The 120305-nt window shown below is 34.7% G+C and overlaps 5 protein-coding genes across 12 annotated transcripts; 3 read left to right on the top strand and 2 right to left on the bottom strand.

Annotated features, from left to right (window-relative positions):
- The first annotated feature begins 3952 nt into the window (after positions 1-3952).
- On the top strand, positions 3953-16053 carry LOC117343515 (probable serine carboxypeptidase CPVL). Its single transcript, XM_033905894.1, has 12 exons — positions 3953-4032; positions 6452-6655; positions 7213-7331; positions 7823-7937; positions 8085-8223; positions 9041-9107; positions 9716-9838; positions 11074-11205; positions 11557-11655; positions 11906-12079; positions 12737-12919; positions 13763-16053. The coding sequence occupies exons 2-12, from the start codon at positions 6475-6477 to the stop codon at positions 13862-13864; spliced, it is 1434 nt and encodes a 477-aa protein (XP_033761785.1). The 5' UTR covers positions 3953-4032; positions 6452-6474; the 3' UTR covers positions 13865-16053.
- A 3342-nt stretch (positions 16054-19395) lies between these two features.
- On the top strand, positions 19396-34169 carry LOC117343514 (polypeptide N-acetylgalactosaminyltransferase 5-like). The gene is made up of 11 exons (XM_033905892.1): positions 19396-20531; positions 22748-22901; positions 24453-24619; positions 25115-25279; positions 25862-26078; positions 26836-26953; positions 28738-28923; positions 30232-30360; positions 31226-31330; positions 32695-32820; positions 33264-34169. Exons 1-11 carry the CDS (start codon positions 20006-20008, stop codon positions 33408-33410), a joined length of 2040 nt encoding a protein of 679 aa, XP_033761783.1. The 5' UTR covers positions 19396-20005; the 3' UTR covers positions 33411-34169.
- Positions 34170-35482: 1313 nt separating this feature from the next.
- Positions 35483-41679, bottom strand: LOC117343513 (dnaJ homolog subfamily C member 28-like). The gene is given in 5 exon segments (XM_033905891.1): positions 35483-36441; positions 36443-36494; positions 37167-37367; positions 38157-38469; positions 41226-41679. Coding segments are annotated over 4 exon segments (828 nt in total). The 5' UTR covers positions 38423-38469; positions 41226-41679; the 3' UTR covers positions 35483-36132.
- A 4167-nt stretch (positions 41680-45846) lies between these two features.
- LOC117343512 lies at positions 45847-60553 on the top strand. 2 transcript variants are annotated; one of them, XM_033905890.1, is made up of 4 exons: positions 45847-45937; positions 49652-49788; positions 55818-56103; positions 57870-60553. In XM_033905890.1, exons 2-4 carry the CDS (start codon positions 49675-49677, stop codon positions 59081-59083), a joined length of 1614 nt encoding a protein of 537 aa, XP_033761781.1. In that variant the 5' UTR covers positions 45847-45937; positions 49652-49674; the 3' UTR covers positions 59084-60553. The 2 variants fall into 2 exon arrangements, with proteins under 2 accessions (XP_033761781.1, XP_033761780.1); XM_033905889.1 differs by lacking the exon at positions 45847-45937 and adding an exon at positions 46541-46878.
- Positions 60554-73883: 13330 nt separating this feature from the next.
- Positions 73884-110499, bottom strand: LOC117343510 (protein PLANT CADMIUM RESISTANCE 3-like). 7 transcript variants are annotated; one of them, XM_033905888.1, is made up of 5 exons: positions 110449-110499; positions 102490-102531; positions 98769-99009; positions 83218-83286; positions 73884-74370 (listed from the first exon to the last, which is right to left on the bottom strand). In XM_033905888.1, exons 3-5 carry the CDS (start codon positions 98982-98984, stop codon positions 74320-74322), a joined length of 336 nt encoding a protein of 111 aa, XP_033761779.1. In that variant the 5' UTR covers positions 98985-99009; positions 102490-102531; positions 110449-110499; the 3' UTR covers positions 73884-74319. The 7 variants fall into 7 exon arrangements, with proteins under 7 accessions (XP_033761779.1, XP_033761776.1, XP_033761777.1 ...); XM_033905885.1 differs by lacking the exons at positions 98769-99009; positions 102490-102531; positions 110449-110499 and adding exons at positions 94102-94306; positions 95817-95867; XM_033905886.1 differs by lacking the exons at positions 98769-99009; positions 102490-102531; positions 110449-110499 and adding an exon at positions 95612-95891.
- Positions 110500-120305: the final 9806 nt, after the last annotated feature.

The raw sequence follows: 120305 nt of genomic DNA, 5'->3' as shown, positions 1-120305 counted from the left end.
GGTTTTCAAATACAGAAGTGACATACCTTTCTTTAACTGTATATTCTTGAGATTTTATCTTTTAGGTTCTTTTGGACATCTTCTTTCAATATCTGTTGTTGATGATTTATGGCTCGCCGGGTTGGATTTCATGACGTTATTGACTTTCGGTATGCTAGTATAGTATGTAGATGGCTAGCCGGGTAGGATTTCATGCCGTTATTGACATTCGGTATGCTAGTATAGTATGTAAATGGCTAGCCGGGTTGGATTTCATGACGTTATTTGTCATTATTTTGTCATTATTTGTCATTTTGTCATGTTTTGTCATGATTTTGTCATGTTTTGTAATTATTTTGTTATTTTGTCATGTTTTATTATGTTTTGTCATGTTTTATTATGTTTTGTCATGTTTTTGTCATGATTTGTCATTTTGTCATGCTTTTGTCATGTTTTGTCATGTTTTGTCATCATTTTGTCATGTTTTGTCATGATTTTGTCATGTTTTGTCATGATTTTGTCATGTTTTGTCATTTTTGTCATGATTTTGTCCTGTTTTGTCATGATTTTGTCATTTTTGTCCTGTTTTGTCATGATTTGTCCTGTTTTGTCATGATCATGTCATGTTTTGTTATGATTTTGTTATGTTGTCATGTTTTGTCATGTTTTTGTCATGTTTTGTCATTTTTGTCATGTTTTGTCATGATGTTGTCATGATTCTTCTGAGAGGCCTGACATTCTTCAATTACAGTTGTCTTGGAGATTCTATGATGTATACCAAAAAAAAACATGGCAGCCATTACAATAGAATTCTGATTGAAATACAAGAATTCACATCAAATGACCCTAATGTTTTTTTTGTTTTTGTTTTTTGTTTTTAATTATATTCATTAACATACTATAATTACATTTTATTAGTACATTTCTAGATATCACTGGGTATGAGCAATTTTCTAATACAACAACAAGTCAAGTACAAGGTCCTTTACAAAATCATCTACAATGTAAGTATTGGCATGCCATTCTGATTGAAGATATTCGGTGATGTCAAAAGTAAGATGCACATCTACACATGGTCCTCTATATGTGTGTGACGTTTCATTGAAATCGGCCCTTCGGTTTAGGAGGAGTTGTCCGGACAAACTTAAAGTTTTGGTTCTTATCGGAAAAACTATTCGACTTCTAGAAACAGCTTGAAGACTGTTGAGAAATACGAAGAAATGAATGAAAGCGTGATGACAGATGCTACAATGCATTAAATTACAAATATTTTTATTGAGATATTGGGAGGAGATATGTATGCAGAGGGTGTAGATTTTGTTTTATAATTGAATTTTTCTGGGATGTGAAATTTATAACGGTGTTAAACCCCTGGAGGAAAACAATTGAGGCAGTAAGACAAATGTTTAAGGCGCAAAATCCTATCTCACCATTGGACAAACGTTTCAGTTGCGTATATTTATTTGTGAAATCCACCACTTCCAAGAGGATGAGAGAGAGCTCTTAAAACAGGCCACGGCAATCCAGCACCATGTATATATATAGGTGGATATATTGCATGTTCAGCAATAACTAATCTATCGTTGTGCGGTGTTGATTTCATCGTTGGATGTTTTCACTGTTAAAAACAACGAGCCTTTGACGGTCTCGCATATAATATAAATTTCGTATATGATATATATTACTTATAGTTACTTATATGGCTTGGTCGATGCCTCTATAATATTTATTTATGTGTTATTTATCTGTTTTCTATGTCAATGTCATGAAATTGCGAACAAATTGGGGGACGGAGTTATGAGGCCGAAATAATCATATATAATTTTTAAGGTTGATACAGACACATCAGAGCTGTATATCAGTTTAAAAGACATGTCGAATGGTTGAGATTATATAATTATATGATATAAAGTATATATCGCTGTACTGTCTGTCTACAAATCAGTGGTCCCTATAAAGCTACATGAATGCAATATGAATAAATATGTAAAAATCGTATGTGTATATAAATAAAGTAGGCAGTGACACTATTTACCGTTTCTATAGTACTAGTATTTCATGCTTGTATTTATAATGAAACATATTGTATACTGTATTACTTTATTATGCATTTATGATAAATGTATATGAATATTATTTATACTTAATAAATATGTCAGTGTTCATATAGATTTTATCCTGGGGCTTTTATCGAGGATTTGTATGAAGAATTTCTTTTTAAAAATTTTGAAAATATAGTGGTCAATGTAATGAATGTTTAAGTACATGTGTATAAACACTGTGATTATCATTTAATATGAATGACATCATTTAAGTAAATGTATTGCATTCTGCTATTATCTAATGATATACCATCAGAGACCTATATACTAAATATAAGTTTCTGATACCATGTAATGTGTTCTTCTATATAAAAATATATATACATAAATTGTTGATTGGTATGATTGTCCATCGCTATCTGTACTATTGTATTATTGTATATGTCTACTCTCCAATGTGTCTTGTTACACAAGGAAATAAAAGAATCTGAATCTGAGAATACCGGGAGCTGGCAATGGTGTAATAATTTAACTTTTAAGAATCTTATTTTTATATACATGTTACAAAATAGCTCTTTTACATGTTTTTTAATTCCAACATCCTCATTATGCAAATTCCACATGAACTGATTTAATACAAAATTATGATTAAAAATATACTGTTTTTTAGCAAATATATCTACGTTGCAAATAACATAATTTCACTTTAGGTAAAGTTGGTAATTGGAGACTTCACCTGTGACCCAATTTGACTTTGTCACGACTCTTCTAATTAACCCCTTGGGGCCAATTAGTGTCAATGACCAAAGCTAACATATACATTGGTGAGTCTGTATATTGGACAAAACACAAGACTTACATGCAGCAAACGTCAAATTGACGAGCGGCATGCAAAAATCAATCGTCAAATTATTTTTTTCGGCGTCAATGCACTGATTTAAGATATAGAAATAATTGTAAAATTATAAAATTAATGACCAGAGACCACTCTAAACTAGGATCCATAGCAATAGAAAGTGCAAATTGAACAACAATATCATTTATATCACCATCGATTCAAATTCATCAATTTCATAATTACTGCAAGCAGAGACCTATATATACTATAGTATATAGGTCTCTGCTGCAAGAAAAAACCCACAAAAAAACAGATTCGCCGTTTGTAGTTCATTGTCAATGAATGGCACAACATAGCTTCATTTCAAGTTTTGACTGTTTTATTTTCTAAATTTATACCATTGGTATTAGAAGGCTGCATTTTCAACATTAATCGGCGCTGCTGTGGGTATACATTACTATTGTAACGTGTCCCTGTGGTTGAATACATTTCACCTAGGTTCATTCCGGCCACCACTTTTGCACCGAATTTGTAATGAATATCAATAAAAATTATATCAGTTTAAAGCATATAAAATTATCTTGTCTAGAGTATGTCTCGAACAGAAATCGGTTCGGTAATAAAAGAGTTATGGGCCAATAAAGATGGAAATTTACATGCAACTTTGACGATTTCGCTATTTTTTCACACCACCTCAATTCATTCCGGCCACCACTCTTGCGATTAATATCGAACATGTATTCAAACAGTTTATACCATGTGAAAGGGTAATACATTCTTCGTTTGTTGATGGTTCCCAAACAAAAATCTGTTCAGTATTATTTGAGATATGGGTATTTATTATAACGAAAACAGTTGTAAATATCGACATTTTTATTCCATATGGGTTCATTCCGGCCACCACTTTCACTTCCAATTTTTGATACTGTTAAATATAACTTATACCATTTTAAAGTGGATAAATCAACCCTTTTACTGCTGGTGTCCGAACAAAAATCCATTCAGTAATAACGGAGATATGACCTAATAAATACAAAATATTATGAAAAATCTCTTCACGCCTGAGTGCATTCCGGTTTTTTTTCCTCACCCGCTGTAATTAGTATCATACCTATATAGTCACATGTAAGTCATGTGGTTTAGTTTCGCCTCCGTTGCTGTTGTCGTTGAATGGTATGTATGCAGTCTACTAACAATGAAAAGTGTATCATCTCGGTTCGATAGATTCTTAATATAATACATAGAAAGTGGCATTTACATGGGCACTCGGACGTTCGTGCCCAGAAGTACGTTCATGTCACAGGTACTTGGGGTCAGGAACTAAAGTAATGGAATTGTCTAATTTTAATTTGTAACATCATTCAATGTCTATTTATGCACCGATACAACATTGGAATCGATTATAAAGCGCTTTTTAAATGTACGATTAGGCTGTGATAAATACTAAATACTTGATTCAGATCTAGAGGGAATGGTCAAAATGTAGGACCTGACTTCTCTTTGGTACTGATCTGGTCGGTTTCACAGGGACTTCACACAAATTCCCAATCCACTATCCATAAATCATGATTACGTAAAAGTAGAGAGAATAAGATCCCCTAGCTCAAACTAGAGGGAATTTCCCTTTAGCCTAGTGAAAGGATATTTGCAATGAGAGCGAAAGGTGGCTAGTTCGAAGCCTATGCATGCAGGGTTAACGTTACTCCACAGGTGCCTGACTCGTTTTATAAAATAATAACATATAGAGTACATATAAATCTCATTTATATGTACTCTATATGTTATTATTTTATAAAACGAGTCAGGCACCTGTGGTTACTCCAATGATATTAGAGGTTAACACGATAGGAAACATTTGACAGGCTGTCATGTAATATCCATCAATGTAATCAGGTGGATTAAGACCTTATATGTATAGGAGTAGAGCAGGGTATTTTTCATTTTTCCTTCCTATTACATATATAAGGACAGTATAGGTTTGGAATTCATGCAAGGGCTCTATGGACTATTTAAATCACAGTTCATTCAAAGGTGCATGCAAAATTGCTTGATGGTCAAAGTAGATCTACCAAACGGCGGCAAAAGTACAATAGCAAAAAAGAAAGAGAAAAACCCAATGAGCATGTCCTGTGTTGTCTGTCAGTGGTCAAACCTGTTTCGCACCTATGTGGCAGGTTTTAATTGTACATAGTGATACAGTAGTCTTCTAGCTTCGCGCTGGGGGGGAATTTCCCTCTCAGTCGGTAGAGCCGCGGACCAGTAAGCCGAGGGTGGCTGGTTCGATCCCTGGTGGAGGCACACTACTCTCTTCCTTTTACACCTAATGTACATACGTCACACGAACATACTCTCCAGACACTCACGAATAACACCTACAAGACTACATTACACACAACGTAGGATACGCACAACGCAATAATCACAGAACGAGTACCGTACACAGACACAAACATCAAAACACAATGTGGAAAACGATCAACATACATAGCACAACAAGTAATATAAAAATAACCAGGTGTAACATGGTGTCATTATCAATCTTTGACTAATGAGCGTGCTGAACACCTGTTTCTACCACAATACCCTGTGTTATTCAACTCTCAGACCATCAGTTAATCATTACAGCTGTTGATTAACAATCTGTTTATACCACACATGGTATAAACTCTGTACGCATTTCGATTGGCTAACACGGTGAACTTTGACCCAAGCTGCAATTGTTATTGACGTCATCAATAATCTAATGACGTCACATCACCGGGTCCCGGACGTCACCGGTACACTTTATTTGCATACGCGAAATATTATACTTGGCCACGTTTCCCTTTGATTCAAGCCGATATTATTGTGGTAGAAACAGGTCACACGACTCGAAATTGTTGGATATGGAATTTATTTCATGCTCGTAAGTTATTTTGTAAAAGTTGCAAAAAACACTCGCTAAAGCTTGTGTCTTTTGTAACTTTTAAAAAATAACTTACTCGTGTGAAATAAATTCCATATCCACCAACCACTCGTTGTGTAACCTCTATTTATTTCATGATCTACTGCTTGGGCCATCTGCATGCTGTATCCACCCATTAATTGCTATATGAGCAATTTCTTGAGACATTTCAGATCTTTTTAAAATTATTTGAAGAGCATTTATGTTCTCCATGGATCTTATATTTGTTTGTTCATGTTCTATTTTGAAACTGAATTAACAGCAACAAGACAACAAGACATCTTCATTTTTGACAGTTGTTTCAGTTTTTACCTCAGAAAGTAATAGATCTTTATCAAATATTAAATTTCAAATGATCCCAAATTGTGCATATATGTATCTTCCATCTTTATACTGATAAAGAAAAAAACGGCCACTGACAGCTACATATGTCTTAGATTTTGACGTTTGGAGTTTGTTATCACAATCTGAATTTATTTATCAGTAATTATAAGCACTCCATGGATATTAATCAGATAATACAATTTGTCTTTGTAGATTCCTCCTCATCCAATATTCCAAAATATTTTGGAATTTTACACATTTGAATTTTTAACTAAAAACTTAAAATATCTAAAAAAAAAATAAATTCTGATTTGTTTTTTCCAGAAATTCTAATTACCTTTATAAATATGGCTGTTATACTGAAGTCCAGCATGGTGATTTTGTTGATCAGTTTGGTCAGTAAATCACATCAGTCAGGACTTCGAGGTATGTTTCCCCAACGTTATCCACACATGGAAAGGAATGCAGTCGATCCTGGAGAACCGTTATTTCTAACTCCGTACTTGGAACGCGGAGAAACAAACACAGGTAAGGATCATCATCAGGTACAGGGAGATATTGACACATTTATGTAATAATGTAATAATATATATAATGTATATTATATATCAGATAATATTATATATTATATAAACGTATCTTATATGGACCATGTGTATATATCAATAAGAGTATTGGTCAGGTTGACATAAAACTAATTACTCTGAACTCTATAAACATACTCGGTCAGTGATCTCGCTACCTTCTTCTGTTACATATATATCGGTGTATTTTCTGAACCTGAGGAACTTTACTTTGCACAATTACCCTCTATAAAAAAAAAGATAAATTCTTGAAATTTAAAAATGAATATTAATGAAATTGTTCTGCAACTATATGCTATCAAAAAGAGAAATAAATCTTGAAATTTGAGAATAACCTTTTCTGCAACTATGTTCTATGAGAGGGGGTTTTAACACATCATCAAATACATATGTATGTACATTGTAACTAACGAGACTGGTCATTGTGATGGTCAGTATGTAGTCCTGCTACACTGGTCTTTGGTGGTAGACCAGATATATGTATCTTTGCTCTTGTTGCAGCTCAGAAGTTGAGCCTGGTCGGTCCACTCGAGGGCACCACTCTTAAGAGTTACTCTGGATTCATCACAGTTAATAAAACAACGAAGAGTAACATGTTCTTCTGGTTCTTCCCTGCTCAGGCAAGTTTTGTAAATCTTAAATCCCAGTCTACTGTAATTGATATTCATACATGTATTCTGTAAATTAGAAGCACCTCCTGAATATGCCCCCTTGGTGATATTGATGTGGTCAAACAGAATATATTGTGAATGATATTGTTATTAAGGAGGACCCCTAGCGGTGCTATAGTTATACAGTGTATAATTTTGCTATTAAGGAGGACCCCTAGCGGTGCTATAGTTATACAGTGTATAATTTTGCTATTAAGGAGGACACTCTGAATGCCCCTGTGTTGCTATGGTTATACAGTATACATTGTGTATGATATTGTTATTAAGGAGGACCCCTAGCGGTGCTATAGTTATACAGTGTATAATTTTGCTATTAAGGAGGATCCCCTGAATGGCCCTGTGTTGCTATAGTTATACAGTATATACTATTGTTATTTAGGAGGACCCCCTGAATGCCCCTGTGTTGCTATAGTTATACAGTATATAATATTGTTATTTAGGAGGACCCCCTGAATGCCCCTGTGTTGCTATGGTTACAAGGAGGTCCTGGGGGATCATCATTGTTTGGACTGTTTGTGGAGAATGGACCACTTACGGTTGATAAATCATTGAACTGTAAGTATATGTAAAGACAGAAGCATAAATTACTGTAAATCACTCCTATTTCAAGTGAGATTTTTTCTTCAGATATCTAATATGTGATGTTACTTTTTTCTGTTTTATTATAATTGCTTGAACTTTTAATTATCTTTTGTCTTCAAGTGACGGAGAAAAAAATAACATGGAACAGGAAATATTCCATGTTGTATGTGGACAATCCAGTGGGAACCGGCTTCAGTTTCACAGGAGCTGACGCTGGGTATGCCAGAAATGAGGTAGATGTGGCCAATGACTTATACAGGTAAGTATTGTCTTAAGAGGATACGACTTATACAGGTAAGTATTGTCTTAAGGGGATACAACACGGTCAGGAAATAATGAACTGATTGTCATTAAAATTGACATGAGTGATATTATTGCCGCCATATGCTTTGTTGCCAAAAAATTACTATGCCTTTCCATGTGAATTTTCTTGATATCCTTGATTTTTGGAAGAAAAATGCCAGAAGTTTCTGTAAATATTTAGTGGTTACAATCACAATCCAATTTTAGTTGAGATATTTTAGCTACAAGTAAGATTTTTATTTTTATGGCATTATTATTTTACCAAGATATGGAAAGGTTTTGATAATGTTTTTCAAACAAACTGTCTTATCATTTATGAAATCATATAACACTTCTTGCAGTGATAGATTGCTATAAATATTAGATTATTGAAGAATAAAACATTACTGTAACATGAGAAAAAAATTACTACACATTATCGTTATACATGAAGTGGAGTTATCTCCCCTTTAAATTTCATCACGTTTTTCTGTCATTTTCCTGCTGCACAGACCAACGTGGATCCTGACTACATTAGCATATATATACATGTATATATATACATGTATGTATCAGTGTTCACAAGGGGGATAACTCCTACAAATCTGTACTCAAATGTAGGTCTGACATTCGATTGGAAATCTTTTTCATAGGAGGTAGCAGTTTATGTGTGTTTCATAACCCATTACTGATTGAAATGTAGCCGACAAACTCGTTGAAGGAAATGTTTAATTTTTAGATAGGTGAGGTATTGACATCACTATTTAATAGTTGACATTTACTTTGTTTTCCAGTTTCTTGCAGCAATTTTTCCAGATTTACTATCAGTTCCAGAAGAATGACTTCTATGCTACTGGAGAGGTAGGTTTACATGTTTCTTTTAATTTTATCAGTAAAAACCGTCACCCCTGATTACGTTATTGCATTTCTCCCTTCCTATAAAGAACACTAAATGTATCTATCTATACAGACCACCTGTCTATATAGACCACATGTCTATAAAGATCACCTGTCTATAAAGGTTACCTGTATATACAGACCACATGTCTATATAGATTACCTGTCTATATAGACCACATGTCTATAAAGATCACCTGTCTATAAAGGTTACCTGTATATACAGACCACCTGTCTCTAAAGATCACCTGTCTATAAAGGTTACCTGTATATACAGACCACATGTCTATAAACTACCTGTCAATACATACCATGTATCTATTCAGGTGGCATGCCTATAAAGGTTACCTGTCTATAAGAAATTCCTATCTATATAAACAAACTGTCTTTATAGACCACATATCATTATAGACCATAATGACATGTTGTCTTATCTATTGTGACTGCTTTTAGGTTGATTATTAGAAATGATTACAGAGTGTAAAAAACAAAGTTTAAGAATTTAAGAATTCAAACTTCACAAACATTTTTGTGTTGTTATTCTTATGATATTGTTATTTATCTATTTTCAGTCTTATGCTGGTAAATATGTTCCTGCTATTTCCTATAAAATCCACATGGAAAATCCAACAGCAAAGCTCAAGATAAACTTCAAGGGAATGGCCATTGGCGACGGTCTGTGTGATCCAGAATCGGTAAATAGATATTGGCCACATTATGACAGAAGTTTTTATATTATGTTATGTGATTAGGAAAAGAATAAACTTACCCTGTCCTGTTAACACTGACTAAAAATATACAATCTCTCAGGTAGCTACATTATCGTACATGTACATTAATTATTTTGTAGTTATTAAAGCAAGCAGAATGTTAAACATTATGATTTGTTTATATACAGGTTTTCTCCTCGTGGTTTATAAATTTTTCAAATTCTGATTTGGTGGCAGATTTCTGAAAATACTGTTTGAGAACCAAAGAATGTACATACTGTATAGATAGTTTTTTCTCCCACCTTTCACTGATTTGTCTCCCGTTTTGAGTGTACAAGATTTCTCAGTCTTTTTTAACGCGTGCAATCTGTCATACCCTAGGGTGTGACAGATTGCACGTGCTCACTTTCTTCACCGGAAGTACTACCGGAACTACTTTTTTTGTTTACATTACGTCGTCTGCTACGTCAATAAACAAAATGTGTACACAATAATACAGGTCTACAAAGCGATCTCGGAGATGTTTCAAACAGGTGACACTGTTACGGTTGGTGGAAATGGTAGGAAGGGCAAAATTGTTGGCACTTTTCGTCCTATTTTTTATATTCATACGCCCATGTTTCTAGTTTACAAACAGACGGAGATCGCCGATGGGAAAACACATAAAGAAAAGAGGTGGGAGAAAAATATTCATTCCCTACCTTGAGGGTGTAACAAAGAAATCTCAACCTTCAGGGGATATTCTTGAATGTCCAAACCCTCGGCAAGCCTCGGGTTGGACATTCAAGAATCTCCTCCTCAGGTTGAGATTTCTCTGTCACACCCTCAAGGTAGGGAAAGATTCTATTAATCAATTTGAAGCTAAAAGAGAACAGTTTAATGATAATATATTTTACTAAAAGATAAAGTATGAAGACTTCAGTTATTTACTGCAAGTTAAGAGTGAAAGATGGTCAGGTGACACAGTGGTAACTCCCTCGCACCAAAGCAATGTACTGGCCTTGGGTTCAATTCTTCGAATGAACATAAAGAGGTATGGGAGGGTTTACCTAGCTGTTTGATCACATTGATTTTCTCTAGGTAATCTGTCTAATTTCCTCCCACAGTAAGCCCCCACATGTACACTTCTATCTGGGCAAACATAAGCTGGTGTAACACGTTTTGCAATTGTTGGTAAAATAAATAATGTTTAAGTAAAAACCAGATTTTCACCGTGACAGATGATGAATCAATACGCTGGGTTCATGTACAGTATTGGAATGCTGGATGAGAAACAGAGGGACTATTTTGCTGCAGAAACCGAGAAGGCTGTTCAGTTCATCAAAAACAAGCAGTTTAGTGATGCATTTAAGGTAATTAAATTTTTTTCATCTCAAATATTTAAGCAACTTCTTCAATAAAGAAAATACTTCCAGAGTTGATGATAGAAACATGTATCAATATCTTTTTAAATTATTAAGGATCATAGTCAGTATAAGGAGGAACAGTCTGTTAAATCTCATCATTACTTATTGTGGAATTATTGTGGAATTATAATTTAAAAGTACTGTATATTATAACAAGAAAAACTGGAATCTGCCCAAAATAATTTTTTGAAAATCAAAATTTTTTTTTTAAATATTTCTTATGAATTTTTGATTTTTTGTTTTTAAGAAATATTCACCATGTTTACAAATTAAGGTAATGATTCTATAACATTACAGATATTTGATGTACTGTTGAACGGGGACCTCACACCATACAAACCATACTTCTACAACGTAACCTTGACAACCAACTACTATAACTTCATGCTGACTCAGGTATTTCATCACTTTGTTTAAACTAAGTGGACTATAGCAAGTCAATAAAATATGTTAAGATTGACATCTTGTTGATCCTACGAAAAATGGGCGTTTTAATCATACTTAGTTATGGTGACTTTAAACGAATGTCATTGAAGTGTGTTTTAATGCTTTTTGATGACATCACTGGCCTGTTCGGCCATAACTGAGAAAGATAAGCTCTGCTAAATCCAGCAACTATACATACAGTGGTGTTATTTTATTGTAGGCGCCAGACGATTTTAACTATTATGGAAATTATCTGGCTAAACCTGAGGTTCGTCGAGCCATTCACGTAGGAAACTTAACCTACAATGATGGAAGAGCTGTGGAGATGCATCTAATGAACGATGTAATGGACACTGTCAAACCCTGGATAGAGACTCTCCTGGACAACTACAAGGTGTGTATGGAACCTTTCCCATTATTGTTACCTTTAAAGGAGACAAAAACCATATTTCACCATCACAATTTTTTTGTGAATCTAAGTTATTTATTTATTAAAAAATCACTTGTTTAAAATAGTTTATGTTTGAAACTCAGAAAACCTCAAAAAAACAACAAAATTCGAACATAATATTCAAAAAGTCTGAGAAAAGCTAGCATGAGTTATTTTTCTTGAACCAGAAAGGTTGTGACATCATTTGAGTGGTTGGTCACCTTTAAGTGTTCGTAGATTTGTCTTACACCTGAAGTTCTGTCTTACACCTTGATAGATATTGGATGCTGATATTTTGCATGAAAGATCTTTTGGGGTAAAACTTAAATATTTTGCTGTCTGATTTTATTTATTTTTATCAAATTTTGACCCGTTTTAGATTTAATGTTTCTCAGTTTAAGTTTCTTGTTGAAGAAGTATTGAAGAGCATGTCATGTAATCATTGATAATGATAAGATGCTGACATTACTTGATAGGTAAAATAGAAATGATGTATAATTTGATAGGAATTTTTTCAAACATTTTGTCATTTTTTTTACACTGGCTAAATTTTTGCAGATAGCTCCAATTTGATTAAATCAGACAAGGTTAGTACCTGTAGCTGTCACATGTCTTTTTAAGGTGATGATCTATAACGGTCAGCTGGACATCATCATCGCCGTTCCTCTGACCGAAGCCTTCCTACTTAGCACCAACTGGTCAGGACTGAAGAAGTATACGGAGGCTGAGCGATTGATCTGGAAAGTCAACCCCACAGATGTGGAGGTGGCGGGATATGTCAGGAATGTGGGAAATTTCTACCAGGTAGGTATAGGGGATTGTGGGAAATATCAATAAGGTAGGTACAGGGGATTATGGGAAATATCAACCAGGCAGGTATAGGGGATTGTGGGAAATATCAACCAGGTATAGGGGATTGTGGGAAATATCAACCAGGTAGGTATATGGGATTGTGGGAAATATAAACCAGGTAGGTATAGGGGATTGTGGGAAATATCAACCAGGTAGGTATAGGGAATTGTGGGAAATATTAACCAGGTAGCTAGGTATAGGGGATTATGGGAAACCAGCTAAGTATGTGGCTGAAAGGAATTGTGGGAAGATTCAACCAGCTAGTTATATGGCTGAAAGGTATTTTGGTAAAATTGTTTAATAAATATTTCTTAACTTAAATTTTCTAATAGAAAGCATGTCAGAATTTAAGAAAAGTTCTTATTTAAGATATTTTCATTAATTCCAACAATGCTTTTCTATGGAAAACTATAATTTAAGGAAGTTCCTTATATTACTGAACTTTGATGAAACCGGGGCCAGGTAGGTAAGGTAAGTATAGGGGATTGTGGTAAACTCCAGGTACATGTATAGGACTGAAAAGGATTGTGGTAAACTTTAGCGTGGTTATTATTAGGTAATCTGACGGGAAGGGTAAGGATAACCTATCCATCGTGTTTTGTCTGTAGACATGCATCATGCACCTGTGTAAACTTTAGAAAAATGTACTTTTAAATCAATATGAGTGCTCCTTCTTAATGCCAGCTTGTCAATACTGTTAATTATTCTTTATATAGACTTTAGATAGACAGCTTAACCAAAGTCAGAAAAAAATTCACCTGTGTATATAATACCTGTATTGTTGTCTGTTCGCAGGTGATTGTCCGGGGGGCAGGTCACATCCTGCCGTATGATCAGCCAGAGCGAGGCTATGACATGATCCAGAGGTTTATAGAGAACAAACCCTTTCATAATTAGTGTGTTGACTGTTATAATAGGTATTCTGGCTGAACACATGATATCATCTTTTGTCAGGAACAGCTGTAATTCAAGTCTCTGTGATATTTATGTGAACATTTAAACCTGTTTAATTACGACTTCTTTAGGTGTATCATGCTCCCTTAAGTGATAAAAAAAAACTATTTTTTATCTTAAATAATTTCCATTACACATTCCCTGAAGATTTTTTTCATCAGTCCAAAAGTACTTTTTTGTTTAAAAAAAAACCCCAACATACAAATCTTTCAAAATTGGTAGATAAGAAATCTAGATATTAAGTAAATAGATATTTCCTGGTGTTGTGGAAGGTAATAGGCACCAGGGGACCTTTATAGACCCATCTATGACATGTAGAACATGCTAGAATGGTCAATTAAACAGGTTACTCTGTAATATAAATTATAATTATGATTTACTGATGACACTGTGAGGGAGAGTGATTATAGATAGTATAATGAAAGGGAATGAGTGAATGATTAAACTAAATGTCCTCAATATTCTTCTCGCTGTTTTGTACGGCAGTGTACTTGTGCATGAGTTTGTTTAATAATTAGTACACATTGACCAATATCAGTTTCATTTTTTTTCTTTCTGTGAAATAATTCTAAATTGATACTAATTACAAATGTTATCATAGGATTGCTTATTCATGCTATGAAAATTAGCAAAAATATGAAGAGGTTACATTGGTTGACAAAAGTTCAAATCCTTTCCACGCGGATCATTTTAGGCTTTGTGTTTATATAATAATTGCATAATAATTAACATACCGGTAATTTAATAAGTAAGTTAGATGCTAGATAATATTAGACATATTCTAATTTTCCTCAATTTACATTGGCTAAATCATCGTGACATGGGGATTAGTATTTTAAGATATTAACCTGATGTTTCTAATTTTAGAAACACTGACTCGATATTGCATTGATGACATCATAATCATTGTGACATCACAATTCCTGTAAAGTTCTAATTATCAAGATAACTTTAATAAAATTCCACCCTTTTGCAAACAAATTGCATATCTAACATAAAAATCAAGGAACTTTGATTTGGTTAATATAGTGTAATACTGACCTGGTAAAATCTAAAGTATTGACCTCCGACTTGCCCTCAGTCAATATTTACCAGGTCTGTGTGGCCAATGTTCTATTCTTTTGTTGGAACCATGACAGTTGCCTTATTTGGATACATGTACAACTCACTTTCTTTGGTTAACAAAAATAACAGAAACAACAATTTGAGAACTTCATAGAGGAAAATGTGACTTTGGGCATTATATTTGGTTTCATTTTTGGCTGAATTGAGTAATACAGATATTTAAAGGTAAAACTTCCAGAAAAGTGCTACACATGTAGATGTTGTTAATTAAGTGTGAAAGTACATTGTATATTGAGTGACTCCTTTTGGTTTGCATGAATCATTCCATTTAATATCTTCATTTCCACGTAAAGTATTGATATTATATTGACAAGTGCTATCACCTTTTATATTGCTTGGTTAGCTATAGGCATTTCATCAATCCTTGAGATAGCCTTAAGTTTGTATTATTCATACAAGAGCATTTTTACACAATATTAATTTTCAATTTGTAGCCACAGAATCTTTGCCCAATTTCCCAAGCCATAGTCCATTAACATGTACATATATATATGTAATATGTATATGTATCAGTACCATTATGGCTTGTGTAGATGTGAAATTCTGAAAATATTTGAAAAAAAAAAGAGATTTTTTTTTATTTACTTTATTATTTAGAAATACCTACATTACCGGATGTATTTGTAATTTGAAAAAAAAACCAAACATAACATGCATGTATATGTACGTCCCTGGAAGAGACAGTGCCATTTTAAAGTTACAGATATTGTGTATTGCAATATAAACCTATAATTAGCTTGACAGGGGCTATTGAGCTTGAGAACTTGAACAGATATTTCCTTTTGTTAATTCAGAGGGTGCATTTGGTAGCGGGAGACGCAATATTTCATACCCAGTAAATTAAGTTTAACTTAGATACGGTACCTGGCGATATGATATGAGGAAATGATGGTTGATATTAAACTCAAGTGTATATATATATACCTCCAATAACAAGAACTATTTATGATAAATCAACTTTTTTTGTTACTGTGTTTTACACCAATAAATATAATGTATAATTTTGACAAATGTGTTTTGTTCATTATTTCATTCTTGGGCTTCGCCGCTGTCTTATGGCTGTAAATCTTTTGAACACATGCTACACAAACCCTCGCACATGTATTACGTAATGGTACCGATATTCCCCCGTCCCCAAGTTCTTAATTATACCCAATATAAATACTGGAAGCGCGATTTAAGTTAAACAAGATGCATGACTTTTTTGTTGTTTTTTTTGTTTAGTTCCTTTTTACTGTCTCGAGAAGAGCTAAATTAGCAATCCTGACTTTATAGTGCTATCTCACTGAAGCATACACCCCAGCCTTTTACATTATACTGACAACGAACCAGTCACCAGGTCACATTACATACTAACCGGAGCAGCCCCCATGAGAAATGCCACTTACTTATGGTCACGAAAGCTTCTGTTAATTATTTGGGATGGCGCCCGATGTTCTGGAAAGCTCTGGGGACCTTCTCTGGTAATTGACAAAGGTAACTCAAAATTTCTCTTGCATTTGAAAAATTATCTGAGGAATATCCCCTGTTAATTAGGTGATGTATCGTCGAGCACTGACGAACATCTCGGGGTGCCTCGGGGAAGGATTGTTGAGGGTATATTTGGTCACGTCATCACTCTCCCACTGGCAGTTGAATGCTGGACAGGACTCCTTCTGGATGGAAGGTTACATCTCATTGTGGCAGAGCTACAAAGACAACAGGAGTAATCTGTGTTGTTGTTACGCGGAAGAGAATTACAAATGAGACGTCACTGGGTGAAACAATGGATACAGAGGAGAGGTTTTTTTTTTATGGAGATCATGACAATGTGATGGTGCATGGAGTAACTTGAATGCAGTGAGAATCAATGAGAGGCTTCGATGGTTTGATGAGAATACTTCCAGCAATGGTCCTTGGCCTTGCTGACCGTCTCGGTCCAAAATTGACAAGGCAACTAGAAATTTCAAAAAGTCGCATTTCCCAGGATTGAAGTTGGCTGTGAGATTCATTCATTCATTCATATCTTTATTTCCTCCATAAATGAAGAGTTACATGAACAAAGGGGGGTTTACAAGGCAATCATTGAAGAGTACCGGGGAGAATTCGAAGTTATTGTAATGCCCAACACATCAGAAGGCTGGAGGAAGGTGGCATCGAAGATGACTTTCATCATGACCTTGGGGCGTTAGAGCAGTCCCATGAGAAATGTCTGAAATGCGCACGAATGGAAAATCCATCCAATTCGAACGATGGGAAGAATCGCCACTGAAATTTCAGCGGATATTCAGGGAAGCAATCCCGAGATCGGTAATGTGTCACCGAAAGGTCGCCGAACATTCGTCAAAGATTCATTCATCCCGAAGGTCCCTTTATACTCTGTTGAGACACTCACAGATGCTACGGGGATTCCCATGGAAAATAGTTCATGGGAACTCTGGGGAAGCATCCCTGGAGTTTTTCTGGTGCTCTTGGAAGTTGTCTTTTCAACAAGAAGTCGGGGGAATTTTCACAGGTTTTCTGAGGCCTCCCAACGCTCACGAACATTCCCCCGGATAACCTGTTCCCGATACCTCCCGATGCTCGTAAATTGCCATCGGGAGTACATCCCCAATGGGGGGAAAATGCCCATTGGGACTGAGTCACACACAATTAACTTATAAGAAACCAATCGTCCCATTTCCAAAATGCTGAGTACTAATCATCATTAGCATCTATCATAAACTCGGGTATGTCTCGACCAGGGGACAGAACCAAAAGCCTTCCGCACTTTGGCGAACGCTCAACTAAAGGCCAAACGTGATTGAGGCAGTAATTTACAATACCGAGAACCTTTTTTTTTGTCCTGCTAAAGTTAAAGATTATAAAACAATATTAACCTTTTACATATGCATCTACACAATCTGGTCCATACCTTGAGCTCTGTTTGCTACCAACTTGTAAAATATAAAATAACAAACAATATAAATGGCTGTAAAATCTTGGCATACCACTTGATGAAAAGGGCAGCCGTTTATTATTAATTTAACTTTAACATATAATATTTCATATATTTTAGAACTGAAACATAATTTTTAGCAAAGGTGAGCGAGAACTACGCCATACTGGCCCTATTTAAAAGGGCCAGGTGAATGTGTGAGTTTGTGCTAATTAGTGATTTGGGAGTGAATACTTAGAAAACATTTTATGTTAAAAAAAAGAACTATGTCTGGAATAATTTACAACGGTAAATATTCAAGCTGGTATGAGTTTTAACTAAATATGTTACTGATGCTACAGGAAATGGAAAGAAACGTATGCAACTATCAACGGTATTCCCAATATGATCAAGTCATCAAGTCCAGGCGACTTGACTACTGCTTCCAGCAGTACAAACTACAACTAACTTATTAAACTATATAGAGTGACGGAAAACTAGACGTTCGGTTAAAATGATTTCGCCCGAAGACAAACACAAAGGTTAGTTTAAATTTTGATTTGTTAGCCACGTTTGAGCAAATGACGAACACACTATTGGACCCCCGGGGTAGAGTTGAGAGTACGAAGTGTTTGCACACAACTTGATGGGATCCCGGACACCACAGTAAGTACAACATAGTTTATGTCGACCTGCAAATTTAGAATTATCTGATGTAATGAATATTTCTTTACAATCACATTTATTTGGCTCGGGTCCAAAGTACAGTTTCCAACATCTAGATTATAGCCTTACTCTTACCGTTTGACGTTCCTTATCATGTAAGGATAAAACAGCTTATTTTCATATTCAGCAGCCATGTTTGTGAGTATGTGGTAATATTCAAATGGAATTTCACCTTTGCCTCAATTTCGTCTAGGTCAGTAACTTTTTCTAGTTCACATAATTGCATGCACACTTCAACAGAAGTTTATGACTGCTATAAGTCAATGGTTATATATATCAACAGCACTATATCAACAACGCTATATTAACAACATCATATGAACAACACCATATAAACAACACTATATCAACAACACCATATAAACAACACTATATTGACACTGCATAAACAACACTATATTAACAGCACTATATTAACATCATATGAACAACACCATATAAACAACACTATATCAACAACACCATATAAACAACACTATATTGACACTGCATTAAAAAAAACTATATTAACACCATATGAACAATACTATATTGACAACACTATATTAACAATGTTATATTAACAACTATATTTTAACAACACCATATAAACAACACTACATTAACAATACTGTATTAATAACACTATATTAACACTACTAAATTGACAATATTTTATGAACAACACTATATTAACATCGCTATATTTTGCATAATCATCAATTGTGTGTTATTTTACAGAAAGAAAAAAAAAGATAATACAAATTGAAAGAATACTACAAAATCTCGGGTATTAGCAAAGATCTCGTTACACAATGGATACTTAGACACACGTCGCTACAAATATTGGATACATAGACACACGTCACTACAGATATTGGATACCCAGACACACGTCACTACAAATATTGGATACCTAGACATACCTCACTACAAATATTGGATACCCAGACACCCGTCACTACAAATATTGTATACATAGACACACGTCACTACAAATATTGTATACCTAGACACCCGTCACTACAATATTGGATACCCAGACACACGTCACTACAAATATTGGATACCTAGACACACGTCACTACAAATATTGGATACCCAGACACACGTCACTACAAATATTGGATACCCAGACACACGTCACTACAAATATTGGATACCTACACGACACAAGTCTCTATAAATAAAAGATGCATACATATCTTTTATCTGCAATTCGTGTAATGTGAAATTAGATGAAAAGAACAAATTGTTTGTGGACTTTCAATATCGGGATATAACCACTGTTGCTTTGGCTTTCTTCTACGATATTCTGCAACGGGTAGAGTATACGTAATTGTTCAATATTTAGTAAAATGTTTATATTTAGGTTGAAGTTCGTGATGACAGCACTATTGATTTCGGCCTTGGTTGAAATAGTTTACCTGGTGATAAAGTTTAACATTCTCATGTCAGAGCAGGAAACAGGTTTCGCTCGTGCCAATGAGAACGTTGAAGAATTACAGAAAGAAAAGGAAAAACTGTTAAAAGAGCAGGAAAAATTCATAGAGGAACAAAAACAACAACTTCTGAACCTACAAAAACAGCAACAGCAACAACAGGATGAGCTTAAACAACAAAAGGAGGAGTATGATAGAAAGATTAAGGAGGAACAGGAAAAACAACGTAAACAAGATGACGAGAAAGGTTTAGGAGGATTACCAAATAAACTCGTTCAGCATGCCGGCGTGCAGGACATGATTCCGGATATACAGAATATGATGCCTAACATGAACGATTTAATCGGCGATATGGCGAAAGATGTAAACTTAAAAGGCATTTTCAACAACCAAGATGGAAACGATCACGTGATACACAAACGGGATCTTATGTCAGGAATGGGTAAGTATACTTATTATACATTGTATATCTGGATAGATATCACTATTGTATATCTGGATAGACAACATTATAATATATTTGGATAGATATCACTATTTTATATCTGGATAGTTATCACTATTGTATATCTGAATAAATATCGATATTGTATATCTGGATAGATATTGCTATTGTATTTTTAAATAGATATTGCTATTGTATATATGGATAGATATCGCTTTGTATATCTGGGAAGATATTGATATTGTATATCTGGATATCCATCACTATTGTATATCTGGATAGATATCGCTATTGTCTATCTGCTACCATCTATCTTCAATTCTTACAGAAATATTTCTATCATTTTTCAAAAATAGTAATTATTTTCCCTGTTTTGATTTTCTTTTTTTGCCATGCAGAACGTATGTTTTCGACAAGAAATTGATAGAACGTAGAGTAATTGATATAAGTTGATAGAACGTAGAGTCTTTTCATCTCTCCTCTTTCCGAATTTCCCCATTTTTCATTTATTCAAGTATTACATTGCTCACTTACGTATTCTCCCACTTGCTGCCGTTTACTCAATGTGTCATAAAAGGAAACGGATTAATATAAGTCTTATACTTGTTTCCGAATCCTATTCACATTATGATTGTATGATTGTCAGTGGCGTAGGAAGCGGGGGGGCAGGGGGGGCAATTGCCCCCCCCCCCCCCCACTTTTTTCAGGGGGGGGGGGGGGGGGGGGCAAACATATCTTTTTGCCCCCCCACTTTTTGACATCCAAAATCTAAAAAAGGGGATAAAACGCGAATTTATATATTCATTTCGATAAATATCTGTATATTTCCGAACCGATAATGTTTTCTTGAAGGCAACGATAAAAACTTTATCTTGTACATCCGGAACATTCCGACTTTTATACTAGTATATCAATCCTCAGACCTGTGTGTCGGTCGTCTGCAATAGCCAGCTGGTAAGTCAATATTTATATCTTAATACGTAATTTTGCTTAACTTCATCACATAGATTCAATAAGTTGATGATAATTTGTGAAGTTAATTGAGTTCATAATGAGAAAAAGACAGAAACACAACATGAAGAAGAATGCGCGGTTTTAACGTGAATAGAGTGATATTAATTACCGACAGGTACGAGGAAATACAAAAAAAAAAATCGGCTCGCGCCTACGGCGCTCGCTTTATCACTAAATTACTGCCCCCCCTTTCGATTGCAGATCTACAGGGGGGCTTCGCCACCCTGGGACCCGCTGGGCGGCCCCCAGACCTCTCGCAAAAAGGAAAAAAAAAATCGGCTCGCGACTACGGCGCTCGCTTGATCACTTAATTACTGGACCCCCCTTTCGAAAACTCCTGGTTCCGCGCCTGATCCCGAATTATTGGAAATGTGCTATATTCATTTTCCGCGGAGGGCTTAGACCCCCTTGAACCCCATATCAGGGCGCTGCCCTGGACCAGCTGGGCGGCCCCTCGGACCCCGCAAGAAAAATCGTCTCGCTCCTACGGCGCTTGCATTATTACTAAATAACTGGACCCCCCCCGCCCTTTCGAAAATCCTGGTGATTCATGTTTTGCTATATTTAATATATATATTCTGATTTGCGTAAATAACTTATTTTGTACTACATAAATTATCAAAATTATCATGGGATGTTGAAATGATAATTATTGGCTAATTTTGCGGAGATGGCATACGATTTGTTTAGTGCGTAAAATTTAAGGTTAAAACAAATTTTGCCCCCTCACTTTTTGACGACTTCCTACGCCACTGATTGTGTATTGTATATGTATGAATTGAATGAATAAAATAAAGTTTATATTAGTTTATATTAGAACGTAGAGTAATTGATATAAGTTGATAGAACGTAGAGTAATTGATATAAGTCGAGATAACGTAGAGTAATTGATATAAGTTGCGATAACTTATTAAGCATTTGTTGTTAAATCTTTAAAGCATGTATCTTTCGTCAAACGTATAATTTCTAACAGAATGTGCTAAAGTAGAATTAGTTCGCAGTTACGAATCATATAAATGGATTCAATGATTCTGTTTCATTTGTGAATTATATAAGTGTATGTAATCCATGTTTCATTTGTGAATTATATAAAATGTATATATTCCATGCTTTTGTTTGTGAATTATAAAAATGTATGTATTGTGAAATACATTAATGTATAATGTAATTACATAAATGTATGTATTCCCTGTTTCCAGGTGAAGGTGGTCGGGCAGTTCACATAGATAAATCGTCCTTGTCGTTTGGTGAACGAAGTGCCTACGATAAAGGCTGGAAGGACAACGCTTTCAATGAATACCTTAGTGATAAGATCTCCTTACACAGGTCCCTGCCCGACCCCCGCGACCACATGTAAGTACATCATTTCGCCATCGGCTCTTCGCCGTTAATATACACTGTTTAGACAAACAGAGATAAGTGTTGTGACTTATAATAATGGACAACATTAGCCCCAAGTATATGGCCACATACGTATTCAAAGAAAATAAAATATTGTTTATACTTGTGCATCGGGTTTATTTTGTTAAAAGGCAGCGGTCACTTTGATCAGAGACCTATATACTAATTAATATAGGTCTCTGCTTTGATAGATATCATTGTGGTTTAAATTTGTGAAGAGTGGTTTTAATAGTGTTCGCCGATGTCCAGTTTGGGATGGACATAGAGGTAAATAAATAGATATATTTCATCATCGGAGAAACAACTGTATACATTTTGTGTTCCAACACGTCACTTTCTGTACTGTTGTTGAGTTCTACAATACAATATTATTATGCTGATCGAGTAGAACTACAGCGAACGTTGTATTGATTTATTGACATTTTAGGCTTTGTTTGTCTCTTTTTAGAGCGAATATTAATGTATAAACTTTGTGTACATAATGAGTATTTCATGTGACATTTGTTTTTGCCTCAAATCAAGCAATAACAAGACACTCGAATGTACGTTACTGTAAACATATTTTTTAAGTTATACAATGGACACGCCCTATCTTCCACACTGCGATTTAAGGATGCTTGCACTATTTGTCAAACCAATCCACAAGTCGACTTGTCATTTATCTGATATCTTTTAACTAAAAAATATAGATATCTTTTCTTTTTGCATTTTTGCTAGTAAAAGAAATTGATCAAACTGATAAAACATATAAATACCGGTAAAGATTTTCCAGTGAAAGTATAAGTTTTTCATTTCTGACCAATCAGAGCGAACCTTTGCATTTACCAATCGAAGCGAGATAGATAAATGGGTTATTTTGCTGTAGACAAGTGTTTGACAAAACACTCACTTGACACTACTTTTCGCGCAGATTCTCCGATAACAGCAGGAAATACACTTTTTGACACTATTAATTTTTTCGATTTTTCGGCATTAGCCGTTTAATATTCTTTTGGCCCCGGATATAACGCGGCAGGTGGCGTTACTGGTCCAGATGAAGCATGTGATTGGTCAATGTAGCGGTAAATGCAAAATACAGATATAAAGTTAATATCGAAACAAAGTTAAGATTTAATGCACCTTGAATAAGTTCATGTATCTTTTCAAATAACACATTAATAACATCATATTCCTGATTCAAATGCAGTCTTATTATCACAAAAAGTGATTCAAACTGATACAATTTTGTTATCCGTGCTGAAACTGCGCATTTATTAATTAGTTCGTTAATTTATTTCACCAGCAGTTTTACATTATAACAACCAGAATTAAAACTATGCCGTTTATTTTTTTAGACGATTTAGGTATTTACAAAACAAGGATGCGGACACTTTAATTTTTGTTTTTAAAGAAGAATATTAGTTAAATGAATTTTTTTTTAAATATTACGCTTGATAATATTTCACAACTCTGATTGTTACAGTTATAGTCGATTTAACTTAATAACATATTCTTCCTCTTTAGGTGTAAAGTGCTTGAATATGCTGACAACCTACCGGAAGCCAGCGTAATAATCACATTCCATAACGAGGCTTGGAGTGTATTACTCCGAAGTGTACACAGTATACTAGACAGATCTCCAGAACATCTCATCAAAGAAATTATCCTTGCTGACGATTTCTCTGACCGAGGTAAATAACATCATCTACTGAATCAGCTATGAGTCTCGTGTTTCTTTGTAAAACAGTTACATGTTCGCAAGAATTCGGCTATCTAGAGCAGCATATTTTAAAGTTAACAACATGTATTTAAAGAATGTTTTGGGTTAAATTTTGAATTATTTGTTGAAGTTATTTATCTATACACGTACATATATAGTATAACACTTTTCCTTGATTGATGTACTGCGGTGACTGAGTTGAACTTTATTACGTCATGCATCGGCGATCAGAAAACTGGCCTCAGATCCAACAACATTCCTTAATTTCTTATGCTATCTTTTCCTTGGAAAAGCATTGCAGTTTCTTTTACAAAGTTCCCCCCTTAATTCCAATAAGTCTTTCATATAGAACATTTAAACTGAGGAATTTTCTTAATTTAAGGAACAATGATAAGTATCTGGTGAACAAACAACTGTTAATCATTCGAATTCCTTCATTTAAATAAGCATGTGTGACGTATTTTAGAACATTTACATGGACGCTTGGAGGAATATATGAAGGACCTACCTAAAGTTAAAATCGTACGAAACAAGCAGCGTGAGGGTCTGATTCGAACGCGACTTCTTGGATACAGTGTAGCAACTGGTACTGTGCTTATCTTTCTTGACTCGCACATCGAATGCGCCCCAGGTATGTGACCCTATGCAACTATTCCTTGATCTCATATGAGCATGCCCTACAGGAGATTAGATATATCATTAAATAGCTTCTATTAAAACTGTTGTATTTGTATTCAATTTTAATTTATTCTTGTAGCGCAAGTCAGTAGCAACAGCAAAATTAACATTAAACTGTCACCGAAAGTAGTAAAACGTTATCCATAGTGGTAAAACTTCATCAATAGTGGAAAAACGTCCCCTTTTGTAGTAAAATGTCCCCTATAGTAGTAAAAGTCACCTATAGTGGTAAAACTTCATCCATAGTGGTAAAACTTCATCCATATTGGTAAATGATCACTTGTAGTAGTAAAACTTTCCCTTTAGTAGTAAAACGTCACCCATAGTGGTAAGTGGTAAAACGTCACCCACAGTAATAAAACGTCATCCATAGTGGTTAGTAGTAAAACGTCAAAAATAGTAGTAAAACGTCACCCATAATGGTAAAACGTCCCCTGTAGTAATGTAACGTCACATGTAATATCAAAATGTCATTCATAGTGATAAAACGTCACCCATAGTGGTACAACGATTTACTACGACATACTTATTACAGGTTGGTTGGAGCCTCTTCTGGATAGGATCAAAGACAACCCAACAACAACTGTAACACCTTGCATCGATACTATTGACGATGATACTTTTCAGTTCAAATATTCGCCAGCCGATGCCACACAAGTTGGCGGATTTGATTGGTCATTGACGTTCACGTGGCATTCCATTCCGGAAAGAGAACGCGAAAGGAGAAATAATAAAGCTTACGTTCCAGTCAGGTAATGAAAACGAAACTAAAATTCTAACACAAATCGATAAAGCTTGCAAAATTCGGTCGAAAAAGGTGGATTGGCATTCAGACCACGTGTTCGGGAAGAGTAAGCGTCTTATAGTTCATCGATGATACGCGCTGTGCAAATCTAGGTCAAATCTGGGTTGAGTGAGAATATTACACAGGCAAAATGTCTTGAAGTCAATTTGACCTGAACAAATATTGACCTGAAATTGACCTAACGTTCACCTGAAATTGACTTGAAAATTACCTGAAATTGGGGTCATTTTCACATGAAGAAATTTTCCTGAAAAAAGACCCGAAAAAATGTTCATGTCTATTTTCATGTCAATTTCAGATCAATTTCATGTCAAGAAATTGATCTGAGTTTGACCTGAAATTGACCTGAATTATTTTTTATGTGTTCAATTCAGATCAATTTCTGGTCAAATTCAGGTCAATTTTAGGTCAAATTTAGGTCAAATTCTTGACATGAATTGACTAATCTGCTCCTTGATCTGAAAATATTGGCCCGAAATTGAGATGAATTTGACATGAATTGACCCGAAGACATTTTGCCTGTGTAGCATTAGAGAACATAAAATCAAGACCAGGGACAAGATTGTTATCACATATGAATCGATCTTATCTATAATTATATTAAGTATGTGAATATGTACTATACAAAGAATTCTTTGAAAGTGGTCTTTAAAACCTTAAATTGGTAATGTCATGGAAATATAAGTTGAATAATTTTATTGCAGGAGTCCAACAATGGCAGGAGGTCTTTTTGCAATAAACAAAGAGTTCTTCACGCACATAGGGACATACGACGCTGGGATGGACATTTGGGGAGGAGAGAACCTGGAAATATCTTTCAGGGTAGGTTTTAAAAACGGTTACATTGAACTCACGAATACGTCAGAATTTGTTGTGTAAACATGATTATGAGTTTATCAACACAACATCTCTAAAAATCTCTACAAGTGAGATATCAGAAGGGAATCCATAAGTTTCTATTTAAAATCCAATGAGAACTGGCAAACTGTTATATTTTACTAATACATGTACAAATAAGACTCGAGTTTAACCAATGAAGATAATGAAAGCAAAACAAATGGATACAACAACCTATCAAAACCTTTCATTTTCAGGTAAAATGAATTAAACAATGTGGACTAACGTTTTCGTTTTGTTTTGTTGTTTTTTGTTTTGTTTTTTGTTTGTTTTTTGTTTTTGTTTGTTTTTGTCTGCTTTGTTCAAAATTATTAATATGCATTATACATAATAACGCAATTTCAATCTTGTGACAGGATGCAGTTACTGTTGTGCTCTCGTAAAAGTGGTAGGCTGTACTTGAAAATGATAAAATCAAGTTCAAACTGTAAATAGCCACATGTTTATCTTGTGAGAAAAAGAAGACATTTTGAGGTTCTTTGCTTCCACTGATAAAGAAAATGGTCGTTTTAGAGAAAACATGTTATTTCTTTACTTGCCTAATAGCATAACAAACAAAATAATATAATGTATTGTTTTCAAGTACATATTGTTTATCTTGGGGGGGGGGGGGGGGGGGGGATCTCGAAAATATCGTCGGTTGGAGGGACAATAACGGGTCAACGTGACCGTGTGGTCTTTTATCTTAGTTTAAAGATCATTATTGAAATTGTTAAAATGTTTCAGTCAATATTATCCAACTATTTTATTTCTTTGGTAAGCTCCTACAAAGGTTTGACAAAATATCAGTACTTATAATAAGTATATTTCTAAACAACATTATCGGTACTAGTACTAATCATCCATGTTGATATTGAAACAATATCATCGTTGATATTATTACTAGATCTTTACACTATTGTGAATTAACTCTAATCAACTGTTAAATTAACTCTTCATATACAATTGTTGGAAACATGAGTAAATTAAACTCTTTATACATCCTGTATTCGTGATCAATTTGAGAACGTGGTACTTACAGAAGATATACTTTATCGACATAGCAATGATATCCCAACTCGCTGTGTATTTTGGTTTTCAACCATAGTTCAAATTTGGTTGAAAAAACAACAATAACCAAGTGTACTGACCTAACAACAAAATCAATGATTTAAAATCAACATCAATTAAACGAGGGTAAAATATAAACAAAGACATATTTGTATGGCCACTCCCGAAGTAGAAAAAGGAGAGTAAGACCAGATGTTGATGGAGAATAAGTTTCTGAGTTTCTGACGACACCTTCCACGCAATCTAGGTCAAATCTGGGTTAAATCAGAATCTCGAATGAGAGGTAGGGTGATGACAAACACATATCAATAAGCATCCAACACGCCTGACTTCATTTAACATAAGGAAATAGAATATTTCCAAATGAGAGCATGGTGTCGACCATAATACACTGTACTTCCTCATGGTCATCACCAACCTACATCTCTCGAAACCTTGTGTTGTTAATTTCTGAATCAGTAATCGACATATGTCAGGGAAAGCATGATAATCGGAATAGGTCCTTCGATATTGAATCCACTTCTGTTTGGGGTATCTAACCCTAATCATGGATTCTGGTACCAACTTCTAAACTGAAAAACTTAAAAACGCGTACTTAATTATGTTCTTTTATAAACGTCAATATTTGTACTAAAGTTTTCTTTTTACACAACTTTCAGATTTGGATGTGTGGCGGAACTCTTGAAACTATTCCTTGTTCCCATGTTGGACATATTTTTAGAAAGAAATCCCCTTACACCTGGCCTGGAAACACTAATATATTGAAGAAGAATAATGTTAGGATGGCTGAGGTTTGGCTGGATGATTTTAAAATGTATTACTACGACAGGATTGGTAATGATTTGGTACGTACAATGACACGGGTAAAAAAACAATGCTGTACATATGTAGTTATTGATTCACACCAGTATATTGATGAGGGTCAATTTTAGAGATCGGCATTGTGCATTATTCTAGAGTATTTACATTCAGCTCCTCGGTCTCCAAGTGACTTTCATTTCAAATTAGTTTTTGCACGGTGCTGTCGGATTGGCTTACCTATTTCACCGAACCAATCAGACAGCTTCTTGCAAAAACTAGTTTGGAAACAAAGTCACTTCCTTCTCACAAAACAGACGATCTCTGCTTCAGACATGTATGGAGATGTTTTTTACCAGCAAAACACACATGCCTTATGTTAAGGACGTTACCTAAAGGTTAGTTGAGAATGTTAAAGTGATAAATGTAACTTCAAAATTTGCAAAATATCGAATTTTCTCTATTTTTTTTTACAAGGGTATTCGAACGGTTTATCTCAAACGGAGGCTGAATACCTTTCTGTATATAGTACATATCGAGGATAATTTTAATTCTAGTGTTAATTACTAGGTACAAGTGCCTATGGATGGGATGTGAATCAACTAAAGAAATGAATTTGATTTACAGATGCCATTCATTCAATTGAACATACAGGGAAACGGCCGAAAATTAAGCACATAATTTTTATCAAAAAAGTCAGAGTTAACATAGGTTAATCTATTTATGTCACCAAGATTGCACTGATATTGACAATAAACAGTCAACAAATTTTTGATTATTGCTTATTGGCTTTTAATTTCGGCTGCATGATGAACTGGCTCTTGGGAGTGGTCCCTTCCTTTATGGACACCAGCCTCATGTGGCATCATCTTTTAAAAAAAACATAAAGCGTACAAATGTAAATATCCTTAGTGGCTTTGGAGGTTAAATAAATAAAAAAAAAAGTGACTTTTTTTTCTTTTTCACAGTTTGGTCGTCGGGTCATTTTGATTGAAAGCATTCTATTATTTCCGTATGATATACAATGTATGTATATGTCATACTTATAGCATAAAAGAAAAAGTAATATGTCCTTGCGAAGGTAAATGTATATAGAAAAAAAACAACGAATAAACAAGACTTTGCCGCTAGGCCTTTCTGCCCTTTGAGGCTTCTTCAGGCCTGAAGAAGCCCGAGAGGGCAGAAAGGCCTAGCGGCAAAGTCTTGTTTTTTTTTGTCATACTTATATATATTTATGTGTATTAAAATACTCAAACAGGGAAGTGTTGGATTTATTCTTTGAACGTTTACAGAATATGGTGAATTTAGATATATGGGATTTGTAATAAACCAGGACAATGATTTATCAATTACAGGGTTACTATGGAGACATATCTGAACGGAAACAGTTACGCGAAAGCCTGCAATGTCACGATTTTAAATGGTTTCTTCAGAACGTCTACCCAGAGCTTTTTATTCCTGGGGACTCTACAGCATCGGGGCAAGTAAGTACTAAATGAGAAAGTAATGTATCTACAGTGAGTCCTTCGTTCTCGAGGAATCTCAAGTCGCCCAGAGGTTTAGCCTACCCCGAATTTGTTCTAGGGGATCCCCTACCCAAGGGTAAAATAAATTATAAAGTGTTAAATGTCTACAATAGACTCTTTATTTCCGGGGATTCCCTACCCCAGGGTTAAATGAGTTCTAAAACCATAACTGTCTACCATGTCTTTTTGTATTTATGGGGATCCCCTAGTTCAGGGTTAAATAAGATCTATAATCATAACTGTCTACCATATACTCTTTATTTCCGGGAATACCCTTGCCCAGGGTTAAAAAATTCTCAAGTGATAACTGTCTAGCAGGGACTTTTATTTTCGGGAACACCTAGTCAAGGGTTAAATATGTCGTAAAGTGATAACTCTCTACCGTGGACTTCGTGTTTCCTGAACTTGGTGATAAAGGAGTTCTGAAATAGTATTTGGCAATTCTGACCTCTTTATTCGTAATCCCTAATGCAGCAATCATCTCCCCGAGATATTGGATAAGCAAAGTTTTAAAACAATAACTTTCTTGACCATCTCGAGTACTTCAAAATCAAAATCAGAACTCATAGTTAAGAGAGAATATGTTGTCTCGGTATAGTTGATTATTGAGTACTTGGCGTAAATGATTTTTTCCTAGAAACACTTTCAACATTCAGTCTATAAATGTATATGAAAAATTCTCTGTAACCTTTGAATTATGGATGGTAGGACGTCCCCGGCAATAATTTGAATCGCTGGTGTAACATCATTGAAGCCCAGGTCAGACCAGTGATTTTTATATTTCAATTTCTACTAAAATGTGTTTTATGTTATTAATCTGCAGATAAAGAACGTAGAAAAACCGATATGTATAGACGGCCAAGCAAGCTATGGATCAAGCCCAAACCGCATCATTCCTTATCAATGTCACGGCATGGGAGGTAATCAGGTTGGTACATGTATAAACACTTCCTATTTTCCAACAATGTATAAACAAGTTTTTTACCACAATACCCTGTGTTATTCAACTCTCAGACCATCAGTTAATCATTACAGCTGTTGATTAACAATCTGTTTATACCACACGTGGTGTAAACTCTGTACGCATTTTGATTGGCTAACACGGTGAACTTTGACCCAAGCTGCAATTGTTATTGACGTCATCAATAAGCTAATGACGTCACATCACCGGGTCCCGGACGTCACCGGTACACTTTATTTGCATACGCGAAATTATACTTGGCCACATTTCCCTTTGATTCAAGCCGATATCATTGTGGTAGAAACAGGTCACACGACTCGAAATTGTTGGATATGAAATTTATTTCACACGAGTAAGTTATTTTTTAAAAGTTGCAAAAAACACTCGCTAAAGCTCGTGTCTTTTGTAACTTTTAAAAAATAACTTACTCGTGTGAAATAAATTCCATATCCAACAACCACTCGTTGTGTAACCTCTATATATCAACCTATATAACAAGTGTTATTGATGGCCCGGATAGGAGCGCACGAGTGGTATTGCTCTTGGAGGAAACCAAAGTTCCCGGAGACAATCTACATACAGTTGTTTTATGTAAGGATGTTTGTTACATAACCAACGTGTATCGAAAATCCTTACGTAAACCATACTTTCCAACCCGAAATAAATGTTTAGAAACCACCTACAGTTGGATGTCATGCCATGCGTGGAAATTAATCATCAGATAATATCACATTAAAAAATGACTTTATAACAAAAATCACCGGTTATATTTATGAGTAAATATGAAGATCGGGAACTGCCTTAATTTTTATATTATGCGGTATACCGTATCTACCACTAGATTTTATATGAAATTGTGGTCTTGTACGTTTCGAACAATCCTTGAAAGCTTTTCTTTGTTATTTTATAGGTTGGATTCTGACCCAAGTTCGTTTTTACTTTATTTTTTATGTTGAATTTTGACCAAAATGTATGAGATTTCCGTGTATTTATTTTCTTTCTGCTATTATCTATATTGGTTTCTGAAAGACATATTTCGTCTCCGCTATTCTTGATGTTACTGCATTATGTTGGTTTCTGACCAAAAGGAGTGAGATATGTCGCTTCCATATTTTCTTTTTGTTATTTTAATGTTAGATTCTTACCAAATTTCATTTCCATTTTTCCTTTGTGTTATTTTTTTGTATTGGATTATGACCAAAATGTATGAGATTTGCGTGTCTATATTTTCTTCGAGCTTTTATCTATATTGGCTTCTGAATGACATATTTTGTATCTTTATTTCTTTGTTTCAATTATATTTCATGCTATTTGTTTATTTTCTTTTTCAGTATTGGATGATGTCTAAACAGAATGAGATATTACGTGACAGTGGTTGTTTTGACTTCAATGACGAAGGGTTATTAGTTTATTCATGCCACGGACAAGGGGGACCACAATCCTGGTTATATAGAGATGTAAGTGTCATTACTGTCCTTACAATGACGTCAGTAATGTTTCTATCCATAGTGACGTCAACCACTCCCTGATAATCACGTTTAGCTATATATTAATGTATATTGACGATATATGAGGACAAATCGTTGGTAAAAAGTTCCTCGAAGACTTATGAAGCAATGCTATATATAGAATAAATGGCCATTGTCTAACGTAACTTCAAGCTATATTCTATTAAGAGTAGAGAACGACAAGAACGGACACCAAAACAAAGGAAAACAAAGACAAATATTATGCAGAATATATTAGAAATAATTTTAGAATAATTCAGAATATAAGCATTGTTTATGCTACTCCCTGTGTAATCGCGACACAGTTCTTATAACACTCATTTTTCACATTTTAATGATGGTCGTGAAATTATGTCAATGTTTGATAATGACGTTCATTTTTCTGTAAACAGGACAATACTCTCTATAATCCTGGGAGAGACCGGTGTATCACGTTGTCATATGACTCTACACACATCACTATGGAGACGTGTACGGGAGGAAAGAACCAACAATGGTTATGGAACAGAAACCCACCAAAAGGACCTACTCGATACTAACATACAGAGTCATGTTTTGTTGAATCCAAAGAACACAGTCGTGATTGACCTCACTAACCTACAGATGATTAACCTAAACGTCAGACGAGTGTTAACGTAAAGAATCCACTCGAGACTAATTTACACTCGTGATTAACTAAAACGACCTATTTGAGACTAACATACATTGCCAATGCTGAACAAACAGGACTCGCGCCATTATAACCTACAGGTCAATTTGTGATGAACCTAAATGAACTAGTGGCGATGAATTGTTGAATATAAAGGACACGTGCTCTACGGTTACCATATATGTCTGATCCAATTTGTGGTTTCAAGATACATTTACACAATTGTCTGGAGTAACAGTAACGAGGTTTTGTGTCTACTGGTGATCCAGTCGGTTAAAGTGTCCGTCTAGCCTTCAGTTGTCCCCGTGCAAACCCTTCTATGACTGTTATTTCTGTTACAATATACTCTTTTTCCAAAAACTAGTTGTGTCTTTTACAAGAAAATACCCCAGTACATTGCTGCTACTATTAGAAATAGGAAATAAGAGTGTAACGTGTCTTGACCCGGTGACTGCTGAAGGCTGTACATAGATACAAAGGACGTCTTGTGTTTGGAGTGTCCACAGTTTAGTTTAGCAAATGCTTTTCCGTCACAAATTTATCTAGCACATTGTGTGATATCAGTTATACCAACTTAATATTATGTTATTATGTTTAATTGTCTAAATGTATTCATCTCAAATAAATACGATATATGCACATCTGTCTACACACAAAAATGTAGCTTAGAATTTCAACATATATGTGTAGCATGATATATCATATGGCGGCTATCTTTCGGATCCGAAGAAGACGTCATCGTTCGGCAGCTCATCGACGTATGTTGAGGTGACTTTACAACTTCAGGTTAGAGACGAGTATGGAACAGTGGCAATCCAATTAAAATCTACATTTTGTTTGGTTTGTTTTACGTCCTATTAACAGCCAGGGTCATTTAAGGACGTGCCAGCTTTTGGAAGTTTGAGGAAAGCCGGAGTACCCGGAGAAAAACCACCGGCCTACGGTCAGTACCTGGCAACTGCCCCACGTAGGTTCCGAACTCGCAACCCAGTGGTGGAGGGCTAGTGATAAAGTGTCGGTACACCTTAACCACTCGGCCACCGCGGCCCCCTAAGTTACATGAACATCTAACAACATCCCATAAGGGGTCACGTCAGGGTGACCTTTTGGATTAGCCAATCAAATGACTTCTTCCAGAATCTTGGAAGTGAATTTTATATGTCCGAATTAGCATGACTAGATTGCATAGCTTGTATAATCTGTCAATTTGTTTCAAGTCATTTCGTTCCGGAAAGCATATAGCTATATACTGTGCCGAAATGGTTTGCTTCAGATGCATGCTGTGACGAAATGTTTTGCTTCGATGACATCGACAAATTGATACACACATCTCAGAGGTCACCCTGACGTGACCCCTTATGGGATGCTGTTAGATATTCATGTAACGTAGTGAGAATGGCCATCTAGATTTTAATTAGATTGGAGCAGTGGTGACACTGGAAGTCTAAAGTCACCGGCCTCTTGAAAGTTGACGCTGGCCTCGTGTACATGGAATATCAGTGAGGAATGTTGCTGGCTTGGTCCTCCATGGTATCGCATTGCATATCTGCAGGTTGTTTTGATGCAGTCTTTGTATTTTTTCCTTGATCAATCCCCTTGTCATTGACCTTTGCGTTTGATGTTCCTCCGTGCGAAAAAAAACTCGCCCCGACCATCCAAACTGGATCTTGATGTGGTTGGATTCGATGCTGGTGGAGTTTGCACGATCGAGGTGGTTCTGCCAAACATGGAGTGAAAGGCGCGCATGTGGAAGTTCGCGCGCTTCTTGAGGTGCCTTCTGTAAATTGCCCATGGTTCTAATCCATAAAGAAAAGAGGGAAACACCACAGCGTTAACGTTGTGTACTTTCTGCCTGCTGGACTTGCTTCGTTGATGCGAGAGTCAATTTCTTTGTCAAGTGAGCCATCTTGAATCATATGACAGTCATTTTCTTAGCTAACACTAGAACTCTTTAACAAAATCAACAATGTAATAAATATAATTTAATAATAATTTATAGCATAACAATATGACGTTATACTATTATAACTACAATGTATATACTGAAAACATAACAGTAGCCATGTGACCATACATTGTGATAACAAATATCTCTTTAGGCTCATCAGGCTGATATGCCATACAGAATTTTGTACTAATGATCACCTTAAGAAAATGTGTGTAGGCGATCACGATTTTAATGCATTTCTTGACCCAATAAATAGATAAATGGATCAAGACGAAAGTAAAAGAGCAGGCTTGGTCATAATGGTATGTTCCGGTAATATCATCGATAAATTCAGCCTCTTATAAAAATAAATTGTCGGCGATGAAAGCGAAGTTTTCCTACTACAATGGCACATAATGTACCCGCTAGCCATGTTGTTGGGGATACTCGAACAAACCCACAACGTCAGTCTAATTGGTAGTTCGCTTAGCGTTGTGACGATATTCAAACTTACTACTTCTTTGGCAATACACCTCAATTTCTAGCCCGAGTTTCCTCTAGCCCTGACACCATGTCTGGTGTAGGGGCTCTACACCAGACATGGTGTCATGGCCAGAGGAAACTCGGGCTACTTAATTTCATGATTCGCCTATCGAAGACATAATGCCCGTCAATAACTTGTATATTAACTAGCGGTATTGTTCTTCTTAAATACCCCCAGCACGTCTGCCCACACTCCAGCCAAACCGTCGGTTTGTCTGAAATAGTCAATTGCTTCACTATCTTTGAAGTCGGCGGGAATATAGCTTTGGTAATTGTCTAACACTTTTTTCTTTTCATTTTCTATTGAAAATGCAACCTTTTGCATCCGAATCAGAGGCACTTCCAAGTTGTGTTTATGAATCTTTTCGTTCAGTTTTAGAATAATGTTTTCAAACTTTTCTTTATGCACCTGAAGTCTGGCCTGATCCTCAGGGCGTAAGGGAAGCGTTTTTCAATCTACTTCTCTCCAGAGCTAGTTTAAATCTTGCATCTGTAATGCCCGTCCTGAAAGAGAATCAAAGACATTTGTTTTACTATCTTGTTGTATTGTCACAAAATAATCAAATAATGATGAATAATTTAGTATATAATGATGAATAATTTAGTATATAAATACTATTTAAATTATTCTAAATACCTCGTCCCGTCCCCTAATGTAAATCACAATTACTTCTCAATTAGTTTTGATATCTAATATTCCTGAGTCATAATAATGTTGTGTCGAGAATGACTTGGAATAAATTGCTATTTATCTCGGAACAGACTTTATATTGTCTCCTCTGATAAAGATGACCACACACTTCCGGTCAAGGCAAACATGTCTGTCTTTCTCCGGATAGAAAACAATCACGCGAGGGACATTAGCGCGTGATAAAGAAGTTATCCGAGAGTGAGAGCCAAACTTGAACAAAAACATCGTTTACTATTTTAGAAATAGGTAAAAATATACTTATGAAAATAACTGAAAATTAGTATCTAGAGCTTATATCACTTGATTCTCAGGAGATAATTAGTACATTTAATGTAAGTGTTTCATAACTTATATCAGTTGAAATAAAAATATTTAGGATCTCTATAATAATCTACATAGCTATGATCAGTATACCTTTCTCATAAAAAGATATATGAAAACATATTGAACGTATATCAAAATTAAATATAAAAATTATACATCACCTAATCTCCTTTCCAAGTAAAATCCAAGATGGCTTATATCCTTCACTAATCAGTATCCTATTGATTTTCGCTAGACCAGTTTCCATGAAAGGATTTTCGTATTCCTCTTTAAATGGTTTACCGAATCCTGGAAGGTTATCAAAGTCCCCCTTTCGCATAGAATCAAGCACATGACTTTCCACTATCTGTTCAATATCGCGCCTGAAATAAAAGAGGTACACATTGTCGTTTGTGATTTTACGAAATTATGTCATGAAAGAAAAACAAGAACAAAAATTAAAAACAAACAAAAACCTTATTTCATTATAAAACACATTACAAATCAAACAATATGACTTAGCAACGAAGCGAGTGTAAGTGTAATTTTGTGAATCGAAACCGAAACATAACGTGCCACATCCTTGCACTTTACCTGTATATATAAATTCCAAACTTATTCAAATCAGTTGATAACATACTAGAAGGTATCATTCAGCGAAATTTATTTGAGCGATACAGCCTATAGTGTATAACAATTAAATGGGTTGTAAAGTTCTTTTTATGTAAAACAAAACGTCACTACACGCAAACTATATAGAGTACTTTATTCTTACTTATTCTGGCGTATTCCCAAATTTAAACAGGTTGTCGCAAAGATGATTTGACGCACACAAATTATTTTCGATGGAAAAAGTAAATTGAAAGTGCAACTAACGCAATCGTAACTTAGCGCAATGCTTCCAAAACAAAAACCGCTGATATAAGATTACCGCTAAAATAGGTACATTTACAGTAATGTGATATGAGTTGTAGACGTTTTGTATTACATTAGATTAATACATTAACGCATTATAACTTGAAAGTACATAAGATATGTACACTGTGTATGTATAAAATGCAATGTAACTTTAGCACAGTAAATGACCTTTTATTATACATGTTCATTAGCTATTTCCCTGGTACTGATATGATACCATTTCCACGGAAATGACAGATAAAAATGTTACTCACGGGCTAACCATCTCTTTTGATCTTCTCCGGTGGTGCACGACTGTGCTCTCTGTTCTGTTATGGACACTAAGCTCGTTGCGGATTTCCTTTTCCAATTCTCGCATATCTTTGTCCTTACTTGGCCTCGGTATCGGTTCTACAGATGTCTTTAACTTCCGGTTGCCATCGTTACTAAACTGTTGTCCGTAAACCTGACTCACGAACGGACGTCCTACCGTCCGAGTGCTCGAGAGTCGGAGAGTCCGCGCACACCAAGAAGTCAACATAATTGTCGAATTTCACTTACCAAGACTCTCGTTTGTTTTGGTTGATTCTATATATGGAAAACAAAAAAATAACTGATCAATTATATCAATTTACTCTATATTATTTCAAAGGAAAACTTAATTTGTATCAGAAGATTTATAAGTAGAATCGCTACGAGGAGAAATAAATAATCTGACTTGGTACGACTATCCACCTCACGATCCACACAACACAGATTACTAGTAGTATACACTCACGATCAACACAACATAGATTACTAGTATTATACACTCACGATCCACACAACACAGATTACTAGTATTATACACTCACGATCCACACAACACAGATTACTAGTATTATACACCTCACGATCCACACAACACAGATTACTAGTATTATACACCTCACGATCCACACAACACAGATTACTAGTATTATACACCTCACGATCCACACAACACAGATTACTAGTATTATACACTCACGATCCACACAACACAGATTACTAGTATTATACACTCACGATCCACACAACACAGATTACTAGTATTATACACTCACGATCCACACAACACAGATTACTAGTATTATACACTCACGATCCACACAACACAGATTACTAGTATTATACACCTCACGATCCACACAACACAGATTACTAGTATTATACACCTCACGATCCACACAACACAGATTACTAGTATTATACACTCACGATCCACACAACACAGATTACTAGTATTATACACTCACGATCCACACAACACAGATTACTAGTATTATACACCTCACGATCCACACAACACAGATTACTAGTATTATACATTAAAGTCCTTTGTATATCCTTTATCTTCAGAATTGCATGAATATAATTTCAATACGTCGATATGATTTTGGTAAAATTTTATCTCTTATGATGTCTTTTGGAAATTTTTTTCTTTGATCCTCAAGAAACCCATGCGTCAAATCATAGAAAATATTAATTCAGATATCAGATTTTGTTTTGTATAAAACCCTACAAATCTGATGCAATATTATGGAAGTAACTTTTTGATCCTGACTAGACAAAATGTAGTATAATGATTGACAACCGCGCTATTTGCATTTCAAGGTAAAAATAGAATTAATGTTTACGGTATTGATATAGTCAAATCCGACCAAACAAATGTTCTTATTCTGTGCTATAGACACTTGTGAGCATAACAGCATGGTTATATTGTGAACTATATGTTACCTACATTAACTAATTATATTCTCGTGAAACATGCATTTTTCGCGTTTTCAAAATTTACAAACAGCTTAACAAATTTCATGTTAAGCCAGGATAATACTAAATTTATGATAAAGTTACTTCTGTTAAATTACGACAGAGTAGAGATTTATAAAACATCACCAGCTTAAACTATTATTTTGATGACCCTTCAGATAAGATTTTACTCAGGAGTCAGGATACACACAATACATCTCATTTACTCGTTTCAGAAAAGGCACTAAATATTTATATATAAGGAAATACGCCCTCGTACATACCTGTATGTATAACCATTTTACCATACATGTATGTGTAACTATTCCTGTACGTGTAACTATACTTGTATGTGTAACTATACCTGTATGTGTAACTATACCTGTATGTGTAACTATACCTGTATGTGTAACTATACCTGTATGTGTAACTATACCTGTATGTGTAACTATAGCTGTACGTGTAACTATACCTGTACGTGTAACTATACCTGTATGTGTAACTATACCTGTATGTGTAACCATACCTGTACGTGTAACTATACCTGTACGTGTAACTATACCTGTACGTGTAACTATACCTGTACGTGTAACTATACCTGTATGTGTAGCTATACCTGTATGTGTAACTATACCTGTATGTGTAACTATACCTGTACGTGTAACTATACCTGTATGTGTAACTATACCTGTATGTGTAACTATACCTGTACGTGTAACTATACCTGTATGTGTAACTATACCTGTACGTGTAACTATACCTGTACGTGTAACTATACCTGTACGTGTAACTATACCTGTATGTGTAACTATACCTGTATGTGTAACTATAGCTGTATGTGTAACTATACCTGTATGTGCAACTATACCTGTATGTGTAACTATACCTGTATGTGTAACTATACCTGTATGTGCAACTATACCTGTATGTGTAACTATACCTGTACGTGTAACTATACCTGTATGTGTAACTATACCTGTATGTGTAACTATAGCTGTACGTGTAACTATACCTGTACGTGTAACTATACCTGTACGTGTAACTATACCTGTATGTGTAACTATAGCTGTATGTGTAACTATACCTGTATGTGCAACTATACCTGTATGTGTAACTATAGCTGTACGTGTAACTATACCTGTATGTGTAACTATACCTGTACGTGTAACTATACCTGTATGTGCAACTATACCTGTATGTGCAACTATACCTGTATGTGTAACTATAGCTGTACGTGTAACTATACCTGTACGTGTAACTATACCTGTATGTGTAACTATACCTGTATGTGTAACTATACCTGTACGTGTAACTATACCTGTATGTGTAACTATACTTGTATGTGTAACTATACTTGTATGTGTAACTATACCTGTACGTGTAACTATACCTGTATGTGTAACTATACTTGTATGTGTAACTATACTTGTACGTGTAACTATACCTGTATGTGTAACTATACCTGTATGTGTAACCTGTATGTGTGACCTGTATCCATGTTCTTTGTCTACTAGAATGTTGAATAAATCCTTGTACCATAACATCCATACATTGTAGGTACACACTGTACTTACCGCTATAGCCAGTCACCGTTACATCTATGAGGATCCTCTATGACAGCTTTATAAATACTAAGATGGTCCATATGATGATGCAAGTCTATTTTCTGTTTCATTCATCTGACCTGTATCCGTGAAATAGTTTAACAGTTGATAAAGTCCCTTAACTGTACATCATCGAATCGAATTACACAATACCTCCGATCGATAGTAAAACTTGACGTCATATCCTTGTAAAACGTCCCATATTTTAACCTTTACGTGTAGAAGCGAGTATTTTTAGCTCGCCGGGACGAAGTCCAGGGGAGCTGTTGCTATAATCTTGGCGTCAGCGTCATCCATATATCATAGCTACTCCCAAACAACCCAAAATTCTAGTTGCACACGTGTATTAAAGGCAATTCAAGATGCTCATTCACGCTCTCCCAACATTAAAATGACCACTGGCCTGGACGCTTGACCGGGGGAGTCCTTGAGAAATCAGTGTATAAAAATAACTCGCCGCATTTATATTTATAGCGAAATGTGTCTCGAAGCCGAGAACGAGGCTATAACAACGTGCACTGCACATAAACTACACACATGGCCGTTGTTTACATTTCGAGCAAACGTGAACTTTGCCTAATAATGCTTTCATTTAAACATATTAACAGAATATTCGCGTAATACCCAGGTAACTGAACAAAATAAACAAACATAGTTTACATTTAAATACTTCATTTTAAAATGTAGCAATATGCATACAACAAAACATCGATAACATTTTAGATCGGTGAAGTTGACAATGTTCAAAAGCTAATCAGCAATCCAATAGACGTCCGGAAAAATCGGAATTCGAGTCTATTCCCTTTTTTTCTCTCGTTAAGTTCCAACGAATCGTTTCCTTTCCTAAGGAAATACATGTACTCGGGTTTTGCTGATTCCACTCACTTTTGTATCTTTTTTTTTTTTTTTTTTGCAGTTATAATGAAACTGTTGTGTCAATACTAATGAGGATACAGCTTAGGTATTTCACATGAGTGTTTCTTATTGGAAGAGCTTTATATTGGTACTATATCCATGCACCTGTTGACATTGAAACGTCTGCATCTGGTTTGTATTTATAGAAAAAATAGCCCGGATGCAGACACCTGTGGTTAACCGTATGAGATTTGACTTTCATATTTGACATCTATGTTTCTTGCAACCTTTCATTTTTTACTACATTTGTGGACTTGCCTACCTTGCCCGTGACCGTTGAACTAATTTAGAAAATAAACTAATTCCGAATTCAACCAATTCGGCGAGCTATGTTGTCTTTTGACAACTAATGTTTCATTAAAATATAACCGTTGCTTTTTATATACATTGTATATAGACAACGTGTTAGTCTATAATGCTATCGGCATTATTTAATTTCCAAATATTTCGTAATATATATTAAATATATTATTATATTATAGTATAATGCGTAATGACAATATTATAATATAAGCGTATCAGTTCATTCGAGATGTTTACAAAAAATAACTGGAAAAGTCCTGCGGTATACTCCAACAAAGACCAATGAGGCGTCCATGATAAACTTGGTATGTATAGTTTTAAAATGACCAAACCCAAATAATTATTTCAGATACCGAGAAGTCTCGAGTTCAAAATACTTACAAAATATAAGGTTTTCCTCGAAAGGTACGTCCTAAAATGATCATAGAAAAACACAAGTGATGGTAAAACCTTTGAAATGAATTTAGGAATTAAAACTGCTTCACAAAGTCTTTTCGTCCTTTTAGGATTTCTTAGTGATGTTGCAGAAGGGAAGGACAGACGCGACAGATATTCCTTAATTGATTTAAATGATATTAACGTGTTTTCGGTCTCAGTAATTGATTGATTGATTGATTGATTGATACACTGTAACTAAACTGCGATTAATCAATTTGGATGTTGAGGCATAAAATAAATACTTTTTTTACATCATGTTCGGAACAATTAAAAACACTGAAAATGCTAAATTAGTATTATCTACGGAAGAGCATTAGGGCCATGAAGCAAAAAAAATACATTCATTTTTTCGTGTTAATAACTCGAAATTTCGACTTAGTAACTCGAAATTTCGAGATAATAACTCGAAATTTCGACTTAATAACTCGAAATTTCAACTTAATAACTCGAAATTTCGAGATAATAACTCGAAATTTCGACTTAATAACTCGAAATTTCGAGATAATAACTCGAAATTTCGAGATAATAATTTTAGTTATGGAGATTGGTAATGCACTAGATTTAGTGAAAAAACATGTTTCTCTTAATGTCACTACTGTAAATATCATGTTTTTGTCTGACAAATAGGACATGATATTAAGAGGAATGCACTGTATGTTTATGTATATATAGTTGAAAAATATAAATTCAACATGACAACTGTTGTGTTTTGTTAACGTTTTCAGGCCTAACGGCCATCTTCAGGCGATTCATTTATTCAACGTCTAGGTTACCACATTATGACGTGTATATGCAGGTACATGTGAGACCATCTTTCAACTTTTATGAAGTTTTAAGCAGAATTGTTAAATTCATTTAATCAAAGTCTTCGATAGCATCTGTACTTGTAATTCCGTGATTTGTCTAAGACTGAAAACATAGATGAAAGGCCCCTCCTTATAGTCATTATTACCTCCACTATCAATTTACTATAAGCCTTCTTAGTTCTTGGGCCCTTTTAAGTGGCCTCCCACATACATATATACACACAAGAATGGGAAATCAACTTCATCTTCTCTATCAGTTTAGGTCAGGATGATTCATAGCCAATTCGTCTTAATAACCAAAAGTAAAATTAGTTTGCTTTCTTGAGATCCCCCTTTAAGTGAACATGATAGATTGTGTTGAATATACTTATGATTAAATCTAGTGCATTACCAATCTCCATAACTAAAATTATTATCTCGAAATTTCGAGTTCTTAAGTCGAAATTTCGAGTTATTATCTCGAAATTTCGAGTTAGTAAGTCGAAATTTCGAGTTATTATTTCGAAATTTCGAGTTATTATTTCGAAATTTCGAGTTATTAAGTCGAAATTTCGAGTTATTATCTCGAAATTTCGAGTTATTAAGTCGAAATTTCGAGTTATTATCTCGAAATTTCGAGTTATTAAGTCGAAATTTCGAGTTTTCGAGTTATTAAGTCGAAATTTCGAGTTATTATTTCGAAATTTCGAGTTATTAAGTCGAAATTTCGAGTTATTATCTCGAAATTTCGAGTTATTAAGTCGAAATTTCGAGTTATTATCTCGAAATTTCGAGTTATTAAGTCGAAATTTCGAGTTTTCGAGTTATTAAGTCGAAATTTCGAGTTATTATCTCGAAATTTCGAGTTATTATCTCGAAATTTCGAGTTATTAAGTCGAAATTTCGAGTTATTATCTCGAAATTTCGAGTTATTAAGTCGAAATTTCGAGTTATTAACACGAAAAAATGAATTTTTTTTTTGCTTCATGGCCCTAATGCTCTTCCGTAATTATCATTATTTTTTCTTAATTTTAATATTTTCCTGATTAATTTGCATATATGTTAGAGAGCGGCGATTTACCTGATAATGGAACATTTGAAATGGCTTGCATACTGGGTAATGTCATCTTAATTACACAGCATAACACATTATAGGAATGTGGAATGTGTTTTGTAAATACAGGATGAAAAAATGTACAGTTTCATACTTATTCACAGCGAAAATAAAAATTCGAAAAATAATTGCACCGTTTCAGAATTCACATAATGATTGTAAGATCCTTGACAATGATCTCATTTCCAAAAAATATTAGTAGTAGGGGGTTTGTGTACTTCACTTAACATAATTCAACACTAACTGGCCGATTTTGATCTGATTCTGCTGGGAGTTTCCACACTATCTATTATAACCCCGATAAGAGAGGACAAATATCTATATGGTCTTTCCTAACACATCTTATACAGCTGGCCAAAATGAATGACTATCATATCATATTAGTCCGAGATACATAAAATCTTTATTTTTAATATATTCTATCTTCAAAAAATCTGAAGGATGAATAATATTTTTTGAATAATAAATTCAAACGTGATTTAGCTACATGTAACTTGATGATTATGTATTTTGTGTCTGTATGGGACATTAACGACGTGATATTTGGCCTCAGACACGAACAAGGTAGACAATCTACGAAACCAATTATTTTTTAAATCATGTTTTTATTTAATTAAAGCGACAGTTGCTATGAAAATTTCTGCTGGAAAAATTATTATCAGGCGTAATATTTGTTGCTTGCTACGAAGGTACATACTTCAGTTTTGATCTTAAAGATTATCATGAAATTTCCTGCAAATTATGTGTAAAATCATGATATATTTGTTGTGACTTATGACAAAGACAAATTAAGGTGAATTTCGTTATTTTGCATATTGTAGTAACGCATATCGTGTCTATTTACGAGGATGACTATATGTTTTTCTGTACGCCGTAAATATTATTTACACAATGATGAGAATATTTTATATTTTTAATTCACTCATGTTGTTTCATATCACATAACGGAATACTTAAACAGGTTTTAATAAGCAGGCTGAAACCCGATTTAAATTCGACGGGATACATTTGAATGAACATTATATAACTACAACGTGTAAGGGGAAAACACCGGCAGTTCTTCCTATATACCGAACTACTGCTCTCCAACACTCAGGCTATCAACAACAAAGGCGACAAAAGAAGATGTAAGTGACATCTATGTCGTGGTTTGCACAATTCTGAATGCCATGTGACATCGTGAATAACCACACGGCATGTCAGTAGTTATTCTGTAGTTGACTGATTATCCTGTTAAAACAAGAGGGGCACGACCTTCGAACCTGTTTGTTCTTGCTGATTTAGCAAAGTCAGGAGGACAATTCTTGGCAGTCTTCTTCCAGGTGGATTTGGTATTCTCCTTGCCTATGAGAGTTTAAATGAAGAGACACGTGATGTATTTTGAGTAAGAGCTCATGAGGATAGGGCCTTTGCTTCTCCTTGGCTCTATTTACTTGCTCTTCTTTTTAGGAGATTAAAGTGCGTGATTTTAGGGTGGCCAGACTACTTTTACAGACTTTATTTGAGGTTCTGATAAAATTTTCTCTCGGTTCGTTGGTTGTTGCCCAGAACGTAACAGCTCCTCCTTCCTCCTGTAGTCAGTAGACTTTTGCGTTTCCGCGTCCCACGTTGTTTTACCACGGGCAGGGTTTCCAACATTAGGGTTTGTATTTTGGTTCACCTTTATTTGGCCCTTGAGTTTCGGTCTATTCTGCTGTTCGCACTGGGATTCGGAGTTTCTTCGGCAAGACTAACTCGCATTATAAAGTTATGATAATGTTTTACTGAAATAAATGAAATGAAATTAAGGTTTTCCTTGTAAATCCAAATTTCATGATGTTATATTTACCATAACCTTAGTGAGTCCCATCCTTTTTCATTCCTCCCCTTGACTGATTTTACCCTGTGTGTTACTTCTTTGTTGTTATATTGAAGAGGAAGTACTCTGGGCATTTTTGCACTTCAAAGAATTAGTCGGGTCTCACAAGGAGTGTGTGTGGCTGTGTGAGTGTGTGTGTGTGACATTTCTATCTTGTATTTTATTATACAAATACATGGGTTACTGGTGGATTAATGCATAACGGTTATGGTGAGTATTGCATCATGAGAATTCGTTTAACAAGAAAAACCTCAAATGTATGCCAGTTTATCGGGGTTTAGAACTAGATGTATATTGTTGCTGTATTTTTTTTTTAAGAAATGTAATTTTGATATTAAAAATTTCTTCACGACATCATCTGACACCATCATTATATATACATGTATAATATTGCCTATTGCATCAATCACATTTTTTTTCTTTATAAATATCTCATTCCTACATAAACAGTTTCTATATAAGCACTTTCGTGATTTACATGTGGATACAACACATGGTCGAAGGAAATTGTCCATTATAGCTTCACTCGTGCATAACAGCGGTATGTATTATTGAAGAATGCACTGTACCATGTTATGTCTGAAATATTATGTAATGTGCAAAGAAAAGGTTGTGTCACATTTTTCCCCGTATCTTTTAAAGTCTGAAGATTTTAAGAGTGATGATAAAGCAGAAATATTTTCAAATATTTTGAGTTTGCATAAAGGAAAAAAATACTGAGTTAATAAATTTTCATTAATTGATATTTAGTTATGGGGAAAGACACGAGACATTTATAAAGTATATAAACATCTACAATATTGTACATGTGTGCAAATGAATAAGTATATGAGTACCAGGTACAGTATTTTAGTGTACCTAAGTTCTTTGTAAGTATTTTAGTGTATCTAAATATACTAGGTACAGTATATGAGTACTAGGTACAGTATTTGAGTGTATATAAATACTAGGTACAGTATTGGAGTACTAGGTACAGTATTTGAGTGTATATCAATACTAGGTACAGTATTGGAGTGTATATGAGTTCTAGGTACAATATATGTGTGTATATGAGTACTAGGTACGGTATTTGAGTGTATATGAGTTCTAGGTTCAGTATATGTGTGTATATGAGTACTAGGTACGGTATATGAGTACAAGGTACATTATTTGAGTGTATATAGTACTAGGTACATTATTTGAGGGTATATAAATACTAGGTACAGTATTGGAGTACTAGGTACAGTATATGTGTGTATATAAGCACTAGGTACGGTATTTGAGTGTATATAAGCACTAGGTACAATATGTGAGTATATTTGGGTATAAGGTACATTATTTGAGTGTATATGAGTACTTTGTTCAATATTTGAGTGTATATGAGTACTAGGTACGGTATATTAGTGTATATGAGTACTAAGTTAAGTATTGGAGTGTATATGAGTACTAGGTACAGTATTGGAGTGTATATGAGTACTACAAAAAAATAAATGTAGGTACAGTATTTGAGTGTATATCAGTAAGAATTGGAGTGTATATCAGTAATATGTACAGTATTTGAGTGTATATGAGTACTAGGTACGGTATTTGAGTGTATATGAAAACTAGGTACATTATTGGAGGTAATATGAGTACTATGTACGGTATCTGAGTACTAGGTGCAATATTTGAATATATATCAGTACTAGGTACAGTATTCGAGTACTAGGTATAGTATTTGAGTGTATCTGAGCACTATATACAATATTTGAGTGTATATTAGTACTAGTTACGGTATGATAGTGTATATGAGTACTAGTTACGGTATTTGAGTACTAGGTACAGTATTGGAGTGTATATCAGTACTATGTATAGTATTGGAGTACTAGGTACAGTATTGGAGTGTATATGAGTACTAGGTACAGTATTTGAGTGTATATCAGTACTAAGTAAAGTATTTGAGTGTAGTTGAGTACTAAGTACAGTATTGGAGTACAAGGTATAGTATTTGAGTATATATGAGCACTATGTACAATATTTGAGTGTATAGTAGTACTAGGTACGGTATTTGAATGTATAAGAGCAATATGTACGATATTTAAGTGTATATGAGTACTAGGTACGGTATTTGAGTACTAGGTATATTATTGGAGTGTATATGAGTTCTAAGTACAAAATTGGAGTGTGTATCAGCACTTGGTACAGTATCTGAGTGTATATGAGTACTAAGTACAGTATATGAGTACAGTATTTGAGTACATATCATTATAATGTACAACATTTGAGTGTATATGAGTACTAGGTACGGTATTTGAGTGTAAATGAGTACTAGGTACAGTATTTGAGTGTATTTGAGTATAAGGTACATTATTTGAGTGTATATGAGAACTATGTACAATATTTGAGTGTATATGAGTACTAGGTACGGTACATTAGTGTATATGAGTACTTGGTACAGTATTGGAGTGTATATGAGTACTAGGTACAGTATTTGAGTGTATATGAGAACTAGGTACAGTATTGGAGGGTATATGAGTACTATGTACGGTATCTGAGTACTAGGTGCAATATTTGAGTATATATCAGTACTAGGTACAAGATTTGAGTGTATATGAGTACTAGGTACAGTATTTGAGTACTAGGTGCAATATTGGAATACCAGGTTTAACGTATGAGTACTAGGTACAGTATTTAAGTACTAGGTACAGTATTTGAGTACTGGGTACAATATGCACTAGACATATACATGTATATATGTGTACCAGTACTGCACATACATTTGCATTAGACATTGTATGCATTTGAATATATGGGTGTGTTATGTTTGAATATTAGACGTGTGTGGGTATATCACGCACGAGTATGTTCACGTGTGTGGCGTATGATCTAAGAGAGGTCGAGGGTTATCTAGCCTGGCCTTTTGTTAGGCAGTGTCGATATACAGGACAAATCCAGCGTGCTGGTACCGAGCTACTTATATAACGGTGTATATATACATACAAATGTATTGGCGTCCTTTATACAGAGAAACAGCTGATCAACAGCAATATGGGTGAGACAGACAGTCGATGTAGCCACATGTACAGGAGAATCATGCAGCATCAATGGTACCGGCAAAATGTCCTCAAATCAATGGCTGTCTACGGTATTTTTGCTGTGATTGTAAGTATTGTGTGTGCCAATTCAACCATTATATATCAGCGCATTAGAAGGTCAGATTCACGTTGTATAACTAATGGCCGGAAGTTGTCGGTTAAAGCTAACATAAACTTAGCAGGTGCTAATTCGAAAATTAACAGTTAAATGTCTTAAAGATTTGTAATATGTAAAATAAATTGCAAACAATGAAGCAGGCTGAAACCTGTAATATGACAATGCAAACGGTCTAGTCTGTCTCGGTAGACAGTAACGTGCATAGGCACAATACACGCGTGTGTTCACCCTGTACTGTTTTTGTTGTACATGTATGTGTATGTGTTGTTCCAGCATTATTATTATAGGGAAGTAAACTCCAATGGTTAAGATACGGAACGTGACCACCACTTTTGTCCCATGCTCTTACATTTAAAAGTGGCCTTTTCCTTACTAGTCTGTTGCATAATAAATATTCCTTACTAGTCTGTTGCATAATAAATATAAACATTTGTATATGTTTACTGCAATATCTTACTTGTTATTCATTTGCTGTCCTTATTTTTATTGATGTTTAGACTTTTTGGATAATTTGTTGGATTTTAAGATTTGAATGATGATAGGTACTCATAATGTATTCATTGAAATGGGTTCTTCACGGTGGGAGTACTACGTTACTAAGAGAATAACAATATGGCGGTTAGTCTATCTTACTTTAAAAAACTGCGACTTCCCATTTATCGATATGGTCAAAAGTACTTTTGATGTATCCAAGATTCTTTGACTGGCAAAGGATTACACTCGCCAAAAATATCGGCTTGCGCGGCGCTCGCATTACCACTACCATTCTCCTTTACTAGTAACTTTGACGGTGTTTTTCGACAGGACAATCACATAAATTGTAGCAATAATCCACACAAAAATACCATCAATAACATTTATCGTTTTTCAACCAAAATTGTTGAAGTATTAGTAAATAAAGGAATCGTGTTTAAATGAACGTTTTTGACATTATTCCATCTCCATATTCCGTCCAAGCTTAAATTGTCGGATGAATAAAAAGGACGAACGAAAACACAATCAAAGTTACGAATATACGAGAATGGTCTTTGAGTGCTTGAAACAACGACATATTCTGAGATTAATCCGTTTCCAAGACAAACAATTTTGGATACATCAAATGTATTTTCGACCATATCGATAAATGGAAAGTCGCGGAATAAAAGTAAAAAGTAAGAGAACTTACCGAGAAGCGAGAGACCCATCCGCCATCTTCTTTTTACCACTGTGTATCTCGTCATTGATGTTAACATTGTCAGACCTCATCACTATTAACATCGAATTGTCCAAAGAAATTAACTGAAGAGTTTAAGGCTAGTACATGAAAATATTCTAACAATGTTTGAAGATAACACGGCGAAAAAAAATAGCCAGGGGCCTTTAGCTAGCTGAAGTAACCTTAAATAAGAGTCACCCTTAAATAAAAAATTAAATTAAACTGAAAGCCGATGGTTAATATCGGGGGTAAAGTAATATTAACAGTCTAGATTGACATTGGCCACTGACTTGAAAATGCTTGAAATGCAGTTCTTTATTATCTAGGTCATGTCCAGGAAAGGTAACTGTATGAGAGATAAAGAAGGCACAAGAAAGGTTAAAGAACATGGTAAAATAAAGTTGGCCTTCATATGACAGATAATTCCGCCAGGGATCATGACGGTCATTATAAAACTTCCAATTGCACTTATGTAGGAGATCTATGTTGTGTGTGGATAAGACAGATGGAATCTGTCGACATTTGTTCATTCAAGGAAAAAAAAAATTCTTTTAACGGAAATATCCAATTAAAATTGTGAGAAGATTCCTGGACGTTTTTCCAAGCGACAAAAGGATTATTTGGCTGGAATGTCAGATCAAGCTAACAAATTGGGAAATTGGATGGACATCTTTTTAAACAAAGTTTTTCATTGCATCGAGTACAGTAACCGAAATTGAAATTTTCAAACTGTCTTTTATCACATATACTCATTGTAAGGCTTAAGAAAAATATATTGTTTGAACCTTCTTTACTGTATCTCATCACCTTAGATTGCAAAATTTGAAGAATGTTTGTCCACAGATCACGAGGCACACTAAAGACCATACATAGTGTCATCACACTGCAATACCACACCTGTATACGGTACATTGGCACCCTATCCGGTCACATTACATTTACAGCAGCATGCTAACGTGTCCTTAAATGCCTTCCTAGCATTAAATAGCAAATGTGTAGACTTAAAAAGTTTGTGCCGGTCTTTGTACAGATCCCAATAAATACTGGGGCCAAACTTGAGGCATTACAGATTGAAGAAGTTAGAAAGTAGTTTGAAAATGAACACTGTCGATCCAGATGTTGCAGTTGGAGCAGCAGATTCTTTTTGTTTGCATTCGTTCCCCAATCCAGAGGACACAAAACAAAGAAAACAAAAGACATGATTTTGCATGATTGTATAGGAAAACATGAGGTATACTTTCACATTGATATGAAGAAGAAGAAGAACCACGATACACTAAATTTTTAACGTTATGTTTTAGAACAATATATAATGATTATGGTATAGAAGTAGTTGAGGACGGACATTTAAAAAAATGTCGGTGATTTTCTGCAGGATTTTAATAGCTTAAATTATTATATGATGGATTCAGGGGCATCTTAAAGGGTTTTAGACACAAAAAGGTTAAAGTTGTCTATAGGTTGGTTTTCTGAAAAGCCAGTCAAATTACTCTCACACTCCTGGCGTTGTGTATATACACGCTGAGATATAGGGCATGGTATGGGTCCATCTGGACAACTGACCTATATGCAAAATTTCATTCTGATAACGAGGTCGGTCAGCCTCCTACGTCACAGGTTCACTGCTGCCGAGATGATAGTATAACTAACGTTATAAACACCCAAATGTGTGTCGCATTAAATCACTATTTACACACTATCTACCAAAGGTTTTTCATTAAACAACTGTATTCAATTCAACTTTATTCCATAATTAAGTTTTACAACTTATTGAATAAAATAGAATATAACATTAATGGACAAAGGCGTCCACTCTTACATGATTTATAATTCAATAAGCTAATTTGTCAGATTTGTTACAGGGAAACAGAGAAATAATCATTAAAAATGAATATATTCTAATTAAAATCTTATAAAAAAAATCTTTCCTTTAGTTTATTTGCTAGTGATAAATATTTTCCTAAATTGTTAAGTTCTTTTATATTTTCTACTTTGAGTAACTGAATACGTTTAAACATACTAGAGTATTTAAAATGATACGTTTTAATCAAATCAATACGAATGTCTGCGTAACATTTTCACCACATCAAATACCTTTCCTTCATAACCTTCATAAAACATTCTTTAAGGAAATTGTCAAAAAGGACGTTGTTTGAATACATTACTGTAAAATTGATCAAAACAGTGACTGATTTCTTCAAACATTTACCCAAGACTGACAGTTCAAAGTTCCTGATTTAAATAAAGAATCCAAGGATCTTTAGCTTCCAACATGTCATCATAACATGCTTTGGATAAAAAATTATCTGGACGCTTTAATTTCAACCAATATGTAAAAAATTCTTGATTTAATATGTACAAAGGAAATCCTCAAAGTTCAATGTACAAAAAACCTGTGTATCGTCTTAGATAAAAAAAATCAGTTCTGTGATTACGTACTATCTAATTAAATTGTATCAGGATGAGACAACTGTATTTCAAACTACTGCATTTTTATCAACTCTTTATCTTGCAAAATTAAGAAATGGATATTTTTATGCCAAAAATAAAATAGTTATTAAGGCTAGGAAAATTAATCACCGTAAAAAAGACTGCACAAGTGAGATCATTTTGTCACCTCACTGCATAGTAGACCAGAGATGTATATATCACATATGTGATATTTACATCTCTGAGTAGACCTATATAGTGTATATTCCATTGTTTGAGTTTTTAAAATAAAAAAAAAATTAAAAAGATGACATGTGATATTAGTAAATCACCAAGGTTATGATATTGTCCGCTGGTCTACTTTTTTGATTATACAATTACAGACATGAGGTGTGGAAAGAAAATCTAAACATGTAAGATGATAAAATCAGGACATTCACTGTCATTGCTTTCAATGTTTACAAAATAATATGGGGCTCTTTGAAGTTTCCCTCTATAAATGCATATGACAATGCAGATTCTAGCCTAGTGATACTGGTGAGGTGAACCAGATGACGCGTCGGACCACGTGACCACCTAGCTCATTAAATTTTTTCAGCCAGCAGCAATATCCCCCTACTGGCCTAAATAGATAAACAGCTTTGTAAGGCGAGGTGAAACCTGTGTCAGCCAACATTTATGGGGTCGGGCTAACAGAAAATGGAAAAATACCCTATGTGCCAAAAACCCTTTAACAGCAAATCCAGTTAAAACAGTGATATTGTACATGCGTATAAATTCATACTATGGTGCAATTTAACAGAAGTAACATGATGAACGTTTAGTATGTATCATGGCAAACCGTGGGACTTGCTGTTGACATGTAATATGTTAAGCTGTTTATAAATTTCAACAAAACATACGAAAAATGCATGTTTCAGGGGACATAATTAGCTCATTGTATCGCATATATTACATAAACTTGCCATGTCGTTTTGCTCACAAGTGTCTCAAGCACAAAAGAGGAGCATTGGTTTGACCAGATTTGACGTTATTACATGTATAAACACTGGTTTTTTTTACATTGAAATGCAAATGGTGGCGGTGAATGATATCACACAAATATGACATATAAGGAGGTATTTCAAATACCAGAAATTATCTTATTATACACTTTAAAGAATTCTAGAAAAGGCCACAGACTCCCCAGTTTAACAATTTGACTTTAAAAGGTCCTTCTTACTATGATCAGATGTCTTAAAAGTATGATATAGGAGTATTTTTATTGATTAAAATGCCTTCTTTTAAGCCATATTTGTGTAATATTATTCACAATCGCCATTTGCATTTCAAGGTCAAAAGAAAATAAGCGTTTATACGTACATAAAGCAAAATCCGGTCAAACAAATGTTCCTACCCTGTGATATTGATACTTGTGAGCATAACAGCTTGGTTATTTTTCAAGTTTGGTCATTTGCGTGACTTAGAATTATTCCATGCTACATCTTTCCACGAAGTTACTCTATAGAAGAAACTAATAGCATCTACAGTTAATTATTGGTAATTGTAAGAAGCCACATGTCCTAACAAACACTTTGGTATATTACATGACTATTTTTGTGAAAATGTTTAGAGATTTATTCGTGTTTGAAATTCAATATTATTCCGCAATATAGATGACTCTTAAGCTGATTAATTATTTAAATTGATTGTAGACAAGAACACCCTCTTATGAATATAACCTTTGAATACGAATTTGGTAGGAGACAGCTGTCAGTATTATTCAACTTGGAGAGAATAAATTGTTTGGCGTTCAGCTAACCGTTACATATTACTACAATTAAGAGTCGTAGAGTGTTACTTACAATTAACTACCATTTAGTTTTAAAAAAGTATTCATTAAGGATACTACATGTCAATACACGAAACAGCTGTTACAACCTTTCATCAGTTTATGGACGCAATATAAATTTCGTGCTAATGAACAGAATGATAACAAGAAATATCTTTAAAAAAGATAAACGGCATAGTTTAAATGATGGTGGTTATAATGTAAAACTGCTGGGGAAATAAATAAACCTTTCAGCACGATAATAAAATTATATCCGCTTGAATCATTTTTGGTGACAAGACTGCATTTGAATCAGGAATATAATTTTTATTAATGTGTCTCTTGACAAGACACACCCACTTATTCAGTTTGCATTCAAGCTTAACTTTGTTTCGTTTTTAACTGCACATATGCATTTTGCATGTACCGCTACATTGACCAACCATTTACCTCATCTTGACCAGTAACGCCACCTGTCGCGTCATATCCGGGGCCAAAAGAATATTAAACGGCTATGCCGAAAAATCGTTTTTCTTTTTCCAGGGAGGTATCAAAGGTCAGATAGGCCCAGCATTCCTCGACCTTCAGAGTATATCAGGAGTTGGTTTGGACGAAGGGTCATGGATTGTTACAAGTCTATACATAGGCTACACACTTGGAGCACTGGCCAACGGCTTTCTTTATCATCGATGTAATAGTGACCTCCTGTTCGCGGTCAGTGCACTGTGTTTGGCGGCCATTGTAGTCGCTATCCCGTGGTGTACTGTGTACAGCCTTATGGTCGCCTGCCATGCCAGTATGGGCCTAGTTGTTGGACTTATAGATGCAGGTATATAGTGTTTATGTATATTAGGTAGCACATGTTTTTCATTTTTATGATCTTGTTGATACAGGTATTATAAAGTTTCATTTAAAACTAATTTACATGAATCTCACAGCTGCCAAGCGCATGACGTTGATGATACAGTTATTGAAAAGCTTTTTTTCATTTAAAACGAATTTATTTAAGACAATTCGCTGCCGAGCTGGTTGTTAGAAGGTATCTTGCAAAGGCAAGGCGTTTTAGTTACTCTTAAAATATCATCTGAAGTCTGTGCTTTCATTTTCATTTTAACATCTGTTTTAAAATGCTCGCACTTTATCATTGTATATATACCGTTGTGTAATAACAATAATGTCTAGTTTCAACTCCTCGGTACACATATGGGATATCACATCATACAACTTTAACATTGCAGTTTAAAAATGCATTATTTTTGTTTTTTTTACGTACAGATGTATAATAAACAATTTTAATTCACACTACGGCTGTGTGATATCATGAATTTGTTATTGCAGTCTATAGTATTTCATGTTACAGTTTTTTTTAATTATCTATGTCACCTATTGCGATCGCCTTTTATCCGGCGTCGTGCGTCATGCGTCGTCCATCGTCTGTCGTAAACAATTTACATTTTCAACTTCTTCTCAATTACCAGCATGCCCAGAGACCTGATATTTGGTGTGTAGCATGCTAGGATGAAGGGCTACCAAGTTGGTTCAAGTGGATGACCTTGACATTCATTAAAGGTCTCAGGGGTCAAATATGCTTAAATGTTTTAATGACTTCTTCTTGAAAACCAAAAGGCCCAGAGACCCAATATTAGGTCTGTAGCATGCTAGGATGAAGATATACCAAGTTTTGATCAAATGGATGACCTTGACCTTCATTCAAGGTCGCTGGGGTCAAGCATGCTAAAATATATCAAAACTCAGGTGACTATTAAGGCCCATGGACTTCTTGTTTTATTATATATTTGTATTTTACTTTTATATTTTGGCTCACTCAATGTTTGACGCATGTCTGAACCCATGACTGTACCCCATATCTATGTTTCACGTAACTGTTTTATGATACCATAAACACTTACATGTTTGGCTCACGTCGGAATTTAAACGTTCCTGTTACAATATATACGGTATGCAGTTGAGTTTCATTATACAGTGGTAGAATATGCATTTGTTTTTCATGCTTTTGTTGTGCACCAATACATATTTATCACATAACTGACCCGTTCTGCCATGTCATACGGCCATGTCATAAATATCGTGTAATAGCACTATTGTGACGTCATGATAAATATGTGTGGATAGACGGAAACGTCTCATCCGAGCCGGTCTTATATAGAAAGTTGTTTCTTTATATTATCTTATATATATAATAGTTATTTGATGGATAGAATCTTACAATCGTGGCTATGTCCTATGAAATGTATTAATCGCCTAAAGGCTCGTGGCATATCAAATTATTGAACTCAATAATATTATTGAAATTTTATATGACAGAGCCACGAGTTTAAGATCATTTATTTATATTCCGCGTTAGGGATTTATAATGAAGTTTAGTCGATCATGAATGAGTGACATGGAAAATATATTTGTGTATAGATATAATTTTCTATGTGCTCCTTTGCCCATCAATATTGGATATCTATCACGGCCTAATTTGAGTTCCTCTGCAGCCTCCCAGGTATCTTATTTTAGGCCGGTCGAAAACTAGAAGGAGAAATTAACTATTATGATATTTGATGACTGAATTCTTCTATTTGTTTGTAGCTGGCAATGCAGAAATTATTCGCCTGTGGAAAACGAAAAGTAAAACTGTCCTGGTGGGTCTTCATGTAATATTTAACGTCGGCGGGGTAATTTCGCCATTAATCATTGCTCCGTTTCTCATGAGGAAAGCTGGGGTGACGGAGGAAAGGGCAATCGACATGCCAGATCTAACACCCATATCAGCAAGTGAAAGAGTGAACATATCTTTACAACTTTCAACCAACTATATTGAACAGAATTCAACCGACGATATAACACAGATTCACGGACATCAGGTTTCCAGGATACATGTGGCTTATCTTATCTCCTCCACATTCTGTGTTATTCACGCTCTGTGGTTTGTTTGTTTATACTTCGCTGAAAAGAAAAATAGAGGTGAACGTTTACAAATGAATAACAAATTTTCGAAAAGACCACAAAATTCAAATGAAGAGGAGCAGGAACATTTAAATAAACAAGTACTTTCAAAAGAGCAGAAACCTATAGAGTGTATAAATGAGCAGCAACTGGACCATTCATATGAACAACGCTTTTCAAATGAAGTGGACGATTCTGAATTGACAGGTGAAAATCAATCTCAGAATACCAGCGGCAAGTGTAATCGACATATTCCAAGGCACCTGCAGATTCTTGGACTCGTTGTTATGGTAACAATGGGCAGTATAAGTAATGCCATCGATTTTTCTTTTTCCACTTACTTATCTTCGTTCTGTGTGGAGTACCTCCACTGGAGTAAGGCCAGCGGTTCTATGATTACATCATTACTCTTTATTATGGTAGTTATGGGAGGAACGTTGAGTATGTTTTTAACAAAATGTGTTAACAGCATTGTCTATATAGGTATACAGATCATTCTTATACTAGTTTCTCTGTTACTTCTTATAACGAGCATCACTCTTCGTTTCAGCATAGGAGTTTGGCTATCAGCTCCTTTGTTTGGATTTGCCAAGTCGGCAATTTTTCCTTTAGTCATATCATGGACTAATAAGTCATTCATTCGTGTATCTGGTCGTGTTTCATCCGTGTTCTTTGTTGGAGCCATGGGAGGATGTTCTATAAATCTATATCTCCTGGCAGCCGTTATGGAAAGTATGGGTAAAATCTGGTTATGTTATATCCTTACTCTGGAAAGTGGTCTGTTAATTATGTTCTTCATAACCGCTGTATTACTCTCACTGTATGTCAAACGTAGGAACCGAAAACATTTAGGATGAAAAACAAGTTGAGCAGAAATAAGATATAAAGGGAATTCATGTATTATGATATACATATCATTTAAGGCAGGTCATTATTGAATGTTAAATTTGAAGCATGTTCATCGCAAAATCAAAGCATGTTTATCGCCAAATCAATGACATCAATCGTTATTTACATTTCATTTCCATAAATTCTGATAAAATTCACTTTTGCAGCAAGTAGTACGTCTCATTTATTTTCATGCATTTCCTACCCGTTATTGACCCTGCAAGTCATTCCCGAAATTTATTATTCAAAGTGTACGATTTGTCCATCTAAAATACCGTTAGCGGTATCTGGATAACTCAATAGTTATTGAGGAGTAAGAACTCCTAAAATAGTCAGGCTAATAACGATGATAAGCTTTACTCCAATCAAGAACTTATGTGGCACATGTGTGTATACTTACGATTTTTTTTAGTCTTTAAATTTATACTTTGATTTGACAAGCTTCGTGTTTGCCAGCCAAACTCTTACACTTGGTTTGCGATACCCTTGTCCACGGAAAAGGTCCATGTAAGATTTCATCAAGACAATCACTCTAATCATGGAGCTTCATGGTAAAACGTCTATATATGCTGGTTACGTATTGTTATTAAAGCTTCACAAATTGCCGAAGAATATGTAGTATTCTTGATTGGAAGTGTCCTAGGAGATGTCAGATCGACATGGTCAATGAATGTTTTGTTTCTAAAGATAACACTTCATTGATATATGTTGATGTGAAATTGAAGGACTTTACAAGATCTGTTGTACCTGTTCTAATAAGAATTATCCTTGTAAGAAACAAATTTCTAGTCGGTCAAGAGAGAAACAGAGTTTTATTCTTATGGGAATGCCAACTGTTTGCTGGCAGATCTTGCCACCAAACTTCAAAGATGTTATCAACCAGAAATTCAGTCATTCTGACAAAATCTTACTAGGGATAATCATCTTGGCCTTATATATGTCGTGTGATTTTCGAAATACGCTCCAGTATTGCTCATAACGATGTGTGTACTTGTATCGCCATAGGAACAGTAGACTAACCAGACTTTTATACCGTTTTATAGACTTGTAATACCAGGGTTTTAGTTTAAAGGGGGTATTGTCACTAAACTAATGTGACAAATAAATAATGAATATTTTATACTGGCTGTGTCATTTCCTTAATATCATAGATTATTTGAGTATGTAATTTAGCACCTCGACCCTCTTACTAACCATTGTGTATTATTCCATTGAATACAGCCTACACATATGATATTATATACATTATGTAACAGCAGTGCTATGATTCAGTTAAATGACACGTGCTCCCCGTGTTGTTTATTTCAATCAATTTGCAAACACATTTACACGTAGCCATAATATAGGCCCCATAATTCGTTTGAATTGTCTGGTATTGACGTACTTATCCCATTTGGAATGATGAGCTTGTGATAATAAAAAACACGCATTTTGTTGGCTTTTATTATATATTGATTTCCTTCGAGGTTTTAGAGGATTACGAGACGAAGGCTAATGAGTCTGTAAACAATTGTGTTATCCGCTGAGTCGTTGACACCATTTTACATGAGATTGGAAAGCAAGCTTAGATGTCGTGATAATTTAATCTTGCTTACAACCAGCCTTTCCATTTGCCTAAACAAATTATACAAAAAGTATATATATATATATATATATAAGATACCCACTATATTTGTGTAACTGTTCAATGTTCTATGTCTATATGTGATCGTATGCAATTTACCTGTGTCTTGATAAAGGGGCAGACTGCCTCGAAAATTCGACAATTTACTTGTCTGTACTGTCGTTATTACTACTTGACAATTATATATAAGATATATATATACAAAGTGAACACGCGGCCTAATTATTTCCAAGAGAAAGGAGTCCATCAATAAAATTATATTGTCACACGGATTGTGTACTGTAGATTAAATTATAAGGATTAGTAATTTAATATTTTTTACCAATAACACAAAAAGCCGAAGGGTACTCTCGTCATAAACCGCTATATTTCACTCCATTTTTGTGTTACATCTTTAACAAGATAAATCACGATTTTCCGGCATAACCGTATAATTTTCTTTTGTTCACGGATATGACGCGACAGGTGGCGTTACTGGTCAAGATGAAGTATGTGATTGGTCAATGTAGCGGTAAATATAAATTGCAGACATGCAGTTAAAGACGAAACAAAATTTAAGATTTAATGAAAGCTGAATAAGTGGATGTATCTTCAAATGCAGTCTTACTATCACCAAAAATGATTCAAACTGATATAATTTTGTTATCCGTGATGAAACTGTGCATTTATTAATTAGTTCGTTAATTTATTTCACCAGCAGTTTTACATTATAACCACCAGCATTAAAACTATGCCGTTTATCTTTTTTTAAAGATATTTCTTGTTTTAATGTTTTTTATTCGAGTAGTCTCCCTTCCAAAGGATCACTGATGTTCCACTGACGGATATAATCTTCAATAAAGAAGGCATCATAGCTTCGTCAAGATACCACTAAGATATGAAAGATGTTATTAACCGCCCTATGGTTTGTTCTGATACCCATTAGGACATCATAAATCGCCATAGTAACATATAAATACGAAATGCTCGAACAACATAGCAAAGCATGCAACAAACAACAACAACAACAACAATGTTCAATATCCGTAACTATATCAATAACTAAGATTGTTATTTAAGCCTCTTTTTCTGCTTTTACCTAAAATCATACATATATTTCACTGAATAGAATCCTTTAACATAATACTTGTACTTATCTAATGTAATGTTCAATATCCGTAACTATATCAATAACTAAGATTGTTATTTAAGCCTCTTTTTTCTTCTTTTACCTAAAATTATACATATATTTCACTGAATAGAATCCTTTAACATAATACTTGTACTTATCTAATCGGAATTGATATTTATGACTATAAATCAAAGGTATGTTTATGTTAAGATTAGATATCCTATCACGTGTTTTCTTTAAAACGCCATTTTTAATTCAACGCTATGCAGCCCGCTTTTAACAACACTGGGGTATATGTATGAATGATAAATATCGTTTAAGTGTTGTGACGTTTACGACTTTCATCTCCGAGACGCAACAAAGTAAAAGAGATTTATACCTTTAGGCTACAAATGTTTGGAATATTTTAGAAGTAGTAGTCCGCATTTCTTTCTATTCTGATATGAATGAAAATATGATACGTTCATATTCTTTGTAGTCATATTCTATTATAAGGCAAAAAGACTGAAAACAAGAATTTAACTAGTTTTATTTTGCAATACAATCCAGATGGATCAATCCGTTGATCCATTTGAGTCAATTTAGCGGCATGTATCATTCAGCCATCACTGTTCAAATAACGTTGTACAAACAAAACGCGAATTTATACTCTTATGCCCTGTCCAAACTTCGCTAATTAGGCACTATATGGCGGATTACTATAATTGTATTTACACCAAAGTGTTTATTAGCTAGAATGATTAAACGAAATAAACAGCTCAGAATGATAAATTCAATATCGTCAGCAACACCCATATATAAGATGACATTTATATGGACGCAGTAGGGGCCGCGATGGCCGAATGGTTAAGGTGTCCCGACACTTTAACACTATAGCCCTCCACCTCTGGGTTGCGAGTTCGAAACCTACGTGGGGCAGTTACCAGGTACTGACCGTAGGCCGGTGGTTTTTCTCCGGGTACTCCGGCTTCCTCCACCTCCAAAACCTGGCACGTCCTTAAATGACCTTGGCTGTTAGTAGGACGTTAAACAATACAAACCAAACCGAACCAAACATGGACGCAATTCGCTATAATAGTCGTAAATCATTGTAAATACAATATCGTCTACAACATCCATATGTAAGATGGCATTTATATGGACGCAGTAGGGGCCGCGGTGGCCGAGTGGTTAAGGTGTCCCGACACTTTAACACTATAGCCCTCCACCTCTGGGTTGCGAGTTCGAAACCTACGTGGGGCAGTTACCAGGTACTGACCGTAGGCCGGTGGTTTTTCTCCGGGTACTCCGGCTTCCTCCACCTCCAAAACCTGGCACGTCCTTAAATGACCTTGGCTGTTAGTAGGACGTTAAACAATACAAACCAAACCGAACCAAACATGGACGCAATTCGCTATAATAGTCGTAAATCATTGTAAATACAATATCGTCTACAACATCCATATGTAAGATGGCATTTATATGGACGTAATTCGCTATAACAGTCGTAAATCATTGTAAATACAATATCGTCTACAACATCCATATGTAAGATGGCATTTACATGGACGTAATTCGCTATAACAGTCGTTAATCATTGTAAATTGAATCATGACGTCCGTGTCTTCATAAAAGAATACTGAGATTTATTTATTTAATAAACATCTCAAACAAATAATACGGAGAAATTTCCAGTTTGCCGTTGAGTGTCATACTTCAACATGATTTATTATGTATATCAGTAGAAAGGTCAGGAAAAGTATGGCAGGTCGTACCTGTAGTTAAAAGCTATTGGCTCTCTTTAAATAGGTACATCGCAAAACACATGTTCTGTTATGGAGACGCTAAGAAAACATTGCACTAGGAGTGTAAAATTGGGTCAGGTCTATATAGGTTAAACCGTTCGATATCTGGCATTTTTTCAAAAAAAATGAGTTGACTTTGAAACATAGTTTGGTTGTGAAATAAGACGATATATTGGATAAAACAACGCCATAGTCTATTGACAACATCAGATAGTTGGAAAAACCAATGTTATAATCCACTCACCTTTTAAAACTTTATTCGTGACTGATTGTACATATCTAAATAAACAGAAGGTATGAACAATGTTTATTATTCTTTTTTTATTCAGATCATATTAAAATTAACCAGGTTATGAAAATATATTATATATATATTATTTACATTTTTCTGAAATATTCAATATCAGAGGGACGTACAAAAAGTTTTCTTTTAAATTGAAAACGAACTTTAGTTGTGTTTAGAAAATCAGAAAGAAATTGCAAATTGTTAGAGCTTTTCAAAATTCCTCATTATTTCTAATCCTAGATATGATATAAGATGGATGGAATTATAAGGTTCGCGTTTTGAAGGATTTTTAATGGATTCCAGCCATGTTAACCAAAAAAGGGAAAATTTTCGTCTAGTTTGTAGATCATTATAAGAGTGCTGGAACAGGGTTAAGTATTTACAAAAAAACTCCATTGTATATTTATATAGATAATAGAAAACAAAACACATTATTATATGGCGATTACTGGCTTTTCGCTGCCTGAAGGGCTTTATGCTAAATATATCTCTGAACGTCACGAATTTAACAAGTAAGTGCATACTGATTGGTCAGATTGTCAGACCCGGAAGTAATGTTTTTCATATCATTAACGTAGTTCGATAGTACCTTAAAACGACACGTATGCGTCAACGTAATACCAAAGTCAATCTTACATTGTATATATAGAAATAAAATTAGAATCTGTGATGATGTGATCAGTAATTGAGACGTACTTCTTTATCTAACGTTTCTGTCCTTAAATATTCATCATATAGTCTTTATGAAATGTATTGCAACATGTTGCATACACTTTATTAACATTTTAATATTTAAAAACATATTTTTTAATTATTTCCATAACTCATTTCAACAAGAATACAGAATCACTTATCTACGGTATCTTCTTTTTTTTTAAATCATTTCAAAATGGATAGCTACATTACAATACATTATAATATATATCATGATATAGTACAACATAACAGTATATATTACAACATAACTGTTTATATTACACCATACAGTGTACCACTTCACTATGATCCATAATTTGTACTGTACTAACAGTTTATGCAGTATTTTGTAAAAAAAAAAAAAAAAAAAAAAAATACATTATGCATTTCAACAGTGCAATACAAGAATAATTGTCAAGATAACAGTATGTTTTTTCAACATAAAACGTAACCCCTTTCCTATAATCTATAATGTCTACAGTGCTGATAGTATTTGCAGTATTTTGTTTAAAAACGACAACAGTATGTATTTCAACATACAATGTAAAATATCACTACATTGTAATCCATAACCTATACAGTACCGAGAGTATTTACAGTCTTTTATTTTAAAGTAAATTAAAATATTTTTGACACTACCTTAAATGTTTGAATGACGACATTATGTATTTCAACACAGAATGTAACATAATCAATAGTTTCTACAGTGCTGACAGTATCAGCAGTATCTTGTGAAATAACGACAACATTGCAATCTGTATTTCAATTAATTTCCGATAATCGATATTTCCGATAGTGCCAACACATCTCTATAATGTTTAAGTAAATCATCTACAGTATATAGGGAAATAACAAGTGATAATACTGACTCGTGAAGAAATCAGACATTTAAGCTTATAAACGAAGAACCATATATGTCAAAACAAAAATGAGAGAAACGTCCTTATCATAATGGGGCACACGTATGTACTGCAGTATATTTCACTTATTCCAACCCCTAAGATAGGTTATATTGATAATGTGTTATCTCTTCAACAACAGAGCTCAATTCAAACAGAAGTAAAGTAGGTATAGTGTATATAATGTAAGAGCGATTTACCTGATGATTATCATTTAAGTTATGGCAATTCTGAAATCCAATACTGTTGGAACAATTTCATTTTATGACTCTAGCAGAGACATATTATATACAAGTGATGATATCTTAATCAGTATAGTCTCCTACGAGAATACATTTAACAATTGAATATACACAGGCATAGGACAATATGAAGATTATATAGAAAGAAATAAATATCTTTTAATTATGTTTTTACCAAAACGAAACATTGAAATATAGCCATAACTCTATTTCACTTAATATAGCGCACATGCAATGAACCAAAAAATATAACGACTTTATAACTATTGGATGCATAATCACTGAAATAAGATACCTTTTAAGATGAAAAAGGCAAGTAGAATATCAATGAATTTACAGAAGTTATATATTTCGTCCTCGGGAACCGGCTTGATCCTATACTGTACAGAATTTTGTTTTTTTCATTGGGCTAATGAGTCGAGGTAATCCCTGCAAGTATTATATTGCATAGTTGTGAGACAGTTCATTGGCAGTACTTTGATATTGGAAAGCATATGAAGTTCTGGAAATACCATTTCTCCCAGATTATTAGGTAATATCAAATTTTGCTTTTTTATTGTATAAAACATGTTGTCCTGTATATTCAACGATATTATAATCATCCACTTGCGCTTTATCCCTAATTTGACAGACATTTACATAATTAAAACAAGCAACTTGTTTTTGGACAGCAATTTTGGGTTTCCAAACTGTCACAGTGGGTAAAATATTTATATAGGTAAGTGCTTCTTTATTATATATCTAATCTGATTAGTAGTCTGATTCAAAAGATAAGCTTGATAATTTATCGAAAGTAGTCTTTAAGCCACTTTCTCCGATGTAATATAGATGTTAATATCTACACGCCAGTAAACGACATAGTTATATATGGTGAGGCTTTTGATAGGGCTTTATTCACGTAATAAACAAAACATCATTCAAAACTGTTAACGATTTTACGTTTTATAGAGTCGTGAACTTTGGTTTTCCTCATGCCAGGATCAATCTGTAGTTACATAAGGTCTTGTTCTTATCCGACTGTTACGAATTTTTCTGATACAATAGTGTAGTTTCTAAAAATAAATCTTAACTCTCTGTGAGTGCGTGACCGTCGACATTACTTAAATAGTCTCGGGTCTGAATAGATATGGCATTTTGTTTAAGTTATGGTATATATAGGATCTAACGTAACTTTCTATTCCACATTTAACCTCTGATGAATTTTGGCACCTGTTCAGAATATACAGATGTGTTATGTGCACGTTTGATATTGTTCAGAATAAAAAAAAAATCTCGAAATTGATTGATTGACAACACAATCACATGGGAGTTTGTAATCAATCAAACACCCACTAGGCATTATCTAAAGTAAGTAAGTACCACGATGTATGGCTATTATGACAGTTATACAAGAGCAGTACACTTTTTTTTCGAAACCACTTGATTAGATCAGGGTTAAAGATAGATTTTATACGAAATTGGTCTCACATTCGTTGCCGGAATGCGAGAGGGGACTTCTCTATTTCTGTTTGGTTTCGATCAAAAAGAGTGAAGAAGATTCTTTGGTTAGCACTTCTCCTGCTCTTATTTGGAGAACGTGACATTAAATTAATTTGACCTAGATTCATGACCCATAACAGTGGTATATGATTTTCTACACTTAAGTTATTGCCAAAATTCTTTGGACATTTCAGTACTAAAGAAGCAAATAGTACAGTAAAACGGTAGTGGATTTCCAGAAATATATGATTCTAGTATCACCAGTGGATACCTAATGGAACAAACAGTTTAGCCCTGGTATCGGGTTATGCAATTATTGTGTTTAATATGCTAAATTAAAGCTTATATTAATTGTTCACAAATATAGTTTACACATTCACTCGCGTTGCAATCCACTACGGTTTGAACTCGTGTAGTATTCTGTTTGTGAAAATAGAGTCTGATTCAAAAGATAAGCTTGATAATTTATCGAAAGTAGTCTTTAAGCCACTTTCTCCGATGTAAGATAGAGTTAATATCTACACGCCAGTAAACGACAAAGTTATATATGGTGAGGCTTTTGATAGGGCTTTATTCACGTAATAAACAAAATATCATTCAAAACTGTTAACGATTTTACTTTTCATAGAGTCCTGACTTTGGTTTTCCTCATGCCAGGATCAATCTGTAGTTACTTAAGGTCTAGTTCGTATCCGACTGTTACGAATTTTTCTGATACAATAGTGTAGTTTCTAAAAATAAATCTTAACTCTCTGTGAGTGCGTGACCGTCGACATTACTTAAATAGTCTCGGGTCTGAATAGATATGGCATTTTGTTTAAGTTATGGTATATATAGGATCTAACGTAACTTTCCATTCCACATTTAACCTCTGATGAATTTTGGCACCAGTTCAGAATATACAGATGTGTTATGTGCACGTTTGATATTGTTCAGAATAAAAAAAAATCTCGAAATTGATTGATTGACAACATGGAGAGCTGACGTCACAATTGAATCTATGGGAGTTTGTAATCAATCAAACATCCACTAGGCATTATCTGAAAGTAAGTAAGTACCACGATGTATGGCTATTATGACAGTTATACAAGAGCAGTAAACTTTTTTTTCGAAACCACTTGATTAGATCAGGGTTAAAGATAGATTTTATACGAAATTGGTCTCACATTCGTTGAAAGTTACTATGTGAATAACGTTCTGTGTGTGTGTCTATGTACATACCTCGCTGCCTGGTGTTGCCACAACAATCATGTACCCAAACAAAAAGATGTCACACTCTTTTATTGTAATACAATATTAATAAACATCATCTAAACTGCTAGGTATAGTGTTTATATAGAATGAAAGGTTATTCGGTAAATTCTACATATACACGTCATCCAATAACACGGTTGAGCGACACATTTCCATATTTGGAAAGGACATGCATAGCCTTACATACTTAGCCTCATATCCAATTCATTTGACATATCAAAAATTGATAAATTTTGTTGCAACTAAGCTTTACATTTGAATAATGTATACTGTGTTTAATGCTGATTTACAAGATTATCTATTTATTCTTCATTGTCATTTCCCTTAATTAAATCTCTAATAAGAAAATATAATATGACAGTGTCTTGTATCTGCAATGTTGCCACTATCGATTTCTTTGTTAGCCACATACTAGTAGATTATTTGCAAGAAGCCTAATGTTTTCGTTCAACTCCCTTTGCTGCCAAACCAGTAATTGTCCAATACTGACCTTGGTAACATCATGGCGTAACTAGCATTGATAATTTATAGGCTAAATAGTATGTTTTGATTGCATGTTACTAAGAATTATTGCTGAATTTAACGCAGAAAAATATGAAGGTAATCTTTTATGTAACATGTACGGAATTGTATAGTTGCTGTTTACTTCTAAATTCACACGTTAAGATTAAAAGGATGAAGTGTGAAAGGCACATCTTTCTACAATGCCACGTTCGTCAGCAAAATCCACTGAGTATCGTTTCTCGGTTCATGTTAGAAGTACGTTTTTGTCATTTATATATATAATATTTCTAAGTCACTTCGTTTGGTTTTAAGACTTCAGAGCAAACTATTACAGAAAAAGTTGAAAAGGTCAATTTTAAACATTCCAGCCTCATGTCATCTTCAGAACTAGTTTTCGTCAAGCGATAAACGCGAGTAGAAACCATTTTGAAATTTCAGTCAAAGTTTGAAGACATGGTCCTCTTTAAATCAAATATAAAACCCAACATATGTAAATTATACTATGGACTGATTACGTATATGGCACCTGTGTATATTGCACTATGGACTGATAACGTCTATTGCCCCTGTGAGTATATTGTACTATGGACTGATAACGTCTATGGTCCATCTGTGTATATTGTACTATGGACTGATAACGTCTATGGCCCCTGTGGGTATATTGTACTATGGATTGATAACGTCTATGGTCCATCTGTGTATATTGTACTATGGACTGATAACATCTATGGTCCCTGTGTGTATATTGTACTATGGACTGATAACGTCTATGGTCCATCTGTGTATATTGTACTATGGACTGATTACGTCTATGGTCCATCTGTGTATATTGTACTATGGACTGATTACGTCTATGGTCCATCTGTGTATATTGTACTATGGACTGATTACGTCTATGGCCCCTGTGGGTATATAATACTATGGACTGATAACGTCTATTGCCCCTGTGGGTATTGTACTATGGACAGATTACGTCTATGGTCCATGTATTTTGGTTTTGTTCATTTTCAATTGAATACTAAAGCTTATTATGATGGACTAAGGGGCCGCGTTGGCCGAGTGGTTAAGGTGTCCCGACACTTTATCACTAGCCCTCCACCTCTGGGTTGCGAGTTCAAAACCTACGTGAGGCTGTTTCCTGGTATTGACTATAGGTCGGTGGATTTTCTGCGGCTACTCCAGCTTTTCTCTACTTCTAAAACCTGGATCGTCCTTGAACGACCCTGGCTGTTAATAGGACAACCAAATAAACAAAAATGACAGAATTTTGTATATGATGAAGCATCGCCCTTCAATACAAATTAACAATCAAATTATCGATTATGTATAGGGTGTTAACAATGTGATTATATGATATTACAGTAACTCAATATCGGTCCTGTACATGTGTAATTTACCTACATAGTTCTATAAATATATCATGCCATAATGACCTATTCAAGCGCTCAGTTTGGAAGGCCAGGTTCACTAATTACTAACAACTGACAACAAACTAGCATTAAGAGCATATATATACATTGCCCTGATGCATATAATTCGCAATATTCATTTGAAGCACAACAACTCTCTATCACGCAGATGTACATGCTTTGCAATATTCATTTGAAAAACAACAACTCTCTCCCACGCAGATGACGTTAGCAAGCAAATTAAAATTTAATGATTCCTTTGGTAGAGATACTTTTGTTTGTAAGCTTTGCCTCGGTAACACATACACATATCGATCGAAACGTACCTAAACGTTTTACTGAATCATACTGTCAATGTGAGTAATAGCAATATTTGGCCTAATTGATTACGTAATCATAAGTTTCGTTGTCGGTATTATCATTTTACTGAACTCAGCGGATTCTGGGATGAACTTGTGCTGGTTTCTGTACTACCGGAATGCGAGAGGGGACTTCTCTATTTCTGTTTGGTTTCGATCAAAAAGAGTGAAGAAGATTCTTTGGTTAGCACTTCTCCTGCTCTTATTTGGAGAACGTGACATTAAATTAATTTGACCTAGATTCATGACCCATAACAGTGGTATATGATTTTCTACACTTAAGTTATTGCAAGTTATTGCCAAAATTCTTTGGACTTTTCACTTCTAAAGAAGCAAATAGTACAGTAAAACGGTAGTGGATTTCCAGAAATATATCGTTCTAGTATCACCAGTAGATACCTAATGGAACAAACAGTTTAGCCCTGGTATCGGGTTATGCAATTATTGTGTTTAATATGCTAAATTAAAGCTTATATTAATTGTTCACAAATATATTTTACACATTCACTCGCGTTGCAATCCACTACGGTTTGAACTCGTGTAGTATTCTGTTTGTGAAAATAGAAATATTATTCGATCGCCATATCCATAGTTCATTAAATTTCATTTTTACCTCTTTGACGTCACTAAAATACGTTTAAAAATCCCTTTACTAAGATTTCATTAAATGAAGACATACAAAAATAATCATCGGGATTTTAGCAAATGACGGCTGTGAAGGGATTATATCATATGTGATTAATTAAATGTTATATTTGTAATTTGGAATTGATACTTTGACACATGATTTTTTATGCATTTTTTTTCTCACAAGGCATGTTTATATTCTGCGCCAGGAATTGACCAATCACGTGATTTAAAGCCACGGGTCATGAAGTTTGTACTACATTTGGACTGCAATAAGGACAACGCTGTGTTGATAAATCAGGGGTGTAATTTAATTTTCTATTTCATACGACAATTTGCTATTTATGTTGAATGCATGCCTAAAGCTGTTATAATTCATTATTGTTGCTATACTTCATTACTTTTATGTCTCGCCTATAGCAATGTTAACTGCAAAGTGTTTCCATTTTTCTACTGAAATGTATTATCATAGTTGATATAGCAGATTTAATCGATTTTTATCTATCATAAGCAAATGTGGGTAGCATTAAATGAAAACGAAAACAAGACTATCCTTGTGGTTATTGGCATTGTATATATATATTCACATACTGTACCTTAGTACCTTTCAAAACAAAATGAGAACAATTAATTAAACTACATCGTACCGCTCTTTCGTCCTTCTTTAACTCGTTGGTAATGACAAGGAACTAAATTGACCAAAAGTTAGCCAAAAATATCAAAATTAGCCAAAACAAATGTCAAAATCCGAATTGTGAGGAAATTATTACTTTGTTTTTCAATTGAAAAAAGACATTTACATTACATAGGACTTGATATTTACGCATATGTGTAAATTCAATGATAGGTTGAATAAAAATATAATGTACGTATGATGACACTCCAAAATGACTTGAATGTGCTGATAAGAAGTTTAGCCAGAATATGATAGCAAAACATAACTGTATAAGTGTGTGATTTGTCTTCTAAAGAAAAGGATTAGGACGGAGAGTGATCTTGTCACTGGATATCCCTGAGGTATGCTGGCAGGAAGCCAACTTTTATCTGATAGCGTTATTGATTTCTTACCCTTAGATAATCACTAGAAATCAAACTGATGTTTAACATGTCCAATATTGTTTCTTTTGAGTTATCAAGGGAACACCTTTACAGGGGAAATATACATTTCATTCTATATTCGCTAAGGTCAAATTAAATTTGCTCGACTTTATTCAGGGATATCCATAGTTCTGTCCACTAGCGACACGTACAAAAATTAAAAAAATAAATGAGTTATTTGCATATGTGTATATGTAGGATTTATTCACATATGTGTGTCTGTAGATGATATTCACATATGTGTGTCCGTAGGTGATATTCAAATATGTGTATATGTAGGCGTTATTCACATATGTGTGTCTGTAGGCGTTATTAGCATATGTATATATAGGGGTGATTGGGATGATAGAAGTAGGATGCGTAAACAAGACACCAAGTGTTCACCCTTATAGAGTATTGGGTGCTTTTGTTCCTATTATTTTGTTTGTTTTTGTCGTCGTTTCGTCCGAGTTAGAATTACGTTGTCGTTAACATGTGACACGCTCTTCTATTTTTATGTTGTATCATCATCGTGACTCTAAGCTAGTATTATTTTCTTTGAATTATGGTATATTTTGACCTGGCTATATTGTCGTTATTTGCTATTGTTTTATATATTTATATATTGACACTAATGGTACATGTATATTTACATGTGGCACTTTCGTATATTCCGTTGGTTTGCCACTTAACAGATTCATAACACGATATTAAAATGATGCTTTTGAAATACTACTTCAAAGATGTTTAAGTATATGTGACAATTTTTCTATGCATTTTTCATAATCCCAAGGGATATGATATAAGTGAAGTGCTAAACTGCCCTGTATATGTTGTTAAGATGCAGTAGTTGACATATATTATATACTTTTGTATCTATATCATTTTGTATGCATTGTATGTAACTATTCTTTTTAAAATTGCTCAGCTCTTAACGTTTTCAGAAGATCTTTGCCCTTACATGAAACGCTTGGTTTACAATTGCAATACACATCAGTTCATATACCAAATAGGAGCAAGTATTGTTGGTAATGGACACCGTTAAAGATGTCCCCAAAGCGACCCCCAGCAGTCATAAATCAGGTACATTCAGCTTACATTGCAACTTGTGTTTGTAATTTTCAAATTGCAACTGTAAGTACATTTTACTAAAACTCTTGTGCGTCGCCGGTCATACACGATCACTCAGGTAAAGTTTCGTTGAATTTCGCCTTCAGGTTTTAAAATAAACATGTCAGAAATCTTTTTGGTGGTTTGCTTTGTTTGTTTTTGTTTAACGTCCTATTAACAGCCAGGGTCATTTAAGGACGTGTCAGGTTTTGGTGGAAGAAATAGAAGAAATACGAATGATATTATTAATAAGAAAGATTGAATTTGTCCCTAAGCAAAGCAAAAGTTAATTAATTAAAGTACAAAACTGTAAAGACGAAAATAATATTTATTTGTTCAATTTACACCATAGATATAAAAATGCTGAAATATCATACAAAAAGTATTAAGACCTAGCCGTATGTCTACGGTTAACTGTACAGAACGCGCTATATTTGTAACTTATGTCAATCATTTGACATACTTAGAGAAACTAAATCTGTAAGGCAGGTTGGGTGATTCAGTTTTTGGATATAAATGTTTTTATCCTCGGGTGTTTCCGTTAATTCAAGAATGTTATAGTAGCCATTTGTTGAGATAGTGATTCAAGAAATAGATCAATCATACGCTGGGTATCATCCCACGTCAGCACTAATGGCTTTGATAAATGTTCTTGCAGTGTTAATTTGTTGATTATTTTTACACACAACTTGATTGGTTGAATTGAGTTCTGACGTATGTACATATCACAAGTTCTTGCTTTTTCTATTCTCTTGCCATGGACTCTCCCTGAGTAACCTCTCCAGGTCGGATTTCCTGCAAAAACAATCAATATTATATTTAACATTTTGTCTTTATGTATAAGATTTCTAATTATTCTTTTTTGTTTTCGTTTGTTTGTTGTTGTTGGGTTCTAGCATTTTGTCATTATGTATTCATTTCCTAATCTTACTTTTTGGTTGGTTGGTTTTTGTTTGTTTTTGTTTATTTGGCTTTTTGCTGGTGTTGTTTTTCTTTGTTTTTGTTTTATTTGTTGTTGTTTTTTTCTGTTTGTCTTATGTTTTTGTTGTTTTTGTTTTGTTTTTTTGGGGGGGGGGGGGGGGATTTTTTTCTAGCATTTTGTCAATAGATATTTATTTTTAATGACATTTTTTTTTTTTTTTTTTTAAATTTTTTGGGTTTTTTTTTCTAGAATTGATCGAAGCAATACTATGTCATATAGAGAGATAATAAACAATGCTGTTCGTTTCACATTTTCTTTCGTTTCTTTGCTGCTGTTTTTCATGATAAAGATTTTTGTCTGATTTACCACGAATTATTGTACTAGATAAAAGCATGTATAATCAAGACTTGGTCTATTCGTATCTACATTCATTGTTTAGATTCATTGTTTTATATAATGCATTTAAGTTCAATGATTATGCCATCTATTCCATGTCTTTCTGTATTATTGTCTCCAAAGTAAATGTATTGTAAATGTATTAAAAAATGCCTTTCATTGTTTTTTTTATTTTTTTTATTTTTTTGTTGTTTTTTTTACCGTAATAATCATATTTAGAAATAGGGAGAAATTGATTTTTTTTTCTGATAACTCATTTGTTATCATACCGATAATAATTACCTGCGTATTTTCAACATAAAAAAAACATCATTTCTCAGGTAATAGTCAAGGTTTTTCTATCACAGATAGTTATATAGTCATACCAAATAAAATCCTAAATTAATTAAGGTGATCGTTGGTCCTTTTTTTGTAATTTGATGTTTAATGTTTTAAAGTGAAATTGTTTTCTTGAGCTTTAGAAAGAGTTTTTTAATTGTTCTTCATTTCATCGTATTACCGATTTTGATCATTTATATCCTATAGATTTAAAAGTGGGATATCCGAAATGTTAAGGAATGTTTATTTCATTACTACCAATATTTGCTAGAAAAACCTGAACAGCAAAAGACCATAAAGATGAAAAAATACATTCGAATATGAACTTGAAAGAACAATAAATAGACAATATAAACATTGTAAGATACTTCACCACCGTGATGCTATGCAAGTTGTTTGCGCTTTTGACTAAGAACATCATTTGTTATAGGAAGATAAAAGTATCATATCTAGGCTAATGTGTTGACTGTGCATATGTTATTTGAATGACTTTTATTTGCCTTGTATATCTCAATTTGACAAAATGGATGAGGATTCACGTATAGAGACAGGAGTGCCCGTTCAAGCATTTACGTAAATATTGTATCGCTGACTAAAGTACCATAGGCCGAGCCACTTTAGACTGACGTGAAGAGCAACCTACACGGTTTTCTTTTCTTAACATACTGCAGGTTATTGAATTTTAAATTACTTTAGCCCTGTAGTAAAATATTAAAGACTGGAGCAATCATACCAAAGGAGTGTAAGCTCTAATTTATCACTTTTGATTCAATTTCAAGTTTTATATTGCTTTTAATAACTGCTGTCCATAGTAACCACTGACTCTAGGCACTGTACTTTTGACAATAGTAAACTCTGTCTCTAATTAGTTATTTATAGTAACTGCTGTCAATAGCTACTTTATTTACAACTGTCACCAATTCATGTTGTCTATTTCAACCACTGCCTATAGTTACTGTTGTCTATAGTTACCACTGCCTCTAGTTACTGTTGTCTATAGTTACCACTGCCTCTAGTTACTGTTGTCTATAGTTACCACTGCCTCTAGTTACTGTTGTCTATAGTTACCGCTGCCTCTAGTTACTGTTGTCTATAGTTACCACTGCCTCTAGTTGTCGTTTTCTATGGTAACCCCTAGCTACTGTCACTGTGAGCACCACTGTTTGTGTTCGTGTTTGTGTTGTCTATGTATTCATTGTTTATAGTAACCTTCTATATATTCATGGTATATAGTAACTGTTGCCTATGTATGCACTGTTTATAGTAAATGCTTGTCTATGAATTCATGGTATATAGTAAATGTTGTCTATGAATTCATGGTATATAGTAACTGTTGCTTATAGTTACCACTCCTACAGTTAATGTCTATACCACTTAGTCGAACTGATGGCGCCTTTCAATATTTCTCCAATTGTCATTCTATTCTGTTAAGTCGATGTGAAAAGTGTTTATTATAATTATTACTATCATTAAGCATTGACCTCCGATAATCTATTATAATATGTGTAACCATATTTATTATATTTTACAATTTCAGACCCAAGATACAAAGTATTGATATGCAGATGTTAACCTCACCACTGTCAGGATTTGATATTGAAAATCATTAGAGTGGTATACGTTGTATCGATTGCATGGTCATATAACAGAGAACAATGATGGTGGCACAGTATTGTGCCCAAGTTCAATGTCTGTACTGGGCTTGGTAACGGTGTAAACAAAAAACATGGTATGCATAGTGATGTCGAATTAGGTGAGGCACTTGAAAAAATGTAATCTTGTGTGACCTACTTAAACCCAATAAGCGTAAAGCTGCTTTCACACGAACTAAATAAATAATCAGATACGTTTTGGGGTATGGCTTTATTCAAACCAAAAGTTCGGAATTTGTTTTGTTAGTTGTCTTGGATTTTGTTTCTCAAAACAAATGGATTTTAATTGCCGATAAATGTCGTAAATTACAAATACCTTAAAAGGAAGAAATATATGATTCAATTTAAAGGGTTGTTTGTATAAGACTATTATCACGTACTAAAACTGACAAGATTAAACATGCTTTTGAAGGTGTCGCATTTTGAGTATATGCTTATTCATGTTAAACTATCCTATTTGAAATGGTGCGACGAATCTGGTTTACAGTGCTGTACTGTGGATATGATTAGGGGCAAAGACATATTCAAAATGATTAAGGTTTTGAGTTCTTTAATAATTGTTTTGATAAAATATCCCTTCAATATAATAAAAAACCTTTTTTTATTCCACAATGCTTGTAATAACCAGTTATGGTTATTTTCAGTTTATTTAGTTAATCGGCGCGTAAGTTCTAAAGTATTGTTAGAATCAAATATTTCTTTTATGGGTCAGATTTTAAAGTTAGGTCCTGGGAAACAATGGTATGATCAAATGTGTTCGAGAAACAAGCATGAGCTTGTGGACCACCACACCTAATTTTAATATCAAAATGTTTTGAAATGGATATGTGCCTGAATTGATTACTAACAAATATATGTATTAATTAGTCTTTCATATATAATTTGAAAAATTATCTTGAGAATCCTAAATTGTGTATCGTATGGATCTGTACAATGACCAGTTTTCATAAAATAACACACATGTTAGATATAACGAGTTGGTGTTGGCCTTCTTCACTGCGGATCTCTGTTGACATTTGTTTTGGATACAAGCTAGACGCAACAGCAAAATATTTACTGGTCGTCATGACAAAGTTCCTAATCATGACTGTTCAATACAAAGCATAGTCCGTCTTTCGATAATGGCTCGACCGTCGCAGGTCTATAGCCGTTCACTAGAGTGGTATGTGTATTGTGTATCACGGTACAATCATATGTAAGAATGGTAGCTGACATAAACGTCACTGGTCTCTATATAAGGTGTGTTATTTTAGATAATACATAGTATGCAGTAAGGACTTTTGCAAATCCCCAAAATATCTTATACACATAAAGTTTAAATTCCTGAAACTTAATACTAATATAATAATACTTTTTCACACCGTATAATCCAATTATGGATTGACCTGTAGTTCACCAAGGAATATGCATTAACGGTTGAGCGAACAGCTTTCCAGATATCTAGCAAAAACCTGTTTAGACAAGTCTGTCGTGTCGATGGGCGAATATTAAACCCAAAAGTACTCTAAATAAACGGACAAAAACAAATCTGCTGTGGTACCTGGACATGTTGTGGTCCGCAATAAAACTATTTCTATTCATACCTTTATTTTCTTGCTTCAATAATTTAAGGCGTGTGAAGGAAGGCACTGAATGAAACTATGATTAGACTACGTCTAGAAACAGAACATTGTAAATCTGTTCATGTCGTCCGGTATGAATGTAAAATGTGACTGTTTGACAATCTACCATATTACCTGGCGAAAGGTGTTCATTTTAAGATACTTCCGTTATCAATTGTGAGAATTTCTACTTTCTGCAATGTCCGCCAAAGATTAATAGTGAATGCGATGTTAAAAATAAATATTCTGTTGTGAAACCAAATTACTTAACATTCTCCTGTACACCGATATTTATGTCGACCTTAGGGGACACTGATGACAGTATTGTTCCATTTATGCTCGCCTTATCGAACACTGACCTTGCCATTAAGTGTTATGTGTTGCAGTGAAAATGTGTAATTTATTTTCTTCACTAACCTTTACAAATAATTGAATGATTCTCAACCCTGTCATTTCAGTGATTATTCGCACAATGCCAATAATGTATTGTAAGTGTATATTTGAAATATGGTGATTTTTCCTCTCTGTAAGAATGTATATTGTTCATAATTACTTATCAATAAGACTTGGTATTGTACGTGTATATGTGAAATATTGGGATTTTTTTTCTCTGTAAGAATCTATTTCGTTACCAATAGTTTATCAATAAGACTTGTGCGATATGACGTTAATTTCGTATTCCATAGAGGAACATATCTTTCAGTGCGCAGAAGTATTTAACTCTCTACCCCGCCTATACAAAGAATGAACAAGAGATCGATATGTACTCTCATCATCTTACATAATTACCTATAAATATTAAGTGATGCTGACAAGATATATACATTAATAATAATTCGGACCAATAAGGCAAATAAGCTTTAAACAAACATGGATTAATTCGGACATGATACCTTGACTTTTAATCAATGGCTTGTGGTCATGGAACTGATCGATGTCTTTGACAAACCAGATCTACTTAGCAGAGTACAGTAAGGTCGTTTATATGGTCTATTGGTCAGTCTGGTCAGTAGGCCAATAACCTGTCGTGGTCAATGCTGATAAAAATATTTACTTAAAGCTCTATATTAGGTAGGGTTTGTGTTTGGATTACATATGTCCATTAATAGGTCTGACGTTTACATGTCCATTCGATCACATAACGTTGTAGATTTAGTTGTGTTTATGTTTGATTAAAGTTCCTGTGCAAATATCCTTTCAAAGTAGACAGTTTTGATTATCCGATAAATGTATATACTTATACTAGGTATTAGTATTAGCTTGTTTGATAGTGTGAATATGTCATTTGGTCAGCAGTAATTGACACTAGTCTGTGTAATACTCAATGTGAATTGAATTTTTAAGTGATGTTCTTGATACTACTATAGGAAATATACTGACTAAACCCTACAGTGATTCTACTGACACTACTATAGGTAATATACTGACTAAACCCTACAGTGATTCTACTGACACTACTATAGGTAATATACTGACTAAACCCTACAGTGACTACTGACACTACTATAGGTAATATACTGACTAAACCCTACAGTGTCTCTACTGACACTACTATAGGTAATATACTGACTAAACCCTACAGTGACTACTGACACTACTATAGGTAATATACTGACTAAACCCTACAGTGACTACTGACACTACTATAGGTAATATACTGACTAAACCCTACAGTGTCTCTACTGACACTACTATAGGTAATATACTGACTAAACCCTACAGTGATTCTACTGACACTACTATAGGTAATATACTGACTAAACCCTATAGTAAGTCTACTGACACTAATATAGGTAATATACTAACTAAACCCTACAGTAATTCTACTGACACTGCTATAGGTAATATACTGACTAAACCCTACAGTGACTCTACTGACACTACTATAGGTAATATACTGACTAAACCCTACAGTGACTCTACTGACACTACTATAGGTAATATACTGACTAAACCCTACAGTGACTACTGACACTACTATAGGTAATATACTGACTAAACCCTACAGTGACTACTGACACTACTATAGGTAATATACTGACTAAACCCTACAGTGACTCTACTGACACTACTATAGGTAATATACTGACTAAACCCTACAGTGACTACTGACACTACTATAGGTAATATACTGACTAAACCCTACAGTGACTACTGACACTACTATAGGTAATATACTGACTAAACCCTACAGTGACTACTGACACTACTATAGGTAATATACTGACTAAACCCTACAGTGACTACTGACACTACTATAGGTAATATACTGACTAAACCCTACAGTGACTACTGACACTACTATAGGTAATATACTGACTAAACCCTACAGTGTCTCTACTGACACTACTATAGGTAATATACTGACTAAACCGTACAGTGACTACTGACACTACTATAGGTAATATACTGACTAAACCCTACAGTGACTACTGACACTACTATAGGTAATATACTGACTAAACCCTACAGTGACTACTGACACTACTATAGGTAATATACTGACTAAACCCTACAGTGACTACTGACACTACTATAGGTAATATACTGACTAAACCCTACAGTGACTACTGACACTACTATAGGTAATATACTGACTAAACCCTACAGTGACTCTACTGACACTACTATAGGTAATATACTGACTAAACCCTACAGTGACTCTACTGACACTACTATAGGTAATATACTGACTAAACCCTACAGTGTCTCTACTGACACTACTATATATAATATACTGACTAAACCCTACAGTGATTCTACTGACACTACTATAGGTAATATACTGACTAAACCTTACAGTGACTCTACTGACACTACTATAGGTAATATACTGACTAAACCCTACAGTGACTCTACTGACACTTCTATAGGTAATATACTGACTAAACTCTACAGTGATTCTACTCACACTACTATAGGTAATATACTGACTAAACCCTACAGTGACTACTGACACTACTATAGGTAATATACTGACTAAACCCTACAGTGACTCTACTGACACTTCTATAGGTAATATACTGACTAAACCCTACAGTGACACTACTGACACTATTATAGGTAATATACTGACTAAACCCTACAGTGACTACTGACACTACTATAGGTAATATACTGACTAAACCCTACAGTGTCTCTACTGACACTACTATAGGTAATATACTGACTAAACCCTACAGTGACTACTGACACTACTATAGGTAATATACTGACTAAACCCTACAGTGACTCTACTGACACTTCTATAGGTAATATACTGACTAAACTCTACAGTGATTCTACTCACACTACTATAGGTAATATACTGACTAAACCCTACAGTGACTCTACTGACACTGCTATAGGTAATATACTGACTAAACCCTACAGTGACTACTGACACTACTATAGGTAATATACTGACTAAACCCTACAGTGTCTCTACTGACACTACTATAGGTAATATACTGACTAAACCCTACATTGACTACTGACACTACTATAGGTAATATACTGACTAAACCCTACAGTGACTACTGACACTACTATAGGTAATATACTGACTAAACCCTACAGTGACTCTACTGACACTACTATAGGTAATATACTGACTAAACCCTACAGTGACTACTGACACTACTATAGGTAATATACTGACTAAACCCTACATTGACTACTGACACTACTATAGGTAATATACTGACTAAACCCTACAGTGACTCTACTGACACTTCTATAGGTAATATACTGACTAAACCCTACAGTGACTACTGACACTACTATAGGTAATATACTGACTAAACCCTACAGTGTCTCTACTGACACTACTATATATAATATACTGACTAAACCCTACAGTGACTCTACTGACACTACTATAGGTAATATACTGACTAAACCCTACAGTGACTACTGACACTACTATAGGTAATATACTGACTAAACCCTACATTGACTACTGACACTACTATAGGTAATATACTGACTAAACCCTACAGTGACTCTACTGACACTTCTATAGGTAATATACTGACTAAACCCTACAGTGACTACTGACACTACTATAGGTAATATACTGACTAAACCCTACAGTGACTCTACTGACACTTCTATAGGTAATATACTGACTAAACCCTACAGTGACTACTGACACTACTATAGGTAATATACTGACTAAACTCTACAGTGATTCTACTCACACTACTATAGGTAATATACTGACTAAACCCTACAGTGTCTCTACTGACACTACTATAGGTAATATACTGACTAAACCCTACAGTGACTACTGACACTACTATAGGTAATATACTGACTAAACCCTACAGTGACTACTGACACTACTATAGGTAATATACTGACTAAACCCTACAGTGACTACTGACACTACTATAGGTAATATACTGACTAAACCCTACAGTGTCTCTACTGACACTACTATATATAATATACTGACTTAACCTTACTGTGATTCTACAGACACTAGTATAGGAAATATATTCCTCCCTACAGAGAACAAATGTTTTACTTTTGTTGCTGAGAATGCTACAGTGTTCTTGCTTACAATGTAGAAAATCCATGTGGTATATAAAGAAGAAAAAAAATTGTGCAATGTATTATGATATCAGACGTAAAGCTTTGTAGATATGTTGTGAAGATAGTGTGACTTGTTTACCGGAACGTAAAGTTTACACAAGCGGCATGTTTATGTGTTGTTATTTAGTATAGAGTATCAAAATTGTATGTGTGTGGTTTTTAATATATTACATACCTGGGCGTCTTGTACCAGCGCACAAATTGGACAGAATAAATGAACTAAGCAGTCGGAACCAAAACCACCCTGAAAATAGAGAAAAAGAATAACAATTAGTAATGAACATGTTATTGGATACGTTGTAATGGACGGTATTTCAATTTCGTTAGCCGTCGATCTGACATTGAAATCGGCTCAGAGGGGCCCCCAAATCTAAATGAAGAGCTCGATGACAAGTAACATGTAAGCTACAAATGAATTCAGGATAAGATGTTGTTCATTGTTGTGTGACATTGCTTATATCACGCATAATGCACTTACCAGATGATTATTATTGTTTTTATTGTTTATTTATTTTTTATTTATTTTTTCAAATACTCGAATCTCGCCTTTTTTGGGCAACAGTACGTTTTACAAAATGTTTATGAAACTAAATCGACGCCCGAATGCACAAACATTACAGGAACATCAGTAAATACAGGCATAACCTATCTGCATGATGGAAGTGATGTCTTCATTACACGTAACAAACATACATACTAATTGGTTACATCACATTAATTGTAGCTAACCTTTATTTTATCATTTATTCGAAGAATATCTCTTATTCACTACTTCTTATAAACTTTTCATGCTCATATAGTGTAAAACTTCAAAAGCAATCCTTGTTCATTGTCAATGCTCTTGCAAGTTACTACAAACTTAACGGATGTGAACAAGTGTAAGCTTATTCTAAAGGTTTTGAGAGGAATCTCCTCTCTAGGTGGGGTCACCCTATTAGCTGAAGTGTCATTAAAAGCTTTTCTGTCAACACTGTACACGGGTGATACGTGTACCGTATCTTATACCCGCTACTTGTATTGTGATCATCACCGGAAATATTTCTTTCCAAATTCCCCAACCATGTCTTCTGGTAGCTTAGATCTATTGAAAAAACGCTAGGCAATGAATATGTAAACCTTATTTCAATCCAAGAAATTTCACTAAATATATTAACAATTTTGACAATCATGTTCAATATAAACCGCTTCATGGATACCAATACTATGTTTTCTTTTTTACAAAGGATATGCTATAAAATAGCATTGTATTACAACGTATGTACGGCCACAACCTGTGTTTTAAAGCTGACAATGTAGGGACCGTAGATCCGTTAAAATGTGTGACCTGGCCGGTAAAATTCGATGGTGATCGAAGGCGCTGATTAATCATACGTGGTCTAGGGCTTGAAGGTAATAAAAGAAGGTAGGCGGTGGAAAGATATTTACGGCATGGCAGTTCAGGGGTATTATTATTACAACCGACATCACCACAGGTCCTACTCCAGGTATGACAAGGCTGGGCTTTATTTGCTTAAGGTACCTACGTACGACTAAGTGTGAGGTTGTAAATTAAAACAAATAAAGACAATAAACCATATATATGTTTATAGATATCAGTGCACGTAAAAATATTCTAATGAACAGTCTGAAGACGATGGCACAAGCACCTTACTGGTCTGAAGCCAATTAGTCTATTCGGTATATGTATATTATACGGTATAATCCCAGTAGTCTATTTGGTATATGTATATTATACGGTATAATCCCAGTAGTCTATTTGGTATATGTATATTATACGGTATAATCCCAGTAGTCTATTCGGTATATGTATATTATACGGTATAATCCCAGTAGTCTATTTGGTATATGTATATTATACGGTATAATCCCAGTAGTCTATTCGGTATATGTATATTATACGGTATAATCCCAGTAGTCTATTCGGTATATGTATATTATACGGTATAATCCCAGTAGTCTATTCGGTATATGTATATTATACGGTATAATCCCAAGTCTATTTGGTATATATATTATACGGTAGAATCCCAATATTCTATTTGGTATATGTATATGTATATTATACGGTATAATCCCAGTAGTCTATTTGGTATATGTATATTATACGGTATAATCCCAAGTCTATTTGGTATATATATTATACGGTATAATCCCAATAGTCTATTTGGTATATGTATATTATACGGTATAATCCCAATAGTCTATTCGGTATATGTATATTATACGGTATAATCCCAGCAGTCTATTTGGTATATGTATATTACACGGTATAATCCCAAGTCTATTTGGTATATGTATATTATACGGTATAATCCCAGTAGTCTATTTGGTATACGTATATTATACGGTATAATCCCAGTAGTCTATTTGGTATATGTATATTATACGGTATAATCCCAAGTCTATTTGGTATATATATTATACGGTATAATCCCAAGTCTATTTGGTATATATATTATACGGTATAATCCCAATAGTCTATTTGGTATATGTATATTATACGGTATAATCCCAAGTCTATTTGGTATATATATTATACGGTAAAATCCCAATAGTCTATTTGGTATATGTATATTATACGGTATAATCCCAGTAGTCTATTTGGTATATGTATATTATACGGTATAATCCCAAGTCTATTTGGTATATATATTATACGGTAAAATCCCAATAGTCTATTCGGTATATGTATATTATACGGTATAATCCCAATAGTCTATTCGGTATATGTATATTATACGGTATAATTCCAGTAGTCTATTCGGTATATGTATATTACGCGGTATATCATTTCTCAACAAAATTCTGAATTTCGAAGCAATATCTACTGGGATCAGTTTGTATAGATGCAGATCAATGTCCTCAACATGGGATTTAATTATTAACAGTACAACCAGACTATTGACGTTTATATATGTATATTATATAATGTAACAGTGTTATCTGGATTATACTGTTTATATTACTTCTTTGACCGATATGATATAACAACGATATAGATAATGTATAACTTTATCGAGCGGAATGTGATTCTATAACTATAAACAGACACAAATGTCTGTATCTATAATCTAATCAGCGAGTTACCACGTCGATATTACCTCGGCTACCCATGTCTTTATCTCCATGGTCAATATTTATATTCTATCAAGTATACATACAGAAACAAGTGCAATCATTCGTAATTATATGATTTCTCTGTCTGTAGCAATTAGCTTATAAGTAGACAGACATTTAAATGAAAGCGTGAAAGAATGACGGAAAATAAAAATAATTCCGTATGGCTCAAGCACACGGAACAATTCATAAGTACTTCCTTCTTTTGACAATTTCATATGATGTCAAGGACAATAATAGTGTAATATTTCCCGTAACATGGGCGGTTATTAATTAAAGGAAATGCCTTGGAAACAGATAAAATTACCAGTGGAAATGTTTACAATGATGTTTATAAAAGAGAATAAAAAGCACATTAACGGCGTTTGTTTATTCTATGGAAATACTTAGGTAGCATTTGACACTATAGATGAAGTCATCTGTATATATATGTAATTCGTAACTTAGAAGCAGAACATTATTCAGTATGTATCAGGTAGAGAAGGTGCGGTGTTTGTTTATTGTTACACATAAATGCACACAATTATGTATAGTGCAGACGCCATCCTGTAGAACAAGGCAACCAGTTTAACTACAGAGACACGGTTTGGCGAGTTTTTGTTTCCGTGTACAAAATACATTTGAACAGATCAGCTAGCACATGAATTCTTCCCGGCGTTCTAACCGACTTACTCTCACATATATTGCATGTGATTTCAATATGACATGTTAGCTTTGCATGATACATAGGGATGTTTGTGTACAACAGGGCGTTGGCCAAACATTCAAAATGGCGGAAAGTTATAATTAATGTTCAATATATCCATTGACTTCGATGTATTTACGGATGGATACATGAATTGTGATTTAATTAACACTTTAGTTAGTGTATACCTCATTGCTCTATATTCTCACAACACCGGAACAGTCATCTTGTAAGCTCGGGAGAAAGTCAATAACAGTATACAAAGCCCTGTGTACTCGACAGGCGTTATCGAGCCCAGCAGCAATGACAATACAATTGAAAATCAGTGTTTGATGACATAATATGTGAGATGTTTCTATAAATTCAGATGTTTGCAACCCTGTAACGATTAGGATCACAAATCATACTGTCTATAGAGTTAACAGGCTGGTGTCAATTAAATATTACTGCATTGTACAGTACAATGCATAATGGGCATTATGAAGAAACTGAACAAACTCTCCCCCTAACGACGTCGTGCTATGACATTTAAAGACAGTGTGCTTACAGATTAAATATTTGTAATTAATATGATATGATTTGGTTAATTGCTTTGTTTATAATTACAAATTTGCAATAAAGCAAGCCCATTTTAAAATCACAATTTAATTATATGCAGTTTAAAGTACCAGCTGACTGATAAACTACAATCACCCTTTCTGTTATACATGCATACATACATATATATATATATACGCTACTTACTTCAATTCCTTTCTGTTCCCTGACTTTCTCACGGACTTTGGCAGACAGATAGATACCAACAATAGGGAATACCCAGTACAGAGCTCCTACCATGATACAACTGTCGCCCACAGCCTCGGCATTTTTACCTGCCGTGTAACAAGGTGCTACATATGTGATGAGACACAGGGTACAATTGTTCATACAACCACAGAGACCGTTTGCAAATTCACCCATCTTGCACTGGTATTTGTAAACTGGTATGCAATTCAACCACTGGTCAACAACACAATCGACAGCTCTGTACCTGGGCAAAGTGTGACCGCTATAAAAGTGGTCCTCACTTTTATCACTGAACACAGTTGCTTGGATACTAATTCACAAATGCTAGTTTCTGATTGGCGGAATATAGAGCGTAGGTATGGGGTCACATCCCCCCAGAATTAGCTGGATTTCCCGTCTACTCGCTATAATTTTAGTAACATGTCAATCACCTAACCTCGGTCCCCGGTTTATCTTGTATTGTGTATATTAACAAATCTTTCTATGTGGTCGATGCTGTCTTACGTGTGTATTGTGATATATGTAGCGATGAACCGGGTGAACGCTGATCACAACATGACCAACGTCTGTGTGCTGCTATCAGATGATGTGTCGTTGATGATTTATGTGTATTCTTAAGGTATATTTAATAAAAGCTAGTGTGCGGCCTATATCATGCTATAAATTTAGACCGACACGGTCGTGAGTAAAATTGTCAGTGACCAAATGTATGCGGAGTACATACAAAAAACCCATGATGGTTGTGCCTATACATGCTTAACAAACAGAATTATGTGATAAATGAATAACCTCGAACAGTACATATAACCACGTTTATCGAAATATTGCTTTTACTAATCATCCTATTATTTTCCACTCACTACGTTCCACTTCAAGAGGGCATTTAAATGTAGTGTAGTTTTACGTATTAAATTCTCGTAGACTTTAATTGAGTCCATCTTGAACCGGAACCGGAAATCTTCCTGTATATTGTCATCCGACCCGACATAAAAGTTACATATATGTATGTCCCCAAACGCCCACTGCAGTATTAGATGAAGTATATATTGCATTAGTGTTTGTAATATCATAGACATCTATATACCAATTTTCATCCAAATTGATTGAATTAAATTTCGACCAATCAGAAACTTCTGTGTTATTGCAACGGTAACAAAATTCATGCAAATGGTTAAATTCTGTGTTATTGCAACGGTAACAAAATTCATGCAAATGGATTTGCAATTCCCTTAAAGCTCTTTACACCAATTTTCAAATCATAAAAATAGCAGGCAATGAAATCTACCAAGATTATCGTGTCTTCACGACGACTAAAACATATCTCGTGGATATTGAAGTTTCAAAATGTGTTTACATAGATAAATATTCACAAGCCCAATCAATGTTATTAATACTTTAAAAGTCCACCAGAAATCTCGGGAACTAGGGTACTACAGACACCAATGGTTTCATCATTCCTATTAACTAAAGACAAATGAGTACAGTATTTTGCACTGACACATGTCAATCAAATATTGTTCTAGAGATTTGGCAGATTAGATATATAGCCTAGTGTTTCTGCTCTAAACAAAAAGCAGTGTTAAGTCCGTTGAATATTTACTTCATTCCTAACACAAAACAGCAAAACAAAATCCATATACTTTATTTATTAAAGATATAGAGGTTACACAACGAGTGGTTGTTGGATATGGAATTCATTTCACACGAGTAAGTTATTTTTTAAAAGTTACAAAAGACACGAGCTTTAGCGAGTGTTTTTTGCAACTTTTAAAAAATAACTTACGAGTGTGAAATAAATTCCATATCCAACAATTTCGAGTCGTGTGACCTGTTTCTACCACAATAATATCGGTTTGAATCAAAGGGAAACGTGGCCAAGTATAATTTCGCGTATGCAAATAAAGTGTACCGGTGACGTCCGGGACCCGGTGATGTGACGTCATTAGATTATTGATGACGTCAATAACAATTGCAGCTTGGGTCAAAGTTCACCGTATTAGCCAATCAAAATGCGTACAGAGTTTATACCACGTGTGGTAAAAACAGATTGTTAATCAACAGCTGTAATGATTAACTGATGGTCTGAGAGTTGAATAACACAGGGTATTGTGGTAGAAACGCAGATAAACAATCCTGCAATGAAATTATCAATATCTTTTAGAATAAACGTGATAAATTTATTGCAATATTCATCTATAATAGTAACCGTGGAGGAAATTTAAAGCATGCGATAGAGGAATTCGTCCCATGGAGAACATTAGTCAATACACAACAGTGTTTCCGTCAAACATATAAAAGGCCCATGCAAACTCGTACATGTGACTTAAAACTAGCGAATGAGACTTGTTTCCTATAAGATCCTGTTCCAGTCCTACACCTGGAGTACATATCAATGATTACAACCGACAATGAGAAGTATTTAGATGAAATATGCGTTAAGTATAGAAAAGTCGCATCGAATCGCATATAGTATCGATCACTTTATAATAGTCTATCATGCTTAAGGGAACTGTTTAAATAATGTATAGCATTCGCAGCATGGTATCCGTTTATCGTCACCTACATTTTTTCTAATTAGGAGCACGCATGCATATCGTATTGCAGAAGGACAATGCCGTCACCATAGCAGCCTACCCCAACAAATTGTCATAACAAAGTTTGTGTTTGAGTCCAGTATTGTTTCGCTCAAACTTATAACAATGTCAACAGATGTATCATAGCTTAATGATAAATTGTTAAAGAGTAATATGTCAATTTTCTTCTTTTATCAATATATATTTAAACGTCCTGTAATATCTATTCGCATTTGATCGGTCATGCGGTATCTAGCAAGTAGGTTTTGTACATGCATTACACATATATCGAATGTAACCAGCTATGAACAAATTTGTCCGTTTTAGATGTTTATGTTAATATCATAAACATAACATTCAAGGAATATTGTCTCTCTTCACATAGAACCACATCGAAAGTTTCATCAAGATCATTAAACAATAACGCTATGTATATTTCGGTAATATTGCTATGGATATCAAGTCAATCGATTCCCAACAAAACCAAAGCGAACACCACACCACTTACATGGATTCCTTTCTGTTCCCGAATCTTTCCTCGGACCACGGCGCTGAGGTAAATGCCGGCGATAGGGAAAAAGTACCATAGAGCTCCTACCATTATACAGCTGTCCCCTACAGCCTCGGCATTTTTACCGGCCGTGTAACAGGGGGCAATGTATGTGATTAGACACAAGGAGCAGTTGCTCATGCAACCACATAGACCGTTAGACCATTCACTCATCTTGAATTTAGTGTTCTTCAAACTGTCCTAAGTAAACAACCTTTACCGAGTGTCTGATTAATAGCATTGACAAATCTATGGTTACGGCGTCTTTTTATATGGTGATCATGTCACGTGATTCTATGTTTCACTGCGTGTGAAATAGCGTGGATCCATATAAATAAATCAGTCGATAACTGATGAAAGTCATCTGGGGACATGCGCACTGTTTTCATCATTTAACCCACCCGTAACGCAAGCGTCATATATATCCTGATCTCACAATCAATAAGCACCTCCATGGTATGTAGGACATGTTTCCATGGGAAAGAAACTAACATCCCCTAATTAAAATTCATTTGTCAGTTAACGTTGAGTTTAAAAGGGTAAAACAGACAAAATGTTAGTCTCCTCCATATTCCCTTAGAAGACAACACGTGTTGATGACCCCGGGGGTCGTGGGCCAAGTTCAAGTCCCCTCCTATAGCATGCAGCATGCCTTGACTTCCAATGCATTTTAGTCAACATCGGTAACACATTTGGTAAAATAACGCCATTTGATACTGGTATGATATAAAACATCAAGCCAAACCACAAAGACTAATATACGTGTATGCCATATATATGCCTATATATAAGCTATACTTATATAATGACAATTCCATTGCAATTCCTAGGTCACCTATCCTGTCAATATGATTTTCTTCACAAAAACGAGCTGGACGGATTATTTTATCAAGTAAACATGTTGGAATCGTCTAAATTTGACCTCCTTCTTCAATGGGATAAAATAATACTCGTCGGATTAAGATCGATCACGTGTTTAACAAAAGCCTTTTATTCTGAGACATATCAGGGGTCAAAATAAATAGCTGACCTTGTACTGAATTCAGACACTATAGCTATCATGACTCATACCTTTACATGTAGAGCATGACAAAAAAACACCGTAGCCTATGTGAACTGCCCGTTCCTCATATCCAACACGATTTAAACGTAAACGAATATTTCAATAAAGTTTTCTTTTTCAGAAAGTTCAGTCTTCTAATGTACATTTAAAACAATGAAATATTTTCTCATAAAATAACACATGAAATAATAGACGTATAAGTACTCACCCGGTCGTCTTTCTTTTGATATTTACCGTCTATACAGTTACATGCTTCTAATTGGTTCCATTAAGTTCATACGCTTCTCAACATTCCATTCACCAGACAATATTGTTTTAATAATAGACGAATACGGCCGATAAGTGTTAAGTGGACTGTGTCAAAAGTGTCCTTTCAGTACAAATAAGAAATTACTTCTTTACCAGTTCACCAAGACTAGTTACCTGTGATTATTGTCCAAAGAATGCTATTCAAACGTATTGGCCCATTGACTTGCACTAATTGAATAATCATCTCCCCATGCTTGATGTAATCATCGCGACAATTTATTTTTTTCTAACTTAACTGCTGGATCACTGCGGAGTCCTACAAGGCCCAACCAACGTTTAGTCATTAGAAGGAATACTCTGTATTCTAATAATTCCTAAATGAAGTGTAACTCTGGTGTGCCATTCTTTTGTGACAGCACAGCAAAAGTTTCGGCCATCTTGATTTTTTTCCTTTGACATATTATAAAGGATTTATCATATCTCTCTTTTTTTCAAACGGTTCGTTCGCCGGGATCATTTATATAATAATAAAAGTATATCTATCAAATAAAGAATACATTCGTTCTTCATCTAAAGAACTTACTTCAATCCCCTTTTGGTCTCGAATCTTCCCTCGAACTTTGGCTGAAAGGTAAACTCCGGCTGCTGGAAACAAGTAGTAGAGAGCTCCTACCATTACGCAACTGTCCCCTACAGCCTCGGCATTTTTACCGGCCGTGTAACAGGGGGCAATGTACGTAATCAGACATAGGGTACAATTATTCAAACATCCGCAGAGATCATTCGCCCATTCACCCATCTTGGAAAAGAATTGTAGCTCTGGTTCGATGAATAAAACCCCTTAGTGTCTAAATCAAACAGGATTTGGTCATTTTTATATGGCCAGGCTAATCACGTGACTAGGATTTTAAAAATGACCTTGTAATCCTTTCTTTTGTTCTCTGATATGTTCAGAAAAGTCGGTTCAAACGAAAACTATATACACATATCAAATACTAGCCTGAAAATTTAGCGCTAGTTTTATGTTTGGATTGATGGTAAGCGTCCTTCGCGACTGAAGTTAAGTTTGTCGTGTCGTTATTGTTTACTGAAATTTTCGAATATTATCAAAAACTAACCGATATTTTTGTGTAAATTATGTAAATTCCGATACCCGTTTCAAATGATAGAAGATGTGTTAATCAATATGGATGACATTCGTTACCGGATTCCAAGCATACTATGCCACTCACTCGACGCCCCACCCCCTTTTCAATGAACAGGACTATGCGCAGCAATATCTCATTTGTATTTGTGTAACTGTATACTTAGAAAATGTCATCTAATCATCCAAAGCAGCATATTCACAATAACTTATTTTACTGTTTTAACTTAAACTCGGAAATAAAAAGACGTCAAAGAAAATAACCTGTTATAACATTGATGTTTATCGTGTAACATTACGGAAAGACTATTTTACAATTCTTGTCATATTACAACCATTCCAATACTGCCATCATGCCTGATGATTTCATGTATATTTTTATTTCTTCAATTATAATTATAATGTAATTCAAATACAACAAAACTATCTTGGACGGATGAAAATAAGATCATTAAATCCAAACAACAATTCCACTACAACTTATAAGAAACAGGAGTAGTAAACACATAAGTTCAGGTCGATGCACCATGTAGTCACAGTCCTGAAACGAAGCACTATTTTGCGTGTGGATAGTAAAGATGCAAATACAGTTGAAGTGCCGAAATAGGGAAATATGTTTTGTCTTAAATAGTGCAATATTTAGTAAACAAACTCCCAAAAGGACATCAATCTTGAGTAAGGTTAAACAAAGGACATCAATCTTGAGTAAGGTAAAACAAAGAATCAACTAGATAGACCATCCAGAGAACTTCGAAAAATGTTGTCACAAGCATTTTTTCCCCAAAATGTCCTTTAATATATATTAAAATTTAAACCATAGCGTCAAAAACGATATCGACTTAACATTTTACCAGAATTCTTCATTCGTTTGAGTTTAATGTATGGTACTTACTTCGATTCCTTTCTGTTCTCGAATCTTTCCACGAACTTTGGCAGAAAGGTAAGCTCCAACGGCAGGGAAAAGGTACCATACCACTGCTACCATAATACAACTGTCCCCTACAGCCTCGGCATTCTTACCGGCCGTGTAACAGGGGGCAATGTATGTGATCAGACATAGGGTACAGTTGCTCATGCAACCGCAAAGACCGTTGGACCATTCACCCATCTTGGTTTAAAGGTTTCGCACTAGATTCCAAACTGAATACAGGACCCCTTTGTCTGTCCAGGCGAATCTATGGAAACTATGGCCTCTGTCATACTTATACTTCAAGCCTTGTCACGTGACTGGTTTACAAATGACTTTGCTTTCATAGTTTATTTTTATATTCTATGTATATTCCGCTCATACTTTTGAGCAACGCTATTGATCAGATATGGTTGAATCTAATTGGTCCGTATACAGTAGACAAACGAATACTGCAAATATTGACCCAGAATAAACAGGAGTAAACCTTCGGTTTAGAATAACGATAGGTATCCCCATTTTGAATGTCTTTGTATGTTATTTCGGATGATGATTGGCGTCTTCTGAATATATTACCATAATATTTAACCACAATTTTGTTTGTCTCTTGTGTATTGGATGCATTACTCCGAATTCTTCTTAACACTTCTCGGGGCTCTTCAGATATAAACCTAACAATGAGCATTAATTATTTTAATTTGAACAAATTAGAATAACGTTTATGTTTGATAATCATTGCTATGCATGAATATTAAATGATCTTATTATTTCTGCCACCAAAGCATTCAAAGGAGCCTGCTCCATACATACAGGTACACTAGGATTGTCTTGTTTTCCTTTAGAACGATATTACTCAACTTTCACACTAATTCTGTAACGGGCTCAAATAATAAGTGCTATCAGAAATAACGAAAGTTTGCTAACGTTATATTAGGCCTAGGAAAGAGACAAATATTATTACTGCAAAGGAGTTATGACAAAATTTAATCAGAGAATGCGATAAATGACGTAACACTTGACCAAGCATAATCCATGTTCATGTAACGATCAATACCAAACCAAAAGACCAGTTACCCTTGGTTTGTTTGCCTCGTAATTTACAGCAAATACAGCTGTAATCAATGCACCATTGATCAATTTTACATTCATATGTAAATTCCTTTTGTTTGGTTTTGATACATGTTTTGCGACAACAAAACATCACTTGACGTCACAAAAAAATACCATGGCATAAAACTCTTTTGTTCAAATACAATATAAGAACACATAATAAAATCTGAGGTAGATCAATGAGAGCAGCTTAAAATGTTTTGATGTTATTAGCAAAATCAAATATTTTGAAAATACCCCTGAAATAGGACTATCAACATAAAGGTATGTTAGAATTTCAAAATTAAAACTAAGTCTGAAAAATCCCAACACTAAGGGCTAAAACTTAACATGTTTTTAAAATTCTTCATTCAAACTATTCATTGGCGTTCAGAACAGTACTTACTTCGATTCCTTTCTGTTCTCGAATCTTTCCACGAACTTTGGCAGAAAGGTAAGCTCCAATGGCAGGGAAAAGGTACCATACCACTGCTACCATAATACAACTGTCCCCTACAGCCTCGGCATTCTTACCGGCCGTGTAACAGGGGGCAATGTATGTGATCAGGCACAGGGTACAGTTGCTCATGCAACCGCAAAGACCGTTGGACCATTCACCCATCTTGAATAGTAGTCGTGAGATTAAATGTCCAACCTTTTACCTACTAGTCCCAAGTGTGAGAGTATTGAAATCTATGGTTACGGCGCCTTTTATACCAGGCTGCTTAATTCATTATCACGTGACCATACGAGTCCTCAGCCCCTTACAACTCTAATTGTTGAGCCACGGAGTTTTAAAAAATCACAAAGTGTTCCATTCTTTCATCACGGTATATTTTTTTCAATGTGTGGTATTGATCACAGCGATGGACCAACTGGTTCTTTAACAATAGATGACCGCGACAAATACAAATACAAAATCTGGGTCAATAGAGTCGTTTTTCGGTTGATAACGGTAAGCGTTATTCACAAGCTGAATGTTTGTGAGTTAAGTAACAGTCGATTTTTAAATTACCTTTAATAATAGTTTACTGTTTTGTTGTCTAGGTGGACTGAAATATGAAATTAAGGCCTATCATTATAACGTTTTATGATTGGCGACGTCAAATTAAAATTCTTCATGTTCGTGTTTTTATTTAGATTTCCAAATGTTTCGTAACGAATGAAGAGACATAATCATGGTCGATATAATTACTGTCATAGCTTGAATAACTGACGCAATACACACCAACAGGCCTCTGTTCCACATGGTAATATAGAATAATTTTCATAAATGGAAATGAACTCTGTTATCAGAATATTCATACTTGATCCTTAATATCTTAGGTAAATTGCAGTTCAAAATGCTCATTTTTGTGTTCATCCATCTTAAGGAGAACTCCGTGCATTAATATACCACACTACCCTTCGCCGTTTTGTTTCAGCCAAATATATACACGTGTCCTTTCAACCAAGGAACTAACAAAAAGGATATACGGTATATATAAAATTAGACCAAACCAAATGACAAGGACAACAGATTCTTTGTTCTGAGATTTCTATTCATTCACGTTCATATGTACTTATGTAGATTTCTTTCACGAACTTGGTATCAAGATCAAGCTCCAGTGGTTAGGAAAAGGAACCATACCACTGTCACCATAAAACAACTGTCCCCTTCTGCCTCGGCACTTTACGGACCGTGTAATAGGGGGACATATATGTGATCAGACACAGGGTACAGTTGCTCATGCAACCACAAAGAACGTTAGATCATTTCCCCTTCTTTAATCAATATTAGAGCATTGGATTAGATCATTTCTATCAGAACTCTGACCTTCTATTGAAGAAACTGTGGAGTAGAGCCTTTGGAAAGCAGGGACCCGAATACGTTTACATGTCAAACATAGTCACGTGACGTTTCTACTATCTTCTAAAAGATAGATTTTTAATGTACATCCAGTTAAAGAAAAATGGACGAATCAAATGTTTGCATAATAGGCAAACAGGACAAATAACGGGTCTTGTTACTGGGTAGTTGTTCGTTTAAAGGTAACTACCGTTATTCACGGCATGGCCTTTAATCACCGTACAACAATAGTTATTGACATCATCAAAAGTAGGCGTCATTTCATTATCATGGTTGTAATAATAAAAGATTATTTACATCAGTTGGATTTTCCGATGGACATTTTATAAGGCTTTTACTAAAGCATTTAAAAAACAACGTATTATTTTCGTAAAAAAATATAAGTTGAACTATGCTTTTTGTCAAATAAATTCTCAAGGATTTATCGCGAGTTCATCGCCAACGATCTACATTACCAACAAGGGCTTCGTCAGCCTTAACGGCCATCTGATTGTAATACTATATAGCAGTAAACAGTACTGAAAACAATTTTGTAATGATATATATTGGGCATAGCACCCGTTTTGGATTTTAAATCACTCCGGAAAAACAACATTTGGGCAGGGCCTTCTCAGGATTATTTTAGGCAAGTTTTAGTTGAACACTACTGATGAAACTTGAGAAGAAGTTTGGAATGTGTTTTGGAAGATGGCGGTCATCTTTGATTTCGGGCCGACCCGAAAAATCACAACATTTGGTCAGAACAATCACGAGATCATTTCGGGAAATTTAAAGCTGAATCTTACAGGTTGAACTTGAGAAATCTGAAATGTGAAAAGTTTGAGCACGGCGGTTGGCGCTCGTCGGTCGCCGACGGAGGAAGCAAAATGGCTATAGGTCATCCTGACCTTTCGGGTCAGATGACCTAAATGTAAAAACCCGTAATAATTACCACCTTTATAGCAATATATTGGATGAGAGCCTTTGTTACAACAATCGTTGGCGTTGTCATGCATTTTGAATATTGAAGCATCTCCATTTACAATGTATTCTCTTAGGTAAGAACTACTTCAGTTAGCTAAAGGTCTCTGGCTAACATTTTTTTGTTCTGACGCCAACCGACCCCTTTTTTACAATGCAAGTTCGGTCCTGATTTGAGGGCGGAAAGATTTAAACTCGATGACAAGGATGTGTACTTACAGTTAAGGTATTATATATCCCATTTAAACAGTTCATTCACTAATTCACACCAAAATGATCACACTCAAACACAAAACGCTTTGCTACATTTGTACGTCATTATTCCACTTCAAGTGACAGGTTTTTGCTTTATATTCCAGTTTTGTATTTACTGGGCAAGAACAATTTGTGATAATAGGGAAAAAGAAAATACTACAAGCAGCCATTCGTGTTAAACGAGAAAATGCGAGATTTCCATTAATATTGTTAACATAGCAATCTATATGAGAGTAATCATTGTACGACAGACATTGCAATATATACCTCAACGTGAGAACAATGTCAAGATCGTATCACCTTAGATATATGTTTAATAGCAATATGTTTTTTTATAGTCAGTGCTCAGTTGATCACTTCCATCTTAAAATCAGTATAGAAATTTCAAAAAACGAATAAATTCCATGTGTTTTCGTCGTTTACGTCACAGTCTTATATTTTTTTTTTAATCCTTGAAATCAATATTGAAAATTATTCACTTGCATAATTGTGTACTTACGTCGATTCCCTTCGTTTCCCTAATCTTTCCGCGGACTTTGGCGCAAAGGTAAATTCCGGCGAGAGGGAAAAGGTACCATAGGGCTCCTACCATTATACAGCTGTCCCCTACAGCCTCGGCATTTTTACCGGCCGTGTAACAGGGGGCAACGTATGTGATCATACACAGGGTTACGTTGCCCATGCAACCGCAAAGACCGTTGGACCATTCACCCATCTTGGATAGTAGTCGTATGGGAAAACTGAAATAATAAGATGTAAATGTCCAAGCCTACTAGTCCCAAGTGGCAAAGTAAAGAAACCTATGGTTACTCGGCTTTTATACCATGTTGCATTTCTAACATCACGTGACTTAGTGCCTCCTAGTCCCCAATTGTTTAATTGTTCTTTCATTGTGTTTGTTTATTGTACCTTGATTACCAATTGTCTTAATCGATCTACGGAACCACAGGTACGAATAAAGACTTCAACAGTGACCGATATTTATACGTTTTGGGATTTAAACAGTCGTGTTCGGTATGTATTGTTCTATTAAATAGCATAATCTACCGTAACAATACCCTCCACACCATCTCGACAACCAACCGTAACACTACCATCAATACCATCCCGACAACCTATCGTAACAATACCATCCACACCATCTCGACAACCTACCGTAACACTACCATCAAGACCATCCCGACAACCTACCGTAACACTACCATCCACACCATCTCGACAACCTACCGTAACGATACCTTCCACACCATCTCGACAACCTATCGTAACAATACCATCCACAACCTATCGTAACGATACCATCTCGACAACCTATCGTAACACTACCATCCACACCATCTCGACAACCTATCGTAACACTACCATCCACACCATCTCGACAAACTACCGTAACACTACCATCAAGACCATCCCGACAACCTATCGTAACAATACCATCCACACCATCTCGACAACCTATCGAAACGATACCATCCACACCATCTCGACAATCTACCGTAACACTACCATCCACACCATCTCGACAACCTACCGTAACACTACCATCCACACCATCTCGCCAACCTATCGAAACGATACCATCCACACCATCTCGACAACCTACCGTAACACTACCATCCACACCATCTCGCCAACCTATCGAAACGATACCATCCACACCATCTCGACAACCTATCGTAACAATACCATCCACAACATATCGACAATCTACCGTAACACTACCATCCACACCATCTCTACAACCTATCGTAGCGATACCATCCACACCATCTCGACAACCTACAGTAACACTACCATCCACACCATCTCGACAACCTACCGTAACACTACCATCCACACCATCTCGACAACCTATCGAAACGATACCATCCACACCATCTCGACAACCTACAGTAACACTACCATCTACACCATCCCGACAACCTATCGTAACGATACCATCCACACCATCTCGACAACCTATCGTAACCATGCCATCCAGACAATCCCGATCCTTTCCTATAGAGGAAAATCTCGAGGTGTTCCACATGCAATATTTGGCCACACATTCTTTAGGTTTTGCACTCTGTTTGGTTAAAGTACCTGCTCCATAACTGTTCAATATTTTAGATAATAATTGAAGTAGCTTGAACAGCTTGTACATTAAGTGGAAAAGGAAACAGACGTAGGCGCTGTTACAGATCAGTCCCTATCTTTTGAAGAAGACATACGTACTCGAGTAAAAATAAAAGGGCAAATTCTATATTTGCACTAAAACGGGAACTTTGTTTTTTTTATTCAATGAATGCAATTTTATGTTACTGTACGAGACACTAGTAAGAGTACAGCTCGAGTACGCGAATACTGTATAACATCCGTACAAGATTAAACATGTTGATATGATCCAGACTGTGCAACGGAGGGTGATCAAGCAATTACTCGTAGACGAGGAAATGTCCTATGCAGATAGCATTAAAAGGCTTAAATTACTCAACAAGGCCTTCAGAGGGAACAGAGGCGCATTATTGGGGTCTTCAAAGTTACGAACAGGTTCTGTATCGGTAAGGCAGCTAATGTTGTGAAACGATGGAGCAACAACGTCCAAAAACAAGGGGCAATGGACCACTCACAAAAGCATTGTAATCTTGACATCCGGGATTTTTTTTTTTTTTTTTTTTTTTTCTGTGTGAAGGCAAAATATGGAACAATTTGTAAGAGAAAGTAATATTGGCACCAACAACTAATTCTTTCATAAAAAGACTCGACAGACATTGGGCGGATAAAGAACTTTCAAATCAGAAAGTCTGTAGATATGGAACTGTTGTCACAATTAGTTTATTCATTTTTCATTTATGTTGTACATTTGATTCCGGTGTAGAGGATCGTAATTGATCCTGTTCTGGAAATAAACTTAACTAAGTTTAACCTCCAAAATCATATCTATCAAACAGGTTAGTTGTGAACTGTCCCTGTTGGTTAAGTAAAGATCGGTGTGAATGGCTGATGGCGAAGATTCTGTAGTATCCGTAGTTACAAAAAATAAATTTACGTATATATTGTACAATGTATTATATAGTAGAAATATCAAACATGGTTTTAACAGTTCATGGCTGACATATATTATTTTGAATGAATATGGTTTAAGTGAAATATGGGAAGTCTAGGTACTATAAATTCAAACACAGAATGGTTAACAGCCAAACTTATTTAAGAGTATATTAAAAAGTGGAAAAATGATGTCTTTAATTCTTCTAGGTCTGTGTGTTATACGACATTAAAAGAAGCATTAGAATTCGAAAATTATCTAGAACAGCTGGTTAATAGAGACCAGATTACACATTGTAAATTCAGAGCAGCTAACCATAAATTTGAAATTGAAACAGGAAGGTTGAAATTATGTTGCGCGAGAAGACAAAATTTGTGCATTTTGTTATATTAGAATATACTAAATTCTACAATAAAAGAACATTATATCTGGAATAATAGTTCTATTCAGGAATAAATGAAACTAAATTCCAATCCTTAATGAATATTTATTACAATGACTTGCTAAAATAAGTTAATTAATTCGATTTATATTTTCCACTGTTCGTCCTCCATTATACCTATTTCATCAACTGTGGACATTTTGTTTATTTTATTTAACGTCATATTAACAACTATGGTCATTTAAGGATGTGCCTGGTTTTGGAGGTGGAGGAAAGCCGGAGTACTCGGAGAAAAGGCATCGGCTTACGGTCAGTACCAGGCAACTGTCCCACGTACATGTAGGTTTCGAACTCGCAACCCAGAGGTGGAGGGCTAGTGATAAAGTAAACATGTGAAAACACATATTGTATGTAGATATGTATGGTAATGTTGATTACCTATGTTTGTAGAGAGAATGGAATGAAACTGCAAGTGTATAAGGTATACCCAATCGACATGGTCTACATTTGTTTGATCATTTAAAGCTTTACTGCGGTGAATCGATAGACGTTTCAAGGACTATATCACCTGTTCTGATAAACTCTTCAAAATCATCAGCCCCGTATGAAAAAACTAAACCAAATCGTCCAACAGAATGACACGCCTTGTTCCCGTAGGTACAAAACGTTTTCTTCGGGCTTGGAAATGTAAATACATATTTAAATATGGAACAACTAGATTAGCATCTGGGAAGGTTCTTAGTCATAATTTGAGATTGTCGATGTATTTATCTGTCTATGATTGCTTCCTTTGAGATACAGTTTCCTACTCACTTGAATTTGCCAGAGTCTTCTATGTTCAATCTCTGTCAGCTTCTGCAATGTACAATGCGGTATAAGGTTAATTTTGTATACGTATTAGTTTATTTATTACCAACATACCTGTATTTGTACTAGGATATGATAGGGAGATTTTTAAAAGTCCAGGAAAACTGCAAAATCTTGACAGCAAGACACCCTCCTGGTGGTTTCAATTAACCCTTTTATATCTAGGCACCTAACCTTTCTTTTTTAGCTGAGCTTATGCCATGGCGCAGCGTCTGTCGTCCGTCTACAATTCATTTAAATCCCTACTACTTCTCTCTCTCTTTTTTCTAATCTCTCCCTTCCTCTGTCTTGCACCCCTTCTTTTTATCTCCCTCTCTCAATCTGAATTTATCTAGCTTCTTTCTCCACGTCTCTCTCTTTCCTATCCCATCTCTACCCCACCCCGTCCGCACTATCACTCTCCTTCTCTAAATCTAACTTTATCTCTGTTTCACTCTTCCGCTCAAAAATGATTACCGTAATGTCTCATACATACAGTATGATTTATGTCGCATTGTAACCATGCATTGATGCTGAAAATAAACCTTTTCCTGAGTGCGAAAAAAAAACAAAAAAAAACAAACTCTTGTAGTCCTTCATGGATTGTGATGACATTTGGTCTGAACATCATAGAGCAAAGGCGATCTAATGTTGTATACACAAAGGTGTGGCTCCCTTGGGGTTGTAGGGGTGGGGCCCGACAAGGAATATTGAAGAAAAAGCTTAAATCGCTACAAGTCTCGAACGCCTTCATGGATTTTAAAGAAATGTGTTATGGAGTATAATTGGGCAAAGCAGATCTAATGGTGTATAACGGAGGGTATGGCTCACTTTGGGTAGGAGAGACGGGACCCAATAGGAAAAATAGAGGTTAATCCTTTAAATCGCTACTTATCCTGAACAACTTGATTGATGTTGATGAAATTTGGTCTCGAGTAGTATTGGGCAAAGGAGATATAATGTTGTAAAGACAAAGGGTGTGGGTTTCGCGTGATCAGAGGGTGGGGCCCGATTTGATTTGGTCTGGAAAATTATTGGGCAAAGCAAATATTATGTTCTATAAACGGAGGATATGGCTCACTTAGAGCAATAGAGGGGTGGCCAAATATGGAAAAGAAGTATGGTCGTTGTCCTGTTATCCTAGGCCTCGTACACGATACTCTGGGCTAAAAATAGGTAAAATATCACGTGGCCCCATAGTACCAAAAGACATCGCCATAATCCAGTTTGTCATCTGATGCAATATATGTCAAAAAATGATTTGAATGCGGGACAACCCCCCTCGAAAGTTGCAAATAGCCAGATGATGCACTTTACGGTCATTTAATAAATTACTCTTTTTCGCAAATTAGAATTATGTATATATCATAGATTTAAGTTTTTTTCGGAACATTTTAGCAAAAATTAGATAAATAAATCTTTTTTTTTTAATATTGACAGGATTTGATTCACCTGTGGTTTGAACCATTGCAAGAAGAATCAGATCAAAAGGTAGGAAAATATTTGTAATAAAGCTAAAATCAGATTATTTTGCCATGATTACCAAAATGTCCAGGATAACGATTCAGACCCTCTAGGCCTTTTTTATTATAATATTTTTTTACCGTTTTTAATGTTTCGCTTTCCTTTAAACTGTCTTTTGTATATCACATGCCAAACCGTTTCAAAAAATAACTCAGATATGATATTCTATAAATAATTTATAAATATCATATCAACAAATCCTAATCAAGAGGGAAGACGGGGAAAGTACAGATTAAAATCATAGTAGTGAACACCAAGATTCTTCGGGATATCGTCATTTAAATCAACACTAATCCAAAATACTAGAATGAGATTCGTGCAAAATTTACTTAAATTATTTTTAGATGAAGGAAAAATAATTTCATATAAACCAAAGGTCACCCCGATATCTGAGGGTCGAGAAGGGCTATAATTATCCCCTCGTGACTAGGTCGAGTAACGGATATTTCACGTTTTGTCATATCTCTCCATTTCATATGATTTTAATGATTCAGTTCTTGGTCCGAGACTGCCTGACACCACATTCCAAACTATATATATAAGGATTTGGCACAGTTCAGAATTTTTCAAAGTCGGACGTGTGGGAGAAAGCTTTAGGTAAATAATACTCTTATTTAGGTTTTAGCTTACCTCAAGTGGCTTGGGCGTCATTATTAATCAATAGAAATGAATATTTCACAATTTGACGAATGTATAATGACAGTCTTATATAGGGATTATGGTCAATAAGAACAAGAGCCGGATTATTGTTTTTGCTTTTTACGGCCAAGGTTACCAATTCACAGTTCGCCGCGACAAATATTATGTTTCATTTACAATCAAACGACTGCTCGGGTACATTAAGGTCGCCTAGATTTACAAAGTTATACCGCCAGAATCCATTTATGCCCCTTGATATCAGGCAAACATTTGTAGACCAGAATCGTGTTTGACTCGGTAAGTAGCGATGGATTAATATTATAACAACATTTTAGTACAAGGTCACCCCTATGACATTACGTTGAGCGGCATTCGTCTCTATTTCGGGACACTGGCAAAACACTGTTATATTGCAGCACCGAGTGCACATATGGGTGCACAATTCTTTTCTCAGAGAGTTATTTTTCAACAAAAGAAATTGGAAAAAGTCATCGGACTGGTGAATATAGGGGCAGTCCATCTGTACCACCTTCCCTTGTCTCTAAAAAATATGTGCAATATTTCTAAAGTTTGTTGCATGAAGCATTGTGGAATAACCTGACGCCATTCAGCCCTTTACTGGAGTACTTTTTTCATGTACATTTTTTTTTACATTGACGCAGTCTCTATGGAACTAACCGTGGATAATTCCCTTCGTAGCATGGTATCTCCAGTACTGGCAATGACACTCAGATGTTTTGTTTCGCGTTTTCCCTCAGTTTGACAATCACTGTCACTTGCCATTCTCCTTGTTGTGACAATCATTTATTGCTTATTGTTATGGCAATTTGGATTTCACAGTTGTATACAATGTCTCGTCCCCTGTAAGTATCTAGAAAAATTGCTTGTATTACAATTACCATACTTGAAGAAGGTTGTAAGACAAATTAAAACGCTTACTCTGGTTAACCCTGTTGTTCAGGTATCAGGGAATTGAGTATTCAAAACACACTCTTTTTGTTTTTTGTTTGTTTTTTTTGTTTGTTTGTTTGGGTTTTTTTCTGGGTTTTTTTTTGTTTTTTTTGTTTTGTTTTTTTTTGTGTTTTTTTTTCAGGGTTTTTATGTTTTGATACTTTTGTTGTTTTTGTTTTGTTTTGTTTTTGTTTGTTTTTTCGGGTTTTTCGTTTTTGTTTTGTTTTTTGTTTTGTTTGGTTTTGGGGTTATTTTGTGCTGTCTTCTAAAATCCTAAGGAGCTACACAATGTCGGCCACGATTTAATGACTGCCCTTCTAATTACATGCTTTCACAGCAACAATGCTGAAACAATTGACCTACTTGGCCGCGTTTCCTAATTTAATATGAATTCTTGTACTGACCAATTCAATATGAATTCTTGTACTGACCAATTCAATATGAATTCTTGTACTGACCAATTCAAATTAAAAAAAAAAGATTGGAGGAGTATACAACACTGCATATATTCTTGCTTTTGACATATCGTGGTACCGAGAACGATCGTAGAATGCTGTATGTTGTCACACTAAAAACACATGGTCAGGACTATCTTGGGATCCTTCCTAGTAGCTTTCATGTAATTCTGATTTAAAATTATGTTCTTGACGAAAACTGACTGTGCAATCATGTTTTAAAATTACTGCCGTGGGGTCGATGTTGGCATTTTAACCTGCCTGAAAAATAACTCAACTTGTGTAGGACCATGTCAGGAACATTTCATGCAAGTTTGACCTGTATTCGAGAAGCTTAAAATGTACTTTAAGATAGCGATATTTTAGACCAATTCGAGAATTAACGACACCTGGTCAAGACCATCTCGGGATCGTTTTAAGTTTCAGCTAAATCTACAAAGGGGAAATTGATAAAAAAGCTTGATTTTTTTTCTTCAAAATTTTGGATCTAATTTGTTAAACTATTATCATCCAAATCAGCAAAACACATGGACTTTTGATTACTGATTTTGAAAGTCAATATGGTTTATCCTTTCAAATTAAAAAAAAAACATCTTTAATTCTCCTCCCCAGCTTACCCAAAATGACCCCTGTAATATTACTTTCAGGAAATCCGTAAGTCTGGTAAGTGTATCCGGTAGATAAGTGGGGCACTTTGTTGTGTAAGTATGGATACCAGAGCCAAGAGGTATGCTGGCAAGTTAAGAAGTATAAACATTTATATAAGTGGGGAAGGTCGAATCACAACATACTCAAACGTTATCAGTAAGAGGGGTTTTGAAGGGTTTATTGTCAACTAGTTTCGTCTCTATGACATAGGCTTCATCAGGACAGATTTTCAGCGAGAAAGATCAACTGAATTACTCTTAAGGAGGATAATCTCGATTGTGACGTAATTACGTAAACTATATGATGCTCTAAGAGAAGCTAAGTAATAGTTTTGTTTTGTTACAACAAATTAACATTATGTATCATGACATGTAGATAAACATATCTGTATCATTTCTAGTTAATTAAAATGCTACTATAAATAAGTGTTCATTTTGTTTTTGATAAATACATATATATCAATTATACACCCTTACATATTGTTTATAAAGTCCGATTTCGGGAAAGTAATGACTTTTTTCATCATCATTTACCATAATGACAAACAGGCACCGTTTTCATTGATATGAATAAAAAGGTGAACAATGAACAATAAAAAACATGATTAATTAAATCTGAAATCCTCTTAAGTGTTTCAAAGTCCGGTTTGCAGGTTTGAAATCAAGCAATGATTTCACGTCTTGCTGCTCCAATTCAATTCTTCTATGAATACCGTCACCTCGTTTGATTTCTTACGTCAGCCTCCTGTTAATTTGCTGATCAAGGATGTTAAAAAGGACTTTTGTTTCTCTGAAAAACATCAAGTTACAAATTACATACAGATGCAAATAATATGTTAATTCAAATAACATGTTAATACAATTTACTAAGTACATGTTAATACAAATTACATATTAATACAAATTACATCTTGATACAAATTACATCTTAAGACAAATTACATGTAAATATAAATTACATGTTAATACAAATTACATCTTGATACAAATAACATCTTAAAGACAAATTACATGTAAATATAAATAACATATTACTACAAATTACATCTTGATACAAATTACATCTTGATACAAATTACATGATAATACAAATAACATGTTAATACAAATAACACGTTAATACAAATTACACGTTAATACAAGTAACATGTTAATACAAATAACATGTTAATACAAATAACATGTTAATACAAATAACATGTTAATACAAATAACACGTTAATACAAATTACACGTTAAAACAAATTACACGTTAATACAAATTACACGTTAATACAAATTACACGTTAAAACAAATTACATTTCAATATTTGGTGCATTATTTTATAATCATTTTCTGATAGATCAAATCAATATATCATCACATTAACGATCATCTGGTTGTTGTTACAATTATAGAGAAAAATATACTAGCTGCCTAAAATTGAACAATATTAGTTTTCTTTTGTCTAAATAAATAGGTTTGTATTGATATGTTTACTTCGTCACATATTATGTACTTTTTCTATGCTCCTACATGGGCCCAGTTTTGAAAACAAACTTTGCATGGCTTTGTTTTTTGGATACTTACGTGCGTAGTATGTCCTTTTGTCCAAGACCAGACAATGGTTCCACAAACAGTACTTTGTCCTCGTTAGCTTCTGAATCAATCTGACTTGCCAGCGAAAAGCTAATGTTATCGTCTGCTCAGCGACAGGTGCGAGTAGTGATCAATATTCGCGATGCGCAAAAAGCAACTCCAAACATTGGAGAGAGCTCGTGCTTACTTATATCAAGTAACTACCATGCTAAACAGTTCGAATTTTGAATAGGCTACAGGGCATGACCGCAAAAAGTTAACGTTTGTGCATTATGAGTTGAGTTTCAGAAATACAGGGCCAGAATACGGGATGTTTAGTTGAATGTTGAACCACAGGTGCCTGCATATAAAATGTTAAGGTGAGGACAAGTTAGTTTACCAAATTACAAAAGAATATCCTATATCAATAACTACTACTAGAAACGTTACAAAAGTATCAATGCCAAACTCAGACCTTTTCCACAGATGCAACCCAGATCAACCGGAAGTTCACACAATATTGTATCTATCAGATTGCTGGCCCAAAAATATGAACGCACACACCTTTAATTCCCATGTCCCTGTGCATGCGCAACTATCACAAACGCCAGGCGGCGCTGGTTATACGCACTTCTTATTGACGGCAGTGTACTCAAATTGTCACTGCAATGGATCTATAAGCATTTACAAAATTGATGCTTTACTATTTGTTATTGAACAGATTCACAACTAATGTCATGAACTTGTTTATTAGAGTCTCCCTCCCTTTGGTATATCTTAAAGCGCCAACTTGGCAACTGCCAATTATTATCTCAACAACACTGACAAAACATATTTACTAAATCTGACTTGAGGGGTTTTATTTTACCACGTGTTAATAGTGTCCCCTAAAACGTCTCAAAAGTGATACATACTCTGATATTACAAATTCTCATGCCAGTGTGTTTTTTTGTTTTTGTTTTGTTTTTCAAACTTCTGACATGGAAAAAATGCATTCTGCAGCTGGAAACGCACAAAAGTAACATACATCTTAAAACAAGAAGGAAGAAATACTAAGGTTAATATACACTTTCTATGTACCAGTTAGTCTTTCAAGACAGTCCCTATCGATATCGTGAAGCATCTGTTAAACTAAACAAAAGTTTGAAGGAGGGATCCTGACGCCCAACAATGATATATCTTAAAAGGGTCGACGTGAGACTGATTTTTCTCTTTTTTCCCCATTCCATTTTCTTTTTCTCTTAATCTTTTTTTTTTTTTGAAATAAGCTGATATAATGTGTTTCGCGAATGTTGTAAAATATATGAAGTTCACATTTTGAATAAGTGGAACCTAAACGGAGAAAATCCATCAAAGCCTTTCTGAGAACTATATATGAAAATATGTGTCCGCCTCTAAGTCAGTTTTGTTTTTATGGTCGCTGTTTCAAGATCAAATGGACATAAGATAACAGAGCAGAACCTGCATATCAAGTCTGAGAAAGATCCACTCATTTTTTCTCAAGAAATAGCGATGAACTTCAACTGTCAAAATCCAAGACAGCCACCTGGCGGCCATTTTGTTTTACTGCTTAAGACTAGAAATTGAATGGGTACACAGAAATATATACACATTAAGTTATAGAAAGACTTCCATCACCTCTTCAGAAGTGTAGTGATTACAAACTGTAGCCGTCCAAATCCAAGACAGCCACCTGGCGCCCATTTTGTTTTACTGCTTAAGACTAGAAATTGAATGGGTACACAGAAATGTATACACATTAAGTTATAGAAAGACTTCCATCACCTCTTCAGAAGTGTAGTGATTACAAACTGTAGCCGTCCAAATCCAAGATGGCCACCTGTCGGCCATTTTGTTTTTCTTTTCAGATTCAAAATTGAATTGGCACAACTAGGTATAAATTTGAACCTGCATATTACAGTGTTTAAGAAATATCATTCCACTACTTCTAAAGAAATAGCGATACAATTAGTGTTTACGGACGGACGAACGGAGCGACGGACGAGGAAGGACGGACGGACGGACGGACGAGGAAGGACGACGGACGTGGGACGATTTTCAAATTTTAAAACTAAAAACCGATAGTAACCTGTTTATCATAGAAAATCCTTATTTCCTTCACAGACTCGCAAGAATTCAAATGCATTAATACCTCTGTTTTCAGTCAATCTCCTTTCCCCGACACCGCATGTGACCAGACTACGAACTCGATGAACTCGACCTGTCACACACAACTTTGCATGCTTTCTTCCAACTCACACCCTACAATGCAGACACATACAGGCGAATCACTCTGAACTATAAATAGTAACAGGGAATTTACAGTGCACGGTTGACAAGCGCATTAACACCATATGTATTAGATAAAAAAACGTACATATGACATATAGATATCATTATATACTATCTTATATTAAGAAACATCAGGAAAACAACCGAGCTTACAAAGAGTGCACAGTCATAACATGTCACGTTAACTTGTCTTGTCACAGATTTATGGTATTCCGTTAGGACCAAATTTCCAATATCGCTCCTTCTCTCCTTCGACCTAAACGCGAAGGAGCAAAGGAGCGAAAACACGATGGCGAAGGAGCGAAAATAGGATGAGGAGCAAAGAAGCGAAGGAGCGAAAACATGATGACGAAGGAGTGAAAATACGATGACGATGGAACGATGACACTTCGCTCCTTTGCCATCGTGTTTCCGCTCCTTCGCCATCGTATTTTAGCTCCTTCTCTCCTTCGCTTCTTCGCGTTCGGAGGTTCAATCATTCATACACATTATTTTCTAAAAAAAAGATGAAATAAAAAAAAAGATAACAATTATAAATAACAAAAATGAAATAAAAATAAAATTTATCTACATACTGTCGGGAATATGCGGCTGATTTGGCAACCGCTAATTACATATTATATAGAGACTTGCAAGTGAATACATAGTTTAAATCGAATGGTCCCATCAGACTAATATAATATAATTTGTAACTAGTTTCGAAACGAATGTAGCCTTTCTATCATAATACCCGGCCACCAAAATGACCCAGCGGAAGATTTAAAATTTCTCTGCAGGGAATTTCAAATCCCCGCCTCTAAATCAACCACCAGTTACATTAGAAAAATCTGAGTCACCGATCGGACAACAAAATCTGACGTACCCAGACATTGCTAAGTGCAATTTCACTGATGATTTAAATGAAGAATAATAAGGAGTGGATAAGGAATCTCAATTTCCCCATGAAGCAAGTATAATATTATTAGATACTGGTTATTCTATACCTATGGATTGATCATCCATTGAAAGGGCTTTTAATTATTGTGCCAATGTCATCATACTTGGCGACATTAATATTGATTTGTTAAAGATTCGAAATCATAGACTTAATGATATTGTTTTACTTTTTAACTTAACGAATGTAATAAATGAACCTACCCGTATCACCTATAATACACAGACTCTTATTGACCCCATTTTTGTTAGCGATACTGTACATGTTTTAGAATCTTCTGTCATACCCGTTGAAAATGGAATAAGTGACCATTCTGCCACTCATGTAGTTATTGAGATACCAGGTAAAAATACGAATACATACAAACGGGATGTTTGGATTTATAAAGATGCTAATTATGACCTATTAAATAATTTGATCAGAAATTGTTCATGGGGGGAATATTTTGAAAATTGTAATATAGATGAAGCTTGTGATATTTTCACCTCAACATTTCTTGAGTTTGCTAATCAATGTATACCAAAGAAAACTATTACTGTTAGGAAGAATGATAAACCCTGGTTTAATTCAGAATTGCGAAGAGAAATCAGGAAACGGGATAGGCTACACAAACAAGCTCGTAGAACTAATCGCCCAAATGACATTCTAAAATTTAAGCAACAGAGAAACAAAGTAAATAACATGAAAAAGTATGCTAAAACATCGTTTTTTGAAAATATTAATGAAATTGTTGATAACTTATCGTTGTCTGATTCTAAAAACTATTGGAAACTTATGCATCGACTTATTGGTAAAACAAGTAAATCAGGATCTATTCCTTCATTATATGACAGTGATAAAGGTGAATTAATTTATGAGGACAAAGAAAAGGCAAATTTGCTCAATACATTTTTTTGTTCTATTGCTAATAACGTCGATGAATCCACTGTTGTCCCTGATTTTCCTTCTAGATGTCACAATTCCATTGAAAATATTGTTTTCTCTGTAAATGAAATTAAGGACATTCTTTTAACTTTGAAGCTAAATAAAGCTACCGGTAAAGACAAAATTAGTCATGAAATGTTGAAAAATACTGCAGAAAGTGTGAGTGTACCTCTTCAATTACTTTTTAATTTATCTCTGAGTCAATGTAAGTTTCCAAGTCAGTGGAAAACAGCTATAGTAGTACCTTTATTTAAAAAGGGTGAACGTTTTTTGTCGTCTAATTATAGACCTATTTCTCTTCTTAGTACAGTTAGTAAGGTGTTTGAACGAGTAATCTACAAACATTTATACAATTTTATCATTAATAATAATCTTTTGTACAAACACCAGTCAGGTTTTGTTCCAGGCCATTCAACTGTTACACAATTACTGGAAATTTATCACAACATCTGTGTATCACTAGAAAACAAGCGTCAAACATGTATGGTATTTTTTGATATTTCGAAGGCTTTCGATAGAGTTTGGCATGGTGGTTTAATGAAAAAAGTTCAAGCATACGGTTTTAAAGGTAAAATTTATAATTGGCTGAAAGATTATTTAAGTGGTAGAAATCAAATTGTATATTTACGTGACGCTGTCTCTTACACAGGTTACATAAAAGCTGGTGTACCACAAGGTTCTGTTTTAGGACCATTTTTATTTTTATTGTATATCAATGACATTTGTGAAAACCTATTTTCGATGTCTAGAATGTTTGCCGACGACACTTCACTAGCATATTCTTCAAATAGTGCTGCAGAAATTGAACATTATATGAACCGCGATTTAGCAGTTATTGATAACTGGTCTAAGAAATGGAATGTGAATTTCAACCCTAATAAAACTGATGTGGTTCTTTTTAATGGCTCTTTAGACAGATTAGATGTTCAGTTGACTTTTAATAATACCACGCTTACGAACAGTGCTACACATAAACACTTAGGAGTAACTTTTAATGAAAATGGTAAGTGGGAAACACATATCTCCAATATTGTAAGATCAGCCTCTAAGCATTTATCTGTTTTACGAAAATTGAAATTTACTGTAAATAAAGAAATTTTACCTAAACTGTATATTGTATTCATCAGACCTATTTTAGAATATGCGAGCGAAGTGTGGGATGGTTGTAATTATACAGACTGTGATAAATTAGAAAAAGTCCAACTAGAAGCCGCCAGAATAGTTACAGGTTTGCCTTTATTTGCAAGTAGGGTGTCTCTATATAATGAAACCGGTTGGGAAAAACTTGAAGACAGACGGAAACAGAGAAAGTTGTTATTGTTTTATAAAATACAACAAAATTTAGCTCCTTCATATCTACATGATATCGTAACCAATAGAGTAAACGAAATCAGTAGATACAATTTGAGAAATGGTCAAGATTACATTATACCCATGTGTCGATTAGTCTTGTATGAAAAATCATTTTTACCTAGTACTATTAGAATGTGGAACTCGTTAGACATCTCTACCAGAAATATAGAATCATTACCAAAATTTAAACAATCTATTACTGGAAAAGACAAACCTGTTACTAAACTGTCTATAGGCAACAGAAAATTTGACATAATACATACTAGACTTCGTCACGGTTGTAGCACTTTGAATGCAGACCTTTTCAGGTGTAATTTAGTTTTATCACCAGCATGTAGCTGTTCTTACCCATTAGAAAACCCATTTCATTACTTTTTTCAGTGTACTTCATACAACTTTTGCCGTGATATATTTCTCAGAAAACTATCCAGATATGATGTAGTCGTCGATTTAGATGTACTATTGAACGGTTCTGTTAATTTAAACCAGACTGATAATGATAGTATACGTTTATTTGTACAAGAATATATTAAAAACACTAACCGTTTTGCATAATCCAATCTATTAGTTGTATTCAGTCTGCTACAACTGAGTATTTTAAAGGTATACTGTCATACAAATGAAATTTTCTGCATTATTGTTGATATTGGGAATACTTTATAGTATACTATCTGTATAAAGTAATGTTTTGTTTTGTTTTATTTTATATAATATTAGATATGTACATTAATACCATCTGTTTACAATTAGCTGCCACATATTTATTTAATATTATTTACCATTGTATACTATTGTATGGAAGAGGACGTTTATAAGTTATATAACTTGTGTCCAATTCCATTTGAATTATTTCAAATAAAATATGTTTAAACTAAAAACTATGGATTGAACAGTTTAAGAATCCATATAAATACGTTTACTTCCTGTAGTGAAAACAAAGTAATGGACTAACTTCAATTTATAATGTTAATGTAAGCTTAGGCCTAAAGCGTATAATGTAATACGTTAGCCTAGCTAGTGAGGTCTACGTAAAGGTAATGAAGTATGGGTATTATTGGACGTGTGGAGTATATCGGAAAGAAATACAATGTATACCTGTACCTTTTGGATACCTGAGTATACCTGTACCTTTTAGATACATGTACATAAGTACATGTAAATACCTTTTAAATACAACAACATAATCAAGCTTCTATTGAAGTGACATTTTTTAGATGTCTTCGTATCTAAATAAACATCTAATTATCAAACCATTTGATGCTTTTATCACAACGTTTTTGTATGGAATGGCGTTATTTCCAAGCAAAACATAGTTATATGGCTACTTTGATTGTGCACATTTGGTAAATCACACCCAGATCCCGCGAGTAAGTTATTTGTCAAATTGTGTTTACACGATTAGGCGACTCGAGTCTGACTGAACAATAGTTTGACGTTCTGTCAATATCAATATTTTATATTATAACCGCATAATTTTGAAGTACCTACAAATGTTATTTTTCTTTTTTTTTCTTGATGGGTACTCTGGACTGGCAATGATCCATTTCTACAAGACGGTGGAGCTAGATTTTAATTAGATCAAATCGTCACAAAGTTTGCGAGCAAGAAATACAGAAAACTTGATTTAGTGTAGTTCCGAAAGAGAAATGATGTGTTTCCAAACTTCCGAACGCGAAGGAGCGATCGAAAATACGATGGCAAAGGAGCGAAAATACGATGGCGAAGGAGCGAAAATACGACGGTGAAGGAGCGAAGTTCCATTGCTGCCGTGTTTTCGCTCCTTCGTCATCGTTTTTTTTTTTTCGCTCCTTCGCCATCGTGTTTTCGCTCCTTCGCGTTTAGGTCGAAGGAGCGAGGGGCGATATTGGAAATTTGGCTCTAACGCACACCATATAAATTTGGACATAGAATCGTGTATTTTTTTTCTCAAACTTTCGATCTAAAAATAATTTCGCTCCAATAAATATCTGAAACAAACAATGCAATTCGGAAAATGAAGTTTAAATTACAAGTGTTAGACATTCTTTACACAAAAATTCGTCGAAAGAGTTTACAAATAACCAATTGTCATTTACATCCGGTTCGCCTCTCATTCTCAGCATACAGAACGCAACAACGCGTCAAACTTTGTCGGCGCGCGTACGACAAATAAGCACCCACGCGACAAAGCGCCACAGAATTATATGGCATATAGTTGTATAATGTTTTCGCTTTGTCATGTGAAGTTTGTCGCGTTTTCGCACTGCCGCATGATATTGGAAGGGTCTATGCTGCCTAGTTGTGCTTTTTTTCGCTCTTCTGTGTAAACTTTGTCGGTTTGTCGCACTGCCGCATAATATTAGCAGGGTCGCAAACGCGACAACAGGAGATATCCGAGACCAGTCTGAACTATTATAAAGTACTTCATGTGTCAATTCAGACTCGTTTTACATATATACAAGCGCTTCTGTATTCCCTGGAATCTGGTGTCTCCAGAATCATTTTTCATGTTGCAGGTTGCCGAATTCTGATGTTTTGAAATCGTCGTGAACAGGGATTATAGCTACCCGTTTTAATATTTTCTTTCCATTTAAATACACTATAAAATTCTTCATGCCTAAGTGAGAAGACATCTTTTCCTCCGATCAAAGTCTATCATATATAATAGAAACAGGTACGTGTAATATATTTATAATTGCGTAGGTATAATATGTGTGATTTATGTCATTTAAATGAAAATATTTTAATTTGTTTATTATGTGAAATTCTTTTCAACTTAGTAAAAGAAAACACAACGCGTAAAGAAGTGTCTAAATCCATATCTAAAATTAACAGGCCGACGGAATCTGATTCTATATCCATATCTAAAATTAGCAGGCCGACGGAATCTATATCCATATCTAAAATTAACAGGCCGACGGAATCTTTATCCATATATAAAATTAACAGGCCGACGGAATCTATATCCATATATAAAATTAACAGGCCGACGGAATCTATATCCATATATAAAATTAACAGGCCGACGAAATCTATATCCATATATAAAATTAACAGGCCGAGGGAATATATCAAAAGTTTTTTGACCTTAAGGTAAATATTTGTTTGCTTTTATGTGACCCGATCATATTTATCTATCCTTAAGGTTAAAAGATTTGACTTGGGGTGAAATAAATTGAAGCTAAGGTAAAAACACATTATGGCAATAATATATTTGTCATTAGGTAAAATCCTTCCCCCTTAAGTATTATATGCATTATATTATTTGACACTTTGGCATTCCATATGTAGATACATGTATAAATATGTTCATGTGTAGTTCTCCGACATAATAGAATAAAAATATATATAGATCTACAAATTATATTGATTTCCGCGAACAATTTGTACAATATTGGCAGTTTCAATTGTTTTTCACATAACTTCCTTTTATAATTTAGATCAATGATTGACGACGTTTACATTGCAAACATTTCCCTTATATAATCTAGCTAGAGACTGTCAGAGACTTGTAGGCCTATATCAGATACACTGTATACAAGTCTCTTAGACTGTACAGTACAGCTTTAATCGTTTGTAAAGGTCGAATTATCTTGCGTTCATATTTTGTATGTGGTGAATAAATAAATGCACGATACTAATTATACGAATAAAGTTGTACTTGTCTTTACCATCATAATCACGAGACCTAATATTACAGCAATCACACTGGGTATTTCGAAATAATACATCAGAGTAACGTCCCTTGCGCAGCACTCTCCAATGTTTGTTTGCTAAAAAGGCGTATTGCTTGGAGAATAAGATGCAGCAGTTGAATCAAACGGAAAATGGTAAGAAATTCTTGTCTGCCAAAGCGATTATCTTGGATTGTATGTTATATCTTGCCTACATTTTATTTTGACACTAGCAATTTACAACGGCTGCTGACAGCACGATAAATGAACATGGATGATAACTGTCGGACTCTACAATGTTGACATTTCGATTTCCTGATCAATGTTGTACAGTTACCATAGAAACATGATAGTTAGACACTGTAACACTAGAGCAGATGACAGATTGATAATATCAATGATAGTTTTAAGGATTATTTTGGTTACTCGTTTTTTAAGTAAACGATTATTTTATTACACATGTTCATGTATTCAATTATACAGTTGTTATACAGGCAGGTTTTGTACACTTTGTAATATTGGGAGCAACCACACCAGACCCTTGAAATCATGACATTATAAAGCTTACTGTTCAAGTGTCTGTGGTTTTAGTAGGTGTTATCGAGTTAACTGCTCTTGAAAACTTAAATTGTTTGCATAACTATTAACAAGACTGCTGTAACAGTATCAGTGTTATTAGCTGTTGTAGCGAAAACGGAGTAACTGCATGTCGAATCAGAGTCCCGTAGCCCTCGGTAGGTGTCTTTGAGGTAGCGTCAGACACTCCCCACAATACCCGAGTTTAGAAAAAAAGTAGAGTGGGCTGTCGAGAAAACACAATTCAACACTAGTACAGTTCCAGGCTATCTGTATTCAGCAACATCAGCATACAAAGGACATCGTTACAGTTCACAGAGTAACTCGCAACACTGCTCTCGCATAAGGAATATCAGTAAAATCCAGCAAAGCAACACCTAGACATGAAAAACTTGAACCCCCCCTCCGCTCTGTCCCCATTTATACAGAAACTTGCAGGAGCACTGGCAGGAGTAAAGGAACACCCTGCTCATTTTACCTAAATATGACAATAATAATATGCATAACACTTAAAAAAACAATTAGCAACAAGTAAATGTTGACCTTGTGTAATATAGATAGGGACATGGCAGGAGCCCCCAGATTGGTGTACCCATCTGCAGTAGATAATGGGATTGAAAGGCGATAAACACCTCTCTAACAGGGGGCAATGAAACTGAAGGAGAGCCATGCAGATGATTAGTGCCAAGGGCATGAAGAATTAATTACTTTATGACTAATTACCATCAGTCAACAGACAGATGCACTATAAAGATACATAGAACAATAATTGTTATGAATGATAAAAAAATACTACACTATCTACTTTAAAAATTATGATGAATTTACGAAAAATGTATTGTACTGACAACTGTACAGAACTTATAAGCTAAGATGCACTCCCAAAGCTACTTCTGCTCTTGGGATAACAGTTTTTCATTGTCAAGTGTAAATGATACTGATGTAAACCATGTATAGATGCAGGCCATCATGTATAAATATCACAAACCTACTATAATTGTATTCATACTTCAATTTAGGTGGTGCTGTGGGAAAGCTATCGCCTTTCACCTACATCTGTAAGTGACCAGGGTTTGATTCCCTGGTCGGGTGTTAAAGACATGGTGACCTGCCCGGCCATGTTGGTATTTGCCTACTAATCGGATAACTCCAGTTTCCTCCCACAGTAGAATCCCTTGTGCCCTTCTATCCAGGCCAAAAAAAAAGATATTAACTTGTTGGGACAGTTTGGTCAGATTAGGCTAACTATCTGACTGTTTCGGAAGCAAGAAAGTCATCTGCCAAATCAATATAACAATCTAGACTAATAGGTAATAGGTAAAGAAAAGAAGTTTTTTCTGGTAGTTGTACTAGACTTCCTGATTCAGAATATATAAATGGACGCCATGTTTGTGTTGATAAGGCCTTTCATATGTTACTAGCTTACTTACCAACCTATTTATTTGCCAAGGCAAGGTTGTAAAGGTATGCATTATATTGACACTTCACTAGGTTATAAATCTGTGTTCTGAGCACTAGAGATACATGCTTAGATAAAGCTGCTGAATTTTTATATGGAGAATATTGCATGCTGTTCAAGCTCAGGTAACTAATATCCCATCACTGAATTGTCATTACGGATTTATCAGAAGCAAGAAATATCTTTAAAAAAGATAAACAGCATAGTTTTAATGCTTGTTGTTATAATGTAAAACTTCTGGTGAAATAAATTAACGAACTAATGCGTTTCAGCAATGATAACAAAATTATATCAGTTTGAAGCATTTTTGGTGATAATATGACTGCATTTGTATCAGGAATATAATTTTATTAATGTGTCATTTGAAAAGATACATACATTTATTCAGCTTGCATTCAATCTTAACTTCGTTTCGTTTTTAACTGCATATCTGCATTTTGTATTTACCGCTACATTGACCAATCACATACTTCATCTTGACCAGTAATGCCACCTGTCGCGTCGTATCCGGGGTCAAAAGAATATTAAACGGCTATGTCGAAAAAATACTGATATTTCTTATTTGCTTTTTATCACACAATAGGAAGAAAATCTGTTACTTAATTATAAGAACATGTATGAAATTTAATTCATTTTTGTCTCACTTGTTTCAAAGTGAGACTTTGGTGTTACTTTTTTGGCTATGACAGCGGTGTCGTCAACATTTCACTTCAATGTTTTGCATTTAGATCCATTGTTCAAAAAGTATAAGTGCCACTTTAACCATGCAATCTTTATATACAGTATAACTTGTCAAACCCAGCCCTAAACTGGATCCC

Source organism: Pecten maximus, chromosome 15, assembly GCF_902652985.1.
Source record: "Pecten maximus chromosome 15, xPecMax1.1, whole genome shotgun sequence".
NCBI classification, from domain to species: Eukaryota; Metazoa; Mollusca; class Bivalvia; order Pectinida; family Pectinidae; genus Pecten; species Pecten maximus.
Note: the sequence above shows the minus strand (reverse complement) of the source record. Positions and strands in the feature narration are given on the sequence as shown.

Bases quoted from the DNA above. Each gene is read 5' to 3' on its own strand.
- LOC117343515 (XM_033905894.1), top strand. From the start codon at position 6,475: ATGGCTGTTATACTGAAGTCCAGCATGGTGATTTTGTTGATCAGTTTG. The intron at 9,108-9,715 runs GTAGGTTTACAT...ATCTATTTTCAG, and splicing joins ACTTCTATGCTACTGGAGAG to TCTTATGCTGGTAAATATGT. The intron at 11,656-11,905 runs GTATTTCATCAC...ATTTTATTGTAG, and splicing joins ATAACTTCATGCTGACTCAG to GCGCCAGACGATTTTAACTA.
- LOC117343514 (XM_033905892.1), top strand. From the start codon at position 20,006: ATGTTTATATTTAGGTTGAAGTTCGTGATGACAGCACTATTGATTTCG. The intron at 20,532-22,747 runs GTAAGTATACTT...CCCTGTTTCCAG, and splicing joins GGATCTTATGTCAGGAATGG to GTGAAGGTGGTCGGGCAGTT. The intron at 30,361-31,225 runs GTAAGTACTAAA...ATTAATCTGCAG, and splicing joins ACTCTACAGCATCGGGGCAA to ATAAAGAACGTAGAAAAACC.
- LOC117343512 (XM_033905889.1), top strand. The intron at 49,789-55,817 runs GTAAGTATTGTG...TTCTTTTTCCAG, and splicing joins ACGGTATTTTTGCTGTGATT to GGAGGTATCAAAGGTCAGAT. The intron at 56,104-57,869 runs GTATATAGTGTT...ATTTGTTTGTAG, and splicing joins TGTTGGACTTATAGATGCAG to CTGGCAATGCAGAAATTATT.
- LOC117343510 (XM_033905888.1), bottom strand. From the start codon at position 98,984: ATGGGTGAATGGTCCAACGGTCTTTGCGGTTGCATGGGCAACGTAACC. The intron at 83,287-98,768 runs GTAAGTACACAA...CTCTATTTTCAG, and splicing joins GGGAAACGAAGGGAATCGAC to GGTGGTTTTGGTTCCGACTG. The intron at 74,371-83,217 runs GTATGTAATATA...TTGTTTTTGCAG, and splicing joins CGCTGGTACAAGACGCCCAG to GAAATCCGACCTGGAGAGGT.